The sequence below is a fragment of the Homo sapiens genome, chromosome 1, assembly GCF_000001405.40.
Source record: "Homo sapiens chromosome 1, GRCh38.p14 Primary Assembly".
NCBI lineage: Eukaryota > Metazoa > Chordata > Mammalia > Primates > Hominidae > Homo > Homo sapiens.
Window position 1 is genome coordinate 222,473,987 of NC_000001.11, and position 121,896 is coordinate 222,595,882.

The following is a 121,896-nucleotide window of genomic DNA, read 5'->3' on the forward strand; positions in this document are numbered from 1 at the left end:
GAGGCTGACTCGAGGAACTTTTGCATCCAGAGAGGCCGCCGAGAGGCCGGAGCTGGGCCTGGGGAGGCCGACTTGACAACAGTCTGGGCCTGCAGAGGCGCTGAGAGGAAGAGCTGGGCCTGGAGAGGCCGACTGGAGGAAGTCCAGGGCCTGGAGAAGATGCAAAGCAGCAAACGCTAGGCCTGGAAAGTCTGCCCTGAGGCACGGGCTTGGCCTACAGAGGCCACTGGGAGGCAGGAGCTGGGCCCGCAGAGGCTCCCGAGAGGGAGGAGCATTGCCCCAGGAGGCCAGGGTGAGGAAGAGGTGGGCCTGGAGAGCCCACTGTGAGGTAGAGGCCGGGCCTGTAGAGGCCGCCAACAGGGAGGGGATGGGCCCGTTGAGGCCACGAGAGGCATGAGCTGGGCCTCAACAGGCCAGTGTGAGGCAGGAGCTGACACTTCGGCACGTTGCAAGAGGCATGAGTTGGGCCGAAAGAGGTCACCGTGAGGGAGGAGCTGGACCTGTACAAGCTGCCAAAAGGCAGGAGCAGCTTTGGACTGGAGAGGCCGCAGACAGGGAAGAGCTGGGTGTGAAGAGTCTGCTGTGAGGCAGAGGCTGGGCCTGTACATGCCCTCGGGAAGCAGGAGGCTGGGCATGGAGAGGCCGACTTGAGAAAGTTTTGCTCCTGGAGAGGCCACTCAGAGGCAAGAGCTGGGTGTGAAGAGGCTGACTTGAGGTCGATTTTGGCCGCAGAAGCCACCGGTAGCTAGGAGTTGGCCCTGGAGAGGCTGACCTGAGGACAATTTTGGCCTGTAGAGGCCACTGGGAGGGAGAGCTTGGTCTGGAGAGGCCAACTGGAGTAAGTTCAGGGCTTGGAGAGGATGCACAAAAGGAAACGCTCAGCCTCAAAAGTGTGCTGTGAGGCATTAGCTTGGCCTACACAGCACTCGGACGCAGGAGCTAGGCCTGCAGAGGGTGACTTCACGACGATTTTGGCCTGCAGAAGCCTTTGGGAGGAAGAGCTTGGCCTGGACCGGCTGACTGGAGGAAGTTTTGGGACTGGAGTATGCATCAAAAAGCAAAAGTTAGGCTAGGAAAGGCCACTTCACGGCATGATCTTGGCCTACAAAGGCAATTGCGAGGCAGGAGCTTGGCCTGTAGAGGCTGCCGAAAGGCAGGAGCTTGGCCTTAGGAGGCTATGATCAGGCAAGTGGTGGGCCTGGAGGGTCTACTGTGTGGTAAGAGTCTGGGCCTGTGTAGGCCGACATGAGGCAGGAGCTGAGTTAGGAGAGGCCATCTTTTGGAGAATTTGGGCCTGCAGAGGCTGCCAGGAGGCAAGAGCTGTGCCTGGAGAGTCCATCTTTTAGCATGAACTGGGCCTAAAGAGACCATTGTGAGGCAGCAGCTGCCTGGGAGGCAGGCAGATTCGTGGCCTGGGGAGGCCACCGTGAGGCAAATGCTCAGTTTTCGGAGGATGCCGTGAGGCAGGGAGAAACTTGGCTTTCGGTGGCCGCAGTGAGGGAATAGTTTGATTGCTGAGGCTGCCGGGAGGCCAAAGGTGGGCCTGAAAAGCTTTACCTTAAGAAGTCTGTGGCCTAGAGAGGCTGCCAGCTGCTCAGCAGGAGTTGGGCCAAAGGAGGTTGTGAGGCAGGAGACGGGCCTGTAGACGCACTGGGAGGATGAGCTCGTCCTGGAGATGCTGAGTTAAGGACATTCTGGGCCTGGACAGGCTGCAAAAGGCAAAAGCTGTGCCTGGAAAAGTCGCCATGGGGCATGAGCTTGGCCTAAAGAGGCCACTGCAAGGCAGGAGCTGGGCCTGTAGAGGCTGCAGAAAGGCAGGAGCTTCACCTGAGGATGCCACAGTGAGACACCATCTGGGTCTGGAGGGTCCACTGTGAGGCAGAGGCTGGCCTGTAGAGTCCGACAGTAGACAGAAGTTGGGCAAAAGGCTGATTTGAGGAAGTTTTGGGCTTCAAGAGTCAGCCACGAGGCAGGCACTAGGCCTGGAAATGGCCCGACAGTCATGAGTTGGGACTAAATGGGCCACTGTGAGGGAGGAGCTGTGCCTGTTGAGGCTGCTGGCAGGCAAGCAGAAATTTGGCCTCGGGCAGCTGCCATGAGGCAAGAGCTGGGCCTGGAAAAAGCCCCTGGGAGGCAAGAGCAGGGCCTGCAGAGGCTGTTCTCAAGTCAAAGCTGGGCCTGTTCATGCCACCGGGAAGCAGAAGGTGGGCCTGGAGAGTTTGACTTGAGGAAGTTTTGGGCCTACATTGGCCGCCATGAGCTGGACAGGAACTGGGCCAAAAAAGGCTGTTGTGAGGCAGCAGTTGTGCCTGTAGACCCAGCCAAGAGGAAGAGGTGGGCCTGGAGAAGACCCCATGAGGCAGAGGTTGGGCCTGTAGATGCTGACAGGAGGCAGGAGCTGGGCCTGGAGAGGTCAACTTGAGGAGATTTTGGGCCTTCATAGGCCACCAGAAGGCAGCAGTTGGGACCAGAGAGTCTGACTTGAGTAAGTTTTGGGCCCGGAGATGACGTCCTGGGACAGGAGTTGGGCCTGGAGAGGCCAACGTGAGGCATGAGCTGGATGTAGAGAGGCCAGTGTGAGGCAAGACCTGGGCCTGTCTAGGCTGCTGGGAGACAAGCAGGAATCTGGCCAGGGAAGGTTGCCATGAGACAAAAGTTGGGCCTGCAAAGGCCCTTGTGAAGCATGAGCTTGGCCTAGAGAGGCCACTGGGTGGCAGGAGCTGGGTGTGTAGAAGCTGCTGAAAGGTTGGGAGCTTGGCTTGGGGGGTCCACAGTGAGGCAGATGCTGGGCCTGAAGAATCTGCTGTGAGGCAGATGTTGGGACTGTAGAGGCCGACGGGAGGCAGAGGCTGGGCCTGGAGGGGCCACCAAGATGCAGGAGCTGGGCCTGGAGAGGCTGCAAAGAAGCATGAACTGGGCCTGGTGAGGTCGACTTGAGAAAGTTCAGGGCCTGGAGAGAAGGCTGGGAGGCAGGAGCTGGGTCTAAAGAGGCCATTGTAACGATGGAGCTGTGCCTGTGGAGGCTGTTGTGAGGCAGTAGGCTCATCTGCGGAGACTGCCGTGAGGTAGGGTATGGGCCTAAATAGGCCATTGTGAGTCATGAGCTTGGTCTGTAGAGGCTGACTGGAGAAAGTTCTGGGCCTGGAGAGGCTGCCGGGAGGTAGGAGCTGGGACAAAAGATTTAAGCACATTTACATTTATTAGGTGCTTTATTTCCATTATTACACTGTAATATATAATAAAATAATTATAGAACTCACCATAATGTAGAATCAGTGGGCATGTTAAGCTTGTTTTCCTGCAACTGGATGGTCCCACCTGAGCGTGATGGGAGAAAGTGACAGATCAATAGGTATTAGATTCTCATAAGGACAGCGCAACCTAGATCCCTCACATGCACGGTTCACAACAGGGTGCGTTCTCCTATGAGAATCTAATGCTGCTGCTGATCTGAGAAGGTGGAGCTCAGGTGGGAATGTGAGCAAAGGGGAGTGGCTGTAAATACAGACGAAGCTTTCCTCACTCCCTCACTCGACACCACTCACCTCCTGCCGTGTGGCTCCTTACAGCTCCATGGCTCAGGGGTTGGGGACCCCTGCTCAAGTGCATCCAAAGCGACCCTTCCCACACCAGTCTTCATAGTGGTCAAGGGCAGCAACCACTTAGCTCCCAAGGCATGTGCCTCAGCTGGCATTTCGTCACAATCAACAGTAAGTGGTAGCTTGAGTCATTGTGAGGTCGCTTCCTGGAAATCACCAGCATCCCATTTCCCACTGGCAAAGAGCTCAGCACTGCCCCCTGGGAAACCAAACCTATGCCCAAATCCCATCTGTGTGGGTTTATCTCCTGGGACCCTTCCTAACATATTAGTCAGAGTCCAATCAGGAAGCATAAACCACTCAAAAGTTTAAAGTGGTAAAATTTAATACGGAGAATTATTCATTATAACAGGTGAACAGCATAATGAGAGATTGGCTAGCACAAAGTAAAGAGAACTCTAGAGAATACAGGACTAGCCCAGGCCAGGCATGGTGGCTCATGCCTGAAATTCCAGCAATTTGAGAAGCTAATGCAGGAGGATTGCTTAAGGCCAGGAGCTAGAGACGGTCTGGACAACACAGTGAGACCCTGTCTCTATCCAAAAAAAAGAAAAAAGTTAGCTGGGAGTGGTGGTGCACACCTGTAGTCCCAGCTACTCGGAATGCTGAAGTTTGAGCCTGGGAGGTCAAGGCTGCGGCAAGGCATGATTATGCCACTACAGTCCAGCCTGGTGACAGAGCAAGACCCTGTCTCAAAGAACAAAACAACAACAACCATTTACAGACAGAAAAGAAATAGAGCTAATAAGCTAAGGAAAGATGTTGAAATGTGACAAGTAAAGTAATATGAGGTCTTTTATCTATTTAAAATAATCAAACAAAAAATGACTTACTAAATTATAATACCCTGTGCTGGCAAAGGTGCAGTGAAATGGGCACTTTCTTATACTATGAGGGGTGTTTAAATTGTGTATAAGCCTTCCCGGGTAAAGCTTGTCAATTTTTTAAAATAATGGAGACAGGGTCTCACCATACTGCCATGCTGCCTCCTCCAACTCTTGGCCTCAAGCAATCCTCCTCTCTTAGCCTCCCAAAGTGCTAAGATTATAGCTGGGAGGCACCCAAAACCCTGTCAATTTACATCAAGGGTAATGAGAATGTCCATTCACCATGTCTCACAGTAATCTTACTTCTGGGGAGACAATTCAATCTAAACAAAAGGTCATCTGTACAAACACAGTAAAAATCTGGGAGTAACTGAAGACAGAGTTGGTAAGTGAAATAAGAAACAGTTATAAGAAATTAAACTATGATATCAATAGGCACCTGGTATAAAAGGTCAGTTGATGTTAGCTGCTACTTTTTTGTTGTTTTGAGACAGGGTCTCACTCTGTCACCCAAGCTGGAGTGCAGAGGCCTGATCATGACTCACTGCAGTCTCAGCCTCCCTGGGCTCAAGTGATCCTCCCACCTCAGCCTCCCAAGTAGCTGGGACTACAGGAACATGCCACCACACTAGGCTAATTCGCGTATTTTTCTGTAGGGATGGTGACTCCCCCTTTGTTTCCAAGGCCTATTGCAAACTCTTGGCCTCAAGCCATCCTCCTGCCTCAGCCTCCCAAAGTGTTGCGATTACCAGTGTGAGCCACCACACCTGGCCAGCTGCTACTTTTATCAATATTATTATTATTCCACTCAATTAAAAATTATTATTTTCAAGGCTATGCAACAGTATGTATCCTACAGCGTAATTGTAAAAACATACACAGTTGCCGTCCCTCAGTATACAGAATTAGTTCCAGCCCCCCATCTCTGCATATACCAAAATCCATGCTTACTCACGTTTCGCTGTCACCCCTCTGGAATCCACGTATACGAAAATTCCAAATATTAGTTGGGCATAGTGGCAAGCACCTGTAGTCTCAGCCACGTGGGAGGTTGAGGTGGGAGGATCGCTTCAGCCTGGAAGGTTGAGGCTGCAGTCAGCTGCGATAGCACTACTACACTCCAGCCTTGGACAACAGAGGGAGACCCTGTCTCAGAAAAAAAAAACAAAATAAAACAGGTTAGAAATTGTAATGAGGTCTGTTGGGCAAAATTCCATATAAGCAAAGTATAAATTAATAAAGCAAATCGTGATAAATTAGTACGATTGACTTTCTGGAGTTTCTGACAATAAAAGGAAAATGCAAAACACAAAGTCAGAGAGTAAAAAGAGAAACTAGGAAAGCATTCTACATGTTTAATAGGAAGACGCTGGCCATGTTCGTGCAGCGGCAGTATGTTGTGACATGACATACCTTGGAGAGAAGTTAACAGATGAGGAAGTTGATAAAAATCATCAGAGAAGCAAAATACTGGTAGCGACACTCAAGTAAACCACGAAATTTCCATAACTTATGTCAGCAAAGTGGGAATATTGTACAGTGTGTGTTGAAGTTCCTATACAACATTGTTTATCTGCCTTTTGTTTGTTTGTAAGGAATGTATATACTAAAAGTTCTTCTTGCTGTCAAAAGAATATGTGTGAATAAGTCATTTTAACTTATTCTTCTGTTTTTCTTTTGTCTTCCTGCCATCATCCCACAGCCTTACTTTAGAAATTTTTTCTTTAGAAAATTGAACAAGTGCTCCTTGTGGTGGCACATGCCTCGAGGATGGGAGGCAGGGGTGGAAGGGTCACTTGAGGCCATTAGTTTGACACCAGCCTGGCCAACAAAGTGAGACCCCATGTCTACAAAACAATTTAAAAATTAGCCAAGTATCGTCATGTATGCCTACAGTCCTAGCTACTCAGGAGGCTCAGGTAGGAGGATCCTTAGCCCAGGAGTTCAAGGCTGCAGTGAGCTGTGATAGCACTACTGTACTCAAGCCTGGGTGACAGGGTGAGACCCCCATCTCCTGAAATAAAAAACAAAGAAAAAAATAGTTCAAGTAGCAAGTTGTATGTGGCTTACTCTGAATATTTCTAAACTAGAAATTCTCAATCTTTTGGGTAAAAACATCCCTTTACCGTTTTTAACTTTATTGAAGATCTCTAAGACTATTTCTTTCTGTAGATAATTATATTAAAACTAGAAAATAAGACACAATTTTTTAAATATTATTCATCACATATTAAAGCCATTACATGTTGATATAAGATTTTAGAAATATTTAATATTCATTACATATTAATAATAAAACCATTACATGTTGATATAATACTTTTTTTTTTTCTTTGAGACAAAGTCTTGTTCTTTTGCCCAGGCTGGAGTGAAGTGGCTCAATCTCAGCTCATTGCAACCTCCACCCCGCAGGTTCAAGCGATTCTCCTACCTCAGCCTCCCAAGTAGCTGGGATTACAGGCGCCCACTACCATGTCCAGCCAATTATTGTATTTTCTTAGTAGAGAAGGAGTTTCGCCACGTTGGCAACACTGGTCTTGAACTCTTGACCTCAGGTGATCCACCCGCCTGGGTCTCCCTAAGTGCTGGGATTACAGGTGTGAGCCACCGAGCCCACCCCAATTAGTATATGTTTTAAAACACTGATTAGTCAGGCAACAACACCAGGCAGGGGTCTCCTCATTCCCAGGGACGCAAACCCCACTGCATGGCTGAGGGGTTGCAAGGGCTGCAGAGCCAAAAGGCTCTGACTTGAGATATTATTTTACTTGTATTTTTATTTGTATTGTGAGACAGGTCCTGCTCTGTCACCCAGACTGGAGTGCAGCTGTGCACTTACAGCTCGCTGTAGCCTCGACCTCCTGGGCTCAAGCCATCTTCCTGCCTCAGCTCCCCAGTAGCTGGTAGTACAGTTGAGTGTCACCGTGCCTGGTTATTTTTTTAATTTTTTTGTAGAGTGAGGGGTCTTGCTATGTTGCCCAAGCTGGCCTCAAACTCCTGACCTCAAGAGATCTGCCCACTTCAGCCTCCTGAGTAGCTGAAACTACAAGTACACATCACCATGCCTAGCTACATTTATTTAATTTTGAAAAATATTTTTGTAAAGAGCAGATCTTGCTGTGTTGTCCAGGCTGGTCTTGAACACCTGCCCTTAAAAGATACTCGCACCTCTGCTTACCAAACAGCTGGGACTACAGGCATGAGCCACTGCAATGAGCCTGAAGAGATTTCTTTAATCTAGCATCCCATACTTGGTAGGATTGGGAAAGGCAGTAGTGTTTTTTAAAATTACTTAATAATTTCAGTAACAATCAAACTCAACCTTGACCCCTGCCTTCTCTCACACCCCATATCCAGTCTGTCAGGAAATCCTGTTGACTGTCTTCGACATGTACTAAAGATCCCCACCCAGCAACTCCCTGGCCTCCTCCCCTACTTCTCCCCTCTGACCATCTCTCAACACCACCACGACCCTGGTCAGGACCACCATCATCTCCCGCCTGGATGTTGCCAAAGCTTGGCCCCCATGCTTCTATCACATCTTCCCACAGTCTTTCTCAACTCAGCAGCCAGAGAATGCTTTTAAATCGGGAGACAGATCATGTCGCCTCTCTGCTCAGAACCCTCCCGCAGTTCCCATCTGAGTCAGAGTAAAAGCCAAAGCCCCACCAATAACCTCCCAGGGCTTATGTGATCTGTACTGATCCCCACCCAGCAACTCCCTGGCTCCCTCCCCTAATTCTCTCCCTCTCTCCATCTGCTCCTTGGGCCTCCTTCCAGAGCCGGAGACACACCTCAGACAGTTTATTCTATTGTTTCTGCCTACAATCCTCTTCCCTCAGCACCTTGGCCAACTCCTTCCCCTCCTTCAAGTCTTTACTCAACTTTCACTTAGGAGGCCACCCCTGACCATTCTATTTAACATTGCCATCTGTCCCCATGCCCACCATGCTCATTTCTTCTTTCTTTACTTTCTTCTTTCTTTTTTTCAAGATCTCACTGTCACCAAGGCTGGAGTGCAGTGGCGAAATCACAGCTCACTGCAACCTCAAATTTCCAGGCTCAAGCGATCCTCCCACCTCAGCCTCCTGAGTACCTGGGACTCCAGGTTCATGCCACCATGCCTGGCTAAATTTTTTAGTATTTTATTTTATTTTGAGACAGAGTTTCACTCTTCTTGCCCAGGCTGTAGTGTAACGGTGCGATCCCGGCTCACTGCAAACTCCACCTCCCAGATTCAAGTGATTCTCCTGCCTCAGCCTTCCAAGTAGCTGGGATTACAGGTGCATGCCACCACGCCCAGCTAATTTTTGTATTTTTAGTAGAGCCAGGGTTTCACAATGTTGGCCAGGCTGGTCTCGAACTCCTGACCTCAGGTAATCTGCCCGCTTCGGCCCCCCAAAGTGCTGGAATTACAGGCGTGAGCCACCACGCCTGGCCAATTTTTTCATTTTTTGTAGAGACAAGGTCTTACTATGTTGCCCAGACTGGTCTTGAACTCCTGGCCTCAAGTGATCCTCCTGCCTAAATTCCTAAAGTGCTGGGATTACCAGCATGAGCCATCATGCCTGGCTTCATGTTCATTTCTTCTTGCTGCTGCAACATAGTTTGCAGTTTCCTACATTTAGTGGCTTAAAACACCACAAATCTACCATCTTACAGTTCTAGGGGCCAGAAACCCAAACTAGGTCTATTAAGGCTAAAGTCAAGGTGTCAGCAGGGCTGCATTCCTTCTGGAGACTCTAATATGTTCCCTTGGCTTTTCCAGCTTCTAGAAGCCACCCCCATTCCTTGGATCATAGCCCCTGACTCCATCTTCAAAGCCAGAGGTGAAGCATCTTCAAATCTCCCTCTCTTACCTCTGCTTTCATCACCACATCTCCTGCTCCAATTCTGAATCTCCTACTCTCTTTCTTTTATAAAGACCCTTGTGATTGCTGGGCATGGTGGCTCCCACCCAGAATCCCAACACTTTGGGAGGTCAAGGCAGGAGGAACACCTGAGGCCTGAAGTTTGAAACTAGCATGAAAAACACAGTGAGACCCCCACCTCTAGAAAAAAATAAAAATAAATATTAGCCCGACATGGTGGTATGCGCCTGTAGTCCCAGCTACTTGAAAGGCTGAGGTGAGACCATCGATTTAGCCCAGGAGTTTGAGATCAGCCTGGACAACATAACTAAATCTCATCTCTACAAGGACGAGGTGGGAGGATCACTTGAGCCCAGGAATTTGTGGCCAGCCTGGGCAACAAAAGAAGACCCCATCTGGCCAACATGGCCAACCTGGCCACCATGGAGAAACTCTGACTCTACAAAAATGAGCTGGGCATGGGTGACATGCATGTGTAGTCCTAGCTACTTGGGAGGTTGAGATGGGAGGATTGCTTGATCTCAGGAGGCCAAAGCTATAGTGAGCTATGATCACATCACTGCACTCCAGCCTGGATGACACAGGAGATTCTGTCTCAAAAAAAAGAAAAGAAATATATATTTAATCTCTGTCCCTGGTTCGTGGCACAGAGCTTCTAAAGCTCTTACAAAGACCTCAGTGATAGATGTGACAGGAACATCTTTTGTTTTAATATTTGGTCTTGGTCCCAGGTTTCTAACACAAGAGCCTCTAAGAACTTTGGGATCTCCAGCATGGTAAGAATGCATTTGGGGATGTTGTTGAGATGACTGGGTGACTGCAAGCTCCTAAATTTCTTCCAGAGGAGGGCTGATTACCATGCAACCACATGATAAGAGGCTTGGAACTTTCAGCCTCATGCACTGAACTCCAGGAGGAGGAGGGGCTGGAGACTGACTTAATCACCAACAGCCAAAGATTTTATCACTCATGCTTGCATAATAAAGCCTCCATAAACACCCTGAACGGGGTTTGCAGAGCTTTCAGGGTTGCTGGACACAGGAGATGCTGGGAGGGTCGCATGTTCGACAGAGGGCATGGGAGCTCTGTGCCCCTCCGAACTTAACTTGCCCTGGGTATCTTTCTTTTTTTTGAGACAGGATCAGGCTCTTTTGTCCAAGCTAGAGTGCAGTGGCACAACCTCAGCTTACTGTAACCTAAGCCTCCCCAGTCCCCAGCTCAAGGTATCCTCTCATCTCAGCTTCCCTAGTAGTTGGAACTCTAGGTGCACACCACCACACCAGTTATTATTATTATTTTTTAATTTTTTATAGAGACAGGTTTTCACCATGTTGCCCAGGCTGGTCTCAAACTCCTGAGTTTAAGCGATCCTCCCACCTTGGCCTCCCAAAGTGCTGAGATTACAGGCATGAGCCACTGCATCCAGCATGCATGTCTCTTTCATTGACTGTTTCTGAGATGTATCCTTCACAATGAACCAGTAATAAGAAATGAACTGGCCAGATGTGGTGGCTCACATCTGTAATCCCAGCACTTTCAGAGGCTGAGGTGGGAGGATCACTTGAGACCAGGAATTTGTGGCCAGTCTGGCCAACACAACAAGACCCCATCTATACAAAAAATAAAAGAAACTAGCCAGATGTGGTGGTGCAGGCATGTAGTCTCAGCTACTAGGGAGGCTGAGGTGGGAGAACCACTGGAGCCCAGACAATCAAGGCTGCAATGAGCTATGACTGCACCATTGCACACCAGCCTGGGCAACAAAATAAGACCCTCTCTCTCAGAAAAAAAGAAAATAAACTGTTTTTCTGAGTTCCATAAACTGTTCTAGCAAATTATTAAACTCAAGAAGACAGTTATGGGAACCCCTGATTGGTAACAGGTTGGTCAAAAGTACAGTGACAACTTAAGACTTGCCATTGGCATCTGAGGTGAGGATGGCCTCGTGGGACTGAGCCCCTAACTTGTGGGGTCTGTGCTAACTCCAGGTAGTGTCAGAATAAAGTCATGAGATACCCAGTTAATATCCAGAGCACTGAAGAATTTGGTGTAGAAACTCCATACATACATTCAGTCGGAAGTGTGTGAGTAGAGACAAACATGGGCTTTTCTGTCACCTACCTGCTTAACTGCATAGGAGAGGCAATATGTGGTGCTCATGAACAAAGCAAACATTAAAGTCAGGCCAAACCCAACATTTGACTCAGTCTTAACATCCAGGTGAGCTTGGGCAAATCATTCATTATTCCTAAGGCTTCATCACTCCATTCATAAAATGGGGATAACTGTGGCACCTACCTGTGATTCTGTGAGAATTAACGAAATATTACGCTTGGGGTTATTGTGATCATTATACCTATTCCAAACTATTTGACAAGGACAGTGATGGATGATGACATCAAAAAATCAGAAACTGCAATGAGGTCTCTCAGGCAAAATTCCATATAAGCAAATTACTGTGTCTACAAAGCATTCCTGCCACACTTAATTCACCATTCCCTGAACAAAATATGCCATCTTCGTTGTTCAGATCTGTACAGTGCTGGTTTCCCTTCCCGGGCAGTTTGCGCTATCCCATCCCAGCCCATTCCCCATCCCTCCACCTCCCCCTTCCCTCCCCACTCTCATACAACTCTTCCTCATCTTTCAGGACTTGGCTTCAATGTCACCTTAACTGGAAGCTTCTCTCACTCTCCAGAAGAGCTTCCCATTGCACTTGATGCATGCACTATTATTTGATCATTTTTAAGTTACAGTCCAAATCTTTTTGTACCTGAATAACATGTTGCCCAGTCAGTCTCTCTTCCTGGATTCAGAAGTCTTTCATGGTAGATCCAGCTGGAAGTGACAAAAAGACATCTTTTGACATAAAGGGATGACACAGACAGACATAAGTTCTTAAATGTCTTAAATGTTATGTGAAAATTAAACAGAATTCAAAGACTTGTGGGGAACACTTAGGAGGGAAAGTTACTGGGAATGTCATAAAGGGTTAATTTGTATTTTATTTTATTTTTTGAGAGAGTCTCATTCTGTCACCTAGGCTGGAGTGCAGTGGTGCAATCAGGCTCACTGCAGCCTTGACCACCTGGGCTCAAGTAATCTCACTTAATTTTTATTTGGTTTAAGAAAGTCTTGGTTGAGGGTGGTGGCTTATGCCTGTAATCTCAGCACTTTGGGAGGCTGAGAGAGGTATATTACTTGAGGCCAGGAGTTTGAGATCAGCCTGGGCAATATATTAAGACCCTGCCTCTACCAAAAAACAGAGTGAATGTGTGGAAGACAATTTTTCCACAGACTGGGAGTGAGGGAATAATTTCAGGATGATTCAAGTGCATTACATATATTGTGCACTTTATTTCTATTATTACTACATAGTAATATATAATGAAATGATTCTACAACTCACTATAACGTAGACTCAGTGGGATCTCTGAGCTTGTTTTCCTGCAACTAGACTGTTCATCTGGGGTGATGGGAGACAGTAACAGAATATCAGGCATTAGATTCTCATAAGGAGTACACAGGCCCCTGCCCCTGCCTCTGCCTCTCCCTCTCCCCTCTCCCCTCTCCCCTCTCCCCTCTCCCCTCTCCCCTCTCCCTCTCGGTCTCCCTCTCCCTTTCTTTCCACGGTCTCCCTCTGATGCCGAGCCGAAGCTGGACTGTACTGCCTCTGCCTCTGCCTCTCCCTCTCCCCTCTCCCCTCTCCCCTCTCCCTCTCGGTCTCCCTCTCCCTCTCTTTCCACGGTCTCCCTCTGATGCCGAGCCGAAGCTGGACTGTACTGCTGCCATCTCGGCTCACTGCAACCTCCCTGCCTGATTCTCCTGCCTCAGCCTGCCGAGTGCCTGCAATTGCAGGCGCGCGCCACCACGCCTGACTGGTTTTCGTACTTTTTTGGTGGAGACGGGGTTTCGCTGTGTTGGCCGGGCTGGTCTCCAGCTCCTAACCGCGAGTGATCCGCCAGCCTTGGCCTCCCGAGGTGCCGGGATTGCAGACGGAGTCTGGTTCACTCAGTGCTCAATGGTGCCCAGGCTGGAGTGCAGTGGCGTGATCTCAGCTCGCTACAACCTCCATCTCCCAGCCGCCTGCCTTGGCCTCCCAAAGTGCCGAGATTGCAGCCTCTGCCCGGCCACCACCCCGTCTGGGAAGTAAGGAGCGTCTCTGCCTGGCCGCCCATCGTCTGGGACGTGAGGAGCCCCTCTGCCTGGCTGCCCAGTCTGGAAAGTGAGGAGCGTCTCTGCCCGGCCGCCATCCCATCTAGGAAGTGAGGAGCGCCTCTTACCGGCAGCAATCCCATCTGGGAAGTGAGGAGCGTCTCTGCCCGGCCGCCCATCGTCTGAGATGTGGGGAGAGCCTCTGCCCCGCCGCCCCATCTGGGATGTGAGGAGCGCCTCTGCCCGGCGGCGACCCCGTCTGGGAGGTGAGGAGCGTCTCTGCCCAGCCGCCCCGTCTGAGAAGTGAGGAGACCCTCCGCCCAGCATCCGCCCCATCTGAGAAGTGAGGAGCCCCTCCGCCCGGCAGCCGCCCCGTCTGAGAAGTGAGGAGTCCCTCTGCCCGGCAGCCACCCCGTCTGGGAAGTGAGGAGCGTCTCCGCCCGGCAGCCGCCCCGTCCGGGAGGGAGGTGGGGGGGGTCAGCCCCCCACCCGGCCAGCCGCCCCATCCAGGAGGGAGGTGGGGGGGTCAGCCCCCCATCCGGGAGGGAGGTGGGGGCGGTCAGCCCCCCGCCCGGCCAGCCGCCCCGTCCGGGAGGGAGGTGGGGGGGTCAGCCCCCTGCCCGGCCAGCCGCCCCGTCCGGGAGGTGAGGGGCGCCTCTGCCCAGCCGCCCCTACTGGGAAGTGAGGAGCCCCTCTGCCTGGCCAGCCACCCTGTCCAGGAGGGAGGTGGGGGAGTCAGCCCCCCACCCGGCCAGCCGCCCCGTCCGGGAGGGAGGTGGGGGGGTCAGCCCCCCGCCCGGCCAGCCGCCCCGTCCAGGAGGGAGGTGGGGGGGTCAGCCCCCCGCCCGGCCAGCCACCCCGTCCGGGAGGGAGGTGGGGGTGTCAGCCCCACGTCCGGGAGGGAGGTGGGGGGGTTCAGCCCCCCGCCCGGCCAGCCGCCCCGTCTGGGAGGGAGGTGGGGTCAGCCCCCCGCCCGGCCAGCCGCCCCGTCCGGGAGGTGAGGGGCGCCTCTGCCCAGCCGCCCCTACTGGGAAGTGAGGAGCCCCTCTGCCGGGCCAGCCACCCCGTCCGGGAGGGAGGTGGGGGGCTCAGCCCCCCGCCCGGCCAGCCGACCCGTCCGGGAGGGAGGTGGGGGGGTCAGCCCCCCGCCCGGCCAGCCGCCCCGTCCAGGAGGTGAGGGGCGCCTCTGCCCGGCCGCCCCTACTGGGAAGTGAGGAGCCCCTCTGCCCAGCCAGCCGCCCCGTCCGGGAGGGAGGTGGGGGGGTCAGCCCCCCGCCCGGCCAGCCGCCCCGTCCGGGAGGGAGGTGGGGGGGTCAGCCCCCCGCCCGGCCAGCCGCCCCGTCCGGGAGGTGAGGGGCGCCTCTGCCCGGCCACCCCTACTGGGAAGTGAGGAGCCCCTCTGCCCAGCCACCACCTCGTCTGGGAGGTGTACCCAACAGCTCATTGAGAACGGGCCGGGATGACAATGGCGGTTTTGTGGAATAGAAAGGGGGGAAAGGTGGGGAAAAGATTGAGAAATCGGATGGTTGCCGTGTCTGTGTAGAAAGAAGTAGACATGGGAGACTTTTCATTTTGTTCTGTACTAAGATAAATTCTTCTGCCTTGGGATCCTGTTGATCGGTGACCTTACCCCCAACCCTGTGCTCTCTGAAACATGTGCTGTGTCCACTCAGGGTTAAATGGATTAAGGGCGGTGCAAGATGTGCTTTGTTAAACAGATGCTTGAAGGCAGCATGCTCGTTAAGAATCATCACCACTCCCTAATCTCAAGTACCCAGGGACACAAACACTGCGGAAGGCCGCAGGGTCCTCTGCCTAGGAAAACCAGAGACCTTTGTTCACTTGTTTATCTGCCAACCTTCCCTCCACTATTGTCCTATGACCCTGCCAAATCCCCCTCTGCGAGAAACACCCAAGAATGATCAATAAAAAAAATAAAAATTAAAAAAAAAGTTAAAAAAAAAAAAAAAAAAAAAAAAGGAGTACACAACCTAGATCCCTCGCATGCACACTTCACAACAGAGTTTGTGCTCCTATGAGAATCTAATGCTGCTGCTGATCTGACAGGACATGGAGCTCAGGTGGTCATGCAAGCGATGGGAGGGGCTAGAAATACAGATGAAGTTTCCCTTCACTCACCTGCTGCTCACCTCCAGCTCTGTGGCCCTGTGGTTGGAGACCGCTGCTCAAATGCATTCGAAAGGATCCATCCCATGCCATTCTTCAGAGTCATCTTTACTGCTGCTGTGGTCAACTTGTAGCACCCCTAAGCTCGCAGGACATATGCTTCAACTGGCATTTCACAATCAACAGTATGTGGTAGCTTGAGTCATTGTGAGGTCACTTTCTGGAAATCACCAGCCTCCCATATCCCATTAGCAAGGAGCTCAGCACTGCTCCTTGGATAACCAAACCTATTCCCAAATCCCATCTGTGTGCGTCTATCTCCTGGTACCCTTCCTAGCATCAATTCTGTATTTGTAGGAGTCCAATCAGGAGACACAAACCACTCAAAAGTTTAAACTAGAATGAGCAAGATGGCTCACACCTGTAATCCCAGCACTTTGGGAGGCCAAGGTGGGTGGACTGCTTTGAGCTCAGGAGTTTCAGAACAGTCTGGGAAACATGGTGAAACCTCGTCTCTACAAAAAACACAAAAATCAGCTGGGTGTGGTGGCACTTACCTGTAATCCCAGCTACTCGGGAAGCTGAGGCAGGAGCATTGCTTGAGCCTGGCAGGTGGAGGCTGCAGTGAGCAGAGGTTGTGCCACTGTACTCCAGCCTGGGTGACAGTGTGAGACCCAGTATCAAAAAGAAAAAACGTATATATATATGTAAATTTAATATAAAAAGTATTAATTTTGGCCAGGCACAATGGCTCATGCCTGTAATCCCAGCACATTGGGAGGCCAAGGCAGACAGATCACCTGAGGTCAGGAGTTCGAGACCAGCCTGACCAGCATGGAGAAACCCCATCTCTACTAAAATTAGCTGGGCATGGTGGCACATGCCTGTAATCCCAACTACCCGGGAGGCTGAGGCAGGAGAATCGCCTGAACCCGGCAGGTGGAGGTTGCGCTGAGCCGAGATAGCGCCATTGCACTCCAGCCTGGGCAACAAGAGTGAAACTCCATCTCGAAAAATAAAAAAAGGTATTAATTTTTACAGAGGATCAGCACAATGAGGGACACACTAGCACAAAGTAAAGACAACTCTAGAGAATACGGAACTAGCAGAGGCCAGTCATTGTGGCTCATGCCTGTAATCCCAGCAATTTGGGAAGCCTAGGCAGGAGGATCGCTTGAGGCCAGGAGTTGGAGACCAATCAGTGCTAAATAGTGAGACTCTGTGTCTACCAAAAAAAGAAACGTTAGCCAGGTGTGGTGGTGGTGCACACCCGTAGTTCCAGCTACTTGGGAGTCTGGGGTGGGAGAAATCCCTTGAGCCTGGGAAGTCTACACTACAGTGAGCCAAGATTGTGTCACTGCACTCCAGCCTGGGCGACAGAGTGAGACCCTGTCTTAGAAAGAAAAAAGAAAAGAAAGTGTTAATCCCCCTATGGGAATCTCCTCTTCTCCTGCCGTCTCTGGAACCTCACTTGTCAGTTCTTCCTCCCACTTTCCTGTATCTTTAACCTATCCCCCACTTTTAGCTCCTTCCCATCATCATTTAAATTACTCAAACTTCTTCTGTTTTAAAAACCTCTCCCTAAACTCAGTGAGAGGTCTCCTGCACACCCATTGAGCCATCTGCTCTCCCTGGTGCCTTCTCTACAGCAGCCTGAGCCATGTCTCTAATCCATGAATCTCATCATGTTACTCCTCCATTTACATCACTTCTCCTTGCCTCAGGGATTAAGTCCAAACTCCTTAACAGCCCCTGCTCTGCCCTGCCTTGCAAGGCAGCCTCACTGCTTGCCCCTCTCCATTTCATCTGCTATGGAGTCCAACTGAGCCTCATCTGCCCCTTCAACGCACACTCTTTCTCCTCTGGGAGTCTCTGAAGTGGGTAATATCCTCTGCTTATAATATGCTTCCCCTTAAACCTCTACTCCCTTCCTAGCTAGCTTTGACTCCTCTGTCACTTGTCTGCTTTGGCATCACCTCCTCATAGAAGACTTCTATGACTCCCGAGATTCTCAGGAGCATGGCAGGTGAAGTGCTCCTCCCATGAATGGATGGAGATTAGGGAGTGTGTGTTATTCATGCTTAATTCACCAGTGCTTAGCTGAGTACCTGGCATAAAATAGTTACTGTGGTGGCCAAAGTAATAAGCCCCACCGCCACCAATTGCTCATGTCCTATGTTACACAGCACAATTACATAGGAAGGGGGAATTAAGAGTGCAGATAAAATTAATGTTGCTCATCAGCTGACCTTAAAACAAGATTATCCTGGAGTATCTAGGAGATCCCATGTAATTACAAGCATTCTTTAAAACTGGAAGAGGGAGGCAGAAGGTTAAGAACCAGAGACGGTGGGCACAATGGCTCATGCCTGTAATACCAATACTTTGGGAGGCCAGGGCAGGAAAATCCCTTGAGTGCAGGAGTTCAAGGTCAGCCGTGGCAACATACTGAGGTCCCATCTCTACAACAAAATAAAAACAAAATTCACTGAGTGTCACGATGCTTACCTGTAGTCCCAGCTACTGGGAAGGCTGACATGGTAGGATTGCTTGAGCCTGGGAGTTTGAGGCTATAATGAGCCATGATAGGACCACTGAACTCCATCCTGAGTGACAGGGCAAGGTCCTGTTTCTAAAGAAAAAAAGGACATTGGAATCAGGGTCCTCTCCATCCTGAGGTGCCTACAAGGCATCTGTCTCTGCAAACGAGTAAACATCACCCTCCAACTCCTTACAGAGTGGAGCAGCAGGAAAACTCCTTCACCTCATTTCTGTGCTGCTTGGGAGGCCTGGACAGCCCAATAACCAGCTCCTTGCTGATGAAGCAATCAGGAAATGGCTCGAGTTGAGCTAAGGAGAATTTGGATCCTCCTTTTGGTTCTCAATAGGCAGGGCAGGGGCCAGACATGGTGGCTCATACCTGTAATCCTTGCACTGTGGGGGGCCAAGGTGAGAGGATTGCTTGAGGCCAGGAGCTCAAGACCAGCCTGGGCAACATAGCAAGACCTGGGTGGCATACACCTGTGGTCCCTACTACTTGGTAGGATGAGGTGGGAGGATTGATCACTTGATCCCAGGAGTTTCAGGCTGCAGTGACCCATGATCACACCACTGCACTTCAGCCTGGGTGACAGAGCCAGACCATGTCACAAAAAGTTAGAAAGAAAAAAAAAAGAGAGAGGGAGAGAGACTATACACAGGCACCACCACATTTGGCTAATTTTTAAATATTCTGTAGAGACAAGGTCTTGCTAGGTTGCCCAGGCTAGTCTAAAACTCCTGGCATCAGGCTGGGCATGGTGGCTCATGCTTGTAATCCCAGCACTTTGGGAAGCTAAGGCAGGCAAATCACCCAAAGTCTGGAGTTCGAGACCAGCCTGGCCAACATGGTGAAACTCTGACTCTATCAAAAATACAAAAATTAGCTGGGCAGTAGTGGCGTGTACCTGTAGTCTCACCTACTCGGGAGGCTGAGGCAGGAGAATCACCTGAACCTGGGAGGAGGAGGTTGCAGTGGACCCCATCACTGCACTCCACGCTGGGTGACAGAGTCACCCTGGGTGACAACAACAACAACAATAACAAAAACAAAAACAACAACAACAAAAAAAACTCCTGGCATCAAGACATCTTCCTGTCTTAGCCTCCCAATGCCCTGGGATTATACTGTTTCCTATAATTGAAGACACTTGTTCTTATACTGCTTTAAGGTATAAAGGAAGAAAAAAAAACAGATAATGGCAAATGTTGGTGAAGGCCGGGCATGGTGGCAGCCTGTAATTCCAGAATTTATGGAGGCTGAGGTGCGCAGATCACTTGAGGCCAGGAGTATGAGACCAGCCTGGGCAACATGGTAAAATCCCATCACTACAAAAAAATATAAAAATTAGCCAGGCATGGTGGCGTACACCTGTAATTTTCAGCTACTCAGGAGGCTGAGATGAGAGAATCACTTGTGCCTGGGAGGTCAAGGCTGCAGTGAACTGTGATGGCATCACTGCACTGCGGCCTGAGAGACAGAGCAAGCCCCTATCTAGAAAAAAAAAAATGTCAGTGAAGATGTGGAGGAATTGGAACCCACATACATTACTGGTGGGAACATAAAATCGTGTAACCATTTTGTTTGGGTATTTCTTTTCCTGTCATTTTAATTGGATTTTTAAAAAATCAACACAGGGTTTCACTATCTTGCCCAGGCTGGTCTTGAATTCATGGGCTCAAGCCATCCTCCTAGCTGAGCCTCCTGAGTAGCTGGGATTACAGGTGTGAGCCATTGCACCCAACTGGTGTAGCCACGTTAGAAAACAGTCTGGCAGTTTCTCAAAAGGCTAAATGTACAGTCATCCTATAATGCAACAATTTCACTCCTAGGCATATATCCCAGAAAAATAAAAATATATGTCCACACAAAAACTTGTATAACAATCTTCATAGCAGCATTATTCATAATGACCAATACATGGAATACACGGAAACAACCCAAATATCCACCAACTGATGAACAGATAAACAAAATGCAGTGTGTCTCTACCATGGAATACTGCCATAGAAGGAATGAAATATTGATACACACTATGACATAAAGGAACTTTGAAAACACTGTGCTAAGAGGGAAAAAAAGCCACAAAAGATCACATATTGTACAATTCTATTTGTCCAGATTAGGCAAATCTATAGTGACAAAAAAATTAATCAATGGTTGCCTAAGGCTGGGAGTGAAGGTAGGTGGGGAGAGTAGGAGGTAGTGGCTGAGGGGTATGGATTTCTCTATAGGGTAATGAAAGGTTCTAAAAGTGACTGTGGTGATCGATGCACAGCTCTGTGAATATTCTAAAACCTACTGAATTGCAGATTTCAATAAATAAAGTGAATGGTATGTGAATATTTTAATAAAGCTATTATTTAAAATAATAATAATAGGGGGCTGGGCACAAGTGGTCATGCCTGCCTGTAATCCCAGCACTTTGGGAGGCTGAGGCAGGAGGACCACTTGAGGTCAGGAGTTTTGAGCCCAGTCGGAACAACGTGGCAAGATCCCGTCTCTATGATAAAAAATTAGCTGGACATGGTGGCACGTCTGTAGTCCCAGCTACTTGGGAGACTGAAGTGAGAGAACCGCTTGAGCCCAGGAGTTTGAGGCTACAGTGAACCATGATCATGTCACTGTACTGTAGCCTGAGCAACAGAGCAAGACGCTGTCTCTGAAAAGGAAAGAAAACAAATGCAAGTTTTTATCACTTTGTGAGTGTAGCCAAGTTGGAGGAGAAATAGACAATAATAAAGGAGCACTGAATAATGACGGTGAGTGGCTGGTTAGGCTCAGTTGCTAGCTAAATGGCTTCTAAAAAATTCAATAAAGTTACAGCTCTGGGGACAGTCATGTAGTCAAAGAATGAATGCTAAATTCATTACAAATGCCCATGGTCTTTATTTGCATGCCTTCTAGTGAAAAATTCCTAAGTGCCTAAATAGCAAGTCTGCAATGATAGCAGCTGTTTATTAAAGACTACAAAAAAGAAATGGAGGCCGGGCGTGGTTGCTCACATCTGTACTCCTTGAATTTTGGGAGGCTGAGGCAGGCAGATTGCCTGAGGTCAGGAGCTCCAGAGGAGCCTGGCCAACATGGTGAAACCCCATCTCTACTAAAAATACAAAAATTAGCTGGGTATGGTGGCGGGCGCCTGTAATCTCAGCTACTCGGGAGGCTGAGGCAGGAGAATTGCTTGAACCCAGAAGGTGAAGGTTGCAGTGAGCCAAAATCGCACCATTGCACTCCAGCCTGGGTGACAAGAGAAAGACTCTTATCTTAAAAAAAAAAAAGAAAAAAAAGAAATGGCATCTTCTTCAAGAATTACATCGTGTTTCATGATAAAGAAGCTCTAATTTTGCATTTGTTCAAGTATTGATGAGATTTAGCCAATATGACACCCATCTTGGATAAAATGCAAACAACACAATTTCATTTTCTCATTAACAAAACTGATTAAGTAGTCTAATATCAATTCTGATCTTATTAAAAACTGATCAGATTTAAAAAATTATGGAATTATGGAGCCAATAAGATGTTACAACCTGTTCCAAGGGGAATTCCAAAATCCACACATATCTGAGACCATCAAGTATGATGAAATATATTTGATTACTATATTGAAAAATAAACTGATTACATAGCCAACAATTGGACAGGGGTCTCCTCATCCACAGCCACACAAACCCGATCATGCAGCTATGTGGTTACAAGGCCTACATAGCCTAGAAGGGACTGGTCTGACTTGAGATTTCATTTGTATTTGTATTTTGAGGCAGGGTCCCACTCTGTCACCCAGGATGGAGTGCAGTGGTATAATCATAGCTCACTGCAACCTTGACCAACTGGGCTCAAGAGATGCTCCTGCCTCAGCTGCCCCCATACCTGGGAATACAGGCAAGTACCACCATGTCAGGCATTTTTTTCATTTTTGTAGAGAGAGAAGTCTTGCTATGTTGCCCAAGCTGGCCTCAAACTCCTAGAATCAAGAGATCTGCCCATCTCAGCCACATGAGTAACTGGGGCCATAGGTACATCATGCCTGGCTATATTTATTTTATTAAATTTATTTTTTTTATTTTTGTAGAGAGGAGATCTTGCTGTGTTGCCCAGGCTGCTCTCAAACTCATGGCCTTAAAACATACTCCCATCTCTGCCTCTCAAACTGTTGGAACTATAGGTGTGAGCCACTGCACCTGGCCTAACTTGAGATTTCTTTTATCTAGCATCCTTTACTTGGTAGGATTGGGAAAGGCAGTAGTGTTTTTTAAAATTACTTAATAATTCCATCAGAATCAAACTCAACGTTGACCACTGCCTTCTCTCACAGCTCACATCCAGTCTGTCAGGAAATCCTACTGACTTCAACATGTATCCAGGCTCTGACCATCTCTCACCACCACCGTGAACACGGTCAGGATCACTATCATCTCCCACCGGGATGTTGCCACAGCTTGGCCCCCATGCTTCTACCCAAATCTTCCCATAGTCTTTCTCAACTTGGCAGCCAGGTCGTGCTTTTAAATCAGGAGACAGATCACGTCGCCTCTCTGCTCAGAAGCCCTCGGTGGTTCCCATTTTAGTCAGAGTAAAAGCCAAAGCCCCAGCAATAGCGTCCCAGGGCTTACACGATCTGTACCGATCCCAGCCCAGCAACTCCCTGGCCTCCTCGCTGACTTCGCTCCCTCTATCTCTTTGCTCCACTGGCCTCCTTCCAGAGCCTCAGACACACCAGAGAGTTTCCTCCTAATGCCTTTATCCTGTTGACTCAGCCTACAATGCTCTTCCCTCAGCACCTTGGCCAGCTCCATCACCTGCTTCAAACTTTTGCTCAATATTCACTTATGAGGCCAACCCTGACCGCTCTACTTAACATTGCCATCTGTCCCCATTCCCACCATGCTCATTTCTTTCTTTCTTTCTTTTTGAAACAAGGTCTTGCTTTATTGCCTAGGCTGGAGTACACTGGTGCAATCACAGCTCACAGCAACTTCAACCTCCCAGGCTTAAACAATCCTCCCGCCTCAGCCACCCTAGGAACTGAGACTACAGCTGCATGCCACAACACATGGCTTTTTTTTTTTTTTTTTTTTTTTTTTGAGACGGAGTCTCAGTCGCCCAGGCTGAAGTGTAAGGGTGCGATCTTGGCTCACTGCAATGTCTGCCTTTTGGGTTCAAGTGATTCTCTGCCTCCCGAGTAGCTGGGATTACAGGCACCCACCACCACACCTGGCTAATGTTTGTATTTTTAGTACAGATGGGGTTTCACCATCTTGGCTAGGCTGGTCTTGAACTTCTGACCTCGTGATCCACCCTCCTCGGCCTCCCAAAGTGCTGGGATTACAGGCATGAGCCACTGCGCCTGGCCTTTTAAAAAAAATTTTTTTAGACATGAGGTCTCATTATGTTGCCCAGGCTGGTCTTAAGCTCCTGGGCTTAAGCGATCCTCCCACCTCAGCCTCCTAAAGTTCTGGGATTACAGGCGTGAGCAACTGTAACATGAGGTCCCAGCTTCATGTTCATTTTTTGTTGTTGCTACAACAAAGTACCCTACATTTAGTGGCATCAAACACCACAAATCTACCATCTTACAGTTCTGGGGGCCAGAAGCCCAACTAGGTCTATTAAGGCTAAAGTCAAGGTGTCAGAGGGGCTGCATTCCTTCTGGGGGAGGCTCTAGACAGAATGTGCTCCTTTGCCTTTTCCAGCTTCTAGAAGCCACCCCCATTCCTTGACTTACCTCGTGACTCCATATTCAAGGCCAGAAGTGCAGCATCTTCAAATCTCCCTCTCTGACCTCTTCTTCCATTACCACATCACTTTCTCTAATTCTGACTCTCCTACCTCCTTCTCTTATAAAGATCCTTGTGATTGGTGGGTATGGGGGCTCCCATCTGTAATCCCAACATGTTGGGAGGCCAAAGAGGAAGGATTGCTTGAGGCCAAGAGTTAGAGATCAGCCTGGGGAAAATAGGAAGACCCTGCCTTTACAAAATTAAAATTAAAATCAGCTGGACATGGTGATGCACGCCTGTAGTTCCAGCTACTGGAGAGGCTAAGGTGGGAGGATTGCTTTAGCCTAGGAGGTCAAGGCTGCAGTGAGCTATGATCACATCACTGCACTCCAGCCTCAGTGGCAGAGTGAGACTCTGTCTCCAATATAAGAAAAGAAATATACATTTGGTCTCTGCCCCTGGTTCCTGGCATAGAGCTTCCAAAGCTCTTATAAAGCCCTTCGTGACAGAGGTAATAGAAGCATTTTCTGTTTTGATATTTAGTCTTAGTCCCAGGTTCCTGACACAAGGGCCTCTAAGGTCTTTCAGATCTGCAGCATGGTAAGAATGCATGTGGGATGCTGTTGAGCTAACAGGGTGGCTGCAAGCTCCTAGACTGCTTCAGGAGGAGGGCTAGCTGCCAGAGAAAGCAACCACATTTTTTTTTTAAAACGGAGTTTGGCTCTTGTAGCCCAGGCTGGAGTGCAATGGCACAATCTCAGCTCACTACAACCTCCACCTCCCGGGTTCAAGCAATTCTCCTGCCTCGGCCTCCCGAGTAGCTGGAATTATAGGGATGTGCCACAACGCCTAGCTAATTGTTGTTATTTTTAGTAGAAACGGGGTTTCACCATGTTGGTCAGGCTGGTCTCAAACTCCTGACCTCAAGTGGTCCATGTGCCTCAGCCTTCCAAACTGCTAGAATTACAGGAGTGAGCCACTGCACCTGGCCCCAACCACATTTTTTGAGGCTTGGAACTTTCAGCCTCACCTGCTGAACTCCAGGAGGCAAAAGGAACTGGAGATTGACTCAACTACCAATGGCCAATGATTTTATCAATCATGCCTCCATAAAAACCCAAACAGCAGGGTTTGGAGAGCTTCTGTGTTGCTAAACACAAGGAGGTCCTGGGAGGGTAGTGTGCCCAACAGAGGGCATGGAAGCTCTGTGCCCCTCCCCACTTACCTTGTCCTGTGCATCTCTTTCATTGGCTGTTCCTGAGATGCAGCCATTACATTGAGCCAGTAATAGAAAATAAGGTGGCCAGATGCGCTGGCTCATGCCCATAATCCCAGCACTTTGGGAGGCAGAGGTGGGCGGAATCACTTGAGCCTAGGAATTTGAGACCAGTCTGGGCAACATAAGAAGACCCCATCTATACAAAAAATAAAAGAAATTAGCCAAATGTGGTGGTGGGAACCCTGTAATTCCAGCTACTTGAGAGGCTGCAGCAGGAGAATCACTTGAGCCCTGGAGGTTGAGGCTTCAATGAGCTATGATTGCACCACTGCACACCAGCCTGGACAACAGAGCGAGGCACTGTCTCTTAAAAAGAAAAGAAAAAAACCTGCTTTTCTAAGTTCTGTGAGTTGTTCTAGTAAATAATTAAACTCAAGAAGAGGGTCATGGGAAACCCTGATTTCTAACTGGTTGGTCAAAATACAGGTGACAACCTAGGACTTGCAACTGGCATCTGAAGTGAGGGTGGTCTTGTGGGACTGAGCCCCTAACCTGTGGGTTCTGCGCTAACTCTAGGTAGTGTCAGAATGGAATTGTGGGATACGCGGTTGGTATCCAGAGAGTTGGAGAACTGGTGTAGAAACTCTGCACACACATTTGGTCAGAAGTCTGTGAGTAGAGAGAAACGTGTTGCGGGAAGTCAGAGACCCCAAACGGAGGGACCGGCTGAAGCCACGGCAGAAGAACATAAATTGTGAAGATTTCATGGACATTTATTAGTTCCCCAAATTAATACTTCTATAATTTCTTGGGCCTGTCTTTACTGCAATCTCTGAACATAAATTGTGAAGATTTCACGGACACTTATCACTTCCCTAATCAATACCCTTGTGATTTCCTATGCCTGTCTTTACTTTAATCTCTTAATCCAGTCATCTTCGTAAGCTGAGGATGAATGTCCCCGCAGGACCCTGTGATAATTGCGTTAACTGCACAAGCTGTTTAAACAGTATGAAACCTGGGCACCTTGAAAAAAGAACAGGATAACAGCAATTTCAGGGAACAAGGGAGATAACCTTAAACTCTGGCTGCCTGTGGGCCGGGTGGAACAGAGCCATATTTCTCTTCTTTCAAAAGCAAATAGGAGAAATATTGCTGAATTCTTTTTCTCAGCAAAGAACATCCCTGAGAAAGAGAATGCGTCCCTAAGGGGAGGCCTCTGAAATGGCCGCTTTGGGGACGGCTGTCTTTTACAGTCGTAGATAAGGGAAGAAATAAGCCCTGGGCTCGCGTGGCGCTCCCAGGCTTATCAGGACAAGGAAATTCCCGCCTAATAAATTTTGGTCAGATGGGTTGTCTGCTCTCAAACCCTTTCTCCTGATAAGATGTTATCAATGACAATGCGTGCCCGAAACTTCATTAGCAATTTTAATTTCGCCCCGGTCCTGTGGTCCTGTGATCTTGCCCTGCCTCCATTTGCCTTGTGATATTTTATTACCTTGTGAAGCATGTGATCTCTGTGACCCACACCCTATTCGTACACTCCCTCCCCTTTTGAAAATCACTAATAAAAACTTGTTGGTTTTGCGGCTTGCGGGGCATCATGGAACCTGCTGACATGTGATGTCTCCCCTGGACACCCAGCTTTAAAATTTCTCTCTTTTGTGCTCTTTCCCTTTATTTCTCAGACCGGCCGACACTCAGGGAAAATAGAAAAGAACCTACATGAAATATCGGGGTGAATTTCCCCCGATATCACACGGGCTCTTCTCTCACCTGTCTACCTGCTTAACTGCATAGGAGAGGCAATGCATGGTGCTCATGAACAAGGCAAGCATTAAAGTCAGACCAGACTAACATTTGACTCAGTCTTAATATTCAGGTGAGCTTGGGCAAATCACTCATTAACCCCAAGTCTTCATCATTTTGTGCATATAATGGGGATAACTGTGGCACCCAACTGTTTTTGTGAGAATCAATGAAATATTATGCTTGATGTTATTGTGATCATGATACTATCTGACAAGGGCAGTGATGCATGATAACATCAAAAAATTAGAAACTGTAATGAGGTCTCTTGGGCAAAATTCCATACAAGCAAATTATTGTCTCTACAAAGCATTTCTGCCACACTTAATTCACCATTCCCTGAACAAAATGTGCCATCTTCATTGTTCAGGTCTGTATAGTGCTGGTTTCCCTGCCTGGGCAGCTCACTCCATCCCATCCCAGCCCAATCCCCATCCCTCCACCTCCCCCTTCCCTCCCCACTCTCATACAACTCTTCCTTATCTTACAGGACTTGGCTTCAATGTCACCTTAACTGGAAGCTTCTCTCCCTCTCCAGAAGAGCTTCCCATTGCACTTGATGCATGCACTATTATTTGATCATTTTTGAGTTACAGTCCAAGTCTTTTTGTACCTGAATAACATGTTGCCCAGCCAGTTTCTCTTCCTGGATTCAGAAGTCTTTCATGGTAGGTCCAGCTAGAAGTGACAAAAAGACATTTTAAAAAAAAAAAAAAGAGGGATGACACAGACAGACATCAGCACTTAAAAGTTTTAAACGATATGTGAAAAACAAAATTTAAGGGCTTCTAGGAGAAATGTAGGAGGGAAGGTGCTACTGGGAAATATGATAGAAGGTTAATTTTTATTTTATTTTATTTTTAGAGAAAGGGTCTTGCTCTATCGCCTAGGCTGGACTGCAGTGGTGCAATCACAGTTAACTGCAGCCTCAACCTCCAGGGCTTGAGCAATATTCCCATCTAATTTTTATTTTGTTTAAGAAATGCAGTCTTGCTCTTAGCAAAGCTAAAGTGCAATGGTGTGATCATAGCTTACTGCAGCCTCAACCTTCTAGACTCAAGTGATCCTCCAGTCTTAGCCTCCCCAGTAGCTGGGACTACAGGTGTGCACTGCAACATGTAGCTCATTTTTTTTTTTTAATTTTTAGTAGAGACAAAGTGTCACTATGTTGACCAGGTTGGTGGTGATCTCCTACACTCAGGCAGTTCTCTCACCTCAGCCTTCCAAAATGCTGGGATTACAGGTGTGAGCTGCCACACCTGGCTGAGGGGGTTAATTTTTAATTATATAAAGAGCTCAAAGCAAATATTAGAAGGAGCCTAAATGCCTCCAGCAGTTGACTGGTACTGGTAAATTGTGATACATCCATATAATAAAATATTATGCAACCATGAAAAGGATTAAGATAGATCAATAGGTATTGGCACAAATGTCCATGAAATATGAAAATATGAAGTGATGTTCAATCACCATGTATGTATCTTGAAGGATATGGCCCATTTTCTCAATTGCAATTATTTCCTGAGATAAGATTATGGGTCTAAAGAGTGAAGGACATTTTTCACTTATTTAAAAGTATTTATTATTTTTATAATTTAATAAAAGATTAAACAGATCATTGAATTAGTAAAAGACAAAGTAACTCTATAAATAAATGGAAAAGACACAGATACCCCAGGCATGGTGGCTCATGCTTATAATACCAGTATTTTGGGAGGGGGTGGTGGGGGGATTGCTTGAGGCCAGGAGTTCCAGACCAGCCTAAGAAACAAAGCAAGACCTCGTCTCTAGTAAAAATAAAAAAATAAAAATAATTGGCCAGGCATAGTGGCATGTGCCTATAGTCCCAACTACTGAGGCGGAAGGATCACCTGAGCCTAGGAGGTCAAGGCTGCAGTGAGTTGAGACTGTGCCACTACACTGAAGCCTAGGAGACAGAGCGAGACTTCATCTCAAAAAAAAAAAAAAAAGGACAATAAAGAAATAAAGCTAATAAGCTAACATAAGGAAAGATAAAATATGTGACAAATAGGCTGGGCGCATGGCTCACAGCTGTAATCAAGCACTTTGGGAGGCCGAGGCGGGTAGATCACGAGGTCAGGAGTTCGAGACCAGCCTGATCAACATGGTGAAACCACGTTTCTACTAAAAATACAAAAATTAGCGGGGCATGGTGGCATGTGCCTGTAATCCCAGCTACTCAGAAGGCTGAGGCAGGAGAATCACTTGAACCTGGGAGGCACAGGTTGCAGTGAGCCGAGATCACACCACTGCACTCCAGCCTGGTCGACAGAGCGAGACTGCATCACAAAAAAAGAAAAAAGAATGGGTGACAAAGTAATAATATCAGGTCTTTCATTTATCACACAGAAAATAACTTGTTAAATTATAATACCTGTGTGGGCGAAGGTGCAGTGAAATGGCCATTTTCTTGTAGTATTAGTGGTGTTTAAAATGTATATAAGCCTTCCAGCATAAAGCTTGGAAATTTTTTTTAAATCATACAGACAGTGCCTCATTATACTGCCTCCTCCAACTCCTGGCCTCAAGCAATCCTCCCACCTCAGCCTCCCAAAGTGCTGGAATTACAGGCTGACAGCCACCATGCCTGAAAGCTTTGCAATTCACATCAAGGGTAATAAGAATGCTCATGCCCTGTGACTCACAGTAATCTCACTTCTGGAAATTTCATCTTTGGATATAATTCAACCTAAACAAAAGGTCATATGCACAAACACAGTGAAAATCTGGGAGTAATTTTTTTCTCTTTTTTAAAAAAAATATGGAATGCTTCACAAATTTGCATGTCATTCTTTCACAGAGGCCGTGCCAATCTCTCTATTGTTCCAACTTAAGTATGTGTGCTACTGAGGCAAGCATGAGTAATGTAAGATAGAGTGGTTAAGTGAAATAATGAAGAATTATGGAGAATTTAAAAATCTATGCTATTTATATGCACCTAGTAACAGCTCAGTAAATATTAGCTGCTACTATTATTATTTTTATGGTAATTTCACTCAATTAAAAACTGTCATTAAAAATTACCATTGTCATGGAACATAATGTCTCCTACTGTATAATTGTAAAAACAGATACAATTTGTCCCTTGGTATATGGGGGGATTAGTTCCAGCTCTCCCATTTCTGTGTATACCAAAATCCACGCATACTCAAGTTTTCGAAGTCAGTCCTGTGGAATCCACATATAACACAAATGGGAAAATTAGTGAGGTGTGGTGACAAGCACCTGTAGTCCCAGCTACTTGTGAGGCTGAGGCAGGAGGATTGCTTGAGCCCAGGAGGTTGAGGCTGCTGTGAGCCATAATTGCACCACTGCACTCCAGTCTGGGCAACAGAGTGAGACAGAAGGTTGACTTTTTAATAGAATTTTTCTGTTCACTTGAAGATATGGTCAGGATTGTGGCATATGAAAATTCTTCATAAAATAACTATCTAATCCAATTAATGCTGGAATTGGGAACAGCAGAAGTGTCATCTCAGAGCTACTCACAATGAAAGGTGATGTCTGGGGCTCAGGTGTGTTGAGGTCCCCATGCCTGGACTATGGGTGCTGAGTGGGATTTACTTGTCCATCCATTTTCTATATTCCAGCACTGGGAAACTAGGGTTTATCCATCTTGATAAGATGTCATTTAAATTCCACTTCGCAAGAACCACAAATGGAAGAAAGGCCATGAAACCGCAGGACAGTACTTGTTCTCAAGGGAATCTTCAGCTTAGGTGGCTCTGTAAAAGAGAAGTTACATTGTTGAAAAATTGTCGCAGGTCAGGTGAGGTGGCTCATACCTATAATCCCAGCCCACTGGGAGACTAAGGCAGGAGGATTCCGTGAGGCCAGGAGTTCAAGACCAGCCTGAGCAACACAGTGAAACCTCATCTCTACAAAAAATTAGAAAATGAACTGGGTGCGGTAAAACATTCGTATAGTCCCAGCTACTCTGGAGGCTGAAATAGGAGGATCGCTTGAGCCCAGGAAGTGGAAGCTGCAGTGAGCTCTGATCTCACCACTGCACTCCAGCCTGGGTGACAGAGTGAGACCCTGTCTCAAGACACACACACACACACACACACACACACACACACACACACACACACACAATCTCAGTCTGTCCAGCCTTGACTAATCAAAAGGGCCTTCTGGTTACAGAAGAGGTATGCTCTTTTGTAGGACAGGGAGAGACCAGCAAGCTTGTTCACAGACTTTTCCTCATCCTCTGCTTAGTTTTCCAAGAACCCTCACAGTGGAAATGGAGTCTCTGGGAAAATGACCTAAATCTTTGGGTTACCAGGGGAGAAATATGCCTCCTTTGTCAATTAATAAATGGAACATCTGCCTTAAAATCCAGGGAGTTCTGCTAGAATGAATCACTCCCTAAGACCCTGACCTATGCATGGAACATGAAAAACTGAAGTTTAACTGGGCGCGGTGGATCACGCCTGTAATCCCAGCACTTTGGGAGGCTGAGGCGGGCGGATCACCTGAGGTCAAAAGTTCTAGATCAGCCTGGCCAACATGGTGAAACCCCGTCTCTACTAAAAATACAAAAATTAGTTGGGCATGGTGGTGGACAACTGTAATCCCAGCTACTCGGGAGGCTGAGGCAGGAAAATCGCTTGAACCCGGAAGGCGGAGGTTGCAGTTACTTCTAGAGGGAATTTCCATTAGCCCTTTGAAATCCTTCAACATTCATGAAGGCCAAAGAGTTTTCACCTAATTTAATCTGATGGGTATGTGACCAGAGTCTTTCTAGGGAATAGAGACTCCCAAACAGTTCAGCTGGGAAGTGAGGAGAGAATTTATTACTCAAAATCAAAGGGAAATGAAAAGAGGCCAACATAGAATGTCATTATTCTTTCTTGGTGGGGAATGGATTCCAGAGTCATTCTGTGACCTTTACATGACCTCCTTATTAGCATCTAAAAGCTTCCAGTGTAGGATGCAGCCAGCTAGGTTCTCTTCTAATGTAATAAAATTTGCTTCAGCAAATCTTATGCAGAGCCATCTCCAGGCTCCAGAAACAATAGGCTATAAATTACTGGATTTCCCATTTGATACAATGAAGTATATGCATGGTCCTGAATGACTCCTCTACATACTACTCTGGGTGGCTTGAAGTGAATTTGATACAAGAACTGGAGCGAGCACAAAGCAGAGCTAGATCTAGGATTAATGTGCTTGGGCCCAGCTCCTCACTACTCACCTATGAGTCTAGTTCCAGAACCCAAGTAGAGGGTGGGGAAACAAGGCTCCTGACTTTTTTTCCCTAATGTCTGCATCTCTTTCACATTTCTTATCTCCTTGCAAAGAAACTAAACAGGCTCAACTGAAATAACTAAATGATTAAACCCTATACAGAGAATCTCCAAAGACTGACAAAATATCATTCAAGACTGTTACACAGACAACCTTGAGGATGACTTGATGTACCAGTGATCTACAATATTTGGGATCATTCCAAATTCCCATCAAGGATCTGCCTATATCAACAAAGGAGCCAAGGACCAACCATTCAAATGGGCCCTGCTGCCAAGCTTTTTTTTTTTTTACAATGCCATCTCTTCATATTGTTCCATTTAACAAAACTGCAGCCCTTCATCTATCCTTAAGTCCCTTGGCCAATTATACAGAGCCAGAGTATGCTAATCCCTAGCAGGAAATCAACAGGATGACCCACTAAACACCATTCAGAAGATGCTAAGACCCATGAATTGCAACAGGAAAGAAAAGACAGGGAATTAGTCAGACAGGTACATGCTGTGCCAAAAATGCACTACAGCCCCCACCCAATTCTGCCTAATCCTAGCTGGGCTGACACCAACCTGATGAGACAGGCCTATAAGATCTCAAACTAAAACAGAAACTCCTGAACTGGGTTCTTTCAAACCCAGGAAGCAGCAGTAAATCATTAAAGAACAGATAAGTTCTTAAGGTGAGGGAGAGTTTCAGATAAATGGAATGCTGGTAGAACACAGGGCCCAAAGGAGCAAAAGTTAACCTAAGCCCAGGTAGAACCTTGTTTACTAGAGTATTAGGCATGGGTTTGGGCAACTATTCTAACCAGAGAAACTGGCTTCAGTGAGGGCAAGTTGGCAATCCAAGGTATAGCATGCATAGGGCTGGCAAAATTCAGGGTGACTGGAGCAAAAGCTTCAGAACCAGAAAGACCACATCTGGGGGTAGAGCACAAAACTCTCAAGAGATGAATCTTTGTAAGAGTGAGGCAGAACTATATAGCAGTTTTAGGAGATCTGTTGGTGCCCAGCAAGAGCTCCAAATGGGCTATATGCAGGGATGCAGGCTGTAGTCTCAGGAGAGGAGGTTCACAAAAGTCATTCAGTCCAAGACCTCAAACTGTGTTCTCTACTAAAAGGAATCAAGGTTCCCTAGAGAAATGGCTGACTCCATGTATGGTGCAGTATATTGATCCTGGAACATCTTTTTTGCCAGAAAGCAAGGAAGCCATCAAAGTCCAACAGGATCACGTCAAAAAGACATGAAAGTCAACTTGAAGAGATAATTATTAACCTAGATGAGACAATGTAAGCATCCAAAACAATAAAGACTGCAATGGCCTGAAATACATCAAATGCAAACAATAATCTATGAGTTCATAATGGTATTCAGAAAAAAAACTACTGGTCATTAGAGGGAAGGTTACTAGGTCACTAACTTACTACTCTGAAAAGTGACTTAAGATGAGAGGTAGGGTGGAGAATTAGCTATTTATTCAGTCTTTCCTGTACAAACATAAATTTTTAGGGAGATTGAAGCAGACGAAACAAATCTGGAAAAATGGAGGTAACTGCTTAATCTGCGGGTTGGGTGCATGGAGGTTCAACATATTTCTTTTGTGTATATTTGAACCCCCTACAAAAAAAGCACAAGACAGAATGTGAGCCAAGCAGCTTAGGGTTTAGGCAAGGCTTCTGCCTACAAGAGACACCAGGATATGAGGGGTAGTTTTAGCCCTGATGGGCTGAGCCAACTGGAGGTATATAGGGAGGTGCTAAATTGCAGAGGTATCATGTTGCCCAGCACTTGATCAAATCCTAGATCCTAGGTCTGCTTGGTAGCATGCTTCCTAGGTAGTGGATCTGAGGCTACCTATAGAACTTCCTTTGCAGTCATAATTCGCTCAGAAACTACAAAAGTGCTTGCTCTTGAAAATGGAGTCTTTGTCCATTTCATGCTTCTATACAAGAATACCACAGACTGCATAATTTATAAAAAGGAAAAAAGGAAGGAAAGAAAAAAGGAAGGAAGGAGGGAAGGAGGGAAGGAAAGGAAGGAAGGAAAAGAAGGAAAGGAAGGAAGGGAAAGAGAAAGAGGGAAGGAGGAAGGGAGGGAAGGAGGGAGGGAGGGAGGGAGAGAGAGAGGGAGGGAGGGGAAGGGAAGAAAAGGGAGGAGAAGGGAAAGGAGGAAGAAAAGGAAAGGAAAGGAATAAATTTTATTTCTTAACAGTTCTGGATGTTAGGAAGTCCAAGGTTGAGGGGCCTGCATCTGGTAAGGGTCTTCTTGCCGCATCATCCCACTACAGAAGGCAGAAGGAAAAGAGAGTGCAAGAAGGCAAGAGGGCAAAAGGGCTGAACTCTGTTTTATAATAAGCCCACTCTGTGATTACTAATCTATTACCACAATAACAACATTAACTCATTCATGAAGGCTATTTTATTAGGCCCCACATCCCAACTGTTGCATTGAGGATTGAGTTTCCAGCACATAAACTTTGGGGGACACATTTAAACCATAGCAGAGCACTTAGGTTAATTCAACTAAGAGGAGCTGGGAAAATCAAAGGCATGAGAAAGACAGCAAAAGCTAGCAGAGAGAAATGCATAGGTTAAGGAAAAAAGTCACAGTGAATCCTGTAGTGCAGGCTACTTTATCAAAAGCACCTTAAAAAGATCTCATTAACTCCCCCAGCTCACCTCCACTCACATCTAAAGAGCCACACACAGCACCACCAAAGGCAGCACAATGAGAACAGCATTCTCCTCAACAGACAAGCTGGGAGTATCTAGACACCTGACCTCAATAGCTCCAGAACAGCCCTAAAACAGTTCCTCCCTAACCACCACTCAAGTCACCAGCTTGGAAAGTATTAAGAAAACCCAAATCCTGACACACCACTATGAAACAACTTAAAACAGCAAAGAACAACCCATTTAAACAGCAATGCCAGCTGCTGGGAAAAAAAGAAACAATAAGTAGAGGAGAAACAGACCTCTTGGGGTCCACCAAGACCCAGTCTCTCAGCTTCAGCACTTTCAAATGCAGAATCCGTACCCCTCTGGGGCCTGTGGAGCTCCACAAGGCATGTCATCCTCAAAGATAAATGAGCAGGCAAGCTGGCTAGAAAACCACTAAGGGTATTATTCTTTAAAGAATCTTTATAGGGTCAAAGAGGAATGGGTCTTAACTGGCTATGTGAACTCCCCACAGATTCTGAGGATGATGTCAGTATCCCTTTCCAGATGTGTTCAACACTTTGCAGTCACTTGTATTCCTGCCACTGAGTGCCAGTGCTTTGCTAATTTGAACTGATTCCAGCTCACGCTGACCCCAGCTCCCTGGATGTTACCATTAGCCAAGACTGTCACCCATACTGTACCCTTTCAAAGAGTCCTAAAAACAGCTCTTCACCTACTCTTCCAAGACAAGTAAAAATGTCTGCCAAAGAAATGGGGAAAAAAGATTCAGAGAGTGAAAACAATTAATATACTAACAAGAGAGCAAAAAGCAAAGGGGGAGGAGAAACTAGGAAAATCATATATGGGCTCTCACCTATTTCCAAAGCTGGGCTAATGTCCTTTTGCTTGTGTCTGAATAAGGCACCAATTTTAAGCTGCTAATGAAAAAAAAAGAAAAAGAGAAAGAAGCAGGCCCAGGCTGGGCGCAGTGGCTCATGCCTGTAATCCCAGCACTTTGGGAGGCCGAGGCGGGTGGATCACCCAAGGTCAGGAGTTCTAGACCAGCCTGGTCAACATGGTGAAACACCATCTCTACTAAAAATACAAAAAATTAGCCAGGCATGGTGGCGCATGCCTGTAAATCCAGCTACTCAGGAGGCTGAGACAGGAGAATTGCTTGAACCTGGAAGGCAGAGAATGTGGTGACCCGAGATCACGCCATTGCCCTCAAGCCACGGCAATGAGAACAAAATTCGGTAAAAACAAAACAAAACCACCATAAAATAACTCAGACTTAATTAAATACAACCCTAGTGGTGAATGACTAAAGATGGATTACTCATAACAGAGATAACAGTCCAATAAGAATCCAGGAATCTTACCTTTTAATAGCAAAAAAATCCTTTCCTTCGAAAGTAACATCCTCTCAAGGCCAGGAATTCCATTAGTAGAAAGCCTTCCTAAAAAACAAAATTCCTGGCCAGGCATGGGTTCACGTCTGTAATCTCAGCACTTTGGGAGGCCGAGGCGAGAAGATCACTTGACGTCAGGAGTTCGAGACTGGCCCGGCCAACATGGTGAAACCCCATCTCCACTAAAAATACAAAAATTAGCCTGGTGTGGTGGTGGGCACCTGTAATCCCAGCGACTTGGGAGGCTAAGGCAGGAGAATTTCTTGAACCCAGGAGGCAGAGGTTGCAGTGACCAGCAAGGTTGCGCCATTGCACCCCAGCCTGGGCAATAAGAGTGAAAACTCTATCTCAAAAAAAAAAAAAATTCCTTTGGGAAGGCCTTCTACATAAAAATCTTCAACATGAGACTGGAAAAAAGGGTATGGGATCATCACCAGACCTTCGGCTTTTACAGCTCGAGCTATAAGAACAAAAAGAAAAAGGGATATCATTTAAACACAGTATGTAGAAAAGAATAATTATTGAATCTGTACTGGTCTTTAACTTTTACACTTTGATCTTTAATTCTGTTATTGTGATTGAGTCCAAAGAAAAATAGTATGAGTAAAATAAAAAGAACACCAAAAATGCTAATATTCTGTTTACCAAAGTCTGTAGTGAAATATCCCATTAAATCCAAGTGCAGTGCTACACACCCATAATCCCAGCACTTTGGGAGGCTGAGGCGGGTGAATCTCCTGAAGTCAGGAGTTCAAGGCCAGCCTGGCCAACATGGTGAAACCCCAACTCTACTACAAATACAAAAATTAGGCAGGCGTGGTGGCAGAGGCCTGTAATCCCAGCTACTTAGGAGGCTGAGGCAGGGAGAATTGCTTGAACCCAGGAGGTGAGCTTGCCATGAGCTGAGATCATACCACTGCATTCCAGCGTGGGCGACAGAACAAAACTTCAACCTCCAAAAAAAAAAAAAAAAAAAAACAGCTAGCAGGTGACATTTGCTATGGGGAGACTAGGGATATGATCTTGCTGCAATCCTTCCATTTTAGTAAATCTAAACAGTGTGAATCCATTCTGTTTCATCCCCACTCCACTCCAGAGCCAAAACAAGAAAATCAATTATATTTCTAGTTCTTTAAAAACATATCTAACTAAATCATCTAATTAAAAGATAATATGCATGGTTCCATACTCTAAAAGAAAACTTATGTCCTGCATATCATGGACATTTGATGAATGCTTATTCAGTTGACTGGTGTAGACTTCAATAATAACCTGTTCAATGCATTATGCCAGATGAATCTTGCATCTCAAAAGTGGAACAAATATTGTTCTTTCAGTTTTGTCTACCCATAAATGCAATATTTACTAATAAAAAGAAAATGAGTTTATTGTTCTAGAGAGTATGAGAATTTTGACAACATGAATTCTCCTGTCCTAGGACATAATTAATACTTAGAGGCATACTATTTCATGTGGAAGCTACCGTTAAATCAATGTTAAGTGTTAATTACCTCACATAATCTTCTAATCTGACTTAAGACTGAAGACGTACCTCACAAAGCTGATTTATCAAGTTGTAAATCTTCACCTGTTGAATTCATAAGTTCATGTCTGAAAGGTGAGAATAAATACTTAATATTCACTAGGCAATATTCAGCAAAGTAATATCCACTAGTACATATTTAATATTTCATCATGAACTGCGAGTGTGAAGAGAAAAGACAGGCTGGGCACAGTGGCTCACACCTGTAATCCCAGCAGTTTGGGAGGCCGAGGCAGGCAGATCATGAGGTCAGGAGTTCGAGACCAGCCTGGCCAACATGGTAAAACCCCGTCTGTACTAAAAGTACAATAATTAGCTGGGCATGGTGGCAGGCACCTGTAATCCCAGCTACTCGGGAGGCTGAGGCAGGAGAATCGCCTGAACCCAGGAGGTGGAGGTTGCAGAAACCATGATCACGCCACTGCATTCCAGCCTGGGCAAGAGAGCAAGATTCTGTCTCAATCAATCAATCAATAAAAATATAAGGAGGAAGCATTTACTGTGTATTTATATGTCTGGTATTATGTGAAGCACTTTACTATCTTATCAAATCTTCAGGACAGATCTTCAGTTCTCATGACCACAAAAGAGGATACTAAAGCTCAGACAGGAGAAGAGATGTGGCCAGCCTGTGTCCCCAGGGCCTATGGTCTTACCACTAGGTTACAGTGTTTCCAGATATCACATGTTGTGAGATTTTTGCTTTAAAATGAACCAAAAAAAACCAAAGGCGAAAAAGGCATAAGCTATTAAAAAGTGGGAGAAACACTAAGAGAACCTTAAGCATGTAACTAAAAATATTATGGAAATGTTATTGAATTCATTAGCAAATTTAATGCTAGATTTTCATTGAGGAGTAGGTTATATTACTCATGATGAAGAAAAATGTTCATTTTAAGTATATTAACATAAATACCATCAATATTGTTTATCATGTTTAAATGTTCACTTAAAGCAATTCAGTTAAAATTCTGCATATCATACAATTTTATAGTTTGCTAGTAGGTTACAAGTAAATAGTCACCCAAATAAAAACATCATGTGTTTTCCACTGGTTGTTGCTCTTTTTAGGTGAGCATTTGATGTGTACCAACAGAGAGAGGATAATAACAAATCGCTAATTTCTTTCATCACTATATAAAGGTGGCTTCAGGATAGAATAGTATAAGGGAAATGATGAATTTGAAATCTAACATCAATTCAGTGATGCATCAAGATAAAAGTAGAGACAATAGGGGCACCTTGGTGAGTACTGAACATTTTATTTATTTATTTATTTTGAGATGGAGTTTTGCTCTTTTTGCCCAGGCTAGAGTGCAATGGTGCAACCTCGGCTCACCGCAACCTCTGCCTCCTGGTTCACGCGATTCTCCTGCCTTGGCCTCCCGAATAGCTGGGATTACAGACATGCGCCACCACACCCGTCTAATTTTGTATTTTTAGTAGAGACGGGGTTTCTCCATGTTGGTCAGGCTGGTCTCGAACTCCCGACCTAGATATCTGCCTGCCTTGGCCTCCCAAAGTGCTGGGATTACAGGTGTGAGCCACCGCGCCCAGATAAATTCCAAATTTAACAAAGCAGACTGAGAGAAACAACTCATTTAAAAAAATAATATTTGGCCAGGCGTGGCGGCTCACACCTGTAATCCCAGCACTTTGGGAGGCTGAGGTGAGTGGATCAGGAGGTCAGCAGTTCAAGACCAGCCTAGCCAAGATCATGAAACCCTGTCTCTACTAAAAATACAAAAATCAGCCAGGCGTGGTGGCTGGTGCCTGTAATCCTAGCTGCTCGGGAGGCTGAGGCAGAGAACTGCTTGAACCCGGGAGGCAGAGGTTGCAGTGAGCCGAGATCGTGCCACTGCACTCCAGCCTGGGCGACAGAGTGAGGCTCCGTCTCAAAAAAAATAAATAAATAATTCAATGAAATCCCTAAGATCCAGGGCTTTGCAAAAAATATGTAAATAAATTTCCAATCTCCATACTGAAAGTTTAAAAGAAATGCTAACTAATAACTAAAGAAATACAACTTTCCTCAGCTTTGCAGCAATCTAGAAACAAAGTGTGTAGACACTACAAAGCACCTTACAGGGAGAAACGTGTAAGGATGGCATGACTCGCCGGCAGCCCTGGGCTTGTCCACGGTACCCCCATGATGAACAGTAACTCCATTGTGTAAACACCCATGAACATAAGATTACAGGACTTTTCCAGTTTAGACATACCATATTTTCTTTCAGACAATTCTTCAATTTGTTTACGTAGATCAGCGATACGATGATTCCATTTCTCTGAAAATCAAGCAAAAGTTGCTTCTCAATAATACGTCCCTATGTCAGAGCAGCACTAACGTATAATGACTTATTTCATATATTTTACATTCTAACAGTCCACATCATTTTACTGCTTTCAAGAAAAAATTTCCCCTTTTTGGTGGTTCTTAGAATTGGTTTAATGGGAGACTATTAGAGAAGCTGAAAAGCAGGAGGGCAGAAAAGTTCAATCAAATTAAACACAATAACAGGGAGGTCACAATGAGGCGGTCTCCAGGGGTCTTTTAGCAAACTTCCTAAAACATGTCTCAGCTGTGTGAAATAAGACTTTACAGCAGCCGGGTGCAGTGGTGCAGGCCTGTAATCCCAGCACTTTGGCAGCAGAGGCAGGCGGATCGCTTTGAGCTCAGGGCAACATAGCCAAAACCCCCCTCCCTAGCCCCACCCCCACCCCGTCCCTACCAAAAATACAAAACAGCAGGGCATGGTGGCGGGCGCCTGTAGTCCCAGCTACTCAGGAGGCTGAGGCAGGAGAATCACCTGAACCCAGGAGGCACACATTGCAGTGAGCCAAGATCACGCCACTGCCAGCCTGGATGACAGAGCAAGACTCCACCTCAAAAAAACAAAAACAAAAACACAAGGTTAAGAGGGACCCCCGACCTTACAGATACAAGTTTAAGAGGGACCCCTAAGCAAAAAATGCCAACCCTTTTTCTCCCAATCATTGAAACACCAGGAGGGTGTAACAGTTTTGCAGCCTAGCTGTAGCAGGCTGATGCCCCCAAGATGCCCATATCCTAATCCCGGGAACTGGTGAACATGACCTTATATGGCAAAAGGGGCTTTACAGATATAATGAAGTTAAGGGTCTTTGGCTTTTGGGGTTGATGTACTCACTCGGATCCTTAAAAGAGCAGAGCAGGTGATGGAGAGGGTGGGAGGTGTAGTGACAGAAGCAGGAAACTCCAGTCATTCGAGACGGGCAGCACAAGCTGAGGAGTGCAGGCCACCTCTACGGCCAGGAAACGGATTCTCCCGCAGAGCCTCGGAAGCCACCGACCCTGCTCCCACCTTGACTCAGTAGGACTTACTGTAGAATTCTGGCCTTCAGACCTGTAAGGGAATACATTTTGGTTGTTTTAAGTCACTAAGTGTGTGGTAATTTGTTGCAGCAGCCACAGGAAACTAGTATTGTAGTGAAGCCTCAAAACCCCCCCTGAAGGGGCTGGGCTCAGTGGCTCATGCCTGTAATCCCAGCACTTTGGGAGGCCGAGGTGGGTGGATCACTTGAGGTCAGGAGTTCGAGACCAGCCCAGCCAAAATGGTGAAATGCCATCTATACAAAAAGTACAAAAACTAGCCGGGCATGGTGGCACATGCCTGTAATCTCAGCTACTCAGGAAGCTGAGACAGGAGAATTGTTTGAACCCAGTGGGGCAGAGGTTGCAGTGAACTGAGATTCCACCACTGCACTCCAGCCTGGGTGACAGAGTGACGCTCCATCTCGAAAACAAAACAAAACAAAAAAACCCCACCTGAAGGTTTCCAGTTCTGCCAGCAGTCTCCCACCCAACCCCCAGAAGCAGACATTCCATTGCTGTGGGCCATGGACAGGCAGAAGGAAGCACCTCCTCATGGCAGAGGCCTACCCAGGAGAAACCCAAGGGAAGGCACTGCTGGGCTGGCCCCTCTCTGCCAAGGCCATATTCTTTTTTTTTTTTTTGAGGCCAGTTTCACTCTGTCTCCCAGACTGGAGTGCAGGGGCACAATCTCGGCTCACTTCGACCTCTGCCTCCCCAGTTCAAGTGATTCTCCTGCCTCAGTCTCCTGAGTAGCTGGGATTACAGGAGTGTAGCATGCCTAGCTAATTTTTGTATTTCTAGTAGAGATGGGGTTTTGCCATGTTGCCCAGGCTGGACTCGAACTCCTTGCCTCAAGTAGTCCACCTGTCTCAGCCCCGCAAAGTGCTGGGATTACAGGAGTGAGCCACTGCACCCAGCATTTGCCAAGACCTTTGATGGCAGGCTTTTTCCAGGTGATCAGTCCTTGTCTGGTCTGGCTCTGCCCCACTCTCCTTCTCACCTAGTTGGAATCCCTAGCTACTTTTCAGTAGAGGAGAGTGTGTATCCCAATCCCAGCTTGGTTCAGATCTGCATTTAACTCATGGAACCTGGCTGCTCCCCAGGTCCTGAAGAAAAAAAGGGTCTCTCTGTGGGTATGATAAAGGATGGGCCTGTCCCCAGGACCCTGTGAGAGGGAAGCCCAATGTCCCACCAGGTTGGCAGGGCTGGGGAAGGGAAAGTGTTATGGCAGCCCCAAGAAAAAAAAGAGGCAGCAGAGGGAGCAGGACAGCGCTCACATGGAACTCATGCCACTGCCTGAGTGAGGGGAGGGAGGAGTGCACGCCAGTGACGTCAGGGGGCAGAGAGGTGCAGTTCCAGGGCGGTTTTCCCCCTCACTTCCTGCCATGTTACTCTGATCGCCTCCAGGTGAGCCTGCCCACTTTGTGCCCAGGGGCCTGTAGAAAACCACAGCTCCCCATGGTTATGGCCCCAGGAGTGGGGCAGAGCAGGGAGGAGTCCTGGACAGAGGACAGGCAGGGGCAGGAGGGAGTGGGCCTCAAACTCCAGGAGGGGGCCCTTCTCATGGGTCCTGCTTTCTGGCTTCTCCTTCCTTACCCCTGGGCTGATCACTCGGGGAAGAACTGAGACAAAGTTTCTTACCCTCAGGCCCAAAGGGTTTAATTACTGGGCCCTTAGGGAGGTGTGAGCCCCCTGAAAGGATGCAAGGTTTTGTTTTGTTTTGTTTTGTTTTGTTTTTTGAGACAGAGTTTCGCTCCTGTCGCCCAGGCTGGAGTGCAGTGGCGTGATCTCACCACACTACAACCTGCGCCTCCCAGGTTCAAGTGATTCTCCTGCCTCAGCCTCCGGAGTAGCTGGGATTACAGGTGGCTGCCACCACGCCTGGCTAATTTTTTGTATTTTTAGTAGAGACAGGGTTTCGCCATGTTGGGCAGGCTGGTCTTGAACTCCTGACCTCAGGTGATCCGACTGGCTCCGCCTCCCAAAGTTCTGGGATTACATGAGCCACTGTGCTTGGCCACGACGAAAGGTTTTGTGTGGAGAGCATGCACATGCCTTTCTGGGAAAACAGTCCACAGCTCTTATTCTCAGCAGGCTTCACGGTCAAAAAAGGTTAGAACTCTTGCTACAGAGCTGTGGAAGCAGCTAGGTGAGGGGCACTCTGGGCACTACCTGGGCATTCTCGAGCCCATCATCCCCTAGGCAGGCTGCACTGCTTGGTATTTGCAGAGCTGAGGGGGTGGGGCATGTGGGGACTGTGAAATCGCCCTGAGATGACCCACAGTCCTCAGCTGGGAAGTGAGCGCTGCATCTCCTGCAGCGTCCTCCATCCCTAGAGCCATGGGGCCAGGAGAACTGGCCCTTGCAGCAAGTGAAAAGCCTATTATTGATTCCCTCCCTAGCCATGTAGACAGTGAACCAAGACACTCATATCAGGTAAATGCCTTGTTCTCTGTTACCGAAGTAACCAGTAGGCATTCCCAGATACAGTGAAGGTCCTCACACCAAGATATGCACCTGGCCACCTGAGGAAAGAGAAAGGACTATCTGAGGGGATGGGGCTGAGCTGGGTGTGGAGTGGTCCTTGTGGGTCTTGGAGAGTGGGAGGGGGGGCAGCATGAGCCAGGCCTCGAGGCAGAAGGACAACCAGGAGACAGCCTGGAAAAAGTGCTGGACCCACAAGGGCTCAAGGCTGGCCAGAGGGGAGGTGGGATAGGCTGCAAAGTCCTGAGGTCTGAAGATTGGCCCTGGCAGGAAGAAACCAGGTAAGGTGGGGTGTTACCTACACCCTCGGGGCCAGATGCAGGCCAGAGCCAGCCAATTACCAGGCCCTTAGGGAGGTGTGAGCCCCTTGAAATGATGCAAGGTTTTTTGTTTTTGTTTTGGAGACAGAGTTTCGCTCTTGTCGCACAGGCTGGCACCTTTGCCCAGAGCAGGCACCAAGACTTCTGGCTCTGGGTGTGACCTCAGTCTGGGTAAAAGCCCCAGCCCCCACCAGGACCACCTACCCCCTAGACTACTTCAGGTGCTGAGCCCAAGCCAGGGGCAGGAAGCTAAACTGATGCCTAGGGTAATCCCAACAAAGTCCCTGGTTCCCCGCAGCTATGGGGCTGACGGGGAATTACAGCCCAAACCCCAGATGCTGGCTCTCGAACTAACACTGAGCCCTCAGTGCCCACAGGGAGATACAATCAGCGCACTTTCCAGATGGGGAAATGGGATCAGAGAAGTGCAACAGCCTTGCCCAATGCCCCAGGCCAGGGCTCCAGGCCCAGAGTGTTCTTTTGTCACTGTGTTCAGAGGGCAGCAGCTGCTGTGATGTACCCACCTGAGCCTGGCAGCTTTCTCCAACTTTGGAAGCCCAGGAGCATGGCCCCTGTCCACAGATGCACCTGGCATGAGGCGTGCCCAGAGGGACAGAGGCAGATGAGTTTCGTCTCCTCCACTGGATTGTGAGGGCCTAGAAGGAGACAAGGGTCGGCTTGGGAAGGCAGTGAATAGCGAGCAGCCTGAGGCAGTGCCCCTCTGGATGGATCCGCAGTGCCTGGATGGAACCTGGCTCAGACAGAGCTCAGTTTTGCAGGTCCCTGAGGCATGGAGAGTTCACAGCTACCAAGTGTAGGAGTCTGGATTCAAAGCCAATGGCGTGACTCCAAAGTCCCTGCCCTAGCCCCTGGACCACCCTTGCAGGCCCATCAGATGCCCAGGCCAGCAGCACAGCCGGCCAAGACCAGGGAAACTTGGGGAGCCTCAGAGCACCCCCAGGTATTCCAACCTAATCCTGGTACCCCGCCTCTCACCACCCTTCTTCCTGCTTTTACCTCAACCCCTACACAAAGCCTGGGCCACTTAATGTGGCATCAAACAGATGCCTCAATAAATCAGTCTAATCTCGAAAAAAAAAAAGACTTAACAGATATACAATTGCATGTTAGAATGCTAAAGACCATAAACATATAACAACTTAAAGTACATATAAATTCAATATATATCCAATGATTGTAACTATGACACAGTAGAATATTAAAATACTATTTTCAAAATGTTTACAAGCTTAATGTTCTATGTATTCAAACTATTTATTCAAAATACAAATCATCAACATAAATTGCCACTAATATTCAGTCCCTTCACAGGACACATGATTCACTGGGAGTTAATAAATTAGCAGCCGGCAGGCAGTAACACACAGCAAAAATGAAAACCAAGAGGTGAAATAGTTCTGAAATAAAGGTTTTAAAGCTAACAGAAATCACTGAATTACTAAGTCATTAGCACTAATTTTGAGCCAACTGACTAATTAATATGAGATGATACAACGTCCTATACTTTGGTAAATACAGACTATGTTTAAACAATGTCTGTAACGTGACTTGTAAAATGCTCCTGGCTTTACAAAGATGTGATTAAGATGTAGTAACACATGCTAAACCATTTCCCCCTGCAGAGCATGTGGTAACTTTCATCAGTCACATTGAGAGTCCAGAAGATAAAGGAAAAGGTCATGGATTTCGCTGAGAACTTACCAGAGTTGAACTCCCTCATTTTCCGTTCCCCAGCATTGGCGGGTTCTGGGACTGGTGGCTGTGGTGGCTCGCTGGTCTTTGTCTCTTAGAAGGTGGGGAATAATCATCATCTTGAAAAAGAAAAAATGGTCATTACTGAAGGAACCATCTTAGGTTACAGCCACCTCTGGGTCAATTCCCAACATTCAAAAGCTGAGCAGGGCTTTAAAGCTATCTTATTAATAATTATTTCTGTATTGCGAACTTCAGCATACTTTTTTCCAGTTACATTTGAAATGTTATTCTTTTGGGATGTGCTCAAGTGAATACTGCTTTTTCCTCTGCCTTGCTTCATTACTTTTTAGTTTCCTTCATTTGAATCATCATTGTAAGTCTCCCCTCCTCCTCAAGTAACTTTCAAATTGCTGCCAAGAACTATGTTCTATCTTAAGGCTTTTGAGAAAAAACTTTCAATGAAGATAGCCTCCTAAAGTTATACAAATATAGAAGAAACGGGATAAAATAAAGCTTAGATTGGAAAAAATATTTAAGATTATACAAAATTCACGCGTAAACAAGGGAAGCTAAGTAATTGTATGTTCAAATACTTTTAACAAGTGCAAAACATGTAGGCTTAAAGAAATAGAGCTGGCCAGGCATGGTGGCCCACGCCTGTAATTCCAACAGTTTGGGAGGCCGAGGCAGGCAGATAACTTGAGGTCAGGAATTCGAGACCAGCCTGGCCAACAGAGTGAAACCCTCTCTCTACTAAAAATACAAAAATTAGGCCAGGAGTGATGGCTCATGCCTGTGATCCCAGCACTTTGAGAGGCCGAGGCGGGTAGATCACCTGAGGTCAGGAGTTTGAGACCAGCCTAACCAACACAGAGAAACCCCGTCTCTACTAAAACTACAACATTAGCCGGGTGTGGTGGCACATGCCTGTAAGCCCAGCTACTCGGGAGGCTGAGGCAGGAGAATCCCTTGAACCCGAAAGGCAAAGATTGTGGGGAGCCGAGATTGTGCCATTGCACTCCAGCCTGGGTAACAACAGCGAAACTCCGTCTCAAAAAAAAAAAAGAAAAAATTAGCCAGGCGTGGTGGCGCATGCCTGTAATCCCAGCTACTTGGGAGGCTGAGGCAGGAGAATCACTTGAACCCAGGAGGCTGAAGTTGCGGTGAGCCGAGACTGCACCATTTCTAAAACAGTGATCATATGACCTTAAAAGTTAACAACCCTGGTATTTTACACTTTTGTTCTCTTTAAACCAAATTGTCTACACTCTTCTGGATGTTTTGCATAATATGAAGAACTTGATGAAAATAGGGACCATTTCCTCCCTTAGTTCTTCATTCCTCAAATACATAGTTCAAAAGTCACAATCCTTCATTGAGGGCCTCCATGAAGGCAGGTGCACAGCAGATTGCAAGAGGGAATTGATTCTAGTCCAGCTGAACTGTTCCCTGTTCCCTCACACCACTGTGATCCAGTAACTTAACCTCACAAAGTTTCACTTTTCTCATCTTCAGTGGAGGTTATATGGCAATAGAGAAGAGCAGGGTTTTGAGGTTTCAAGATAGGGTATAAGCTTGGCACACAGTAGGTATTCAAATAAAATGTAGTTAAGTTTATTATGCTATGTGCATAATAAGGCCAAATAGTGAAACTTCCTTTGCAAAGATTATAACAGTGGGAGAAGCCTGGCATGGCTGACTCCCTCTTGCCTCTAGCCTCACGGGCTGGCTGTCCTCGCTCATTCATGACCGAGGCCAAGCTAACCATGGGAGGAATTCAGTTTATAGTTTAACTTTGAAGCAAGAATTATAATAGTCCCTCCCTAAAACAAACTCCCTCCTTGCTCAGGGACTGAAGCTGCCTTTGTAAAACTGACGAAAGGCCACTAGATAATGGGAAGGGCCTGAATTCTGCTAAAATGCAAGCATAGTTTCTATAATCCCTTACTGCTCAGGAGTCATGTGGTCAGAGTTCACAAGATTTATGACTTCTCCAGTTGCTCCTATAGATAACATCACTATTGTAGCACCTAAGATTGGTCTTTTGAGATGTTTTTCAGATGGTTGCATTCTGGAAACCAACTAACCCTAACCGGATTTGTGATTCATCACTCAACAGGTCCTGTGGCCCCGATCCAGAGGCAGACTCAGTGCACAAGGACAGTTCCTCACACCCCTATGATTTCATCCTCAACCAATCAGCAGCTCATATTCCCTAGCCCCTCCCCCACCAAACTATCCATAAAAACTCCAGCCTCTGAGTTCTCTGTGAGACTGATTTGAGTAATAACTGCAATCCTTCTACTTGGCAGGCTCTGTGTTAATTAAACTCTTTCTCTACTGCAATACTGTGGTCTCAGTGAATTGGTTTTGTCTGTGCACTACACAGGAAGAACCTGTCAGGCAATTACGATAGTAAGTGCTGGAGGTACAGAACTGAACCTGCTCTTGTTCACTTCATGAGCTTTGGGCTGGGGAAAGGAGATACCACATTTAAAGGGTCTTTCCTTGTAAGCTTGTCACAGGCTTCCTCTTAGACCTGGGGTGAGGCAGGAAGGTGAAGCATGGTTCTTATGCAAGAGTGGTACAGCATGCTAGATTTCCTAATGTCAAACAAACATCCAGGATATCAAAGGATATGTGCCAGTTTGAGCAAATGTTGATTTATTACCTCAGGTTGTAGGCATTTACAAGACAAAACGGAGACATCCAGTGTGATTCCAAGCAGGCTCATGGACTAGTGCTTACCATAACCCAGGTGCACCAGCAATCTGGGATATGGTCTCCCACAGAAGCACTGCATACAGAGAAGGTGCATTTATTTATTCAGTAGACAGCAAGATTTCCCAGGGAGAGGAAAACCGCCCTGCCCCACCTCTACCCTGGCTTCCCAGACTTCTAAGGTCTTTATTCAGCAGTGACTTTCATTTGATGAGGTGGCTCTCCTCTCTCACGTCACCCTGTCGGCCACCTTGACCAATAGGTCAAGGGAGACTTCTGCCAGCTCGCTTCTGCTCTGCTGATGGCCTCATCCTGCCACTGTGGCTTTTCAGGCTCTTCCTCCTCTTGCCCTGGCGGACGTGGGGCCCCACTCTGGCTTTCTTCTTTGTACCAGGCCCTCGCAATGTATTCTTGCTGCTTGTAGGAGAAGCCAGCTTCTTGGAGGAGCCTTTCTCAGACAAACCCTGGGCTGGGCCAGAAGCTAAGGTTGCACTGGAAGATTTTCTAGCAGCTTTCTCTGATTGTTCCTTTAGCAAGTCCAAGACTGTCTCTGAGAAATCAGTATTTATTTAGTGAAAAATATAAGTCCCAGAAAGTAGCTATAAGAGAAAACTATAACTGCATTATAGTTCTTTAATATAAATTATTCTTATTAATACTTTTAATTCTCTAACTGGCCTTGGTCTAAATATATGACTTTTTTAGAAGGGTCACTCCAGTGATACATGGTTCTGTAATAGTTTCCTTAAGATAGTATCCTTCCTCTGTAAGTCTTTCCTGACTCCCCACCCTGCCCCAAGGAAACATTCCTCATTCTAGGGGCCCTCTAAGTGCCCTGAGCATCCTTCTATACCAGAACATTAGTGCTACATTTATTTCTTTATTTGCCTGCACTTCCCATCCCCACTCCTATTTAACTCTGAACTCCTACATGTCATAGGCTTTAAGTGTTCATTGCTGTATCCCTAGGGATTAGCATAGTTCCTGCCACAAAGTAAGTATGAAATGAATGATGCCAAATGAATGAATACATGAACGATTAAATGAATGAATCAACAAACGAATGAATGAACGAATAACTAGAGGAAACCGGTCACAGTAGAAATGGGTATCCTTACACTCATAACTCCTCTGTTATGCAGAGGAGACGTATAGACTTAGTTTCCCTCAGGGGGTAACTAAGACTCCACCATGGGAATTATAGCCTGCTTGCTGAGGGCACTGCCTTAGCCTCCACACCAAGGCCTGAGCCTAAGACTCAAAGATGGACTCACTGGCGAGTGGTCTGAACGGGATCCGCTTACTCTTGGTTCTCACGGGCACTGGCTTGTATTTGCACTTGCCTGGGGGTGCTCGCCTAAAAACACAAACAGAAAGCATGAGGACGCAAGACTCTGAAGATGCAACCGGAAAATCAAGGTTACCAGAGGGCGTATATTTGCAAGAATTGGGGTCAGCCTTTACTTATCCATGGGGATGGGGTAGATGTAACAGGAAATATGCTATGAGCTCAGAAGGTGAGGTAAAAGGGCACAGACAGAACAGGGCTCCTCAGGCCCTTGAGAGACAGTGCAGAGAAGGAGTTAGGAGTATGGGCATGGTGGCAGTCAAAACGGGTTCACATCCTGGTAACCAGGGGCAAAAAACCTTGCTAAGCCTCAGTCTCCACATCTATCAAATGCAAAAACTAATGTTTCCCATCTGGCTTGGAACAGTGCCCAGAACATAACAAGAGCTCACAGATGAGGATGATGAAAATGATGATGAGGATGATTCTGCTGCTGCTTCTGATGGTGGTGCTGGTGACTCCCTTTAAAGAAAATGTCTTCAAGAACTCAAGGCACAGCCCTCAGGCGATGCCAGCTTCTCTGCCTAGTAACACACACATTCTTAAACTGCTTGTCCCCGGGTGCATCTTCTGAAATAAAAGGGACTTTGAGGACAGAGAGTACTTCCACTGTAGAGAGCAGAGCTGGAACTTCCCAGCCTGTCCCCATTGCTTTCTCTGCCTCTGCCTTGCTCCAACTCTATCTCTCACTGCCATCCTCCCAAGTCCAGGTGGGAGGGAAAAAAAGGTAATTGTATTTATTTAAAAAACACTTACGTAGTGCTTAGGCACCATTCTAAATACTTTGCAAATATTAACTCATTGAGTCTTCCTAACAACCTGTGAAGTAAGTACTATTATTATACTCATTTTACAGAGGGGAAACTGAGGCTCGCACAGGCTAAGAAACAGGCCCAAGGCCACATAGTTAGTCAGTGGCAAAGCCAAGATTCCAAGCCCAGGCTCAAGTCCATGTTCTCAACCACTGTATTTAGCTACCCCTAAAGGAAGGGTAGGAGGAAAAAATGGGAGGGAGAAAAGGATACATAAATTAACCAGGTGCCCTCAAAATGCTGGGATTGGTGCATTTCGTGCAAAGACAAGCTGAATAAGTAACCAGAGCAGAATCTGGTCCACTTATAGAAGCTTTAAAAAGTCTATATGATTCGATATAATTATAACTGAATGGAGGGAGTAGTCCTAAAATGACCTCTCCACAAAGAGAACTGAGTTCCTATTCCAGGCTCCTCTTAGTAGCTGTACCTGGGGCAAGTAATTTAACTTACCTAGCCTTCAGTTTCTTTATCCATAGAGTGAGGATGTTAACCTGCCTGGTTGGAATTCTGTCAGCATTAAATGAGAGCCCACATGCACAGCACTTAGTACAGTGCCTGGCACACAGGAGTAACTCCATAAATGTCAACTTAAAAAAAAAAGGTGAATAAGTAAGGATGTCTTCAGTGTGAAAATGCTTTATGGGTGCTTTCTGTGTGGCTTCTCACAGCTGCTCTTGTGAAAGTGGGGAGTTAAATTACCTGCCAACTGAATCAGAAAACTGCCAAAGAAAAGAAAAATGGATTCACATAGGAAGCCTGTTAATGGAAAGAGAACTCCCCACCAAGGCATCGTCAACCATCAGAAGCACTTTAAAGACCCTGAGTCTGCTCCATCCCCTAAACCCAGGAGAAGTGCACAGAAGCAGACCCAGCAGTGGGAACAGCCCAGTATTAAATTCACCCCTTGGCTATCCACCCTCCACCATCCACACATCACCCCGGGGAACAGCCTCAGGGACGGAGCCTCTTCCAGGAACTTCCGAGAACACACAAACTGAGAGCCCTGTGGCCAAATACAAGCTCAGATAGAGCTGGCCCCCCCAAGCCCTAACCAGTGGCTGGACCTATTTGCCTCATGTCTGCTGAATGCCAATCCAGATATGGGTAACATAAGCCTCAGGGGAAAATTTTCTTCTGCATGTCTATCTGTAAGCTAATTCAGGGGGAGATTTTCTTGCTTTGGCAATAATTTTTAGATAAATCTAGAGCACTGGGGCAGGGTGCATGGTGGCACACACCTGTAATCCCAGCACTTTGGGAGGTTGAGGCAGGTGGATCGCTTGAGGCCAGGAGTTCGAGACTAGCCTGGGCAACATGGCAAAACCCCGTCTCTACTGAAAATACGAAAATTAGTCGGGTGTGGTGGTGCATGCCTGTAATGCCAGCGACTTGGGAGGCTGAGGCACATGAATAGCTTGAACCCAGGAGGCAGAGGTTGCAGTGAGCCGAGATCGTGTCACTGCAGTCCAGCCTGGGAAACAGAGTGAGACTGTGTCTATTAAATAAAAAATAAAAAATAAAAATAAAAAAAAATCCAGTGCACTGCCCAGACTCCTCAGGATGGATACAATGCATCACCCTCCCTGGGGCAGATAACCTGACCCAGACCCAACCACCTCTCAAGTGGGAAGTGGTATTGTGGCTTTTGCCTGTGCTGGTGGAGGTTGGTCAGCCTCTGAGACAGATAGGCAAAGAAGCAGAAGGAAACAGCATACAGCCCAGCAAGTGAATAAACACTAAACTCCAGAAAAGGTAGAGCTATTGAGGAACCTGCCAGTTAAACGTATTTGCCAAAGACCTGGAGATCTGCACCAAGCCCAGGGGACAGGGGAGCAGTACTTACTCAGGTGCTCAGAGGTGTACACCTGTTGTTAGATGACCTCAGACAGACATTTCCAGAAGCATATTAAAAAAAAAAAAAAAGGCTGGGCATGGTGGCTTACGCCTGTAATCCCAGCACTTTGGGAGACCGAGGCAGGTGAATCACCTGAGGTCGGGAGTTCAAGACCAGCCTGACCAACATGGAGAAACCCCATCTCTACTAAAAATACAAAATTAGCTAGCTATGGTGGTGCATGCCTGTAATCTCAGCTACTTGGGAGGCTGAGGCAGGAATATCGCTTGAACCTGGGAGGCGGAGGTCGCGGTGAGACAAGATGGCACCATTGCACTCCAGCCTGGGCAACAAGAGTGAAACTCCATCTCAAAAAAAAAAAAAAAAAAAAAAAGCCACAGACCTAGACTAACCCTAGAAAGGCTCAAGGTCTTCATGTCCAACTGCAAAGAGACCGTTTCCCAAGTATTCCATAATTGCTATAGATGCATTGTCCTATGCCATTATTTGTCCAAACTGCTTTTCATCTAGAACATGAGTTTGCTTCGGGACAATGAGGACTGTTTTTATGGCCTGCCATGGAGATAAGAAATGAGAAAAATGCATTTGAGAAGAAAATGACATCAAATCTCACCTTGAGGGGTCAACAAACTTGTAAATAGATCCACGTGGTGCATAGGCACTTGGGTAAGAGGTCGCCAGGAAATACAGCTCCCCTAAGGCAACAAAAATAGACAGGCAATAATGGGACATCAGGCAGCACTGAGACACAGAGTTGGATGCACAGAAAATGGTCAAAAAGAGGTTATGGCCCTAAAATGCAGTGAGCGCCAAGAACGGAATCCCAGAAACCTAACTGGCATCAGCTCTGCTGGGCTGTGAGCTCCTTGAGGAGAAAGTCCATCTTTGAACCCCCCAAAGACTAGCTCAGTGTATGGCCTAGCAGAGGCAATTTCACGTGTATGTTTGTTTATCAAACCAAACAGGTTTCCCCCTTATCACCTCCTTGCCCTCAGAAACTTCACCTCCGTGAATCTCCATTTCCTTCCCCACCTCTTTCCTCTGTGAACACTTGGATATATACAGTCTGCAGGCTGAGGACCATCTGTCAATCGCTTTATTTTGCCCCTTCTTTAGTCCTTTTGTTTCCCTTCAGCCTCACTCCCATTTTCCTCTTTCATTCTGTCCTTGAGTTCCTTATTTCCTGGTGACCCTCCCCACTCTCCATTTCTCCTCTCGGTCTTTTCCATGCCCCACAAAAATCACCTCTACCCACTCTCTCCTGTATCTCTCTGATATGGTTTGGCTGTGTCCCCACCCAAATCTCATCTTGAATGATTTGGCTCCCATAATTCCCACATGTTGTGGGAGTGACCCAATGGGAGATAATTGAATCATGGGGGCAGCTTCCCCCATACTGTTCTCCTGGTAGTGAATAAGTCTCATGAGCTCCGATGGTTTTATATAGTTTTATAAGAGGAAATCCCTTTTTCTTGGCTCTCATTTTCTCTCTTGTCTGCCACCATGTAAGAGGTGCCTTTCACCTTCCACCATGATTGTGAAGCCTTCCCAGCCATGTGGAACTGTGAGTCCACTAAGCCTCTTTTTCTTTATAAATTACCCAGTCTCAGTCTCAGGTATGTCTTTATCAGCAGTGTGAAAACGGACTAATACACTCTTAGAAAGAGCCCCCTGCTCCTTACCATTTCTCCCAGTTGTAACTCAGGGAAATGTTCTTTTGTCACAGTAACTACCTCATTCCACATTGCTTTCTAGTTATTTGTGAGGGACATTATGCTATGGGGTCATGAGCCCCAGTGGAGAGTCCCAGAAGTCTGATTTGATTTCTGATAACACCAGTTCCTCTCCATGCTATCTTGGGAGACCTCTTCACCTGCACAGCCCTCGAGATATTTATTCATTTGTAAAATGGGGATCACAATGCCTCAAGTGATTGTTAGGTATTCAATTAGAAAGTGTTAGATAACCAGGCCGGGCGCGGTAGCTCATGCCTATAATCCCAACACTTTGGGAGGCTGAGGCAGGTGGATCACCTGAGGTAAGGAGTTCAAGATGAGCCTGGCCAACATGGCAAAACCCCCTCTCTACTAAAAATACAAAAATTATCCAGGCGTGGTGGCACACGCCTGTGATCCCAGCTATGCGGGAGGCTGAGACATGAGAATCACTTGAATCTGGGAGGCAGAGGTTGCAGTGAGCCAAGACCGCATCACTACACTCCCAGTGCAGTAGGCAACAGAGCGAGACTCCGTCTCAAAAAAAAAAAGAAAGTGTTCGATAATCGTAGTTATTTTTACTTTCTTATCTGTCTGACCCAATGTTTGTGCCATTACACTGAATTAAACTCACTTGCTGTCATGTGCCTTACACAATTCTTTCTCAATTTTATGAAAGAAAATGTCTATTAAGTTGCAATTCTGAAAAACCTAAAGCTTTATACAGCTCTGAATTATTTAAACAACTAATTTTTTTTTTTTTTTTTTTTTAGACAAGGTCTTGCTCTGTTGCTGACTGGAGTGTAGCTGCACAATCACAGCTCACTGTAGCCTCAACCTCCTGGGCTCAAGCAAACCTTCCACCTCAGTCTTTTGAGCAGCTGGGACTACAGGTGCATGCCACCACATCAGGATCATTTTTTAAACTTTTTGTAGAGACGGGGTTTCCCTATGTTGCTCAGGCTGGTCTCAAACTCCTGCACTCAAGCAATCCTCCCAGCTCAGCCTCCCAAAGCAGTAGGATTACAGGCATGAGCCACCACACAACAGCTCTAAACAACTGCTTTTTGTGGAGAACAGAGACCAGCGTTTGTCTTGTGCTAAGTGTGAGCCTCATGGTCTTTGCATAGCCCCTACACAGGGTAGCAGCTGCCTAACAAACTATGATTTGTGTACTGACAAACTAGATGTATAATCTTCCCCATGTAAGAGATCTGATGAACTAGGGCACACCCTCCTTTAGAGTCAGTTTGCTTTGTCTGAATGGGAAGCCCAGGCACCATCCAGAGTGATTCTACCATTAGATAAATGTGGTGTCTACGAAAGGTCCACGTGTACACAGGCAGGGGCCCCTCGAAACCATGCAAAGGCCTTCTCAGTCTAAAAAGAAAATTGAAAACCATGCCTATACTGGACTGCAGTTTGTGTAAATTACATGTCTTCCACATTCCATAGACTTCCCATTGTATTTTTAGGAGAAAACAATGCTAGAAGTGAATTTCATCTGTAGCATCCAACTGATATTTTTAATATACATCTTAGGGGAGAAAAACAAAAAAACTATAATATGCCATTTAAAACAAAAATGCATGCTATACAAATTTACTGCAAACAGAATTCATTTGACCAGCCCTCTTGGGAATGCCCTTCAGTGACTAACTTTCAGAAATCCCATCAATTAAACCTCAGCAATGGGCAGCTCCACACCAGCCAGTCACTCAGCAGCAATTCATACCAGCTATCAACTCTCAGGACCCAGGATGTGAAGTGCAGCCATAGGTGAGGCAGAGCTCAAGTTCCAAGTAAAAAGTGACTTACCTAAAGCCAGTGGACTGATAATAAAATAATGAAATAAGGCTCAGATCTAAAAATGCCTCTCAGAGGAAAAGAATATGGCAAGGGCAGAAAATATGAATCAGTTTATGCAAAAACACAAGAGCAAGCAACTCTGGAAAAAAAAATAATTTGCCTCAAGAACAGCCTCATCAGCCTCAGGGCCGCCCTTGGGTAAAGGCTTGGGAACACGTTGGCAAGTCTACCCCATGAAATTCAGCCAAGGACTGTGTTTTGTTTGCCAGATGTACCATGACTGTTGTTTTTTTTTTATGCTGTCTGTTTTCTACGGTGAGAAGTCTGCAAGCACAACAAACCAAGCCACCAAAGCCAGGTTCTCTGTGGCCTCCTGAAGAGGAGCAAGCCACAGAAGATGGCAGCCCAGAATCCCTGGGCAGGCCTGCCTCTGGGGTTCCAATCTCTGGGGTGGTGCTGGACACAGGGGTGTCCGGCAGAGGAGAGGCTCCACCACCGCCTGCAGCTTTCACGTCACTCACTTTCCACTGGCCATCATCCTGCCAGCCTGTGGTTTCTCTCCTTTTTCATATGTTTGGACTTCCAATTTGGAACTCACATAGACTTTTTCCTGTTAAAATACTTGAAGTTTCCAAAATTCTTGAAGTTTCCTCTGCTCCTATAAAACATTCATCTCAAACTATCTGTTCATCGGCTAGCTGAGAGGAAAGGGTCCGGGAGCTGACTGGGTCTCTTTATATCCTACTCAAGTGAAGGTCCCAAGGCAGCCACCTCATGGCCCAGAGGGGAAAGAAACCAAATACTTCAGAATCCTTTGAGACTCTGGTTTATACCTATAGAGAATCTTTTTTTTTAAATTTTTTCTTTTCTTGTGTATTTTTTGTGTTTTTTGATTTGTTTTGTTTTCTGTTGTTTAATTATTTTTTTTTCACCTATAGAGAATCTAGATGTGGAAGGGACCCTGAGAGATCACCTTATTATCTCTGTCTTTAAACATGGTGATATCTCGTGCCAAATACTGAAAAGTTCACTGTCCTCACATAAAAAAAGAGAAATATTTAAAATTCGAAAACCTTATCTTTCAGAGTGAAACATAACTTATGTAAAGCTGAAGTTAAAAATCGGCTTTCTGATGATAAAATGTTTGGAAATGTATTAGAGCTGAGTCTCTCTGTGTCTCTCTCGCTCATGTGTACACGTGCACATCATGCTTCACTGATTCCCTTAACACGTGCCTAGTCTGTCTACTGAGCAACCTCCTACCTAGATGTCTACCTTTTTCTCAGGTTTCTAAATAAATAAATAAAATTCTCCTTTTCTCACAGACTCTTGGCAAGGTCAGGAAAGAACCTGGCCCAACCAGTGAGATGATCACCAGAGGTCCCTTTCCCAGACAGCACCGGCAGCATAAACACCCGCTGCCCATTTAGTCTGGCCCGCTGTTGGCCCTTTCCACATTCCTAAAACTGTGGTTCAGAATAGATATTCCCCTCACAGTGAGTTGTGTGGTTCAATCAGGAAGGAGTAAGTTGGCATATTCAGTCTGTTTCTTCATTGGTGAAACGAGCATTATAATTACATCATGGAGCCGGGCGCGGTGGCTCACGCCTGTAATCTCAGCACTTTGGGAGGCTGAGGCGGGCAGATCACCTGAGGTCAGGAATTTGAGACCAGCACGGCCAACACGGCAAAACCCCGTCTCTACTAAAAATACAAACGTTAGCTGGGCATGGTGGCGGGCGCCTGTAGTCCCAGCTACTTGGGAGGCTGAGGCAGGAGAATTGCTTGGACTCTGGAAGCGGAGGTTGCAGTAAGCCGAGATGGCGCCGCAGACAGAGAGCAAGACTCTGTCTCAAAAAAAAGAAGAAAAAATAAAAAATAATTATATCGTGGGGGTGTTATGATTATGAAATAAGGTAAAAAATGTGAAGTGCTTAGAATAGTATCCAGTACATTATAAAAGATGACTAAACGATAGTGATCATAGTAGAAGTGATAATTACTATTTAAAATAAACGTTCAGTTGATGCCTGTGATTATCCGAGTTCTAGTAAGCAGAAATCAAACAACTCTGTACATTTGTTACCTGCTTCATCTTCAGCAAAGGAGATGATGAACTTGCTATGGGTGCTGATCAGCCCTGGGAAGGCACAGGACGTGGTGCTGCCCAGGCAAAGATCCTGCTTCTTCCATTTCTTGTTTTTTCTATCTTCCTGCAAAGCCATAAGTCGACTAGACAAAAAATAAACCCTTATGTTTAGGAATCCATATATCCACTCTGCAGAATACTTTTTCTCCTAGAATCAGAGATCCCTGAGTACTAGGACTGAGTCCCCCATTAAGAGATCAATAACTAGCCTGCCTCCAAGCAACCAAAAAGCTTCTTCAGAGATATTTCAATCACCCACTTGCCCTAGATGTGGAAGTTCATGTTCTATATAAAAGGAGTTTGGACGAGGCCCAGTGGCTCACACCTGTAATCCCAGCACTTTGGAGGACAAGGCAGGCAGATCACTTGAGGTCAGGAGTTCACGACCAGCCTGGCCAACATGGTGAAACCCCCATCTCTACTAAAAATACAAAAATTAGCCAGGCAGGGTGGTGCACACCTATAGTCCCAGCTACTCGGGAGGCTGAGGCACAAGAAATGCTTGAACCCAGGACGTGGAGGTTGCAGTGAGCCAAGATCATGCCACTGCACACTCCAGCCTGGGTGACAGAGCAAGACTTTGTCTCAAAAAAAAAAAAAAGAGTTTGACGTGCTGTGTAGGCTGCACCACTACAAAAGACTGATCTTATTTTCATTAGTTGTGTGACCTTTGGGTAGTTGCCCAATATCTCTAAGCTTCAGATTCCTCATCCATAAAATGGGGAGTGATAACATACTTTACCATAGGTGAGAATTTTGAAGGTTAAACAAAATAATATACATAAAGATCTCACCAATGTGTGTGGCACATAGTAAGGGTTAAAAAAACTACTAACTGTTATTATTATTGCTGTATATTTATACAGTAGCAGAAAGATGCTTCCTATCCCTCTATCATCTATCTGAACTAAAAGCAGGTTTTTAGAAGAAAAGGGAAAGGAAGTTGGTTAGACCCTGGGTGCTCATCAGAATCACCTGGAAAGTTTTATGGAAACAGAGATCCTAAACCCAGGGGATTTTGATAAGTACACCTCAATTAAGAATCACTGCCTGTGAATGGGTGCAGTGGCTTATGCCTGTAATCCCAACACTTTGGGAGGCTGAGGCGGGTGGATCACCTGAGGCCAGGGGTTCGAGACCAGCCTGACCAACATGGCAAAACCCCATCTCTACCGAAAATACAAAAATTAGCTGGGCGTGGTGTTGTGTGCCTGTAGTTCCAGCTGCTTGGGAGGCTGAGGCATGAGAATTGCTTAAACCCAGGAGGCAGAGGTTGCGGTGAGCCGAGATTGCACCACTGCACTCCAGCCTGGGTGACAGAGGGAGACTCTGTCTCAAAAAAAAAAAAGAAAAAAAGAAAAGAAAAGGAAAAAGAATCACTGCATATTAACCAAATGATGTGTGTATGGGGGCAGGGTGGTGAGTGGAGGTTGTAGGGAGAAAAACATGAAGAACAATGAAATCCCAAAGCTCTAGTAAGTGATGATAAAGGACCTGACCAATTAGTAACTTTACCCCATCTCTGTAACTAAGAATTGCAGCATGAAAATAGAACATCTTTTCTAACAGGGACCAGATTTACTTTCCCATCTTAAACATTCCAAAACCTGCACAAGATAGAATAATAATGGCTTGAAATATACTGAAGATCAGGCAATGGAGGAGTGTGTTCTCTGACAGACAGGAAACAAACAAGGTGAACCCTATGATTTTTCCAGCATACTACCTTGAGAGTTTCCAGCACAGGGAGGGAAAATACAGGCAAAGCCCAGCAGGCTCCTTGAGCTGAAAAGATATTGCTGAGAGTCCAGGAAGACCAATGCAGTAAGAGATTGCAGGACAGATACTGAAGAGAAGAAAATTGCACAGAGAAAGAATGCCAGAGAGCTGCAAAAGGTTCCCCTGAAGTAATCATCAGTATACTCAACAGCAGATACATGTGAGAAAATACTTTAAAACAAAGGAAAGAATTAGAAGAAAAAGTACTTGGCATTTACTTGAGATCAGGAATAGCATAAGTACCACAGGGTATAGGTAGAATTCAGTAGTGAGGAATAGAAAGCACTAGAAAAAGCACTACCTTGGATCTGTTTAGCAAATATTAATAGCAAGACCTGAAAGAATCACACTACTTCCAAGTAACTTAACTATGTCTCCAAGCAAAATTCAAAATCATTTATAGGAATACAAAAATATCCAGCACCTACTAAGTTAAATTAATATTTCTGGCATCCAATCAAAAATTGTGAGGCAAGTAAAGAAGGAGGAGAATACAACCCATAATAAAGAGTAAAATCTGTCCATTGAAAGTGACACAGAACTGATGAAGATGTTAAAATTAGCAGACAAGAACATTTAAACAATGATTCTAAACCCCGTCTCTACTAAAAATACAAAAATTAGCTGGGCGTGGTGGCGGATGCCTGTAGTCCCAGCTACTCAGGAGGCTGAGGCAGGAGAAGGGCGTGAACCCGGGAGGCGGAGCTTGCAGTGAGCCGAGATCGTGCCACTGCACTCCAGCCTGGGCGACAGAGCGAGACTCCATCTCTAAAAAAAAAAAAAAAAAAAAATTACAGAGAGATATGAGAGATACAGAGCAGACCCAAATCAAGTTTCTAGAGGTGAAAAATACATTGAGATTACACACACACACACACACACACACTCAATGGAATGAATGGCTGGCTAGACATTACAAAAGAAACAATTCATGAACTAAAGACATAGCAATGGAAACTACCCAAAATAAAACACAGAGAAAATTTTTTAACATAAATAGATCATCAGCGAACTATGGAACAACTTTAAGCAGCCCAATATACATGTAATTAGAGCCTCTGAATAAAAGGAGAGAAGGAGTGGGGACAGAGGAAAACACATTTGAAGATATAATGGCCAAAAATGTTCCATATTTCTTGAAAGCTATAAATTCACAGATCCAATAACTGCAAAAAACTCTAAGCACAGAAATATGAAGAAAACCAAACTAAGGCATATTTTAATGAAATTGCACAAAACTAATGATAAAGAGAAAATCTTAAAAAGCAGCCATAGGAAAAAAAATGATATATTACATATGAAGGAACAAACAGAAGTCTGGCAGCGGATTTCTCATTGGAATGGTGCAAGCCAGAAAATAGTGGCGCAGCCTCTAAAGAATCAAAGAAAAAAACATGTTAACATAGACTTCTATACCTAGTGAAAATATCTTTCAAAAATGAAGGCAAAATAAAGACTCCAAAAGTGAAAACAATTCATCACTATAGACCCCATTGACAAGAAATGTTAAAGGAAGTTCTTCAGACAGAAGAAAAATGATATCAGATAGAAACATGCATCTACCCAAAGGAATTGAGAGCATTAGGAATGATAACATTCTTATTGCCACTGTAACAAATCACCTCAACTACAAATTACGACAACTTTGTGGCTTAAAACAACATACACTTATTCTTTTATAGTTTTGGTTGCCAGAACTCTGAAGTGGTCTTCACTAAGCCAAGATCAAGGTGTTGGCAGGACTGTGCTCCCTCCAGACGCTCTGGAGGAGAATCGGTTCCCTCACTCTTTCCAGCTTCTGAAGGTCGTCCCTATGCCTTGACTCATGGCCCCACATCACGTCACCTTTTCTCCCTCTGCCATCGTTGTTGCATCACCTTCTATCTCTCCCATCTTCAAATTTCCCCCTACCTTCCTCTTCTAAACACACTTGTGATTTCATTTAGGACCCACCCAGAAAATCCAAGATAGTCCCCCAAGTCATATACAATATGTTCTGGGACCACAGTAAATCTAAAATAGAAATCAATAGCAGAAAGATCTCTGGAAAATCTTCAGGTAATTGGAAACTTAATAGCACACTTTGAAATAACTCATGGGACAAAGAAATCAAAAGGTAAATTAGAAAATATTTTTAACTGAATAACAATGAAAACACAATATATCAACATTTACAGGATACTGCTAAAGTAGTACTCGGGGGGAAATTTATAGCACTAAACACATATATTAGAAAAGATGAAAGGTCTCAGATCAATAATCTCAGCTTCCATCTTGAGAAACTAGAAATAGAAGAGCAAATTAAATCCAAATCAAGCAGAAGGAAGAAAAAAGAGAAGAAATCAATGAAATAGAAAAAAACATTAAAATAACAGGAAAAAAATCAATGAACACAAAAGCTGGTTCTTATAGAAGATCAATAAAATGGATAAACCTCTAACCAGACTGATTTAAAAAAAAGAGAAGACACAACTACCAACTGTATCTAGAATAAGACAAGTGACATCACCATAGTTTCTATAGATATTAAAAGAATAATAAAGGAATATTATGAACAACTGAATGCCAAAACATTTGACAACGTAGACAAACTGGAAAAATTCCTTGAAAGGCACAGACTACCAAAGCTCACTCAGAAAGAAATAGATAAGCTGAGTAATTAAATCTAATAAAGAAATTAAATTTGTAATTAAAAGTCTTTTCACATAGAAAACTTCAGGCCCAGATGGTTTTTCTTGGAAGGAAGAACACATAAGGAAAAATAATACCTATTTTACACAAACTCTTCCAGATAATTGAACAGGAGTACTTATTCTGTAAAGCCTGTTTACCCTGATTCCAAATCTGACAAATATATTACAAGAAAGAAAAACTATAGTTCACTATTCCTTCATGCACATAGATTTTAAAATTTCAAACAACATGTCAGCAAATCAAATCCATCTATATGTAAAAAGGATGGGGCCGGGCAGTGAGTCATGCCTGTAATCCTAGCACTTTGGGAGGCCAAGGTGGGAGAACAGCTTGAAGCCAGGAGTTCAAGACCAGCCTAGGCAACATAGTAAGACTCCATCTCTACAAAAAAAAAAATTTTTTTTAATTAGCTGGGTGCCACAAGCTACTGGGGAGGCTGAGGTGGGAGGATCACTTGAGCCCAGGAGTTTGAGGCTGTAGTGAGCTATGATCGTGCCATTGCAGTCCAGCTTGCATAACAGAGCAAAACCTTGTTTCAAAAAATAAATAAATAAATAAGATAAGGCATTATGACCAAGTGGTATTTTCCTCAGAATGCAAGACTGCTCTAGCAATTTTTAAATCAATCAATGAAATTCACCATATTAAGAAACTAAAAATTTTAAAAGCCCACATGATTCATCAAAAGATGAAAAGAAGCATTTGACAAAACCCAACATCTATATCTAATACAAATTTTCAAAGGACTAGAAATAAAAGAAAATGTCCCCAGCCTGATAAAGGGTGTATAGAAATCACCTACAGCTGACATCATATTGGTGTGATGTTACTGTGTAACATCACACCAATATGATGGTGAAAATGAATGCTTTCCCCTATTTCTATTCAACACTGCACTGAGATTAACGTAGAGCAATAAGCCAGTTAAAAAATAAGAGCAGGCTTCAATTCAAAAAAAAAAAGAAAGTAAATACAAAAAATTAGCTGGGCGTGGTGGCAGGCGCCTGTAGTCCCAGCTACTCAGGAGGCTGAGGCAGGAGAATGGCGTGAACCCCGGGAGGTGGAGCTTGCAGTGAGCCGAGATCGCACCACTGCACTCCAGCCTGGCCGACAGAGCGAGACTCCATCTCAAAAAAAAAAAAAAAGAAAGTAAAAGTGTCTCTATTCACAGACCTTCTAATAAAATTATGTTCCACATAGAAAATCCAGTAGAATCTACAAAAAAGCTATCAGAATGAACAAAGAGTTCAGCAAGGTTGCCAGATATAAGCTCAATATAAAAAAATTCTATATTCTAACAATTAACAGTCAGAAACTGGAATTTAACAAAATAACATTTACTATAACATCAAACACTAAGAGACAGGTAAATATGCAAGATCTCTACACTGAAGACTATAAAATACAGTAGCCATGTTATTCACAATATTTCATAACTGGGAATAGCCAAAATGTCCATCAGCAACACGGAGAACAGATGAATAAATTGTGGTGTACTCATACAACTGAATTTTACAAAGCAATAAAAAAGACAAATTACTGATACATGGAACAACATTGATGAATCCCACAGACATTACCAAATTAAAGAAGCCAAGCACAAAAAGAAGAGTACATATTATAATTATTCCATTTATATATGAAGTTCCAGAAGCAAAACTAAGCTGTGGTGAGAGTGCTTATCTCTGGCTGGGGTGTGTGTGTGTGTGTGTGTGTGTGTGTGTGTGTGTGTGTGTGTGTGTGTGTGTATGTATGTCAACTTCTTTTTGGCCTGGATGGCTACATGTACATATTCACTGGGGACGGGGGACAGGCTGGAGACCCGATCCCTTTGGCATGTTTGGAAATGCTCAGAACAAGTAAGCTGGATGGAAGCTGGGCCCCTGTCCCTTTAAAGTGAGCCCCTGGTATGAGAGAGAGACAGAGAGAGAGAGAGAGAGAGAGAGAGGTAATAGACAAGAAGGAGCCTTCTAGGGTGATGGAAGTGTTCTGCCTCTTGATATGGTTGGTGGTAATATGAGTGCATACATTTGTAAAACATCAAACACCTGTGCTCTTACGTGATTATATTTCACCATATGTAAGTTATACCTCAGTAAAAATATTAAAATAAAAAGAGGGAGAAGGGACATCAGTCCTTCCTTACCCACTCATGAAGTCTCCAAAGATATACAGGCCATTGAGATTTGGGGATTCACAACCACGATAGACATAACCTCCAGTGACTGACTTCCCCACTGCATGGCCATAAGCATAGATTGGCAGAACATCATCTGTCCAGGAGAGAGGAAAGAGAGTGAGTGTCGTGGCCTAAAATTGAAAGCTTCAAGGAGGAAGAAGGGGACTTTTTAATGCAGTTGCCTAATTCAGTAAAGAACACTTTACCTCTTGGTCTTCAGTAGGACAGGCAAGCAAGTGAATCATGTTTATTGTTCTCAATAGGCCATCCACAATATTTGCAAACTTCCTACTTAACTGCTATCTGCAGGCAGAGAGGAAGCCAAAAATTCCCTCCATCTATGAGGCAGTGACCTGGAAATCCACATGGCTAAGTTTTCCCCCTAGGTTGATATGGCAGAAACCCAGGTTTAAGGATATGGAAAATATTGTCACAGTCTGTAAGACTGCTTTATAAGTTAGAGGACAAGAAAAGACTAAGAAGAAGTAATAGAGTCAGAACACTAGAATTTTGAGCCAGGTGGAGTTTCTAAAGTACACCTTGATTATTGGTGTTTAGAAAGTGTCCTGGGCCGGGCACGGTGACTCACACCTGTAATCCCAGCACTTTGGGAGGCCGAGGCAGGCGGATCACGAGGTCAGGAGATCGAGACCATCCTGGCCAACATGGTGAAACCCCATCTCTACTAAAAATAAAAAAATTAGGTAGGAGTGGTGGTGCATGCCTGTAATCCCAGCTACTCAGGGGGCTGAGACAGGAGAATCACTTGAACCCGGGAGTCGGAGGTTGCAGTGAGCTGAGATCATGCCACTGCACTCCAGCCCAGTGACAGAGCAAGACTCTGTCTAAAAAAAAAAAAAAAAAAAAAAGAAAGAAAGAAAAGAAAAAAAAAGAAAAGAAAGTGTCCTCTTACTTGCCTATGTGCAGAATATCATTTCAGTGGCCTGTCCCAGTTGGGAAATAAATAAAAACATACATCAATTTTGGTCTGCCAGTGGTTCTCAAAATAATATGCCTAAAATTAATGTGGGTAACTTATTTAAAATACAGATTCCTGGGTCAATCTCATGTCTCCAATCCACCCAAAATTCAAATTCATTAGGTCGAGGGCAGAGTCTAGGAATTCACTTTTTTAAAATAGCCACTGCCAAGATGTCTCTGGTGCCAGTGAGTGGCTGGAGGACCGGTTGGAGAAGCACTACACCACAGGACACAAACAAGGCGTGATTTAAATGACCTGCAGGGCAGGACATTCAGGTTTTATTCCCTACCTCCACCTCCAGCCCACTCAACTCATCCAAGAAATCACCCAGAGAGCTTCTTACTTACCCAAAGAGGCATTGTGACAAAGTTTTTTGTCATAACATGCAAACCCTTCCTTTGCTCTCCAGCCATAGTTTCCACCTTTCAAAATGAGGTCAACCTCTTCAAACCTGTTCTGGCCCACGTCCCCACAGAATATCCGGCCTCGGCCCTGGCGCGTGATGGGGTCCCCTCGGTCCACAGCACAACGCCACATGTTCCTGATCCCATAGGCATAGATGGCGGGGTGGGCCCCTGGCTCAGAAACAAATGGATTGTCCGAGGGGACTCGGTACCGCTTGCCATGTGAGCCTGCCCTGTTCACATCGATCCTTAAAACTTTTCCCAGCAGGGAACTTCTGAAAGAAAGAAGGCCAAGAAGCAGAATGAGGTAAGCAAGGAAAGCCACAGGACTGGAAGAGATCGCCCAGAAGGGCCGACTCATAGCTGATGCCAAGAGACTGCTAAGGATCCCATGGGAAGATTTGACTTCTTATTTTCCTTCTTTTTTTGTACCCGCAAGTATGAGCTTGAAGATTTTCTTTTAAATCTATACAAGATATTTAAGACTGCCCCATGTTTGGCTCTAAGAGAACTACGAGGCAAAAGTTTGATGTGATCTTGGTCCATGTGACCCTGAGCAAGTTGCAGCTTCAATTCTTATTTTAATGATGAGCACAGCTTCTCTCTGATTTGGTCTAATATGACAAAGTTTTTCAAGAAGCTAGTTATATTGTTTATTGTTTATTTAACAACGTGGTCAGTTAAAAGAACAGAATAGAAGCTTCTGAGAGGCTCTGCCAATGACTGTGGTCTCTGGGGCTGACTTTCCTCATTTGAAAGTCAGAGGAGAGTAACTGATGGCCTTGTGCCACTGCTTCCTGTGAGGATAAGAAATTTCACGCTCAAGTAAAGGGTCTGGGATCTAATGAACACATGATAATCAGAGGCTGCTATTCTTTTTAATATATTGGCCAGGTGCAGTGGCTCATGCCTGTAATCCCACATTTTGGGAGGCTGAGGTGGGCGGATAGCTTGAGGCCATGAGTTCAAGAACAGCCTAGGCAATACAGTGAGGCCCCATCTCTATTTAAAATATATAGCTAGATACATATTATTTACCTTGCGGTGTGGTTGTGATGTAAGGGTTAAATGAGTTACTGTGTATATAGCGTTTAATGCAATTCTTGAATCACAGTAGGTATTCGACAAATGTTAGCTTTGTATTATTATTAACCTCAATATTTTTATTACTAGGAATAATAGAAGCCAAGTGCTTACTGGGTGCAAAGGGCAGAAGGACCACATGACCTTTATCTAGGCAAGACAGCATCACTGGGCTCTGGCACCGTATTGTGTGGGTTGGGATTCTGTTTTTTCCACTTACTCATTGTACGACCTCTGTGTCTCCATTTTCTTGTCTGTAAAATGGATACTATTATATGTATACTTCATAGGATTCATTCATTCCATGTGTAATTATGGAAAGACTCCCTTGTGCCAGGCACTGTCCTGAGTGCTGGTGATATATCAATTAACAAAATAGATATTAGATATAAATTCTTGCCCTTGAAGGTTGCTAAAATTACCTTCTCAAATGTAAAGTACTTAGACCAATGCCTGACAAGCTGCAAGCACCCAATACACATTGGCTCTCAGTAGTTAACTTCTCATGTGTCTCCAGGGCCTAGCACAGCACCTGGAACATGGTGTTCAATAATATTATTGAGTTGAATTGAATTAGATGATTAGTGTGGTGAATAATGACCTGCTAATATATATATTTTTAAAATCCTGAATTCTCCTTTACATAACACTCTGACAGTTGTATTGAGCATCAATAATATTAACTACCAAAATATACTATGTCTGAAATTTATGGAACAGAAAACCAAATGTTCCTCCCATTGCCTCAGTGGAGTAGACTACATCTTGCAGTGTGTGATTTGAGTTTGATGCCATCCCTGCAAAAACACCACACCAGGGGCTCACTCTGAAGGGACAAGGGCCCGGCCCCCATCCAGCTTACTTGTTCTGAGCATTTCCAAACAGGCCAAAGGGATCTCCAGCCTGTCCCCCGTCCCCAGTGAATATGTACATATAGCCATCCAGGCCAAAAAGAAGTTGTCCGCCATTATGGTTTGAGGCTGGTTCTTCAATCTCCAAGATGACCCTGGAAGAGAAAAAAGAAACCACACGTTAGGATTTGACACAAGCTGAAGCTGCATCCTCTTGAGATACCCAGAAATGACTGGGCCAAGCCACCGAGATTTGCCAAGCCAGCCAAGACCTGCTTCTGAGTTTTTAAGGATCACAAAGCAAGTAGCTTTGGGGCTCTGAGATGCCCCTTGTTTCCTGGTATAACTCTTTCATGGCTCATTTTCCTTTGTCTTTTTTTTTTAGACAGAGTCTCACTCTGCATCCAAGCTGGAGTGCTGTGGTGCAATCTCACCTCACTGCAACCTCCACCTCCAGGTTCAAGCAATTCTCCTGCCTCAGCTGAGAGCCTCCCGAGTAGCTGGGATTACCACCCCACCACATCTGGCTTTTTTTTTTTTTTTTTTTTGAGATGGAGTCTTGCTCTGTCACCCAGGTTGGCATGCAGTGGCGTGATCTTGGCTCACTGCAACTTCTGCCTCCCAGGTTCATGCGATTCTCCTGCCTCGGCCTCCTGAGTAGCTGGGACTACAGGCATGTGCCACCATGCCTGGCTAATTTTTGATAGAGACAGGGTTTTTCCATATTGGCCAGGCTGGTCTTGAACTCCTGACCTCAAGTGATCCGCCCGCCTCAGCTTCCCAAACTGTTGGGATTACAGGCATGAGCCACCATGCCTGGCCTCATTTTTCTTTCATACCATGATTTAATGAGCTGTGGACCCAGCCAGGGTAACAACCATCCTTTTCCAGGGCTTGCCCTTACTCTCTGCCCTACCAGAATGCTCCATCCCTTCTTTTGAGTAACTTAAGAGGGGTTAATCTATCAGTTCTTTATGCTCTTTGCAATCCTCCAACCTGTCTACCACGGGAAAAGAAACAAGAGAGAAAGGAGAAGAAGGAAAAACAAAGGCAGAGTGGTAGGGTGGAAAGAGCATGAACTTGGGGTCAGTTAAAACTGAGTCCTCACCTGGCCATGCATCCATAGCTTGATGGCCTTGTGCCACAGCTTCCAGTGAGAATAAGAAATCCCACATTCAAAGTAAAGGCCCTGGGATCTAATGGCACATAATAATCAGAGGCTACTATTATGTTTCATATGTTGATATTATCTATAATCCTTTCTCAGACCCCTATGGCTGCTGGTCCTTACTTACCCTTTGTAAAGACAGGAAAGTATGTCTTTATTTAGGGTAACTGTAAGGTGATGGCTACATCCCATTAAACAGCCTTAACTCAAGAGGCTAACTTGGGCCGTTCTCAATCCACAGTGACTCCTTTCTCAACAGTTCGAGTAGTGCTCTAAAACCAGTGAAGTTCCCCTCTATTATCTCGCAGACCTGGTTGGCATTATTTCGGAACACAGTACAGCTGTAGGCTCTCATGAGTACCTCTCACCTCTCTGATTTCAGGTCAGCTTTGTTAGGATCAGCCCGAGAAACCTTCATCTCACTAATTCGGATCTTTTCTACCTTCTTCTTGTCCAGGCACGAATAATAAATATAGAACTTGCGATTGTGGCGGAATTTGGGGTGAAAAGCCAACCCCAAGAAGCCTCTCTCATCCCCGATCCATGGGGTGGTCAACACGATGTTCTTGAGGTCCAGGAAGGGTTGCTCCAGGCGACTCCCATCAGGGAGGTAGACCCACACCACTCCTACCTGCTCGGCAACAAAGAAGCGATGGGTGCCGTCCCCAGCATGGACCATGGAGACGGGGTTCCTCAGCCCGTTGGCCACCTCGCTCAGGCAGAGCTGCAGGCAGCCCTGAGGATCTTGGGCCACCATGCCCAGGTGGCGGTTGAGATAGTCGTTCCTCAGGACATTAGGGAAGCAATAGTCCTTGTCAGGAAGGTCCAGGAGGTGGCAGAAGCGGGTACCGTCCCTTCCATGAGACTCCTGGAGGCCGCGGTCATTGGTCAGCAGGGAAATGGCTGAGTGACAGTTAGAATGGAAGGCAGAGCAGTAATCAGAGCAGAGGCCCGGGAGATTCCGGAGAGGCGTCTGGGTGTTTTCGGCGTCGTAGAGGTGGGCTGCGTAGGGCGAGCACTCCTAAAAAAGAACGCGGAGCTCAGGCTCAGCATCAGACCTGCCACACCGGCACTTGTCTCAAGTTTTGAGCAAGCAGAAAGAAAAAATGGTGCTAGGCGGAAAAAATCAGGATTTTGGAGTTTTTGTTACCAACTGCTGCTAAAACTCTTCTCTGTGATTTTCTACCTAGTTAATGCTCCTAGAAGGCAGAAAACAGGGAAAATCTCTCATATTCACTGTACTATCTCTAACATTTCAGCTTAGTTTTTGACATTTAAAGTTTTATTAAATGATGCATGAATATTTTTTCAAAAAGATATTACTAAATTTCTAGATCTCTTTCTTATTTTTTAATTTTCATTTTATTTTATTTTTCATAGAAACGGCCTCACCATGTTGCCCAGGCTGATTCCTAACTCCTAGGCTCAAGTGATTCTCCTGCCTCTTCGATCTCCCAAAGTGCTGGGATTACAGGCATGAGCCACCATGTCGGCCCAGCCTCATTTTCTTATGGATGCTATATCTACCAAGATGTTATTTCTTTATACAAATCTGAAACAATTTGGCAAAAATTTTACATTTGTTCAAATCTGGTTGTTGGAGATACAGTGTTAATTATTTTTCTGTGCTTTTCCATATTTTTGGAATATTTTACAATGAAAAATAAAGTTATCAGAATTGACATTGGATGTATCACTCTCAGAGATTAGGTGTTTAGCAATTTCTTTAATTATTGATTTTAAAAATTTCAGTGTTTAATATATGCAAAGTACCATGCTGGAACCTATACACATTTGAATTGTGGCTATAGGGCAATATGCCTGCTCCTTACACAAACATATAAGGACTATTTGCTCAAAGGAGTATCTGCTACTTGGACCTCCCTAGACTATAACATTTTTTAGGAGGAAAATAGAATATTGTGAGCAGACGAGCGACTCCCAGTAGTGATGAAAGACAGAGGCAACTGAGATTAGGAAGGTAAGAAAGCCCAATTCAAAGGGTGTCGTTTGGAGCCGTGCATTAGAGCAGAGTTCACCCATTGGCCCAGAAGCCCCCTTCTGATCACTAAGGACTCTCCTGAGCCAGCCAGCCTGTGCAGAACCATCTCATTCACCTCTGTGCTGCCATCGCTTCACAAAAGGACCAGCAGCATTTTTCATGTATATGTGAGTTCCCTGTTCTCTCTTATTTCCTCTGATTGTACGCTGCAGAGTCAGCTTTCGGTCATTGGGCAGAGTGGAAGAAGGAGCTCAGAGATTCGCAGGCTCCCCTCGGGGTGTCTGTTTCCATTTAAGACACTTATCACAGCAGCTATCAAGAAGCAACATGACCCACTCTTAAGTGTCCCCTTGCTCATTCTGTCCACTCTCGGAGACTGGGAAAAAGGGAGAAGGGAGGCTGAATTAAGGATCCAATACTAGAGAATAGAAGGGGGCTGTGGAAAGAGAACCATCACTATGGCACACTCTCATGCAGCCATTTAGAGTTTGCAAATTTGCTTCTACTCAATTAGCTCAGTAAATGAACAGATACTTCCCTACTTCAAAGGGAAGAAAATCAAAGCCCATAAGGTCTCTAGCCAGGCGCAGTAGCTCACGCCTGTAATCCCAGCACTTTGAGAGGATGAGGGGGGCAGATCACCTAAGGTCAGGAGTTCAAGACCAGCCTGGCCAACATGGTGAAACCCTGTCACTACTAAAAATAAAAAAATTAAAAAAATAAAAAAACCCAGGCATGGTGTCATGTGCCTGTAGTCCCAGGTACTCAGGAGGCTGAGACAGGAGAATCGCTTGAAGCCGGGAGGCAGAGGTTGTAGTCAGCCAAGACCGTGCCACTGCACTCCATCCTGAGTGACAGAGTAAGACTCTGTCTCAAAAAATAAATAAATAAATAAATAAATAAAAGTCCTATGTGACTCTCCTGTTGAGTCTGTCTTACGTGCCAGGCACCGTTCTCTACATTGATTGGGATGCAGCAGTGAGCGAAATGCACAAAGTCTCTCTTCCAATGGAGCATATAGTTTGGGGAGCTCAGAAAACCGTTAAGTAAACAAGCCAGTGCTGCTGTAACTATACTTTAGCACGGTGTGATCAAAAGGCACAAAACTTGGAGCCTGAGCATCTGGCTCTGTGCCCCAGGATTGTTTTACCTTGGGTAAGTCATCTAAACTCTTGAGCCCTCATCAGTAAAATGAGGATCATAACAACTGCCTGCAGAATCATTGCTGGGTACACACTACATACGTTGGGGAAGAAAGAGGACCTTATAAATGTGAATAAATAAACACGTGTAGGACTGTTTGGCTGAAATTGTTCTTATTCCTCAAATCCCTAAAACAACAGAGCTGCTGACTTTGACTTTCTGAAACCTCATGCAAGAGGGAAGGGTCAGGGGTATAAATTTTTACCAGGGATGATCTCAGAAATAAACATTCTCAGTGCTGCTTGTAAAAGCTCAGCTTCTACCCTAATGGGAATCCTAGAGTTAATTCTCCAGGAAACAGCTGTGGAGTGGTGTCTAAGAGGACAGCCCCAGGCGGTGCCACCCAGGTGGCTGACTTTCTGGGCCAGGCTCAGCTGTAATTCTCTCCTGGACTCTGGGAAGCTCGGTTAACCACTTCACGCCCTATGTGGGAGTTACAGTGGTCTGCAGGCTCAGGAACAGTGGCGCCAGGAGTCATGAACAGATGCCTGTGGATAGCCAAGTCATTGTGCTGACAAGCCCAGGGGGTCTCAGTTCAAAAGGCTGCCTGGACTTCTTGCCTCTCCTCCCCAACATCATTAGAGGGGTCCTCCCCAGGCAGCCTCTTTTATCAGCTTTCCAAATGCTGACCTCTCCCCATTAACCCCCAAACACCCTCTTCCTACAAAGTCTGTGTGTGCAGCCTACACCCGTCTTGTTTTCAGGCTGAGCTCAATCAAAACGATGCCTCCCAGGCATGTGGATTTTGGCTGTTGGGCAACCAGGAGAAGCAGAAACTCTGTGAGTCACTGCTACTCAGCAGCTTGCATCTCTCTCTTCCAGCTCTGGAGTGCTGGGCAGACAGAACTCTGGAGAGAGTCTCCAACCCCTGCCACCGCCAGGGTGACGCCAGAGATGCCCTGGCACAAATCACCCAGATGAAAAGGACTGGACCCCAGCAGATGCCACCACTCCCTCCCTTAACGCGCTCGGTAAATTCCACGGGTTTAAGTGCCTAGCTCTCTGAGCACCGCAGAGGATGCAAATAATTATTTGCCATGCACCACAGAGGGAGTGTGGCAAATAATGGCTGCTCTGAGAGCTCCAGGAAGAGTGTCCCTCTCATTCTCCTGGAGCCTGGAGAAGAATCAGGGCCAGCAGAATCCCAGAGGGAGAGCTTTGGGGAACCCATGGAGACCAAATTCAGCACACACTCATGTCAGTGTGCGTGTCCAAAGCCGGCAGCTCCAAGATGAGGCACCCGGCACATGAACTTCTAAAGGGCTGGGCTCCCAAAGCACCCTCCGCTCAGGACCCACACCATGCAGCCCAGCACCCAAACCCCTGGGGCTGGAAGGCACTTTTCACTACCTGGCAAAGGATGTCTTTAATGTAATCTCCACACAGCTCATGTCTCTTCAGATCAAAATATTCCATGATGTCCCAGTACCGGGCAGCGATGCGGCGGTCCTTGTGCTGATCACAGCAGCCGAAGGACTCATAGTCAGAGCAAAACTCAAGGTGCAGAGGGGGCTGGAAAGGGGGCCCGTAATCCAGGCACTGGGGGTGTCCCTGCAGCAAGCCCACCTGGCCCAACAAGAATATGAGGCAGAGGCAGAGAATGCCAGAAGAGAGCCAGGGGGCCCGGCAATGCAGACCACCACACAGATTAGGAGTGGACGTTCTCAGCATTTTGGCCTTGGGAACACTCGGGCTGCTGTGTTTGCTCAGGTTGGCTTCCCTGCTCTGCCCAAGGTCCTCCCTCTCTTCCTCCCCCTACTCCACCCTGTTTTCTCCTCCTTCCTCCTCTTCCCCGCCCCTCCCTGCTGAGGTAGTTTCTGAGCAGTGTCCCTTCTGTGGGCTCCCTTTGAAAGCAGTGGGAGGTGTCCCTTCCCCCCTCCCCCAACCCATCTAAACATGAAGCCCCACTCTAGTGCTGCTAGTGTTATGGGGGCACACCTTTGCTTAGCCAAAAGTGTAGTGGTGTCAATGGCAGAGGTGCTCGATTCCTTAAAACTGCAAAGAATTCCTGCTGTCTGTGGGGATGCCCGGAAATTCACACTTTTTTATGTTTCTTCACAGGCTGAGAGGCCCAGAGTCACCATGAGAGCACCATATATTACATCATCCCAGACTTCACACTCTGTAGAAGGAAAGCTTCAAGCGTTTCTACAGTGCTGAAGGGCCCCAAGGCGGTGGGAGATATGGAGGGGCCATGGCAGGAGGCAGGGTGTGCTGTATAGCTCCTGGGATCTGGCAAGGTGTATATTTGGAAGGGTAGGAAGAGAGGGCATTTCATGAATCTTGCATCCACAGTAAGGACCAAGGAGAGGAAGGAGGACACAGTGAAGGAAAAGAAGGGGAATCTTAGTCCATGCTGCTGTAACAAAACACCACAGACTGTAATTATAAATAATAGAAATGTATTGGTCACAGTTCTGGAGGCTGGGAAGTCCAAGATCAAGATGGCAGTAGGGGCTGGGCATGGTGGTTCATGCATGTAATCCCAGCACTGCGGGAGCCTGAGGCAGGAGGATTACTTGAGCCCAGGAGGTTGAGACCAAACTGGGCAATGCTGTGAGACCCCGTCTCTACAAATATAAAAAGAAAATTAACCAGCCATGGTGGTGCACACCTGTAGTTCCAGCTACTTGGGAAGCTGAGTCAGGAGGATTGCTTGAGCCCAGGAGTTTGAGGCTGCAGTCAGCTATGATCACGCCACTGCACTCCAGCCTGGGCAACAGAGCAAGACCATCTCTAAAAATAAAAAAAAATAAGAGATGCCAACAGGTTCAGTGTCCGACGAGGGCTCTGTTCCTCATTGATGGTGACTTGTTGCTCCCATGGTGGGACAGGATGGTTCAAATCCACTCCTTCAAGACCTTTTATAAAGACCCTAATCCTATCCATGAGGCCTCTGCCTTCATGACCTAATCACCTCCCAAAGGCTCCACTTCTTAATACTATCACATTGGCGATTACATTCCAATCTATGAATCTGAGGTAGGGAGGGACACATTCAGACCATAGAAGAGGGAGGTGGTCCAGTGAAAACAAGGAATCAACAAGGACTGTTTGGGACAATTTCCTCAGGAAGCACAGGACAACTGGGTGCCTTCCTTTGCCAAATCTATACCTGCTGTAGGGACACTCCTCCTCACTTAGTATATGTTCCCACATTAGTATTTTAAAAATGTGTTTTGTGGCCGGGCACAGTGGCTCATGCCTGAAATCCCAGCACTTTGGGAGGCCGAGGCGGGTGAATCACCTGAGGTCCGGAGTTCAAGACCAGCCTGGCCAACATGGTGAAATTCCATCTTTCCTAAAAATACAAGAATTAGCGGCCAGGTGTGGTAGCTCACACCTGTAATCCCAGCACTTTGGGAGGCCAAGGCGGGCGGATCACAAGGTCAGGAGTTCAAGACCAGCCTGGCCAGCATGGCGAAACCCCGTTTCTACTAAAAATACAAAAAATTAGCTGGGCATGGTGGCGCATGCCTGTAGTCCCAGCTACTCAGGAGGCTGAGGCAGGATAATTGCTTGAACCCAGCAGGCGAAGGTTGCAGTGAGCCGAGATCATGCCACTGCATTCCAGCCTGGGTGACAGAGCAAGACTCCATCTCAAAAAAAAAAAAAATTAGCTGGGTGTGGTGGCGGGCGCCTGTAATCCCAGCTACTTGGGAGGCTGAGGCAGGAGAATCGCTTGAACCCAGAAGGCAGAGGTTGCAGTGAGCTGAGACTGTGCCATTGCACTCCAGCCTGGGCAACAAGAGTGAAACTCCATCTCAAAAAGTAATAATAATAAAATAAATATAAAATAAAATAAAAACGTGTTTTCCTTTGTCCACATCCCTTGCACATAACAGGCTTTGATAAATATTTCTTGAATGAATAAATGCAGAACAGGAGTCCCAAACTCACACAGCCCCAAACCCAAACAAGCATGAGCCAAGGTGTAGGCCAATGGGGACATTTGGCACTTGAGCTAACTCTCCTTTCAGCATTTTCCATGGTTCTGGTCCACCTTGAATTTCCTTACTGGCAAAAGCTTCTGTTTGAAACGCAGATGAAGTCCAAGTTTCTTCTTGTTCCAGATGTGCTGCTTCAGAGGGTGCCCTACCTGGCTGCCCAACTCATCGCCAGAAACAGTATTTGCCAGGGTATCATCAAGAAGGGACAGTGAACCTCAGTCTAGCCAAGTCTATACTCACAATGTTCTGGATTATGAAAGCCCCAAATAGCATTTAAAATACAAACAAAATTGGCCAGGTGTGGTTAATGCCTATAATCCCAGGACTTTGGGAGGCCAAGGCAGGAGGATCATTTGAGCCCAAAAGTTTAAGACCAGACTGGGCAACATAGTGAGACCCTGTTGCTATAAAAATTTTTTAAATTAGCTGGGTGTGGTGGCGTGTATCTGTAGTCCTAGTTACTTGGGAGGCTAAGGTGGGAGAATTGCTTGAGCATAGGAGTTCGAGGCTGTGGTGATCTGTGATCACACCGCTGCACTCCAGCCTGGGTGACACAGGAAGATCCTGTAGATAGGTAGGTAGGCAGAAAGATAGATGCATAGATAGATAGATAGATAGATAGATAGATAGATAGATAGATAGGAGGGAGTAGTCAGAATGATCATCAGAATAGTCCTGCTTTCCTATTTGTACTGTTCAGTACTACACCTAGTTGGCCGGGTGCAGTGGCTCATGCCTGTAATCCCAACACTTTGGGAGGCTGAGGCGGGTGGATCACTTGAGGCCAGGAGTTTGAGACCAGCCTGGCCAACATAGCGAAACCCTGTCTCTACTAAAAATATAAAAAAATTAGCTGGGTGTGGTGGCACACGCCTGTAATCCCAGCTACTCAGGAGGCCGAGGCAGGAGAATCACTTGAACTCAGGAGGTGGAGGCTGCAGTGAGCCGAGATCACACCACTGCACTCCAACCTGAGTGACAGAGTGGGACTCTGTTTAAAAAATATATATATATATAATATACCTAGTTGAGTGGTGCTTTTTAAAACATGGGTCACACCTATAATCCCAACACTTTGGGAAGCTGAGGTGGGTGGATGGCTTGAGCCCAGAAGTTTGAACAGACTGGGCGACATAGTGAGACTCTGTCTCTAGAAAAAAAAATAAAAATAAAAAATTAGCCAGATGTGATGGCGCATGGCTGTGGTCCCAGCTACTCAGGAGGCTGAGGTAGGAGGATTGCTTGAGCCCAGAAGTTCAAGGCTGCAATGAGACATGATTGCACCACTGCACTTCAGCCTGGGTGACAGAGTGAGACCCTGTCTCAAAATAAATTAAAATTAAAATAAAATAAATGTCATCCATGATTCACTGTTGACTGTGCTATTTCTTCTGGGTTATTTGCTCAAATGTCACAGAATGTCATGCTTCTGGAAGCCTTAAGCAGGAGGAGTAACATGGACTAATTTCAGCCAGTGAATTCACCCCCACTGCCTTCTCAGAACCATCAAACCCTGGGATATGGAAGAATGAGTGCATTATCTCATCCAGGTAGGACCTGAGAGTATTTTCTGATCTTCTCATGACATTTATGTATCGATTTCCCCTTTGTCGTGAACAATATGGAGATCTTATTGTTTTGAGCAGAGTCACTGCAAGATTAGCAGGGAAAGATGGGCGGGCAGAATCTGATCAGACAGTGACAGCATGAGTTTCTGATTACTAAAATATGTAACATTTCAGACGATACTACGTTTTAGATATAATCGTGTATGTAATTATGGCCAGGCATGGTGGCTCATGCCTGTAATCCCAGCACTTTGGGAGGCCGAGGTGGGCAAATCACAAGTTCAGGAGTTCGAGACCAGTCTGACCAACAAGGTGAAACCCTGTCCCTACTAAAAAAAAAAAAAAAAAAAAAAAAAAAAAAAAAAAAAAAAAAAAAATTAGCTGGGCGTGGTGGCATGTGCCTGTAATCCCAGCCACTCAGGAGGCTTAGGCAGGAGAATCACTTGAACTCAGGAGGCGGAGGTTGCAGTGAGCAGAGATTGCGCCATTGCACTCCAGCCTGGGTGACAGAGCGAGGCTCTGTCTATATACATATATATGTAATTATATAATAATCATGCAATAATTTTACAAAAGATGTCTTGGTGTCAATTCAGTAAATACATACTATTTTGTGTGAAGTATTATGCTGGAATAGAAATGTTTAACAGAAAACTGACATATAAAACAAACTTTTTCAAGGAGTTTATGCTCTGAGAAAAAAGGATGAAAGTATCCAAATAATACTGGCAGATATAAGATTAAGGTAACAGTAAGGGAGGAACAAACTGCCATTAGGGATCCCAAGGACGGAGAGATGACATTCGGCTGCAGGGGATTAAGAATATCATAATGAAAGTTGACTGGAGCTTTTAGATAAGTTATAGATGGAAAAGAACAGAAAAGACATTTTCACTGAACATTAGGTGAGCTTATAAAATAACTCTGAAACTATAAGCTAGGACCAGACAGAGTATCTGAAATCACTTCAGTTTCCACTTTTGAAGCAAACATAATCCTTTAAAAAATTAGCTTGGGCTGCTGTTAACACAGCCACAAACTTGGTGGCTTAAACAACAGAAATGTATTGTCTCACAGCTCGGGAGCCCAGAAGTCTGAGATTAAGATGTTGGCAGGGTTGGTTCCTTCTGAAGGCCGCAAGGGACACTGCTCCATGCCTGATCCCTAGCTTCGTGGGGTCTGCCAGCAATCTTGCATTCCGATTGTGGATGCATCACCCCAAGCTCTGTCTTCATGTTCACATGGTGCTCCTTCTCCCTGTGTGCGTTTGTGTCCAAATTTCCCCTTTTATAAGGACACCAGTCATACTGGATTAGTGCCCACCATAATGACTTCATTTTAACATGATTGTCTCTGTAAAAACTATCCCCAAATAAGGTCACATTCTGAGGTACTGGGGGGTAGGACTTCAACCATTCTTTTTTAGGGGACACAATTCAGCCCACAGCAGTAACACACACATTCACACACACGCACACAGTTTCATATAGCATGTGCCTTTTAACATCCCCCCCGCCGCCCCGCACAAGACAGGGTCTCAGTGTCACCCAGGCTGGAGTGCCAGTAGCTGGAACTGCAGGTGTGTGCTACCACGCTCAGTTAATTTTTACTTTTTTTTTTCTTTGTAGAGACGGTGGTTTCACCATGTTGCCCAGGCTGGTCTTGAACTCCTGGGCTCAAGTGATCTATCCCCCTCGGCCTCCTAAAGTGCCGGGATTATAGGCATGAGCCACCATGTCCAGTGCAAGTGCCTTTTAAAAAGTGATGTTGAGAGTCAGGTGTTTATCCTAAATCAGGTCATGGAACACAACAGAAAAAATATAAAAAGAAATGTTCTAGCTCAGTAGCTTCTCATATAGTTTACTGATGTAACTATCTATCTGCCTTCAGACTCCCTCTGTCACAGTCTAAAGATGAACAGGTTGTACCTCAGATTAGAGAAAGTATAACAACTCACTTGTACGAAGCATTACAGTTTACAAAGTATTTCCCCACACTGCATTTCATTTGATCTTCAGTTCTCTCAAGACAATTAAGTCAGCAAGGTAGATATATTACCAGTGAGCATATGAATGAATGAAGTCCAAGAGGGGTTCAGTGAAATATTTTAGGGCCCCACTTTAGATGAATAGAGATGGCAACACAATTCAGGTGTTCTGAATTACAGCCCAGATCTTTTTCATTCCATCAGGATGTACCCAAAAAGAACGAAAGTAGTTATCACTTTTATTTGTTCTTCATTTGGAAAAATTTGTCTGATGCAGCCTACTGAAGAGTGTATTGACTGAAGATTCAGTTCCATTGATAAGATTATCTGGGAGTTCTTGGTATAGGCAGGAGGGGAGTTGTAATTAAACAACTGGCAGTGGTATCACTATGGGACTGACGGGCGGAAACAAAGAGCCGCCTCTACTCACTGAGCTAAAGGCTACCTTCATAACTATGAAAACAACATAGAAGTCAGCTTCGTATTTTTTATGGGACTGAGTCGACTCTTACCTGGTGGCAGATTGGTTTAGAAGCATGAATCTTGGATTGACTTATTCAGATGTTAGTCATATTATTTGTAGACCATCCATCAAAGGTCTTGCTTGTTTCCTTTTGGAATATTTAAAATACAAAGATTCTAATTCAATCCAGCAGAAAAAGCCCTTGTGCTGTAAATATAGGTAAATAACTGGGTCCAAAAGGGCACACCTATCTGTTTTTTTAATTTTTGTTGCTTTTCCTTTTTCAAAAATGTTAACATAAAACAATGTTTCTATTTATTGAGAAAAAACATTTACCAGGACCCATGCTCAGCACTTTACATCAACCTTTCCAGACCATCCCATTTTACAGAATAAAGGTGAGGCCCAGGCTAGGTGGGGGGCTTCAGTCATGCTGGAATTTGAACCCAGACCTTTCTGACTCCATAGAACATTCTTTTATTTCTTTTTATGAGGGGAGGTGGGAAGGGAATGGGGTGTTGACAGCTTTACAGAGATGTAATTCACATTCCATATAATTAATCAGCTAGGGACTAATAATCCAAAATATAGAAAGAACTCATACAACTCAATAACAAAAATATAATTCCACTTTAAAATGGGCAAAGGACCTACATAGACACTTCTCAAAAGAAATTCAAATTGCTAACAGGTATATGAATAAGTGCTCAACATCTCCAGTCACGACGGAAATGCTAATCAAACCAGGAGATACAGCCTCACACCTGGTAGAATGAATCGTATCAAAGGTCAAAGATAAGTGCTAGGGAGGATGAAGAGAAGAGGAAGCGCTTGTATGCTGCTGTTGGGGATGTAAATTATGGAAAACAATATGGAGGTTCCCCCAAAAAATTGAAAATAGAAATATCTGGGTATATACCCAAAAGAATTGAAATCAAGGTTGCAAAGAGATATCTGCACTCCTATGTTCATTGCAGCATTACTCAACGTCCTTTGATGAATAAAGATAGGGTTTATAAAATTACAATTACATACTGCTCAGCCTTATAAAAGGAAGAAATCCTGCCATTCAGAACATGGAGGACATTATGCTGAGCAAAATTAAAATAGGCAAGACACAGAAAGAGAAATACTGCACGATCATCTCACTTGTATGTGAAATCTGAGTCCAATTCATAGAAGCAGAGGGTAAGATGGTTGCCAGGGGCTGAGGGAAGGGGGAAATGGAGTGATATTGGTCAAATGGTACAAAGTTTCAGTGATACAAGATGAACGATTTCTGGATATCCAATGTCCAGCATGGTGATGACAGTTCAGTACTGTATTACATACTTGTAATTTGTTAAGAAAGATCTTATATCTTCTCATCACACATACATACACAATACATACATAATGGTAATTATGTAGAGGTAATGAAGATATTAATTAGCTTGATTATAGTGATAATTTCAGAATGTATATCAAAACATCAGGTTGTACATCCTAAATATATACATTCAGAGGTTTCAAGGAGAAAACAAGACTTTAAATTATCTTTAGTTATTGCTAACGTGTCTTAAAATAGTCGTGACGAATGGTTATAAGTAGTAACCATATAAGCAAGCAGTCCTGTCAGACTGTTCCAGCACAGTATTTCAGCTCACTGCTTATATACAGGTGGTAGGGTTCAGTACAGTGCAAAATCACATCAAACTTGCTCAAAAGTTACATTCAAGCAGAATCTCATCAAGGTTTAGGTGTAAGAGTACATCTGGTTATGGATTACAGAAGCATAATCACTAATCCCATCAGACATCTCATGTGTAAGAAAAGGCAAGGACTGGGGTCATTTAAGGAATGTAGTGACTCAGGCAAGCGATGTGGGGGTGCCCTGTGCCCTGTTTTGTCTTCAAGGCATCTTTCCAGAGAGTTGCATGTCGTCACAGGGTCAGGGGCTTTGTGAAATGATGCTGGCAGGCAGAAATGAGCAGACCTGGGTTCTTTTTGCTGCTTTGTCTCACTCCACCACCTGGCTCAGCTCTCTGCATGTAGTCAACACTGACTGCACTGGGAGGCCATACAGATACTACATGAGAGTGTGATCTTTGGAACCACATTGATTGGGTTGGGATCCTGGTGCCAACACCTATGAGCTGTGACCTTGGCAAGTTACTTCATCTCCAATGACCTCATTTTCTTTATTGGTAAAATAGGAATAATTCATAGGACTGTGGTGGTTTTACAATGAAAGGTAAAGCCCAATTTTAGCTATTACTGTTATTCATGGAAGCAGCTTAAACATCAGTGGACCTAAAAAAAGTTTCACAGGTGACTTGCACTACTCTTACTGAACATTTGATAAGAACATTTGATGTAAAAATGTTGAGACAGCTTTGTATGGAAACCAAGAATCAAAACTACTCATTTCTTTTATTCTCACCTCCATTTTCTTAGAGATCAAGAGAAATCATAGTCCTGTTTTATAGCTTTTGACTAAAAGTTTCAGGAAGTAGATCTTGGCCTATGCTTTCAGATTTTTTCCACATCGTCTGGGAATTTCATTGCTAGAGTATTGGTCTTATACAGAACTCCTACACAACCGAATTATGGACTCCCTATTTATGTGGAAGCTTTAACTTGGTTTATTTTGGCTCTGTGGAACACCTACTCATTTTACATGTACTTTCTAAGTGCTTCTTTATTGATAGACCTTTCTTACTAAGTAATATTGAAATATAAACTATTGACAAAGCACAATTTGCCCCCTAACCTTCTTGCAGATGGTTTAGAATTAGTAGGACTATAAGCCAAAGGGAAATGTGTGTCTCGCCATCTAAATATTAGACTTGCTCTGAAGTTAGTGAGTCTTCATGGAACTCAATTACTAGTTATTCCAGCAGTAAATGTAAAAGCCAAGACATTTCTGAAGAAGCACTTATTCTACCAATTATTCCAACATATTATAAAGCTCAGCTCATGTTCCAGGAAAGTTGCTGTTGGCTTCTGGCCAGGTTTTCCCCATGGGTTTACTGTGTGACTCAGGGACACTATCCCACCGGTGAGTTTCCTCCAGTGTCCAGTCAAATACCGCTGCATCCTCATTTCCAAGAGAAAAAGGAGAGGGGATGCGTGAGTTCTTTTTCTCCAAGACAGAGTCTCGCTCTGTCACCAGGCTGGAGTGCAGTGACATGATCTCAGCTCACTGCAGCCTCCGCTTCCCAGTTTCAAGCGATTCTCCTGCTTCAGCCTCCCAAATAGCTAGGACTACAAGCGCGCACCACCAAGCCCGGCTAATTTTTTTTTTGGTATTTTTAGTAGAGACAGGGTTTCACCATGTTGGCCAGGATGGTCTCAATCTCTTGACCTCATGATCTTAGACTGCTGTGCCAGGCACCAAAAAAGCCGAGCCCTTTAAAGTTAGGCCAGTGCCAGCTGAAAACAGCCAGCCCACTCTACTGCTATGACCCAAATTAGTCCTCTAGAGTCAAAGGTCTCTCTCTAGCAGGAGGTTATTTTGCCCCAAACTGTCATGTCTTTATACTGAAAGAGTCTTTTTGTTTTTTTTTTTTTTTTTTTTTGAGACAGAGTCTAGTTCTGTCGCCCAGGCAGGAGTACGGTGGTGCAATCTCGGCTCACTGCAACCTCCACCTCCCGGGTTCAAGCAATTCTCCTGCTTCAGCCTCCCGAGTATCTGGGATTACAAATGCCCGCCACTGCGCCCAGCTACTTTTTGTATTTTTAGTAGAGACAGGGTTTCACTGTGTTGGCCAGGCTGGTCTTGAACTCCTGACCTCATGATCCACCCACCTCGGCCTCCCAAGTGCTGGGATTAGAAGTGTGAGCCACTGCGCCCGGCCGAGAAAGAGTCTTTTTTCTAAATCCTTCTCTCTTTTCAAAATTCCTCAATAGAACTCATCACCAATATATTTCTTCATGGTGGTATACCTAAAATGGATTAATTAGAATATAAAAGTAGAATATAAATACATTTCACAGCACTACAAGTTACAGTTTATTACACAATAGCAAGAGGCAAAGTATTTGCAAACAATAACTGCTGTAGAGCTATATTCTGTAATTAGTTTGTCATTTGAAGAATTATTCCTTAACAAATGTAACATTTAACATTACAAAAAAGAAAACAGACATAGTTACAAAGAGCAAAGGCAGTAATATTGTTTCTCTAGCTATAAATAATACAAAAATATAAAAATATATAAAAATAAGTTTTTTGTAGTAATATAAGCTTCTTAATACACTACATAAATACATTCAATAACTATCTACCAAGCTACTTACTGTGTAGCTACAACTGTGAAATAACTAAAATTCAGTATCAGAGTCTTGGATTTACAATACTGTATTTTTTCACAGATCTCTTCATCCGCTTAATTTTCTTCCCTAAGATTTGGTGATCTTGCTTTAAAATATACCGGAAATATCTACAACCTAAAAAGTTAAGCAAAATAAAAAGTTTTAATACTCATCACATTTTTCAAGTATATTTCTACATTTTAAAAATTCTGCTTTAAGTTTAGCACACTAATGATTATGAAAATAGATTTATTTGTATTATCAATATGTCCTAAGCATATTCTCAGCTGTGCCCAATGAAATACATTTGTTCCTATATACAAAATTTATTTGTATTACCAATATGGCATAAGTATATTCTCAGCTGTGCCCAACGAAACATATTTCTTCCTATATATAAAGATGTTTCTAATCCACCATAATTAAAGCATAGACTTTAGCTTGTTTTCTACTCTTCCTCCTACACCCTAGTGATGGTGACAGGCATATTATATACAGTCACATATTAAATGAGCCTTCTCCAAAAGCACATTCGTATAGCTTCCTTCTCAATGTTAGCTTGTAAATCAGCCAAAGTTACGTTCATAACAGTAAGAAAGTTCTCTGTAGAAAATCTTAGGATGTGAAGGATTAGAATAAACAAATCATAGGTTAGAAACGGTCAAACATTATCTATTCATTCTAGCCATGTAGAGAGCAGCAAGGTGGAGACCATGTAGCTCTCACAGAGGTGCCTCATGCTCATTAGAAGTTCCACCTGCTGTTCATAAGTCTTACAACACACAAAGGACTGTCAAGCATTTGTCAAATATTTCAGACAAATGAATCATATTTCTGTAAGAAAAATGTAAACTGGATATTGAGGTTTTTTAGAGTTGGTAAATGAATAAGACCATAATTCACATATGAAAAATTAATTTCATTACAGTTTCAGCTTGTATGCATCCATCTTCTCTGAGAAAATGCAAGGACATATACTGTACCTATAGTAACCATTTTTATTATTCCTGAAACTAGTATGCCAGAATTGCTAACATCTTTGTTTTGTTGTTTTTCCTGAGATGGGGTCTCACTATGGGACACAAAGTGGTTTCAAACTCCTGGGCTCAAGTAATCCTCCCACCTCAGCCTCCCAAGTAGCTAGGATTACAGGCACACTGCATGCCACCGCACCCAGCTAGTAACGTTTTACTAGCTGGGAAGCAGTGGTGTCTGTAGTGTTACTAAAATAATTTGTATTTCTAAACATATCATACTACCTTAGTAAAAAACAAAATACTTTGCACACAGATTTTTGCCTGTACCTATATAGAAAGCTGGAAAGAATTTCGTTCCCACCCTAACATAGAGAAAAAGCTTAATAAACTAACTCTCAAGTCCATGAGAGCTGAAGTCACAGGGCAACCAAGTAGCTTCAATCCCAACAAGGAAAGACCCCTCCAAGGAGAAATGGGCCTGGCTTGCTTTTAGTGCAGCATGGAAAGAAAGAGAGCCACCATACCCCACTCAAAGCACAAAGCAAAGGCAGACCACACCCAGAATTTGAATCCTATAAAGTAAGGTTGGTAACCAGAGCAAGAAGAAAACCCAGCTTAACTAATGAATAGACTGACTCAACCCCACACTAACAGCCTGAGAGGAGATGTGGCTCTTGCGGGAGTAACTGATGCCTGATATTTGTAGAGCACTTTAGAAATTACAAAGCACTTTGATGCGATGTTCACATGATACTTACAACAATAAGATGGGTGTTACAATGCCCACTTCATAGAAAAGGCTCCTAAAAGTTAATTGCTTGACCTAAGTTAGATAGCAAGGGAGTGAATTGGAAAATTAACCCAGATCTTCCTACTCTGCTCAAAGAGACCTCTTGATAATTGTGCTAGATGCCGCTCTACTCATAAAGTAGAAAAATGACAATCCAAATCACCTTTCTGTTCCTTGTCATCAGTGTATTGATTTTTATTTTCTTCTTAATCAACATTGTATTACATTCACTGAGACTACTAATTCCAAAATAATAGAAACCATATTCAAAAGTGAATTGGAGAATCTCTTCAGGACACCTTAAGCTCCCTAGCAATGGACTGCTTACTAGTGGTCACTGTAAGATTTATTTTCTTCATTTCTGGACATACTCTGTGGTAGTTTCATTTCGGTACTGGCCACCTTTTAATAATTTCAGTGGCAGAAAGCAGGTAAGAATTTTACCACCCAAAATATTTCTTTTCTTTGAAGAAAAAATCAATATCCCTTTTCTTTGAAGAGAATTTTTTTCATATGCTAGTAGGAGGTATTCTTTCTCTTAAGTGGAGGAAATGTTTCACGCTTACAGAAACAGGTAAGTAAATATTAGTATAATATGAAGCTATTAAAGAACAGTGAGGTCAATAAAGAATATTTTGACACTTGAAAATCTCAGTAAACTTTCTATAAAACAAGGCCAAATGGTCAATTATTGTGAAAACTCTGTATCATGTATCTTAATGGCCCCCTAACAACACTCAAGTCAGGAGATGAAAACCGTTCACAATCAATATGAAATCACTGCTTCTAATCTAAGCACATAGTCCCAACTCAGGATTCACTCTTCCATTGAGCAGTTATGTCTTAAGCACCTAATATTTTTAGGTACCATGTTAGGTAAGCTCTAAATGAAGGCCATACTTCATAATTTCAAAATCAGCCAAAGCTGTGTCTAGATAAAACGAAAATAAAAACTGTACCTTTTCCTAACAGTAAACCAGCCACAAAAGCTTTCTCACAGGCCAAAGCTGTATCTTCCTTCCAATCACTTTTTGCCCAAAAGTAGCTGAAATGAAAGCCTGGCCACCAGTTTTTCCTGGAGTTCCACTCTTCTTGAACCCACGCAAGGTGGTTTCTGGAAAAGAAAAATGTCAAAAGAGAGGGTCAATGATGGAAACAAATCTATATTATCAGAATTTAGACTTAACTAGAGTCTACAGAAAGATGACAAGGAAGATGCTTCCAAGCTAAATTCTCAATATGGCCAAGGCATAACACATGATTGGCAACAGCAGGAAAGCAAATCCTTTTTTGTTCTCTTCCATCTCCATATCCCATTTTCCATTTCACTAAACAGACAGTTTAGCACAGTGGTTACAGAACAGACTCGAAGCCAGAATCCTGGATTCAAATATCAGCTCTTCCATCTACTATGTATGTGATCCTGGGCAAGTTGCTGAACCTCTCTGAGCTTCAGTGCCCTTGAGGACATTAGTGGTACTGATCTCATAGGAATGTTATTAAGATTAAACTATTCTAGTAGTAGGGTACAGCAGGTCTCATATAAAGCTCTTTGCATAGTGTCTGGTACATAGTAAATGTTCAATAAATATTATCTATTACTATTACTTAAGTAAAACCTTACTTAAAATTATATGCTGCCATGAATTACTATCCAAATGGAGATACCATTATTATACAAATACATTAAGACATATGTTAAACTGTTAAGTGCAGGCAATTCTGTGTGTCTGTGAATAATTTTTTTTATTGTATATATTTAAGGTATACAACATGTTTCATATACATATAGTTAACTTTTTTGAGTGGTGGGAGCACCTGAACTCTACTCATAGTAAATTTCCTATATGCAATACAATATTAACTACAGTCTACGTTGCACATTAGATCTCTATAATTTAATTGAGCAAATGCTTATTGGCACCCATGTGCCCCCTATGGTAGAACAAATAGAGGTTCGAAAAAATGAACCTCTTTGCTTTCAAGGACCTTATGATCTAGTAGAAGTTTATTCAGGGCTTCAGATTTAGAAAATGCTTTACAGTGAGTGCGTCAACATATGACACCAAAACCATTTTATAAACAGCACTGTCCCATCGGGACAAGTCAGATCTGAAGCCTGAAACAATTTCCAACTGACACTGAATTGCCTAACAACTAAATTGGATATAATAAATATATGAAACAACTTTGTAATATCCCTTCTTCTCACACACTAAGTAAAAATAACAGGAAATTCATTTTCTTTTACTCAAAATGTGACACTAACAATATTATGATCAGAGGTACACTTTTAGATACCCAGGTCAAAATGGATTTAATGAGTATTTGTTAAATGACTAGTGTATGATGATCTTGTCAGGTCCTAAAAATACTCACTGAAAATGATCAAACACAGGTAGGAGGAAAGCTGCTTCCCATGTGATCTTACAAGTTAATGACGCACAAATCACAAAGAGTCTTTAGCAAAGAGTGATCCCTGCTAGTCTTTATTTCCAAATGGAAAACACATACGTATTCCTTAGCAAGCAGTAGTGCTAAGTACAGGATTTATTTTGATGGCATAAAAAAATTGATAGAATTTTTGTATGTTCTCCTTATGACTCTGTATTTCTTTGCTTCAGAAGAAAATGTACTCAGAAAACAGCTGAAGACACAATTCAAGAAATTATAAAACATAAGCAAAGATCTTTAAAAATTGATATTAGCTAAAATATTGGGAAATATTATTTATGATGACCTAGTAATAAACACTGTATGTTTCTTACCCCATTAAGATATTTTTCAGATATTTTGCCAAGTATTTCCAAGCAGTTATATTCTTAGTGCATCCGGCAAAATCTAAGACTCCAAATAATACCTCCAACCCCAGTTTACGGTGTTCTTCTTTTTCTGCAATGGTTTTAACAGTTCAAGTTTACATAAGGTATTAAAGTGTACAAAGCTAAAATTTACATGTATACATTTTATCAACTGTATATATACTTTACATATATGTTGTTGATAAAATACTGAATCATAAGCCTTCTGGTTAACAGTTTTTAAAAATTCATTATGCTCTTACTCCTGCAATGAATCTGAAAAACTCAATAAAAATCCCTGCTAATGAGGTAATGGTGGTGAATTTGATCTCAATATGGGTTACACTCCTCTACTAAGGACATTATTTAAAGTACCTGCCCTGTTTGGGCATTTTATACATGTTCTTTCATATTCAGAGAGGAACCTAGGCAGTCCTAGGACCAGCTTGGGCTTAGCCAGCTGATTTTCTTCTATGAAGGAGCATGCTCTCTTCTATGGTGTGCTGAAATGTAGCAGGGATTAAAATGGAGTGAATTATATAAAATCGAGCCATTTCTCTTTTGCAAACTACTGCCTTCACATTGTGTAACAGGAGTAGGCAAACTTTTTCTATAAAGGCCCAGATAATAAATATTTTAAGCTTTGCAAGGCATACAGTCTCTGTCACAACTACACGGCTCTGTCACTATAGTGCAAAAGCAGCCGCAGACAATACAGAAACAGATGGACTCCAACAGAACTTGATTTATAAAATCAGGAAAGGGGTGGATTTAGCCGATGGGCTAAACTAGTTTGCTGGTCCCTAGTCTATAGCTTGTCTACACAAGGTATAAAACAACATTTATTTATTACCTGATTTTCTAAGTAATGTATGGAATTCCAACATCAATTTATGAGATGGTACAATCTGATACAAAATCTGAAAGAAAGAACAGTCTTGTAATCTTTACATACTTGTAAAAGCATTTCTCAAATTTCAGCTTACTTTCAAAATAAAGTTCTTACTGTCTAATATGCTCCCTTTAAATTTATTAAGTATTTTAAAAATACCCTGGCTCTTTATCTAGTTTCAATCTAAGTATAGAAAAGCATTCTCTGTAAAGCTGTCTTAAAAAAAAAAAAAAAAAAAAGGCCCTGATAACAAAATAGTCAGGAGAAGTGAGGAAAATAGGCAGGGACTTTTTATTTGCTCCTTATACATATCTATACTGTTTACCACGCTCAACAACTAAAAACGATTTCTTTCAGAAGCCAGGACTGAAGAAAAAAAGAAAAAAATCAATTATCACACAGAAAATATACTTATTTACTAAACAGAAGAGATCACAGAATATTTATATAAAGCAAAAAAGCTAAAAAGGCTGGGAGTTAATTTCACAGATTGTGCTCAGGAACAGTTTACTAAGGTTATATGAGTAAATATTTTAACAACCTTTCACACAATGAAAAAATTAAAGATTTTTCTTTTAAAAAATAGGAAGGACTATTTTTATGAATATTCAAAAAATGGAATTTAAAGTAAAGCTGTATTTTTCATTTTAATACATTTAATACTAGAAATGAATTCATTCTGCTTACTAAAGTACTTTGACCTTACATTGAAATAATTTCCAACAAAATTAAAAGTAAATTTTGTTAATTTCTCTTAATCATTTTTAAAAAGATCAATCAAGATCAATACACCAATATCAGAGAATATTATTGAAATTCAGTTCCTATGAAAGTCACATTTGTCTCATGATTTTATAGAATTCTGTATATGGCTCAATTCACTTAGATTTTTCTATTGAAATATAACATGTAGTAGAAGTGCATACAAATCATGACACCAGTCAGTTTTCACAAAGTTAAACACTCAGGTAACCAGCACCCAGATCAAATAATAGCACATCACCAGAACACTAGAAATCCTCCATTTGTTTTGAAAAAGTCTTAGTCATGAGCCCTTCAAATGCCAGTGTTTTTAAAAAATTAGTTTGCTTGCTTTTGCCCTGTTCTATTCAGAGGTCCTCCACCTAGGACTCCAATGACAGGTATGTCAGATCTTTTCACCAATTCACTTGTATGCTCGTTTCTGCACCTTTCATCCTTTTTGTTCTCCATGGTTTAGCCTGATATTTTCTATGCAGTTCATTAATCCTCTCTTTTGCTATGTCCAATCTGCTATTAAACCCATGTATTGAGATCTTAATTCCAAATACCCTATTTTTCAAAAGGAAAAACAGAATTTCTCTAAATCCATCTTGTCTTGAATATAAATATGAGATAAGTATTCAACAGTTATTTTCTGTAGCATTTTAAAAAATCTTTTCAAAAACACCATTAGTGATTGATAACCTGAAAGCACAGTCTTGCTTTTGTTTTAAACACAATCCTTAATATTTTGTAATATAAATGAGCCAAAAGCTATCTTAAGAGAGTAAAATAAAAATAGCAACTTTAAAGGTATTGTTTAGTCCAGCCTGGGCAACATAGCAAAACCCTGTTTCTCCAAAAATACAAAAAATTAGCCAGCCATGGTGGCGTGTGCCTGTAGTCCCAGCTACTCGGGAGGCTGAGGTGGCAGGATCACCTGAGCCAGGGAGGTGGAGGCTACAGGGAGCCTCACGTGATCATGCCATTGCACTCCAGCTTGGGCAACAGAGTGAGACCCTGTTTCAAACAACAACAACAGCAAAGGATTGTTTAGTAAAACAAAGCCTGTTGAAAAATTTATAAAACTTAGTTTCCACATCTGAAGGTTTGATAATGCCAATTTTGATCACGAAAGTATAAAGATAATTGGCCTTTTAAAAGAAAACAGAGATAAGAACTTTTCTCTATCATTTCTTTAGGTTGAAAGGACCTTTGTCTTTCACCTCTAAAATGCCATGATTAAAAACTGAACACAAAATATACAAAGAATTCCTATAATTTAACAACAAAAACCAAACAACCCAATTCATAAAAGGGCAGAGGACTTGAATAGACATTTGCCAAAGATGATAAACAAATGGCCAATAAGCACATGAAAAGATACACATCACTAGACATTAGGGAAATGCAAACCAAAACCACACTGAGACACAGATACCACTTCACACCCACTAGGATAGCGGTCCCCAACTTTTTTGGCACCAGGTCCTGGTTTCGTGGAAGACAATTTTTCCACAGACCAGTGTGAGGGTCAAGGATGGTTTCGGGATTGCATTATTTATGCACTTTACATTTATTGTGCACTTTATATTATTACATTATAATATATAATGAAATAATTATACAACTCACCATAAGTAGAATCAGTGAGAGCCCTTGTTTTCCTGCAACTGGATGATCCCATCTGGGGGTGATGGGAGACAGTTACAGATCATTAGGCATTAAATTCTCATAAGGAGCACACAACCTAGATCCCTCCCATGTGCAGTTCACAATACGGTCCGGGCTCCTATGAGAATCTAATGCCACCGCTGATCTGACAGGAGGCAGACCTCAGGTAATGCTCACTTGCCTGATGCTCACTTTCTGCTGTGTGGCCTGGTTCCTAACAGGTCACAAACAGATACCGGTCCATGACCCAGGGGTTGGGGATCCCTGCACTAGGATATCAATGATCAAAAAAGGGGATGGAGAATAGAAGCTGTTAGCCAGGATGTGGAATTGTTGGTAGGAATGTAAAATAGTGTAGTTGCTGTAGAAAACAGTTTGACAATTCCTCAAAAAGTTAAAAGAATTACCATATAATCCAGCAATTTCACTCCTGAGTATACACCCAAAAGAAGTGAAAGCAGCGAACTCCAACAAATACCTGTACACTAATCTTTAGAGCAGCATTACTTATAATAGCCAAACAACAAACACAACCCAAATGTCTACCAAGAAATGGATAAGCAAAATGTTGTAGGTACATAAAATGGAATATTATTCAGCCTTAAATAAAAATGGCCGTTCTGATATATGCTACAACATGGATGAACCTTGAAAACATTATGCTAAGTGAAATTAGCAAGACACAAAAGGACAAATGTTATATGATTCCACTTATATGAGGTACCTAGAATAATCAAATTCACGAAGATGGAAATTAGCACAGAGGTTTTCAGGGGCTGGGAGGAGCAGGCAATGAGGAGTTATTGTTTAATGAATAGTTTCTACTTCGGATAACGAAAACATTCTGGAAATAGACAGTGATGGTGGTTGCACAAAACTGTGAATGAATGTACTTAATGCCACTAAATTATATGCTTTAAAAATGATCAAAATGGTAACATTTATTTTTGTATATATTTTCCCACAATTTAAAATGTTAAGCAATATTATATACAACAACCCCATGAAACACTTAGGGACAAATTTAACAAAATACATACACTAAAAACTACAAAACAGTTCAGAGAGAAATTAAAAACCTAAATAAATGGAGAGACATGCCATGTTTACACTTTGGAAACCTCAATACAGTTGAGATGTCAATTCTCTCAAACTGATCTATAGATTCAAAATCTCAGCAAGACCTTTTTGTAGCAACAGGTAAGTTGATTATACAATATACATGGAAAGTTAAAGAACCTAGAAAAGCCAAAAGCAATTTTGAAAAAGAACAAATTTGTATGACTTTCATGATATGATTCCAAGACTTGCTACAAAGCTACAGTAACCATATTAAGGCCACATGAGATATTACTACACACCCACTAGAATGGCAATAACTCACATTTAGAAGACCTACAATATGAAGTATTGGCAAGGATGTGGAGAAACTGAATTTTCATCTATTGAGGTGGAAATATACATCACTAGAACACAACAGACTTCATATACAGCCTACTGGTTTTCAACAAAGTTCCAAATGTACTAAATGGAGAAAGGAGAGTCTTCAATATAATGCTGGAACAACCACATGGGAAAAAATGAACCTTGACCTTTGCCACACACTACCCACAAAAAAATAGCTAAAAATCTACCATGACCTAAACATAAAACTATACAACACATCTAGAAAAAAAAAAAAAAAAGAACTCTTCATTATCTTGAGATAGGCAAATATTTCTTAGACAAAAAGCACTAACCATAAAAGAAAAAAAAATGTACAAACTGAACATCAAAACTAGAAGTTTCTACTCTTTGAAAGATACTATTAAGGAAACCAAAAGGCAAGGCACAGTCAGAGAGAAAATATTCATAATTAATATTCTTCACAAAGGACTTATATCCAGATTATATAAAAATTTCCAAATCAGTAAGAAGACAATTGATCCCCCCAAAAATAGACTAAGTAGTTGGACACATGACAAAAGAAGATACAGGATGGCCAATAGACATACTAAAAGATGCTCAACATCACTAGTCATTAGGGAAATACAATTTAATGCCACATGGGACACCCACAAGAGGCTATTATTCAAAAGACCTCCAATACCAAGTGTTGGCACAGATGTGGAGAAACTGAATTTTCATATTGCTGTGTGAATGTCGATGGTACAGTCACTTCAAAAAACAGCTGGGCAGTTTCTTAGGAAGTTAAGCATATACTTTCCTTACTACTCTTAGGCAGCAACTCCTCTCTCAGGTAGCTACCCAAGAAACATGAAAATATATGTGTATACAGAATCTTGTACATGAATGTTCTCAGCAGCATCATTCACAATAGCCAAAAAGTAAAAATTACCCAAATGTCCATCAAGAAGTGAATGTATAAAAATGAAATACTATTCAGCAGTAATAAGGAAATTACTAATATACACAATAACATGGGTGAATCTCAAATATGTTACGCTGAGCAAGAGAAGCCAGATTAAAATGACTACATAAGAGTCCATTTACATGAAATTCTAGAAGAGATAAAAATTAATCTATAGTGACAATAAGCAGATCAGTGATTGTCTGGGGCCATGGTTGTGGGGACAGACAGGCTGCAAAGGGAAATGAAAGGCATTCTGGGGGCGACAGAAATGTTCTATATCATGATTACCATGGTGGTTCATGAATGTAACGCATCCAAGCACATACTTAAAATAAGTGTGTTTACTCTCTGAAAACTAAATTTCAATAAAGTTGATTTTCAAAAAATATCAGTGCAGAGTATTCCAACCAGGGTTGCACAAGACTTCTGATCCTCTCTCCTCAGTCTCATCCGGGCAGCAGGGGATAGTGTGGATGATACATACATGGAGATGGCAGCTGGAGCCAACTTTCTCTGTTTATCTCAGTGTACTGTACATTATTGAAATTTTCTGTAGATGCTATAAAAGTTAGAAAGCAATGGCCTAAGAATGTTTTAATGTAGATTCCCAACCCTGGTCAAACATCGAGATAAAAATTCTATACCTTAAGCACACTTATCAATTTTGATCTTGGTGCCTTCTGTCTCTTTAGAAAGTTGTATAAGTAGATATGGGCATTTGGATTTGATGGAAACTTTTCATCATATGCATAATTGGTGAGTACCTCTTGGGCTCCATCTCGATCCCCATAGAATTCCAGCATCTATATAAAATAAATCATAATATCTTAGCTGAATTCTGTAAGACAGCTATACGAAAAATAATACACAGCATAAGTTTACTGATGGGTATTTTTTAAAAATCACAAAACTGACAGGGTTCCCATTTTTTCCCTGTATTTTGTTACTACTAATAAACAATGCAGCAACCTCAACATAAATTCTCTTCCTATAAAAAATAAGAGTCCTCAAAGCAGGGAACACTAATGCTCGAAAATGTGATGCAGCTAACCTCAGTGCCCTACATCACTGCAGCCACAAAAGGAGTGCATGAGAATTGTAATTCCTTTCATCCTGTTCCCATCCTTACACAGGAATCTCCAGATTATGATTTTGGAGATTATCTTCTGACAACACAATTATCAACTTGCCACTCATTAACTTTCACAAAGCAAATTATTTTGAAGATTTATTCCTAGTGCCTAGCACCAAGGCCCTCAGTCCTTTTACAATGACTCTGGGATGACAGGACATTCTTATGAACTTCCAAAAAGCCATCATTCTTCACCTCATATAGTATGACCCATTTTTTCAGATTTTTGTCCTCTTTCCTTCTATATCCCACCAAATCATAAGGTATCTTACTGCATTTCTTTTAAGCTCAACAAGAATAAGATTGAATTAACATTTACAACTATACTGCTATTTATTTTATAGATACTTGGCCACGACGGGTTATACAGTGGTGAAAATAAACAAATTCAGACCAAAAAAGAGACACCGTATTTTTGCTTTCTTTTAAATAATTTTTTCCATTAGTTTCTTTCTGATCAATAAAGATTAGGCATGCAGTCTTTGTATAGGCTTTTGACAAAATAAAACCAATAAATTTAATGAAAATTCTACTTACTTCTACATAACTCTTCACAAAAGGGTCCCAAACTCCAGGAATTTTAATCAATGCAGAAATATTTGCAGATGTCTTCCAGCTGTGGTTGAACACATCCTGGGCTACTGCATTGTAAGCATAATCATCCTTATCTGCCCAAAGATACAAGATCTTTTAACATTCATTAAACATTGAGGACCTCTGTTAAATTAGTAATTTAAAAAACTATCTGCGAGAAAAACTCAGTTGCTGATAGCTACAACAGTAAATTCCAACAAATATTTAAAGGAAAATACTAATTCTTCACAAATTCTCCCAAAAAAAGGACAGAAAAGAATACTTCCTAACTTATTCTAAGCCAGTATTACCATGATACCAAAACCAAAGACAACACAATAAAACTACAGATCAGTATCTCTTAAGAATATAGCTGCAAAAATCTTTAACAAAAATACTAGCAAACTGAGTCCAACAACATATAAAAAGCATTATACATCATGTCCAAGTCGGATCTATACTAGGAATGCAAGGTTGGCTTAACATCTGAAAATCAATTAATGCAAATAATAAAATAGAGATCTATTGATCTAAACCAAATCAAAAGAATACAGGACCAAAACCTCATGATCATCACAATAGACACAGAAAAAGCATCTGAAAAAACACAATAACCCTTCATGATAAAAAGACTCAACAATGTAGGAACAGAAGGAACTTCCTCAATCTGATAAAGGGCATCTATGAAAAACTCATAGCTAACATTGAACTGAATGATAAAAGACTGCATGCTTTCCCCCTAAAATCAGTAATAAGACAAAAATGTCTTTTCTCACTACTTTTGTTCATTATATTGGTGGTTCCAGCCAGGACAATTAAGCAAGAACATAACAAAAAGATATCCAAGATTGGAAAGGAAGAAGTAAAACTATCTCTATTTGCAGATGACATGGTCTTGTACACAGAAAAATCCTAAGAACCCACTAAAAATTTACTGAACTAATAAATGAGTTCACAAAGGTTGCAGAGTACAAGATCAATACACAATAATCAACTGTATGTCTATACACTTGCAATGAACAAGCAGAAGATAAAATTAGGAAAACAATGCCATTTGCAAAAGCATCAAAAGTAACAAAATGGGTAGAAATTTTACAAAAGAGATGCAAAATTTTACTCTGAAAAGTGATACTGTTGAAAAAAAATTTTTTAAGACCTAAATGAATGAAAAGACACTCTGTGTTCAGTTGAAAGACTTACTATTGTCAAATTGATCTACAGATACATGTAATTCCTATCAAAAACTCGGCCTTTTTGCATAAGTTGACAGGCTGATTCTATAATTCATACGAAAATGCAAGGGACCAAAGAAGAACAAAGAATCTTTAAAAAGGACAAAGTTGGATAATGTACTCTATGACTATGGCCAGGCATGGTGGCTCACACCTATAATCCCAGCACTTTGGGAGGCCGATGTGGGTGGATCACCTGAGGTCAGGAGTTCGAGACCAGCCTGACCAACAAGGTGAAACCCCGTCTCTACTAAAAGTACGAAAAAATTAGCTGGGCGTGGTGGCACACGCCTGTAGTCCCAGCTACTCAGGAGGCTGAGGCACAGGAATCGCTTGAACCTGGAAGACACAGATTGCAGTGAGCTGAGATCCTGCCACTATACTCCAGCATGGGCAACACAGCAAGACTCAGTCTCAAAAAAAAAAAAAAAAAAAGTACTACAAAGCTGTAGTAATCAAGACTGTGTGATATGGGCAGAAAGAGAGACACATGTAGATCAATGGAAGATTTAGAGTCCAGAAGTAAACCTCTACATTTATAGGTAACTAATTTTCTTTTGTGTGTGTGTAAGACAGGGCCTTACTTTGTCTCCCAGGCTGGACTGCAGTGGCATGATTTCAGCTTACTGAAGCCTCACTCTACCTCCTGGGCTCAAGTGAACCTCTCACCTCAGCCACTCAAGTAGCCAGGACTACAGGCACACGCTACCACACTCAGCTAATTTTTGTATTTTTTGTAGAGATGCAGTTTCACCATGTTGCCCAGGTTGGTTTCGAACTCCTGAGGGCTCATGCGATCTACCTGTCTTGGCCTCCCAAAGTGCTAGGATTACAGGCATGGCCACTGCTCCCGGCTGCTAACTAATTTTCAGTAAGGGTGCCAAGACAATTCAGTGGGAAAATAATAGACTTTTCAATAAATGCTACAACTGGATATCCACATACAAAATAATAAAGTTGGGCCCCTACCTACTTCATAAAAATTAACTCAAAGGCCAAAATATAAGAGCTAAAACTTTAAAACTCTCAGAAGAAGTGAAAATCTTTGCGACCTTGCAGTAGGCAACAGCTTCTTAGATGTGATACCAAAACCACAAGCAACAAAAGAAGAAACAGTTAAATTAAACCTCATCAAATGAAACACTTTTATGCTTCAAAGGACACCATCAAGATAGTGAAAAGAAGGCCAGGCACAGTGGCTCACATCTGTAATTCCAACACTTTGGGAGGCTGAGGTGGGCAGATCACTTGAGGTCAGGAGTTCGAGACCAGCCTGGCCAACATGGTGAAACCCCATTTCTACTAAAAACACAAAAATTAGCTGGGCGTGGTGGCAGGCACCTCTAATCCCACCTACTCGGGAGGCTGAGGCAGGAGAATCACTTGAACCTGGGAGCCAGAGGTTGCAGTGAGCTGAGATTGCGCCACTTGCACTCCTGCCTCGGTGACAGAGTGAGACTCCGTCTCAAAAAATAATAATAGTAAAATAAAATAAAAAGATAGTGAAAACACACAGAAAAGGTGAAAATATTTCCAAGTCATGAATCTGATATATCTGATAAGAGAATTCTGTCTAGAACAACTAAGTACTCTTACAAAACTCAATAATCTAAAAGCAGGTAATTAAAATATGAGCAAAAGATCTGAATGAAAATTTCTCCAAAAATGATATACAAATGGCCCATAAGCACATGAAAAGATGCTCAACATCATTAACACCCAGGAAAATGCAAATCAAAACTACAAGATGCCATTTCACACCCACCAGGATGACTATAATAGAAAAGACAGATAATGGCAAGTGTTGGTGAGGATGTGGAGAAATTTGTACCCTCATACACCGCTACTGGGGATGTAAAATAGTGCAATTGCTTTGGAAAACAGTCCAGTGGTTCTTAAAAAGGATAAACTTAGAGTTATATGACCCAGCAATTTCTCTCTTAGGTATATACCCAAGAGAAATAAAAACACATGTCCATACAAAAACTTGTACATAAATGTTCACAGCAATGTTATTCAAAATAGGCAAAAGTAGAAACAATCTAATTGTTCATCAACTGATGAATGGATACCTAAGATATAGTATATACAAACAATGGAATTCTATTCAGTAATAGAAATGAAGTACCATTACATGCTATAACATTAAAAACATTATGCTTTCTTTGTCAAAATTTTCTGTTAGGGAAAAAAAAAATTATGCTAAGTAAAAGAAGACCACATACTGTATGATTCCATTTGTATGAAATGTCCAGAACAGGCAAATCTCTAGAGGCAGAAAGCAGATTAGTGGTTGCCTAGGACTGGAGGGGTGGGGAGAAATGGGAGAGCACAGGGTTTCTTTTTAGGGTCATGAAAATATTCTAATATTGTACTGATGGTTACAACTCTATGAATATACTAAAAACCACTGAGTTGTATATTTTAAGTGGGTGAATTTGTATGGTATGTGAATTATATCTTAATTCTCAATAAAGCTATAAAGAAAAAAAACCATGAGAGATCACTACACCCAACAAATTGGCTGATATGAAAACTCTGACAATAACAAATGTTGAGGAGAATACAAACAAAAGAAAACTCTAATCAGATTGTCGGTAAAGTACAAATTGGTAACCTCTTTGGAAAGAGTTTAGTATATTATGTACCAAAGTTAAAGACGCACAAAACATATTCTATGACAATTCTACTCCTAGAAATGCATACTTATGTGCACCGGTATACAGAAATTAATAGGGGTTCATTTCAAAGCAGAATTATTTATAATAGCCCAAAATAGTAACCTAAATGGCCATCAGTAATAGAAGGAATAGTGTGACTATCATAAAATATTTTATAACCATAAAAAATGAATAAATTAGAGCTACATCCAATAACATGTATTATCTTAAAACTGATTTTGAACAAAATATGCAAGGCCTAAAAGAATATATACAGTACAACTCCAAATACAGCATTCAGATATAGGCAAAACTAAATCACATTGTTTACAAATGTATACATGAGTGGAAAGAGTATAAAGAAAAACCAGTGAGTGATTAACATAAGTCAGGACAGGGATTTTCTTGAGAGAGAATGGGAGGAAATGCAGTCAGGAAGGCACACAGGGAGAATTTTAGGTTAGGGTGACAGTATTTTGTGTTTCTTAATCTGGGTGGTGGTTATGTGAATGTCCATTTTAAATTTATTCATTATATCTCACATTTGTTTTATATGCTTTTTCTGTATCTATTTCTCAATCTTAAAGGTTTACAAAGAAAGTTACTCAAGTCTTTCAAAAATAGCTATTAGAAGCACAAGATACTGCAAACCAAACAGAGGCACTGGTATCTTTTTCCCAGTGGATCAGTTAAATACATATCAATATGAACTTAGAAATGAGGTGATAGGAAAGTAGGTAAGACATTATATGGAAAAAAATTTTTTTTAAAAAAAGGGCTGGGCATGGTGGTTCACGCCTGTAATCCTAGCAGTTTGGAAGGCTGAGGCAGGAGGATTGCTTGAGCCCAGGGGTTCAAGACCAGCCTAAGCAACACAGTAAGACCCCATCTTCACAAAAAAAAAAATTGATGGTGCACACCTGTAGTCCCAAGTCCTTGGGAGGCTGAGGTGGGAGGATCACTTGAGCCCAGGAGGTCGAGGCTGCAATGAGCCGTGATCACACCACTGCACTCCAGCCTGACAGCAAGAGACTCCAGACTGAGACAGCAAGACTCTGCCTCAAAGAGAAAGAGACAGATCCCTGAGTATAAATTGGGTTTGAATTTATTATAGAAGGAGGTTCCTAGTCACCAAGTGCATCAATCCCAACCAAGACAGAGCCACATAACAGCAAGAAAGTCCCAAGCTGACTCCAAGTACAAGTTCACATGGTAAGTGCCCATGAGTTTGGTTATAAAGAACTAGTCCTAACTTTTTTTCTCGTTAAATAGACACTTGAGGTGAATGATCATCTAAGAGCTCTACATATTATCCCATCATCATCTATTGTTGCTACAGAACTGTCAGCTACGGAAAGGTACTGAACCATCTATCCACAAGAGTAACATTACAAATGCGATGTTCCAACAGCTTTAATCATCAGATATTTGCTTGAGTTTTACCTAACCATGTATAAGAAGAAAAGTAAATACTGACTTTAAAACTAACCTAATCAATGAGTAAGTTTTGAAAAAGAACTATTACACCAGAAAATATGACAAGACTAACAAAAGAAATAGAGGAATATTACATCAAACATTGATTAGTCTAAACGGGAAGATATCTGGACTAATAAAATACACATGAAAAAACTTAGCACAATTAGAAAGCAAGAGATGAATAGCCAAATGATTCAGGCTGAACATGCAGCTGATATATTAAGTTTAAGGTGTAAGAATGAGGGTTTGGGACAGCGATCCAATGAGTCTTGAAGAATAGAGAGCATTCTAGAAGAGGAGACTCTACAAAGGCCTCACAAGATTATCATGATGAAGAGAGCATTTCAGAGTATCTTGAAAGAAGAGGGAAGGGAATCGAAATTAGTGAAACTACATGCCCAGAGACCAAGGAAATACCACTTATCACATAAGGATAATAAGGAAATACTGCTTACCACATAAGAAGTGATAAATAGTAGGACTAAGATATGGAGGAGGATGAAAACAGAAAGGGGTTAATCATAGAGATTAGGTTAATCTCGAGGATTATCCCCTACGGAGAAACTATACAAGGCAAGCGAATTGCAAAGAATCATACAGTTCCAGTGAATGCAAATCTGGGCATAAATGAAGATGATAACACCATTGAAGGTTAAGAGAAGGGGAATCAGTTTGAGAACTGAATGGTCAACTTCTGGTATAGTCAATAAATCAAGAAAATTGTCCATTATAACCTTTACACAAAAATGAAATGACCATCTTGACCTATTCTTTAAACATATTATTCTGAGAAATAACATTACAAAGTAAATTAAACTCCATTCTAGGCACACAGGAAGAAATGTTTATTATATGTAATAATGACTGCTGAAGAAAATCTGTAGCCTTTCTTAGAAATTGGCAAAGACTTTCTTCTTGACCAAACTCCAGCCAGGCTCCTCTGAGCTCTCTTCTGGACTAGGCCTCAAACTTGGCCAATAAATACTTGAACATAGTTTCTAGAACACTAACATAGTTTCTAACAGCTCAAGGCCACATCCCCAGGATGACCCCAGCCCCTCTTGAAATGTTTGCCTGGGAAAACTCCAGAAGAATTTACTGGTGGTTCTGCCTTCTGCTTTTTAAGCTCCCCACCCCCACCCTTTACAACCCCAAGTCACCTCCATAGAAATTGGAATGGAGTTTAGCTCTTCCTCCTGTCAGTAGTTACTGAATCAAACCTGTCTCCACTGCTGTGTCTGGCTGTGTTTATCCTGGACTAAATCACATTCAAAACAGCAATGAACCTAAAATGATCATGAACTTAATTATGAACCATCTAATTTATGATTGAAGCTTTTTATATATCAGAAATATTATAAAGGATCAAGAATTTTAAATCCATAAAAAGTCTGTTCTCCATAATATCTGGATGAAGTCAATAGGGAAATTACTAGATTACTCCTTAAGATCCCTCTGCCCCTCAGTCTCATCATAAGAAAAAGTTTACCTGTATTCACTTACCAAGCTTTGACAATTCCATCTTCTTTTCAGACCAGGTATAATACTGTAAAAGCCCTTTATAGGCCTGAATAAGGTTGATTAATATTTCCCGGGAAGACGTATTTTCACCATGTCTCCATGTCTCTGCCTCACTCAGATTTCTCTTAGCATCTTTAAGCATTCCATGATGCAGAAGGTATAATGCATGTTGTAAGGAGATCTGCAAAAATAATAAGGGTACACCGCCATTTAAGCCATTAGATAACCATTAGTCAAAAAGCTCAGTAAATATATAATACATGCTGGGCAAAGACCTTGGTAGGATACAAATAACTTGACATGGAAAATTTTGATGTTGGGTACAATCTGGCAAAGAAGTAAGACATAGGAAACAATTAACACTATGTAAATATGAGCTAAATTATGTAAACTTACAAACAAAAGACAGTGTGATATAGTGGGGAAAAAAGAGGTTTTGAAGATGAGTGTCTTGGTTCATACACCACTTAAAAACTAAATAAACCTGGGTAAATTATTCACTCTTTGTGAGTCTCATTTGTTTTACGGAACATTACTGCCCCTTCAGAAGGGTGTTTTCAAGATTAAATGAGATAATACTTGCAAATCACCTAATAGTTTGGCTCATAGCAGACATTCAACAAATATTACTATTTTATACATGTTATATAAGCTTAGAGAAAATATCTTAATAAGGGATGCTGAAGAATGGCTTCAGTTCAGATGGAGAGGAAAGTGTATCCCTGATACAGGAGAAGCAGGAAGAAAAATTATACAAAGAATGAGTATTACAAAAAGGGAAGACATTAAAGAGGAGAATAATGAGAACTACAATTAATCATATGGGTAGAGCCAAAGTACTGCAATAAGTTGTCAACTGGCCTCTCCATTCCTGCCTCCCTACAATCCATCTTTCAAGTGGCTACCAAAGAAATTTCATCTTGTTAGTCATTTGCATAAACTCCTTCAATGGCTCCCACTGACTACAGAATTAAAATCCAAGTTCCCTGGGTATGGCACACAGGGCCCAGCCTACTTCCCCCAACTTCTACCCAAGTGATTTTTAGAGTAACTAAATTATTGGATGTAGGGCTTTTAAACTCTTTATAACCCCCGCCATGCAGGGCTGCCCTTTCCCCTAATCTGCCTAGTGAATGGCCAATTGCTTTTGCAAACTTATCTCAAGTATCACTTTCATTCTTTTCCTGATTCCCCTACCCATTAAATCCCAACCCTCTCTAGTTCCAGAGAACTGGCCATTTTCTCCTTTATCTTCTCACCATTTGTTACATTTCTACTATGGTACCCATAACACTTCATTCCATTTACATGATCTTCCTCTACTATAAGAACCATGTCTAGCATATTGCCTGGTAAGCGGCAATAAGTGTTTTTAAAATTATTAACAACAAAAAAAATTGTATTATCTATCCTAATTATCACTCTCAGACTCTTATTGAGAAATGAGGTTCCCTTTCAGTTTCTTTACTTCAACTGAGTAGATTCTATGAGCCAAAAGGGACCTAACCAACAGTTTACTCTTCACACTCCCTCCCTAATTAAATGGCTATCCAGTTTAGACCTGAAAAAAGAGACGCAGAGCACACATCAGGGTAGGCCATTCCCATTTCCAATTGTTTAGTTAGAAAGCTTTTTCTTAAGTAGAACCGTAAACTGCCCCCATTTAATTTCCACTCACAGTATACCTGGTCTACCAGAGAACAAAATCGTAAGAGCATCTGGCACACAAATAGACACTCAAAACATTTTTTTAAAGCAAAGCATTTACAAACCTGTATTGAAAAAGTGCTCTTTGAGACAAAAACATAGAGAGGGAGATACAATATTTTGAAAATGTCTCAATCTTTTTGGATAAGACTTTTACAAAAGGATATATGAACTTGGAGGTGAAGATTCCACCTAAACATTAGAAGTATTAAAATATTTTCACGTATTTAAATTCCCAACTTGTTTAGCTCTTTCCTTTTCTAAACACCAACTCTAAGCTCAAGTGACTTCAGCAAACATTTTAGAATCTGGCCCATCATCATACCACTGCAATCTCTGAATAACTGGTTTTGGCAGCCAGAAGAAATATACAAAGAAAAGGAATTTTTAGTCAGAGAACACAGGAGGCGCCTGAAAATCAAGAAGTAAATGGTTCTCATAACGCTCTTTTCTTTCAGTTTCTCTTATTTATCCAGAATGTCTTATCCTTGTCCCACATTTTTTAGGTTAACTACCTTATCACTGACACAAGCAATTAGAAAAAAAAAAGAATACTGCAAGTGTAAATTCACAAAGCCCATATTCTCACCTTTAAATAATTCATGACGCCAATATTTTTCATCCGGTTAGCAAAAGTATTGAAACTCTCCATGTTGCTTTTGGGATGATAAAATAGAATTTCACTTCCGAGCTTCCAAATAATCTGTCAAAGCAGAAATTACTGCCAAAATGTAAAATTTTTGCCTTAACCAATTTCTGTCTAAGATATTGTTTTCCTGATTACAACATTAATAACCTGTGATTCCTTTTCCAGAGACCACTACCGTCAACATTTTACTCTACTTTGCCATGTAAAATTAATACTACTTCCTTATGTGATAGAATAGTTTTAACCTTTCAAATTTCTATTAAAATATCAGATAGTATAATAGCATCATTATTAATTTAGTAGTTTAAAGAAAGTAGACAGTTAAGATACATATTTAATATAAAATGTTTAATTGGTATGGAAGGAAGAATATTAAAGTCAGAAAATTTGGGTTCTAATAATATTGGCTTCTTCATTGGTCTCAGCCTCTTCTTCATCATCTGCAAAATGAGGGCAACAAACTACACATTTCCTGAGAGCCCATCAAATTCTACAACTATTGACTACATTTATTCTATATTTAGAATGCCAATTTAAGAATTTTGATTAGCTATGGACAAATCTTAATAAAAAAATATTTTATCCTCAGATCACCAAAACTTTGGCGGCAGAACTTGGAGCTCTTTTTTCATGAGAGCAAATCTCTATTTCGCTAACCTCAATTTAAAGTAATCAATAATACCAACTTCAAAGTAAATTAAACTGAACTGTAAATCAATTATTTCTATGAACATACATATTGGTTATATGTGGATACACACACTATCACTGCTATAGTTATATATGATACACATATTATCATTTGATATAAGGATCCTCATCTTCCCAACTCAGAGATATCAAGATTTCATTTGTAGAATATCACACTGTAGTATTTGGGAGCTTAAAGAAAACCTGGGTCTTGGATCACCTACCACCAGGGATGGGTAAATGCAGGGGGGGAAGAAAAGCAGGAAAAAAAAAAAAAAGAAAACTTTGAGATTATGATAGCTATTCTCACCACCAGTGTACACAGTAATTACATGGGACACCAGTTAAAAATAGGTATTCTGGGCCAGGCGCGGTGGCTCACACCTGTAATCCCAGGATTTTGGGAGGCCGAGGCGGGTGGATCACGAGGTCAGGAGAGTGAGACCATCCTGGCTAACACGGTGAAACCCCGTCTCTACTAAAAATACAAAAAATTAGCCAGGCGTCGTGGCGGGAGGCGGAGCTTGCAGCGAGCCAAGATCGTGCCACTGCACTCCAGCCTGGGTGACAAAGTGAGTGAGACTCCATCTCAAAAAATAAAAAAATACAAATAAAAGATACTCTGACTCAATAGACAGGGGTGGAGTAAAGGAATTTATACTTTGAATGAAAGCCCTAGGTGATCCAAAGAGAGCCAAAGAAGTGCTCAAAAACCACTGATCCAATTCCTTCATTTTACAAAACAAAATCTGGACAACAAGAGGCTGTAACATGTTCAATGTTTTACAGGAGTATGTAACTTAAGTCCATAAATTAAATTTTCAATGAATGGTTAAACTTTTTTTTCAGCTTCTCTTTTTTATTTTTTTTGCTCTAGAAGATAACTAATTGATGCAATGGTGACTGTGTTAGTAAAACCTATGAGACACTCATGTCAAGTTATTTGTGGGTAAACTGTCTTTTACTGAAGAAATTTAGCAGTATATGCCAGGCACTGTTTTAACCCTGCCCTGTGAAATTTACATTCTATGTAGAGAGACAAACAATAACCAAGAAATATAATTAAATTGTCAACTGTTAGAGGAAAAGAATGCAGCAGGACAAGGAGATCAGGAGTGCCATTCAGAAAGTGCAGGTTGCAGTTGGAGTAAGGCAATTGCAATTTTAAATAGTCAAAGTAGGCCTCAATGAAAAGGGGCCTTGAAGGAGGGTAGCTGCAGTGATAGCTGAAGAAAGAGCTTTCCAAGAACTGGTTAAGGCAAAGGCAATCAGTCAGGAATATGCCTGGCCCATTCAAGTAAGAACAAGGAGACCAGTGAGGATGGAAAAGAAAAAACAAGCAGGATAATACAGGTTGAGTATCCCTTATCTGAAATCGTTGGGACCAGAAATGTTTCAGACTTGAAATTGTTTCCGCTTTTTAAATATTTGTATATACATAATGAGACTGGGGATAGGACCAAAGGCTAAACATGAAATTCACTTATGTTTCATATACACCTATACATATAGCCTGAAGGTAATTTTATATAATATTCTTAAAATTTTGTGCATGAAACAAAATTTGTATACATTGAACCATTAGAAAGCAAAGGTGTCACTATCTCATGTCAGTAATGAAAAAGCTTTGAAGCATTCTGGTTTTCACATTTTTGAATTCGGAATGCTCCACCTGTTTCAGGAGATGAAGTCAGAGAGGTCAAACAAGGAAAGGAAGTGAGCACATCACATAGGAATTTATAGGCAATTATGACTTTGGCTTTTACTGAATGAAATGGAAAGCTATTACAGTGTTTTCAGCAGAGGAGTGACATGATCTGATATGTTTTAAAAAGCTCACTCTGAATCATTAGTCATTAGAGAAATGCAAATCATAACCAGGATGATGCCACTTCACAACCACAAGGATGACTATTATCAGTAAGACAGGACAATAACAAAATATTGGCAAGGATTAGAGAAATTAGAAGCCTCAGATATTGCTGGTGAGAATATAAATGGTATGGCCACTTTGGAAAACAGTCTGGCAGTTCCTCAAGAGGCTAAACATAGTGTTACCATATGACCAGCAATTCCACTCCCAGGTGTAGACCCAGGAGAAATTAAAACAAACGTCCACACAAAAACCTGTACACAAATGTTCGCAGAAGCATTATTTCCAATAACCGAAAAGCAAAAACAACCTAAGTGTCTAACAACTGATAAATGGACAAATAAAACATGGTATTTCCATATGACAGATTATTTGGCAATAAAAGTAATGAAGTACTTATACATGCTACAACATGGATAAACCATGAAAACATTATGCCAAGTGAAAGAAATCATTTACAAAAGGCCACATATTGTACAAAACCACTTATATGAAATGTCCAGAATAGAAAATAGATTAGGCTGGCCATAGTGGCTCACGCTTGCAATACCAGCACTTTGGGGAGGCCGAGGTGGACAGATCACTTGAGGCCAGGAGTTCAAGACCTGCCTGGCCAACAGAGTGAAACCCAGTCTCCACTAAAAATACAAAAAACTAGATAGGTGTGGTGGTGCATGCCTGCAATCCCAGCCACCCAAGAGGCTGAGGTACAAGAATCACTTGAACACAGGAGCTGGAGGTTGCAGTGAGCAGAGATCATGCCACTGCACTCCAGCCTGGGCAACAGAGCAAGACTCCGTTTCAAAAGAAAACAAAAAAAGAAAAAGAAAGTAATAGATTAGTGGCTGCCAGTGTCCGGCAGCTGTGAGGAGGAATGGGGAAGGACTGCAAGTGGGTACAGGGTTTTGGTTTCATGGGAGAAAAAAAAGGTTCTAAATTTAGAGTGTGGTAATGGTTGGTTGCACAACTCTGTAAATGTATGAAAATACATTGAATTGTACAATTTAAGTGGGTGATGGCGTATAAAAAACGTCTTGATAAAACGAAAAAAAAAAGGATCACTCTAGTTGGAAAAAGAGAACAACTCTTTCAAGAAGTTTTGCTGAAAGAGAGTAAAACAATGAAGTATAGTCTATGGGGGAAGTTTGGGTCAAGAGATGATTTTAAGATAGAATAGGCTGGGCATGGTGGCTCACACCTGTAATCCCAGCACTTTGGGAGGCCGAGGCAGGCGGATCACGAGGTCAAGAGATTGAGACCGTCCTGGCCAACCTGGTGAAACCCCGTCTCTACCAAAATACAAAAAATTAGCCGGGCGTGGTGGTACATGCCTGTAGTCCCAGCTACTCAGGAGGCTGAGGCAGGGGAATCACTTGAACCCAGGAGGTAAGAGATTGCAGTGAGCCGAGATCGCGCTACTTCACTCCAGCCTGGCGACAGAGCAAGACTCCGTCTCAAAAAAAAAAAAAAAAGATAGAATAACAAAATTTTTACATGATGATGGGAAACATCCATAAAGAGGGGGGAAAAGGAAGAATTATTGGAATGAACATTTTAGTCCCCTTTAAAATAAGAGGTAAAAAGAAGTGTGCAAAAAAGGTCCCAATACAAACTCTCCACTCAAAAGTAGTTTTAGTAGCTTTTAGCAAAATCACTGAGATTCTGTAAAAGCTACTGTAGGTGAAGCTGTAGGCATAAACTTCTGGGAATCTATCATTTCTTCCAGCAAACTCAAATTTTATTTACCTCAGGTGCAGCCTGCCTTTTGTAGCTATCTGAATCTTCCAAGGTCTGAAAATAACTGTACATGTATTCTGCAGCTTGCTGCCATTGGTGCTTCAGCAGAGCTTCTTGGATAAAACTTAAACAAGCACTTGTTGTCTGAGCAAAATCCTTCCTCCTTTTCCCTCCAATGGCTATAAAAACGAAAAAGAAGAGAGTTTTTATCCAAGTGGCTCCAGTTCAACTATTCAAAAAACTTACTTCTGATAAGAAGTTTTAACAAGTAAACAGTAGGCATTACTTGACCCAGCCCATTCCCAGTACCAAAGCCAGCTTCACTTGAAACAAACCCTTCTACATTATATTAATTATTTTTAGCAGATAAAAACATTTCTAATTTGATGTTTTGGGGCTACTAGAGTCACCAGATCCTTTAAATCTGATTCAATCATCCTTTCATCCTTGTACCAAATAATTTGCGGAGAATCTCTCAAACAGGCCCCCAAAAGCACAGTCCCAGGTATTTAGAATGGGTAAAATGTCAGGGTCATTCTAGGCAAACATGGTCTTTATTACCTACCCATGTTCTGCAAACCCCAAGTGGGCTTTTATTTTTTAAGGACCAAATTCCTAGTAACTCAATGATATTATATACAAATGAGATTAAAACAGTTGCAAAAATTAGCATTTATATCTCTAAAGTATTGGCAATCCCAATGTTAAGAACATTTGGGCTTAGATACAGTGCTATTATATGAATGACTAGTTACATTGCTACATCTTCTTATCTTCCCACGTAACTATGAGACCCCTCTAGTCCAGCTGGGTAATTGTACCCCAGTAAGTACACAAAGACCAACAGGTACTTTACAAAGATACTTTTAAAACAATTAACTTGCAGATATTTGATTTCCTTACATACTCTTTCCACAAGTTAATCTCCTAGACAGCTGTGCCTACATAGTCAAAGCTTCACAATCAAAATCATTACACACTATCTGAAGGTGAAAACACAGGTGTTGAAAAAGTAAATAACTCTAACATCTCCTTTTGCAAGTTAGGCAATTCCCAATTCTTTGCTCATCAAAACTGCAGAACAACGTAATTTTTTACAATAAATCATTATGCAATTTTTCATCAATAATTTAGAAAAAATTCACAGACCTGATACACGGCTATAATTAAACTCCATTCACTGCCATCTACTTACTTATGTGACTAAGGTTTCTCAGAATTTATGTCAATTAAAAAAAATAGCAGAATCAATGCTAAATGTTTTCTCATTCTAGAAATACATAAAAGTCACCCACAAATACATAAAAAATTGGGGAAAAGTTTTAGATAACTTTATTAAAAAAAAAAAAAAAAGAGTCTTGCTCTGTCACCCAGGCTGGACCGCACTAGCACAATCACAGCTCACCATAGCCTAGACCTCCTGGGTTCAAGTGATCCTTCCTTTTGGCCTCCCAAAGTGCTGGGATTATGAGCATGAGCCACCACACCTGGCCAACAACACGTTTAATACACGTTATATTGATCAGCTGTGTACAACTATTAATGATAGCAATGTCTCAACCTAGAAAAAGTTTTAATTCTTAAAACTTACAGGATATAAACAAAAAAAGTATAAATATTGATACATACTTTTATTGCAAGAAGTACAACAAAGAGGAACATAAAATGTCCATCTATTAAAAGCTTGTTCATAATTTTTTTTAAAATGAATAACGCAAGGTATTAAAACCCTATGCCATTCCTGTGCTATTTGGACTCCATCACATATAAAGTAATATATAGTCATTTAAAAATACCAACATGCTGGAAATTTTATCTCTTGCAAATATTAAACATACAATAAAATTTTTTCAGATGATTCCTTAAAACTATGCAAGGTAGTACTCAATTTTTCAGAAAAAACTAGGGGATACAAAAGTGAAAAGTTTGAAGACTACTGTGCTAGACTAGTGTTCTCAGACTTTTGAATGTACATACAAATCACCTGGGGACCTGCCCTTGCTACTCAATGTGGTCCTGGCATGCAGCAGAAGTATCACCTGGAATCTCATTACAACTACAGAGTACTATGCCCAGCTCTCTCAATCAGAAGCTGCATTTTATAAGATCTACACCAAAGCTGCTCGGCATCAGTGGCAATACCTGCCAGCTAGCCTAGGAAACTGACAAAACACCTCGTCCTTAAAACATCCCTTATTTACCTAAAGGAGAGAACTGTTCTCAGGCTAAGCTCCCTTCTATCGCTCAAGCTTTCACAACTGAGATTATAAATTGACTTTAGATAACTATACCTAAATGTTTGGAAAATACTTTTGTCTTCCAACCTAGCCTAGCTACCTCAGGAAAAGTTCTCCTCTCATTTCATTCTTTAATGAGCAAAAGATAGTCTTACTTGATCCTGATGACTTTAAGAAAAAAAAATTGTCAAGGAAAACACATTTTTACATGGAATAGAGATGTACAATAAAGAACTAGTGTCATCAACCTAACTTCTAATATGCTACTCAAAGAATCTGGAAACTTATCAATCTGTCAACAAGTATTTTTTGGGCACCACTGTGTCCCAAGCACTATCGCAGGTACTCATCATACAGCTTCAATCCAGACTGGCCCTGTCTTCAAAGTTTTTATTCTAAGGGGGTTGCTGGGCATGCCCTTCAAAAAGCCAAAAGATATCTACCAGCATAAAAAATAAATAGAACAATTGTTAGGCAATTTTGTTTTCCTATTATGGTTAATTACCAGCACAATGTCAATATTAATTGCAAGTATTTTCTCATTGCAGACCAAAAGTATTTTCGGTTTAACAGGCTATCCATGACATATAAAATATTCCTAAGCATGTAAATTTTGGTCTTTGGTCTTAAACCTATCTGCTTGCAGACTGACTCAGACTTTCTATAGAACACTGGTAACAGAAACATACCCAAGTATGACTTAACTATAGGAAATTTAAATTACTAGTTTGTTCCCTACCAGGGATGCGGTAGCACTACCTCTGAAGTATCATTCATTCAAATCTGCCTTAAGCCATGTGCATTAATCTAGCAAAAATAAAATGAGGAGAGGAAAGGCACTATTATTTTTCAACACTCATTATGCATGAGATACTATGCTAGGTACTTTACATATATTGTCTCATTTTTAAAAATGCATCTCAGTCGTTAAAAGTGTAAGCTTTGAGATCAGACAAACCTGGATTTGACTCCTGATACCACTTAAGAGTTTAATGTCTTTGAGATTCAGTTTCATCCTACCTAAACTGCCTAGCATAAAAATTTATTGAGAATTTACTGAGATCATTAAATGGGATGATACTTAGATCAAAAGAAAAAAATGGAAGCGAAATTTTAGGAGCCAAGGAATCTCTGTCAAGGGGAGAAAAGGCTGGGCAAAAAAACACATATTTAAGGGCAGTAAGTAAAATGCTGGTTCAAATGTAATCCCAGGACTATACCACTCAATATGCCAGCATACAGATAATAGCTTCTTTTATTTATACTTATATTAAATATATTCTTATAGGGAATTTATCCCATAGAAAAACATACTTGCATTTATATTAGATAAAAATGGGGGAAATTTTATCCCATAGAAAATCATGCTTGCATTTACATTAGATAAAAATGGGGGAAAATGCTCTTTTATCTAGGCCGGGTGCAGTGGCTCATGCCTGTAATCCCACCACTTTGGGAGGCTGAGGTGGGCAGGTCACTTGAGGTCAAGAGTTCAAGAACAGCCTGCCCAACATGGTGAAACCCTGTCTCTATTAAAAATACAAAAACTAGCCAGGCGTGGTGGCTGGTACCTGTAATCTCAGTTACTCGGGAGGCTGAGTAGAATCACTTGAACCTGGGAGACAGAGGTTGCAGTGAGCCAAGATCTAGCCACTGCACTCCAGCGTGGGCAACAGAGCAAGACTCTGTCTCAAAAAAAAAAAAAATCTATTACACGATCAATTCTATTCGAAATAATTTCAATGCAATTCAACAGCAACTTCTTGAACACTTCCTAGGCATGTTTTCCTCAATGGCAGAGACCATATCTTCACCTATGACTCCCCAATATTTAATCAATGCCAGAGATAAAAGTGCTCAGTAAGTATTACTGGAAAAAATGTGTATCTAGCATAATACAGACTATCTATTATTAATCCAAGGGCAAAGAATTCTAAAAGAAAAAAGATTTCTTTTGGCTTTTAGCCAAAAAACCCTCCACATATTCCTCTTGAAAATTAAACCAGTCTGGTTATTCATTTTGTATCCCTATTGAATCTTACCACCTCCTTAAAGTTAAAATGGCTCAATGTTATTATTTTACTTACCCACAGTTTCTACGTATGTTTGAAGCCAAGGAAAATGCATTCCTGCACCACTGAGCACAGATGTTTCCACTTCTTCATCATCTGTCACAGGCCCTTTTAATTCTTCACTGAAATCACTCATACCTATTACAAGATGAGATATCAGTTACTTTCTGTACATCTTAATCCACAGTCTTCTGAGTTGTACAGAAAAACGGCTATCTTTTTATCTAATAAATATAATTTGATTAGCAAAATGCATTATACCTGTCAGCTCTTTTAAAGTAAAAAATGAATTTAACTATGTCAGCAACAGCCAAAATGAATGATCCATTAAAGACCGAACCACTAATGTTTCAAGTCCATGTAAAGATAAATAAGATACTGCCCCTCTAATTTAAAAAATCTCAAGTCTAGACGAAGAAACAGCAAAACGTATAATAACAAAACAATATGAAAAGTACAGTAAGAATAGAAGTAGCAGCTAATATTTATTAGGCCCTTACTATGCACTAGAAGTATAAATTATCTAATTTAATCCCCACAGCAATCCTGAGGTGGGTACTATTACTTTCTTCCATGTGAAGGTTGAAAAAACTGAGGGGCTTAGTGAAATGATGGAACCTGCCTAACATCACAAAAAATGGTGAGGACGATAGTCTAGGAAATAGAACACCAAACTACTTGGCATGACTAGAATTCGAGGTGCGTGTGGAGGAGGGGTGCGGAAGGTGAGAAACGAACCTAGAAAAATCATCATAAGCCAAGGTGAGTTTAGACTTACTCCTAAAGATGCTCAGGGCCCCTTCCTCATTACCCATATGAAATCGAGTATTAGTGCCCCTGATACTACCTCCAAATTTCCCCTATTTCCCCTCTTCAATCCTACAGCACTACTCTAGTTCAAGACCCCTTCAAACAGTGCCTAGATTACCGCATCAGCTTTCTAAACAATTACCCTGGCTCAGATTTTGCATCTCTGCATTATACCCAGAGTAAACCTTCTAAATTCAAAGCATGTGGCTAGGAGTATGAATTATAAGTAACAACTGAATTTGAATCCGACCCATCACGTGTTTTCAGGAGTAGTTACACAAATCCTCCCTTTCCAAATCCTCAAAAACCCAAATTGGTGACCCGCAGTTGCCACGGCAACCAAAGCTTCTCTATCCCCTTCTTTCGTTTTCAGACCCCAAGGGTTTCAGGTATTAGGAGGAAATATCAGGAGAACATGGATGAATCCTGACACACCCCTTCCCGTTCCATTTAAACGCAGGAACCACGGGCGATATCTGCGGCACTTACCCGCCTAAATTTAGAGCTCCTCAGTAAAGCTAAACTCAGTCTCCGACTCCGGCCCACGTGAAGAAATTCCCACCGGAAGACGAGTTAGGAGAGCTTTATATGAGCAGGCGCTAAACCTGGTTTAGGTATTTAGGCAGCGCGCGGCCCGGCTCGTAACTCCTCCTGCTGCAGCAGGCGTATCGTTGGCCTCGCCTCGACCCCGGAAGTGACTTCTGGAAGTGACCCAGGAAGTGACAGTGAGCTGCCTCTCTGCGATTGGTTTTGCCCGAGTTTTATTTTTGTCTGTCTCAGCTAGAAAGTGGGAGACTTTCATTTAAAATGGAAATTGGGGCGAGGGGTTGGCGGCTGGGCGAAGGGAGCATTCAAAAGCGGAGAATGTCACTTTACCCGAGAAATTCACTACGATGGGCCATTGGTTTCTGCTCGGCTCGCAGGCGCACTGCACGAGTGGAGGTGTGGCTAGTGGCTGTGATGAGATAAATCCATGCATAGCCTTTTCATTGCGAGCTTGAAAGTTCTTTTCTATTACAGTTTTAGCTTTAGGTTTAATTGGTTCGACTGCCTTCTCCACAATTTGGGCGAGAATTTCCTTTGCCTTCTCAGCAAAAGTTGTTCTGCGGACCCGTCTGGGTCAACTTTCATGAGGGACATTGAGACAAACAAATGAAATATGGGTTAAAGGTAAGATGGTTAAACCGTGTGAAATGAGAGACAGTTGAGGGGTTCTAGGGAAGATGATCCCGGAAAAGGACTGCAGGCCCATGGAAACGCAGTGTGCTTCTCCAATATTTGGAGGGCTGATCAGTGAAAGAAGGATCAGACCCTTTTTCTTAGCAGCAGAGAACAGAACTAGGACTAATAAGTGAAAGGTAAAGGGAGGCTGCTTTCAAGTCACAGCAAGAAAGAATTTTGTCCACAAATGAGGATGCACAAATATAGCATAGGCTCCCCCAGGAATCACTGAGTTTCCTCTGTGTAGGTGAACAGTTTGAGTAGAATCGGAGTATCGGAGAGGAAATTAAAGGGTCTGGTAAGAGTTTGAGGCCGGGCGCGGTGGCTCATGCCTGTAATCCCAGCCCTTTGGGAGGCCGAGGCAGGCGGAAAGTTTGAGCTCAGGAGTTCGAAACCAGCCTAGTCAACATGATGAAACCCCGTCCCTACAAAATAAAAATAAAAAAAAATAAGCTGGGGTGATGATGCATGCCTCTAGTCCCAGCTACTCGGGAGGATGAGGTGGGAGGATCACCTGAGCCCAGGGAGGTCGAGGCTGCAGTGAGCTGTGATCACCCTACTGCACTCCAGCCTGGGCGACAGAATGAGACCCTGTCAAAAAAAATTTTGTACATGGATTCCTTAAAATGCTACAAATAGTTGATTCTATGTTGTCTTCTGCATAAAACAATATGCAGTAGTTAAGGACTTGCAAGAAAAGTTCCTTCTGCTGCTCTCTCTGTCATTAGTTCTTGAGTCCTCACTCAAGCTTGTGCTCTAACTCTACAGGCAGGGCTAACATAAATTATGCGTAGTCCAGGAGACCACACACAAAATAACATACATAATCATTACTTTCTTGTCTAGAGGCTTAGTCTGGCTACTTTTCTCCCATTGGCTTGAGGTGTAAATTCACCAAAACCAGCCCAGAAATGATTTTACATGGAAAAAAGTTTATGTTCTCCCGAAAATGAGGAAGAGCTTTCAGATTTTCCTCGAAGTTCTCAAACAGCTCTAAGGAGCAGTAGGAAACGTGCCCTACCTATGCTTTTTCTTTCCCATGCTGCAATTCTGACAGAAAATGTGTTGGAGAGAAGAGATAAAAAAAATCAACTAGATCACATCCAATAGCATAAACAAGAAGGAAGGAGGGAAGGTTGCCGTGGCAGGCATCTGTAGTCCCAGCTACTCCAGAGGCTGAGGCAGGAAGATCGCTGAGCTCAAAAGTTCAATTCCATCCTGGGCAACATAGCAAGACCATGTCTCAAAAAAAAAAAAAAAAAAGGCATGACAAATATGAAAACATAAAGCATGCAAAGACTTTTCTAGATTTCAATCTATAAGAAAACATGTCCTAAGAAAAACATGTTCTTACAATTACTTTGTGCTACAGAGCAACTTAATATGGTGATGAATTATGTTGTTTTTAAAGTTGCAAACTGTCATTTAAGGAATATTATTTCCATGAACGCTTCCTGTGCAATCTATTAAAGAACAAACTTCACATAGCCAAACAGTTGAAGAGACCTCATCATAAATAGACTATCCTATATCACAGCTAACGAGAATAAAAAAGGAATGTGGCATGAAAGCATAAAAATAAAAACATCTCAGATAATAATATAGAGAAAACCAAAATACATGGGCTAGAATTCCACCCCAGGGACTGTATCCTCAAAGACACAGGTTTTTCTTCCTTTTTCTTTTTTTTTTCTTTTCATGTTTCAGTACTCTGAGCAGCTACAAAAAGAAGACCAGTCTATCCTGCTGGAGACAGTGGCCACGTGAAGAAAGAGCTCTTGCAGTATGAAAGACCACATGGAAAGAGAGGCCACATGGAACCAACAGTCAGCATCTTGGTTTCGGACACGTGAAGAAATTCATCTCAGACTGTGTATCCTAAATCAGGCACTTGCTGAATCTAACTACATGAGTGAGACCAGTTGACAACACATGGAGCAGACATGAGCTGTTCTCAGTGAGTCCTACACAAATTCCTGACTCACAACACTGTGAGCAATAAAATGGTTGTTATTTTAAGCCACTGAAGTTTGCAGTGATTTCTTACATAGGAATAGATAAATGAAACACAAACATTGATCATTTGCATCTTCTATCTTTTTTATGACTAGTCTTATTGGAAATTACCAGTTTATTTCTGCCATGGTTAGAAAACAAACTCTGAAATTTTGATACTTTAAAATTTTTTTGAGACTTACTGTGCCCAGAATATAGTCTATCTTGGTGAATGTTCTGTGAGCACTAGACAAGAATATGTATTCTGTAGTTATTGAGCATTGTGTCCATCAATGTCAACGTGATTAAGGTGGTTAATAGTTGTCTTCAGATCTTCTATATTGTATTGATTGTTTTATGTGTAGTGTTGCTATTAATTATTGATACAGGAGTGTAAAACTTAAACTATGGCTGTGAATTTGCCACTTACTTTAGTTTTGTCAGCTTTTCTTTTGCATTTTTGAAGCTCTGTTATTGGGCATATAAACATTTATGGTTCGTGTGTCTTCCTGATGAATTGACCATTTTATCATTATGAAATGTCTTTATTGCTGATAATACTCCTTATCTTGAAGTCTAATTCATCCGATATTAGTATAGCCACTGCAGCCTTCCTAGCTTACTGTTTACTGGTATATTTTTATCCATGTTTTTACTTTCAACCTGTGTTTTTTAATTTAATGTGCTTCTCTTATAGACAACAGATAGTTGAGTTTGTCTATCATTTTGCTATTTGTTTTCGATTTGTCCCATTCAGTTTTGTGTTCCTTTGTTCTTTACTTCCTGCTTTCTTTTGGGTTAATTAATGTTTTTATATTTCATCTTAATTCCTCTGTTGGCTTTAACTGTATCTTTTTGCATTATTGCTTTACAGTGTTTCTGAGAATTATGATATACATTCTTAACTTATCACAGCCTTAGAGTTAAAATTATGATACTTCATGTAAAATAAAAGAGCCTTGCAATAGTAAAGTTCTACTTACCACCTCCCCAAGTCCTTTGTGCTTTGTTGTCATATATATCATATCTATGCACATTGTTATTTTTGCCTTAGTCATATGTATCGCAAAGAAATTAAGAGAAGAAAAGTATATATTACCTTTTGTGTATTTACCTACATTTTGCTATTTCCAGTTCTTTTCATTCCTTCCTGTTTGTGGTGAATTATCTTTAAGAATAGCTGTCAAAAAGTATTCACATTCTTGTATGTGCATGTTGCTTCTCCCTTTAAGAAATAGAATCAGCTGGGCATGGTGGCTCACGTCTGTAATCCCAGCAATTTGGGAGGTCAAGGCAGGTGGATCACAAGGTCAGGAGTTCAAGACCAACCTGAACAACATGGTGAAACCCTGTCTCTACTGAAAATACAAAAAAAAAAAAAAAAAAAAAATTTAGCTGGGCGTGGTGGCACATACCTGTAATCCCAGCTACTCAGGAGGCTGAGGCAGGAGAATCACTTGAACTTGAGAAGCGGAGGTTGCAGGGAGCCAAGATTGCACCATTGCACTCCAGCCTGGGTGACAGAGCGAGACTCTGTCTCAAAAAAAAAAAAAAGAAATAAGAAATAAAGTCTGTGTTCCCACCCCTTGAATCTGGGCTGGTCTTTTAACTTTGATGAACAAAACATGGTGAAAATGATGTCATACCAATTCTAGGCCTAGCCCCTAAGAAGCCATACACCTTTACTTTTATCCTCTAGAAAGCTGGCCAACAAATAAGTAAGTTTAGGGTAGATTACTAAAGAATGAAAAACATTTCAGCCAACCATCCCAACCATTTCAGCCACACAGCTGAACTACCAGACATGTGAATGAAGCTAGTTTGGAAGTTCCAGCCCTGGCTAAGCATCCAGCTGAATGCAGCCACCTGAGTGACCCCAGCCAATAATATCCAGAGCAGGAGAATCATCCAGGTAAGCAAAGCTATAGAATAGGTAGAAATAATAAATAATTATTATTTTAAATTACTAAATATATTACATCAAAAGAATAACTAAAACATTACAGATTTCAGTTTCCATCTGGTATGTCATCGTCTTTCATCCTGAAGAATTTTTTTTAGCATTGCTTACAGTGGAGGTCTATTGGTGTAGAATTTTCTGTTTTTATTTATCTGAAAATGTCTATTCTGCCTTCAGTTTTGAAGGATTCTTTAGATATAGGATTCTGGATTGGCAGTTTTTGTCCATCAGCACTTTAAGCCCTCTGATGATGTTAACTTCTTCTTTTTGATGAGAAGTCAGCTATCACTTTATTATTTTTGTCCATGTGTAATGTATTATGTTTCTCGGACTGCCTGCAAAACTTTTCTTTCCCAATACTTGGTTATTTGCAGTTTGACCATAATGTGTCTAGGTGTGATTTTCTCTGTAATTAGACTATTTGGCATTCACTGAGTTTCCTAGATTTGTCCATTTCTTTTATGATAATTTGAGATATTTTCAGCCATTATTGTCTTAAATATTTTTTTCTGTGCAATTATGCTTCTGCTCCCCTTCTGGGGCTCCAATTATATGTATGTAAGACCACTGCATATTGCTATGTACCAAGACTCGATTAATTTTTTACCTGAGCTTTAGACTGAATACTTTTATATCATCAAGTTAACTTTTTGTTGTTTTTGCAGTGTCCAATCTACTGATAAGCCCGTATTGTGAATTTTTAAATTCAAATTCTATACTTCTTAGTTCTTGAAATACGTCTTTTTTAAAAAAAGGTTTTCATTTATATGCTGATATCCCGTTTATTATGACTCTATTCCTTTAAGTCCTTGAAAGTATTTATAAAAGCTAGATTAAATTTTTTTCTGCTAATCCCAACATCTGGATCATCTCACAGACATTTTTTTTAATAGACTGCGTGTTCTCTTATGATTCACATGTGTCTCTGTGGATATCTGATAAAATTTAATAGTATGCTGGACATTTGTAGGTGATAATTATAGGGAATCTGGATTATGTTGGCTTGTTTAAACGATATTAGGTTTTGTGTGGCATGCAGCTTAATTAGTGGTGGATTCTTTGGGTCATGTCAAATTTGGTATTATTCATTTTCAGTATGAGTCTTATTTGGTTTTAAATTTAGTCCTAGCATATTCCCCTTACTCTTTTGTGTGATTCTTTCTCCTAAGACTTGGTTCTGGATTCTCAATTAAGTGCTCAAGGTATTAGTGAAGTTGCTGCACTGCTGGGCTGGAAATCTAATGTCTTCCAGCACTGCATGACCTTTAGTATCACTCTTCAGCCTTCCACCTACAGCAGGCAAGCTCTGCTAAGTCTTGCAAGGTCTCGCTTGGCACATCTGTATCCCCAGTGAATTTCCATACAGGCTTTTAGTATTACCCACTTCTTTCTCTCTCTCTCTCTCTCTCTCTCTCTCTTGCTCCCTCCCCCCGCCTTTCTCCTCTGTCTCTTTCGCTCTCCTCTCTCTC

General features: G+C 42.8%; 2 protein-coding genes, 3 long non-coding RNA genes and 2 pseudogenes across 20 annotated transcripts, besides 4 other annotated features; 2 read left to right on the top strand and 5 right to left on the bottom strand.

Moving 5' to 3' along the window:
* The window catches only part of LOC728417 (uncharacterized), a 5,927-nt pseudogene extending 2,213 nt beyond the window's left edge, over positions 1-3,714 (bottom strand).
* Positions 13,516-25,078, bottom strand: LOC105372956 (uncharacterized). Of its 2 annotated transcripts, none has more exons than XR_007066887.1 (3): positions 25,067-25,078; positions 15,592-15,799; positions 13,516-13,555 (listed from the first exon to the last, which is right to left on the bottom strand). It is a non-coding gene; the product is annotated as an uncharacterized LOC105372956 (long non-coding RNA). The 2 variants fall into 2 exon arrangements; XR_007066888.1 differs by lacking the exon at positions 13,516-13,555 and adding an exon at positions 13,674-13,711.
* Positions 29,646-29,749, bottom strand: RNU6-791P (RNA, U6 small nuclear 791, pseudogene; annotated as a pseudogene).
* Positions 30,380-30,622, top strand: LOC124904519 (uncharacterized). The gene is made up of 2 exons (XR_007066889.1): positions 30,380-30,495; positions 30,575-30,622. It is a non-coding gene; the product is annotated as an uncharacterized LOC124904519 (long non-coding RNA).
* A 17,655-nt stretch (positions 30,623-48,277) lies between these two features.
* On the bottom strand, positions 48,278-74,118 carry HHIPL2 (HHIP like 2). 4 transcript variants are annotated; one of them, XM_024449814.2, is made up of 10 exons: positions 73,738-74,118; positions 69,551-70,203; positions 68,026-68,169; positions 66,024-66,355; positions 64,662-64,788; positions 57,980-58,125; positions 52,983-53,064; positions 50,965-51,021; positions 49,626-49,708; positions 48,302-48,901 (listed from the first exon to the last, which is right to left on the bottom strand). In XM_024449814.2, exons 1-10 carry the CDS (start codon positions 74,056-74,058, stop codon positions 48,615-48,617), a joined length of 2,232 nt encoding a protein of 743 aa, XP_024305582.1. In that variant the 5' UTR covers positions 74,059-74,118; the 3' UTR covers positions 48,302-48,614. The 4 variants fall into 4 exon arrangements, 3 of the variants coding, with proteins under 3 accessions (NP_079022.2, XP_024305582.1, XP_011508288.1); NM_024746.4 differs by lacking the exon at positions 50,965-51,021 and having other exon boundaries at positions 48,278-48,901; XM_011509986.2 differs by lacking the exons at positions 48,302-48,901; positions 49,626-49,708; positions 50,965-51,021 and adding an exon at positions 51,030-51,233.
* Positions 52,526-52,710: a silencer, noted in NCBI's record as "fragment chr1:222699854-222700038 (GRCh37/hg19 assembly coordinates)". NCBI's record gives its function as "represses an EF-1alpha promoter that drives an FKBP-Casp9 reporter gene in an ReSE screen in K562 erythroleukemia cells {active_cell/tissue: K562}" and the evidence as "EXISTENCE:reporter gene assay evidence [ECO:0000049][PMID:32094911]".
* A 6,000-nt stretch (positions 74,119-80,118) lies between the features above and the next one.
* Positions 80,119-115,947, bottom strand: TAF1A (TATA-box binding protein associated factor, RNA polymerase I subunit A). Of its 11 annotated transcripts, XR_007064851.1 has the most exons (13): positions 115,741-115,947; positions 114,457-114,579; positions 110,142-110,311; positions 105,773-105,886; positions 103,459-103,657; positions 96,549-96,679; positions 95,524-95,682; positions 90,073-90,139; positions 89,187-89,310; positions 87,378-87,532; positions 84,637-84,786; positions 84,145-84,282; positions 80,119-80,503 (listed from the first exon to the last, which is right to left on the bottom strand). XR_007064851.1 is itself a non-coding variant. In NM_001201536.1 (12 exons), the coding sequence occupies exons 2-11, from the start codon at positions 114,575-114,577 to the stop codon at positions 84,674-84,676; spliced, it is 1,353 nt and encodes a 450-aa protein (NP_001188465.1). In that variant the 5' UTR covers positions 114,578-114,579; positions 115,741-115,947; the 3' UTR covers positions 83,916-84,282; positions 84,637-84,673. The 11 variants fall into 11 exon arrangements, 9 of the variants coding, with proteins under 9 accessions (NP_001188465.1, NP_647603.1, NP_005672.1 ...); XR_007064852.1 differs by lacking the exon at positions 105,773-105,886; NM_001201536.1 differs by lacking the exon at positions 80,119-80,503 and having other exon boundaries at positions 83,916-84,282.
* Positions 108,360-108,499: an enhancer, noted in NCBI's record as "active region_2576". NCBI's record gives its function as "activates an Ori minimal core promoter by ATAC-STARR-seq in GM12878 lymphoblastoid cells {active_cell/tissue: GM12878}" and the evidence as "EXISTENCE:reporter gene assay evidence [ECO:0000049][PMID:35858748]".
* Positions 115,914-116,447: an enhancer, noted in NCBI's record as "NANOG-H3K27ac hESC enhancer chr1:222763242-222763775 (GRCh37/hg19 assembly coordinates)". NCBI's record gives its function as "activates a minimal SCP1, AML or CMV promoter by ChIP-STARR-seq in primed H9 embryonic stem cells {active_cell/tissue: H9 hESC(primed)}" and the evidence as "EXISTENCE:reporter gene assay evidence [ECO:0000049][PMID:30033119]".
* TAF1A-AS1 (TAF1A antisense RNA 1) lies at positions 115,934-118,647 on the top strand. 2 transcript variants are annotated; one of them, NR_110613.1, is made up of 3 exons: positions 115,934-115,976; positions 116,272-116,421; positions 118,180-118,647. It is a non-coding gene; the product is annotated as a TAF1A antisense RNA 1 (long non-coding RNA). The 2 variants fall into 2 exon arrangements; NR_110614.1 differs by having other exon boundaries at positions 115,973-116,421.
* Positions 116,448-116,980: an enhancer, noted in NCBI's record as "H3K27ac hESC enhancer chr1:222763776-222764308 (GRCh37/hg19 assembly coordinates)". NCBI's record gives its function as "activates a minimal SCP1, AML or CMV promoter by ChIP-STARR-seq in primed H9 embryonic stem cells {active_cell/tissue: H9 hESC(primed)}" and the evidence as "EXISTENCE:reporter gene assay evidence [ECO:0000049][PMID:30033119]".
* Positions 118,648-121,896: the final 3,249 nt, after the last annotated feature.

Coding starts and splice junctions, on each gene's coding strand:
- HHIPL2 (XM_024449814.2), bottom strand. CDS start 74,058: ATGCTGAGAACGTCCACTCCTAATCTGTGTGGTGGTCTGCATTGCCGG. Junction 66,356..68,025: donor TTTGGAAATGCTCAGAACAA/GTAAGCTGGATG, acceptor TCTTTCTTTCAG/AAGTTCCCTGCTGGGAAAAG. Junction 58,126..64,661: donor TTTGGAGACTTCATGAGTGG/GTAAGGAAGGAC, acceptor TTTTTTGTCTAG/TCGACTTATGGCTTTGCAGG.
- TAF1A (NM_001201536.1), bottom strand. CDS start 114,577: ATGAGTGATTTCAGTGAAGAATTAAAAGGGCCTGTGACAGATGATGAA. Junction 110,312..114,456: donor AACATACGTAGAAACTGTGG/GTAAGTAAAATA, acceptor TCGTTTTTATAG/CCATTGGAGGGAAAAGGAGG. Junction 103,658..105,772: donor GCGTCATGAATTATTTAAAG/GTGAGAATATGG, acceptor TTATTTTTGCAG/ATCTCCTTACAACATGCATT.